Source organism: Amia ocellicauda, chromosome 8, assembly GCF_036373705.1.
Source record: "Amia ocellicauda isolate fAmiCal2 chromosome 8, fAmiCal2.hap1, whole genome shotgun sequence".
In the NCBI taxonomy this organism is placed as follows: domain Eukaryota; kingdom Metazoa; phylum Chordata; class Actinopteri; order Amiiformes; family Amiidae; genus Amia; species Amia ocellicauda.
The window spans coordinates 40,318,785-40,425,743 of NC_089857.1; the positions used below are offsets into that span (position 1 = coordinate 40,318,785).

At 39.8% G+C, this 106,959-nt stretch overlaps 4 protein-coding genes across 5 annotated transcripts; 1 reads left to right on the forward strand and 3 right to left on the reverse strand.

Annotated features, from left to right (window-relative positions):
* Positions 1-2,033: 2,033 nt before the first annotated feature.
* znf131 (zinc finger protein 131) lies at positions 2,034-7,925 on the reverse strand. Its single transcript, XM_066711393.1, has 7 exons — positions 7,798-7,925; positions 6,641-6,779; positions 6,080-6,181; positions 5,512-5,656; positions 4,180-4,853; positions 3,677-3,807; positions 2,034-3,557 (listed from the first exon to the last, which is right to left on the reverse strand). The coding sequence occupies exons 2-7, from the start codon at positions 6,762-6,764 to the stop codon at positions 3,030-3,032; spliced, it is 1,704 nt and encodes a 567-aa protein (XP_066567490.1). The 5' UTR covers positions 6,765-6,779; positions 7,798-7,925; the 3' UTR covers positions 2,034-3,029.
* Positions 7,926-12,355: 4,430 nt separating this feature from the next.
* LOC136755039 (selenoprotein P) lies at positions 12,356-17,201 on the forward strand. The gene is made up of 5 exons (XM_066711394.1): positions 12,356-12,529; positions 13,585-13,805; positions 14,408-14,620; positions 14,951-15,068; positions 15,242-17,201. The coding sequence occupies exons 1-5, from the start codon at positions 12,476-12,478 to the stop codon at positions 15,530-15,532; spliced, it is 897 nt and encodes a 298-aa protein (XP_066567491.1). The 5' UTR covers positions 12,356-12,475; the 3' UTR covers positions 15,533-17,201.
* ccdc152 (coiled-coil domain containing 152) lies at positions 17,062-21,857 on the reverse strand. The gene is made up of 9 exons (XM_066711395.1): positions 21,520-21,857; positions 21,090-21,155; positions 20,283-20,388; positions 19,036-19,104; positions 18,766-18,830; positions 18,318-18,420; positions 18,036-18,163; positions 17,685-17,774; positions 17,062-17,482 (listed from the first exon to the last, which is right to left on the reverse strand). The coding sequence occupies exons 2-9, from the start codon at positions 21,144-21,146 to the stop codon at positions 17,360-17,362; spliced, it is 741 nt and encodes a 246-aa protein (XP_066567492.1). The 5' UTR covers positions 21,147-21,155; positions 21,520-21,857; the 3' UTR covers positions 17,062-17,359.
* A 3,233-nt stretch (positions 21,858-25,090) lies between these two features.
* Positions 25,091-74,660, reverse strand: ghra (growth hormone receptor a). Of its 2 annotated transcripts, none has more exons than XM_066711397.1 (10): positions 74,219-74,660; positions 58,439-58,528; positions 40,522-40,569; positions 37,406-37,541; positions 35,970-36,136; positions 35,500-35,678; positions 34,473-34,626; positions 34,020-34,110; positions 33,436-33,505; positions 25,091-31,956 (listed from the first exon to the last, which is right to left on the reverse strand). In XM_066711397.1, the coding sequence occupies exons 2-10, from the start codon at positions 58,515-58,517 to the stop codon at positions 31,063-31,065; spliced, it is 1,818 nt and encodes a 605-aa protein (XP_066567494.1). In that variant the 5' UTR covers positions 58,518-58,528; positions 74,219-74,660; the 3' UTR covers positions 25,091-31,062. The 2 variants fall into 2 exon arrangements, with proteins under 2 accessions (XP_066567494.1, XP_066567493.1); XM_066711396.1 differs by having other exon boundaries at positions 74,056-74,659.
* Positions 74,661-106,959: the final 32,299 nt, after the last annotated feature.

Consider the following 106,959-nt stretch of genomic DNA (forward strand, 5'->3'; position numbering starts at 1 on the left):
GTTGAATCAATGCCACGTAGAATTAAGGCAGTTCTGAAGGCGAAAGGGGGTCAAACACAGTATTAGTATGGTGTTCCTAATAATCCTTTAGGTGAGTGTATATCTGTGTGTGTGTGTGTGTGTGTGTGTGTGTGTGTGTAATGTCAAAGTTTCTTCATTTTATTTGTGTTAAGTCATCGATATAAGAGTGTAAACATGCCCTGTTGATGACGTGTCTGGTATCCCCTCTGTTGGGCACCTCTGGCAGGTCTAGTTCCTACACTGCGGCGCTTTCCATGGTGCTGGAACAGGGCCCGGGCTACTGGGTGAACTTTGTAACACTCTTCTGTTATGTACTGGGTTATTACTAATTCATATTCAATAATGATTACATTGTTAGGTGCTGAATAGTATTATACTCACATGGGGGTTTCCTTAGCCCACAAGGATGTTCATTTGAAGAGTGCTCAGAGTGAATTTAGCCGAAATATTCAACGAGTGGTTGAGCAAAAATCTCACCCAGCTGTTTATGTTGTGCAAGGCGCTAGATTGCACACTTCACAAACTTGCATCTAGAATGGTGGGGGCATTCCAGCATAAATAGGTCAACATACTCTTATTTGGTCATGAAATCAGCAATATCAGACGGAACAATTAGCGTCACATTCTGATCGGCTTCAAATAGAAGTCTAGAGAAGAAGTAACAATGTAGGAAGGGGATATGTGACACATTCAGTGTCAAGGCTGACATATCTGATCTCACTCCACCCAGGGGTCCTAGGGGTCTGGGTCTTATATGGGAATAACCTTTACAGTGAGCTGTTCACAATGTCTACAGGGTCACACATTCTCTGCACTTCTATTGCACTAAAAATCCTTAATCACCTATGCAAAGCAGCAGCTACATACAGATATATGGAAAAGGATTTTTTTCAAAGGATTATTACAATATGATTTTTCTGTTGTCCCTTAAATTTTCCATCGTATGCCTGTGGAACTGTCCCCACACACCAGCACACTCAAACATACTTTGAAATGCTCCGTTACCAGATTAAACAATGCCAATTAATCAATCAATCAATCAATCAATCACTAAATAAACAGAATCTAGTCTGGTTATAAAATAAATAAGTTTATTAGTTTATCTTACAGGGTTCTTCTGCACTTAGATGTCCGAGCATTGTTAAATAAACCACTTTGCATAAAGTTGCTTTCATACACATTTAACCCAATCGAGTATTCCAGCAGCTTGACTACATCTGATCTGGCATGGCTTCTTTTTTTGCGTCGATTACTCAATTTTCTTCCATAATGTGACCGGAACATTCTTTAAGCACACCAGGAGATACCAAAGAAAAAGCAGATCCTAAATCATACCAGGCAACTCATATCTGCATCGGAAAGGCAGAAAAACTCCAAACTCGGGCCTGCAAAAAATGCTTATCCAAGAGCTTACGAGGATTAATACTTTCTTACCCGAATACAGATTAATTAATTTCTAAGGGTCCTCGAGTTAATTACTACAATTCGGCAGCACCGATAAGGGGCCCATCAGGACTGCCTTTGGGCCTTCCTGGAGTGGGAAGAGCATCGTTCACATCCCTGCCGGCCCACTGGAACAGCGGTTCTGACTGGAGGCTGTGGTGACTCACTGGGTCACTGTTGTCAAGTGCCACTCAAATAAATATAATTATGCTTTGAAAATCTGACTGCCCTTGAGTCACCATTGAGTCAGACTACTGGTAAGTGAAGCCACAACAGATGAGAGGAGAAAAAAGCTAAAACAAACAGACCAAGTTAAAAATAACCTGTTGGATTACTGTATCACATCAAGGACTTTATCAAAGGGTAAACATAGTAAACCATACCGTCTGGAGAGTATTATTTCCAGTTAGGGATTTGCATGATCCACCCACAGTCAGATAGCTTTCATAGTGGCAGTGCCAGGAGCCGTGGAAGGGGTTCACGATGGCTTGACAACACTTACTTCACTGGTACCCTACTGGTCTCGCTCTCTTGCTCAACGTGAGAAAATGACGACATCTCACCTGCCGTTCCGTTCAATGAATCAATAACATTTATTCATTTTACAATAGGTTTTATTGCTTTCGTATGTATGAAGAACCCATTGAACAAATCATGGATGCAACGGTGGCCTAATGTATACCAAACCATTAAATAAAAAAATATTTAAATAAACAAAGTACTTTTGTTAACTTGACAACAGAAATCAAGGCCCCCCCCCCTCTTCATCTTGAAGGGGCGTACACTGTTTTTGTCTTTAAGGCTGCTGCCGACCGAAGGCATAAAATAAGAGGCCAAGTCAATAGTTCTGCCATAGCTTGAAAAAAGGTGTTTTCCACATTGTTCGGTTGATCGGAATTGAACATAAGCTCATTTAAAAAACAGTCAGCGGTGCCCGTGCTTTTCCTTGCCAACGCCTTGACAGAGCTGACCAAACCAAAACAAGATTTAGAACAATTGTAGGTTTTAATTGAAACATGTACAAAAAAACAAATGTACCAAAAAACGTTTCTTCAGACCGGGTTGGCCACACACACGTATTTTGTCACATTATCCGTTGTCTGTAACCGACGAGAAACGCACGGCATATGCACGTTCAGGATTTCCATAGTGAAGTTCAAGGCAAGATCTGTACGAATCCTTAAAGTACCCTGTTGGCAGGATATGCACAAACACTTTTCCGCCATATTCCAATGGTACCACACAGACAATCCTGGAGAGCTCAGAGTGAAGTGGCCTCCGAATTAAAATGAAAAAGGGGTTGCGCTATTTGGTCAATAATCGGTTAAAATTCAAGTTCACATTTCTTCCAGAATGGTTTAAGCTGTGGTTGGCAACGGACTCCTGATTTGCCAATAAATAACCGATGCATACACTAGGTAGTTGAAATGATTCTGAAATCCCCATTTCGTTCGTGTGATACAGTTTCTTTCCTCTCGATATCCAGCGGGGTCAAACGGTCAATGGGCTCATCTCCTCACCCACAATGTCTGGACCAAAGTTTGAAATGATACTTCCACTGCTTACTAACTGTCACTAACCACTGCCTCTACTACCTGTATTTCCACATCCTCCTGCTCAACAGGCACCTCTGTGTCCTCCTCCAGATAGTGCTCCACCGCCCCGCCAGAGATCTGTTCCACCCTGATCTCCAAGTGCGCCTCAGAATCCGGTCCACCTCCCCGATGCTCTCCCGCCTCCCCAGACTCTTTCTCCTCCTCCTCCTCCTCCTCCTCCTTCCCCTGTTCCTCCCCGTCCATAGACTCCACCCGGATGGTCTCCACCACGTGGGCCACATCCACCTGCATGGGCTCCACCGTCACGTGCTCCACCTGCACCTCCTCCAGCAGGCCGTCCGCCGAATCGGGCTCGGCGATCACCACCTCGGTCACCACCTTCTCGTGGATGGCGTGGTAGTCCCGCAGGTGGACGCGCATGTCGTTGGGTTGAGTGAACCACATGTCGCACAGGGTGCAGTGGTTGGGTTTCTCCCCGGTGTGGATCACCAGGTGGTCCTTGAATTGCTCCCAGCTGTTAAACACGCTGCTGCACACCTGGACCAGGGTGAGACACAGAGGAGGGTTAAGAGAGAGGGACGGGTCGGGAGAGGCCTGATCGCCCGAGGATCGAAAAGACAGAGACGTAATGTAAGGAAAGATGGTGCGTTAAGTACCTGGCATTCGTAGAGCTTCTTTCTTCCCTTCTTTGCTCCGATGCCGTTCTGACACGCAGCCATGTGGCATTTGAGCGTACTGTTCCTGGCAAAGCGCTCGTGGCAGTCCGGACACTCAAAGGGCTTCTCACCTAGAAAGAAACAACCACAACAGCGTCAGAGGTCCGCTCTTTTCAACTGACGTCTCACACTAAACACTACAAATCTGTCATGTCTTCAATGCACCCTTCAACAGGTCTCAAAACATGATGCGAGGAGGGTGTAGGCCGTGTTTTTCACACGCGTGTTTCTGGCTGAAATTTTGAAATGCAATATCTTAATATTCTCCTGACACAAACTAGAAAACACAAAAACAGTGTCTGTTCAGTACCTTAGATGCCAGTAAATCACATCATCAAATAAGAAACTAAGCCACGATGGTAGTGTCTGGATTTAAACCTAAACGATCTGCACCGAAGCATTAAAAATCCTCTCCCCGGCGCGGAACGGGAGGCAGCCCTGACCTGTGTGCTTCCGCAGGTGCTCCTTGAAGTGTCCGAAGTGGTCGAACTGCTTGTCGCAATACTCGCACACATGCACCTTCTTCTGCGGCCGCTGGCGCCGCGACTGCTCCACCTCGAAGTGGTTGCAGTTGAGGTGCTGCTTCAGGGCGCTCTCGCGCGTGTAGGTCTTGTTGCAGTGGGGGCACACGAAGGGCTTGTCCGAGTGCACCTTCATGTGCTGCTTCAGGTGGTAGAAGAGCTTGAAGGAGCGGTCGCACTTGTCGCAGCGGAACAGGTTGTTGAGGTGGGAGATCTGCACTTCCACCACCTCTATGCTCTCCAGCGCCTTGGGGGCCACGCCGTCCTCCTGCACTGCCGACTCGCCCTCCTTTTTCACGATGTGGAGGGTCTCTCCTCCCTGCTGGTACTTGCTGGTGATGTCGGCCAGCAGGGCCAGAGCCGAGTCATCCGAGGAGCCCTTGGCAGCTTTGGCCTCTTCAACCACCTCCTCCAGGCAGTCCTCGGCCACTTCGATGGTGCCCCCGGCGATCTCCACCTCGATCTCCACCGGCTCCGTCTCCACCGAGGGCAGGGTCTCTGTGATGACATTGGAGGTCTCAGCGATCTTCCTCTTCTTGGCTTTGCTCTTCCCCGTGGGGCTCTGTGCTGGCGTGTAAGAAGTGCTGCTATTTGTTCTTCAGGGTAGAGACAGAGAGGGACAAAACAGAAAGTGTTAGCACCTATGAAATGTTAAATTGTTTTTTGGTCTATGTTTTAAGATCCTGTGATTTAGAAAGCTTATTTAAAAAAAACAGATGTTATAAAGTCACCTTACTGCTCCTGATCACTGAGTAATCTAAAGCTACAATGACAAAATACTCTACGCTGTGCTGACCATAATCCCAAAACATCCATCAAAAACAGGATATAGCTTTCCTATTAGCAATAAACTTTTGTAGACTATGTTATGAGTGATCGGTTCACAACACATCATTGGAGAAAGTTCATATAATCACATGCCAATGAAAGGTAATGTCCTATCAAGATGGTGTTTAAGGGAAATATACTAATAGCATTTATGAGAATCTATAAGAAATTAGATGACCTTTGGGTTTCTTACAGTTCCCACAGCAAGTCATGAACATTAAAGAGTTCTTGGCATGGTTTTAAAATAGACAAAAATAAATAAATGAGAGCCTGATTCATAGTTAGCAAATACCTTTTAATGACACGGGTTTTGAATTATCTGACTATCAAACATCAGCTGTGAGACACTGAAATGTTCCAGGACTTTGAGCTCTTGGGTAGATAACTGTCTGTGGTGCCGCATCCTGACAGCGCAGCGGCTCATACCTGCTGTTAAGAGCTTTGATTGCTTCTTGCATTTGAAGATACTCGGCTGCTTTCCACACATCATTGACCTCCTCATGGCCGTTCACTGCCAGCTTGGCTGTATAGGTGAATTCGATCAAGTGGCGGAAGGCCAAGTTACTAACCCCTGTAAGAGGACACCAAAGTAAATTATTTAACATAAAGTGTCAGCGCTCTTTCACATTTCACTCTCACTGCTCCCCAGGGACGATTCATTTTCCCTTTCCTAACCATTTTTTAAAACAGCATGATGAACAAATGCTACCAACATGAATGTAAAGCCAAATCTGAGTTGTTTTTGAAAATTAGACAAAAGTTTTGCCTTTTCCATTCAACCTTTCAAAAACACAAGGGACGCCTCTGATAAACAGTGAGGAGTTCAATTATACATTTACAAATGTTTTAAGGCAAATAAAACCCTCACAGACTGATTTGACTGACACCCACAGCCAGCCCTAGCCTTGGGAGACCAGAAAGACCTTCTGTCTCAGCACCTTCCCAAAATCCGCTGACCAAGCTTCTTAGGTAGGAAGAGGGATCAAAACCTCACCTTCAATCTCCACTAACGGCTCCATCTTGAAATCCTGGAAGAATTTGTAGAAAAACTGACTGCAAGCAGCGAGCACCGCTTTGTGGGCTCTGAACTGATGACCTGCAGGGAAAGAGAACTCAGCTGAGACTAAACACAGATTGTCTATCTCTGTAAGGGTTCCCACAAGCAATCTGGTATTTAAGACAGATACGCCCAAGACAAACCTGTTTGGCTCACACACACCACCACCAGCACCAGCACATAATTTCCTCACTTTTGAGGACTCGTTCCAGCATCTATGTTGGCTGTACTATTCACACTTTATAAAAAAAAACAATAGCAGAGAAAAAATATATACAAATGATCACTCTAACTTATCCAGTGCTGTGTAGCGCCCTCTAGACAGGCCTATGTGGTACTGCAGGATCTTTCTACAGTGCTATCAGATGGTTGAAATACAATCTCTTCATTACACATTTTTTTCCTGCTGAAAACTAAGCAAACCATACACAACACATGCCAGTTTCATCTCAATTCTCAGTCCTGAACTCAAATAAGCATAGTATCCACATTGCGTACCGTCCACAATCAGAGTGATGTCAGTGAACTGGTCCAGTTGCCGCTGTTCATTGAGCCTGTCCAGCATTACCTTATAATGGGCTGGAAATTCACTGCCAAAATCTAATGGCTCTTCTTCAGACATGATTGAGCACTTCCCCTGAGGAGAAAACAGAAATAAACTAATTAGCAAACCATAAAAAGAAACATCAGAGACTGCTCCCCTCAGCAGCCCCCCACCAAAAAAATAAAGCTGATATTGGTATGCAGAAAAATAATAGAGCCAAAAACAACAGCTAAATATATTCAAATAAATGCATCTCTGATAAATGTCCTTTGTGGACCTCTGTGGGCTAGATCTTACTGTAATTGTGTAACTCTTATGGTGCAAATGGTAAAAATATAAATTATAAATGGTCTTTATTCAAATAATGATCTGTGCTGCTACTTACTATACATTAATGCTGTTTCAAAAAGTGTCAGGACAGACGTACATACATATATTTATGAAATGCAATATATGCATAAATGCAAAAGACTAGCAGGTCAGTACACGTCTTTAAATATCCAATGTTATTCTATGCAAAACTAGTGCTAATCAAGGTCTGTGAAAGCAGCTGATAATGTCAACACACGCTGTATGGGATCAACATTCTGGCAGATCCAATCAGCAAGAACAAAAGGCACAGTCGATCAAATATCTTGTCCAATGAACTACTTGGAGCGCGATGACGCCCCGCCCCTGTGTGCACGCATTCTCCAATCACAACGTTGACAGTTCAATCAAATGGGCCAAACGGACCAGTCACGGTACAGGTGGGCGGGCTGAAGAGTGCAGAGCTACAGCGGGACGTCGGAGCGGAAGGCCTGCTCCTCACCCCGCAGAACCGTGACACAAAACCAGCGAAAACAAGGCGGAACGGGGGATGCGGTTACTGCGGACCAGCCGACCTAAGCGCGTATAAAATCACAATGCGTCCTGTGCGGCGGCGGAGGTAATCAGCGATAATATAACGGGACGGTTTCATTATAGGCCTGTCTGAGTTCTCGCCATTTGTTGTTTGACCACCTGCGTTACGTCATCAAATCGCGCATTAAAAATCTCCTTTTTAAGGGGCAGAATGCGAAATACGGCGCTCCCGTCTGCGATACCGCACCTGGCCGACCGCTAAACCCACCTCTTGTCAGGTTGCGCTGCTCCGAGCAGTTGATTTCGGCGCCGAGCCTTCCCCAGCTCGTCCTCCGCGGCTCCTCTCCCGATCTACCAAAAAGGGCGGTCGCTTCTCCGCCGGGCCTCGGATTCCCAGCAGCCCCTGCGCCGCCGGCCTGCGCGGGTGCTGATTGGTAGCGTTGCTGGGCAACCGCATCCCACCCTTGTGCAGGACCCGCATCCGCACGGAGCCCCAGCGCAGCAAAGTGCCTGCACATCAGCCAGAGCATCCCAGCAAGCGCTTACTGCATGGGAAACTGTAATTCTAATTTAATACACGTATGAAAGAGGGCAAGGGATTGAACAGGACCTGATTGTAAGTGCAGTCAATATATGCATGCATCTTTCTTGCTTATGTGTTCATCTTGCAAAATGTTTATCTAAGAATACAGTGTCAATACATTTATTATTATTATTATTGTTATTATTGTTATTGTTAATATCGTCGCATTTCCGCTGTTGAACTTTGTCAAATTAATGCAACTGAAGTGTATTTAGTACTTTAGTTATTATTCCAGGGCAATAATGAGTGAATGATGCAACACTGCTGCTAACACGTGTCTTGTCCCCCCTTCTCTGTTCTCACCACCTGTTCCTTGTGAGTCCGTCGCCCACTCGTCCTCCGTCCTGCCAAAAACTCTCTCTCTTCTCATTGCATCTGTGCTCCGAGACTGGCCTGTAATGATTATTTCTGAAAAAAATCACCTTCGGGATCCACAGTGTGTGCTGCTCTGCTCAGCCCCGAGTTATTCCTACAGTGGAATAGGGCAATGCCCTTGTGGCTTCCCTGTGCCGGCAACCCACCCACTCTGATTCATTGAAAACTGCGGCTTGTCTGATGTCTGTCTCTCACTTCTCCTTGGCATCTCCTCTTCTGTGGTCCCTCCTGCCTTCCTCTTTCTGCAGATAATCAAGTTCAGCACTAATGTAATGTCTTCATAATGTCTGCTGCTGTCTCCATCACCCTGACCCCTCCTGTCTCTAGCCTCCCTTGTGACTTCATTTGGTCTCTCATCCTCTCTGTTCATCTTCCTGCTGCATGACCACATCTCTCTTTCACTCTCCCACCTCCTAGGCTCATTAATTCTGCTCTCTTGCCCCTATTACATCTCTGAACAACTTGGAAACTCACCTCCTCAGATGATGATGATTACCACCAATAGTGCTAAACCACACAACCCCCCACCCCCAAATATCAGATTACAAGTACCTTCTGATTAATGCTCAGCTGTGCTATCAACTCATTACTACTCACTTTTTGCTGTATAATGTTTTATTCTTTTTGGATTTTGAGTCACCCTGGCTGACGGCATAACCAAATGAATAAGTAATTCCAACACAATTCATCTGATCACAGTTGGTCTTATCTTTGTAACTTTTGTGTCCTACATTGCAATGGAGCCACCTGCTGGCACAAGAAGCCTATGACATGTTTTATTTAATAGAAAACCACTTTCTACAAACCCAGTACTGGAAATTTGCCCTTTTCACAGAAGCATAGATTGTCTTAATTTACAAGCAGGAGGCTATGGGATTAAATCCAAAACCCAACAGGATTTGTTTCAACTGCTCTCAGTTACATGTATCTGATATTAAGGATGTTGTTGATGTCTCAGTTTTTAAACATTTGCATCAGTCTTAGAGTACTGAGGTTACTTTAGGTTAAGAATCAGTCTGAATAAATATTTACAGAAATCGTCACTTTTTTTACTTTGAGAAAACAGGTGAAAAAACATGTAAAACTAAAGGAAAGAAGCCAGAACACATCAACATTAGTGTACCATTAACAATGGATGCTTCTAGTTTGTTTATGAACCAACCAACAACTAATATACTTTGCACACTATCAAAGTTTTTAAGTGCATGTTTTTCTTGTATTTATCTATGTCTTCTTAGATAGATATCTCATCCACGACCCAGTGTAGGCTGTCAGTCTGTTGTGATTAATTAGAGCAGCATCAACAACAGGTAGTTGATACTAATAATAGGTCAGATTCTTAGAAAGCCTCGTGCTTCTGTACAGGCATCTGCTGTGCTGCATCTTCATATTGTAAGTAAGTCATCACAAGGGTGTGAGAGAAGACACTCTCTCCACAGAGATACCATAACAGAGGAGCTGAATTTAAAATAGTTAAATATGATTGATAGACCATTAGCAACTGTGTTTGGCCTGAACTGCAATGTTGTTCTGCCTATTTATCTGATAGGTTTTGTTATGTATTTGATTTTGTTTTTGAATATTGAAACTAAATGTTTTTATTATAAGGAAATGTAAAATACAATAAAAACTGTATTTATCTGACAGGATTGTATAGTTTGCATATTCATTTCAGTAGCCAACTCTTGAGGATCGCATAGGAATGTGTTTGTTCAGGAAGAGAAGACTCTACATTGGGATCTTATGCTAAGCTGGTCTTTGGTGTGTACCACTACATTAAGTAGAGATTCCTTTACTAACTCATTTGAGTTTGTCTACTGATAAAAAATACTTTGAACGGAAAATGTGTTCAGTATTCTCTCAAACCAGCACTGTTACAGCACCCTTATCAAATGCTCTGCTGGGGCTGTAGAATCCACAGTAATCAAAGTTCTTCGTTAAACATTTCTAGATCAGCTTCCTGCATTTAGAAACCGCAGGCAGAATTCTGTGTGATCTGTGCTCATATACAGAACTAACTGACCATAGATGTTAACCTTTCATGATTTTGTGTTTTGCATTCGGTCTTACATTTTAACCCGGTCTATATAACATAACTGCAGAAGTGCTCAGCAATCGATATAATTCCATGACTGTACTCGACCAATATAGTATGCACAAGTACACACAAACCAATGTATTCTGGCCCGTTTGGCCCCCCACAGTAAACCTTACCTTGAAATGACTTGAAGTGTCAGTGGTATTATGAATGCAAAATTCAGTGCAATAACCTCTTTTATACTATCTATAAATGTGTTTTAATTCTGTTTTAAACCACGGCAAGAGGAGAATACGCCCTGTGTTTCTATACGCAAAGTAAGTCATATGCGTTCACCTTGGAAGTCAGTCAGACAGATAAGAAGGTGCCAAATCATATAAAGTATTGGATGTTGGCAAAGGGACATTCCACTCCAGTCTCCGACTTTCAAGGAGTCAGCAGATACTTGGCAGGGTGGGGTTATATGGTAATTTATGTTAGTATATTCATGTTTTCACAAATTTAAAAATGGGTGCAGTCCAATGCAAGCATCCTTGTCTATATACAGTGGCTCTCAAAAGTATTCCCCCCCTTGGACTTTTCCACACTGCATTGTGTTACAACATGAAGTCAGAATGGATTCAATCAGGAATGTTTGCCACTGATCAACACAGAAAATGTCCATAATGTCAAAGCGAAAAATAAAATCTGCAAATTGTTGTAAATTAATTACAAATACAAAACAGAAAATACCTCCACCTCTGTGCAAATTTGTTTTTTGCACTTTGACATTTGATTGATTGATTTCATGTTGTGCAATGTGGAAAAGTCCAAGGAGGGTGACTACTTTTGAAAGCCACTGTATCTAGATGCTAATTGTATGTGTTGATTTATTTATAAAACTTGCAGTTACTCAGTCATGTAAATAACCTGATGCTGATCTCCCACACTGATGCACATTGCACAATAACTGTACATATAAACTGGACATAACATAAGGCCGACACATTCATTTATTTTTCATGACTGATTGACACAACTTTTTTGCTGCTTGAGAGATTTCGTTAAGGTACTTTTTCCCCCCTCTCTCCCTCCCTGGCAGGTAGTTGGGTTCAAGTTAAATATTGACTCAGCTAGTATCAGTTGATATATGTGGCAGATCATTTTTCAAAGTGCTTTTTTTGTTATGCGTCTCTCTGGTAATCTTGAAACAAAAACAAAGTAGGAATGTTACAACAAATTTTAATTGGTGCCACTTTTAATTGTGATTTTGACAGACACACACTAACCCTAATAGTCAGTGACATAACGACAGGTAAGTAAGCTACAGATTCATAGGTTTATCAGAACCCGTGACTAGAGATACAACCTTTGTGCTAACAGCATGCCATTACATGTCTATGAAGTATGAAAAGTAGTAAAGTTCATGTTAAGTACAGGTCATGTAATTACTTGTTGTATTTGTAGATACTTATGAAGGCAGCCTTTATTTCACAACCAGTCAACCCATGCACGTATTAATTTAACACATGCACAAGGTGTACAGTAAAAGAGGGTGTCTTTTAAGAAAGTATATATCATTGTTTTCAGCTTGACTGTTTAAAATTGGGCTGTCAGCCTCAAAGATATTAGGAAAAAAATGACATCTGCAGAGAACGTATCAGCCCCACAAAAATGTGCATGTTTTTGATTAGTCTCTAGTTAGGCGTACTATGCTAGTGTGACTTCCCCCTCTCCCCCAACTTCCTTCTCCTTTGTCACATGAGAAAAAAAATATATAGAACGTGACCTATGAATTTTGTCAATTGTGCATTTTTGGTTAATATCTGTAAAGGCTGACGGGGGTGTCTGCACAAGAACAGAACAGCTTCAGCATGTCTTCCAAAGTGCACAGAGCTGAGAGCGACCTTTGCCCCAAATCAAAACTTGAAAAACAACTGGAGTATAAATAGAGAGGAGCTGCAGGAGGAAATGTTTACTGCAGAAGAAGATTGGACTGGACTGAACGAAGGGTTTTTGCAGAAAGTAAGTCGAATTTATACACTTTCCTTCACTGTTTTTACTGCAATAGTTTAGCAAAATATTAAACAATTAAATGGATAATGAATGTACCATTATGCACATAAAATAAATGTTTAATTTTACTCTTGTTTTACTTATATATTATATAATATATTATGCATTATTATTTTATTTCATAGCAGACGCCCTTATCCAGGGCGACTTACAAAATATAAGCACAAATACAAAGTGCAAAAATAAAGTGCAGTTCAAGGCATAAAACATATTACAAATTCCAGTTTACATAATACAGTGCAATGCAAAGCATAATGAATTATGCACTTGTGGAAAATTGCTGCATATGCAAAAAACACCCAGTTGAACAGTTCCTTTTAAGGGTGAATTCTTGAAAACAAGAATGCAATCTAAATTCATAACATGGAATAACTTACCTCTTATCTTTCAGATTGTTTATCTTAGTCCATATGGTTGCGTTAATTCCTAGAAATATAATATATACATTTCCTTTTTTTTAGGATAATTAAAATGCAGAGAAAACCTAACTTTCTATATAAACACATATATATGTATATAATAATCAAAAGTGAAGAGCACATATACTTAACAACATTCTTATCATTTGCAATAACAAGTATTAATTAAACATACTGACTATTTAGTAGCAGCAATCTGAGCAATATAGATAACAAGCAAAAAAGAAATCCAGTATTTTTTTTTAAATAACCTCATCATCTGCACCTTGAAAGGAAATACTAATGGTTTCAGACAATAGATACAAAGAGTAAATCCCAGCCTCTGTAGCATGTTGAAGCAAAGGGAACAGACCACCTACATTTCTAGTCAAGATAAGAATGTACAAACAAGCAGGGGAGGGACGGTGAAGGGAAGGAGACAGGATCAGGAAATGAACCTGCTTACTGCAATGTGCCTATAAAAGTGTCCTCCGGCCCGCAGATCTAAATGTCAGCTCTCACAGTGATAAGAAATGTATTTTGAACTATGCTTGTGTTTGTTGCTTTAGCTCTAATGTGAATCTCTGTTCTTTCCCTCCTGTGAAGCTGACTTTGACCAGAGCCATGTGGACGGGGCTCGGCCTGGTCCTCGCGCTTGCCCTGCTGCCCGTGGGCAGGGCTGAGCGCGAGGCCGGGGGCAGCCGCTGTAAAGAGGCCCCGCCTTGGACGATTGGCAGTCAGTCGCCCATGAGCGACTCAGTGGGCCAGGTGACCGTGGTGGCGTTGCTCCAGGCTAGCTGACACTTCTGCTTGGTGCAGGCCTCCAGGTACAGCCCTTTCCTTTGACATGAGCCGATACGAATGCAATGTCACGTGTAGATGAACAAAGAACACATGCAGCCTGCCCCCCCCCCCACACACACACATGCATACATACAGCCGATTTATAAATACTGCAGATATGTGTTACTGTTTGCTCCACACATCTACTTTTTAAACTTATCAACGTCTTTTGAAATTATTGTTAGATGACTTAATGGTGACATTTAAAAAAATCTGAAAAATAAACATATAAACTAATTTTTGTTAACTTTATTTATCATAGAATAACATACTATGGGTATACTGATTATCCCTATATGAAGACTGCTCATCTAACTAATAAAGAGGAGAAATATAAAACAAATCTAAGTAATAATTGAACACCTAGCCATTTATAAATTAAGTGAGAGTATTTTTTTTATATTTAAAAGTAGTAGAACTCTTTTGTGAAGCCTGATTTCACAGTCCTCAATGTCGTGGCAGTCACATTACAATTTTTTTATTAAGAAAACAAATGTTAATATGTAACCAAACTAAGCAATACGAATGCCGTTGACCGCTGGGCTTGTGCGGACTTGAGTTGACCAGCTGTGTAACTCTTTAACAGAATGGATGACCTGCGCATGAAGCTGGAGGGACAGGGTCTGGTGAACATCTCCTACATGGTGGTTAACAACCAGGGGGAAGACTCTCGCCGCCTGTTTCGCCTCCTCAGGATGAAGGCGTCTAAGAACATCATCGTGTATGACCAGTACCCACTCCAGGAAGACGTGTGGAGACTCCTGTCTGGTGAAAAAGACGACTTCCTCATATACGACAGGTGATTTTATCCTTGTTGTCACAAAGAGACCAACGCTCTTCACTGAGAAATGTACTTGATCCGCGGAGGACTTCAGTGCAGAGCTCGAATTAAGGCCTGCATGGTCAGCAAAACATTCCTTAATGGCTCTAGTGGTGTTTTTTTAATATACTGTATATATATATATATATATATATATATATATATATATATACTTGTGTGTGGAAAAAGCCACATGACTGAGGCTTTGATATGAAATTTCTGTGTCCACTGTACAGGTCATTGCTCAGTAGAGACTTTGTATCAGGTGCAAGAAAAGTCTTAAACAAGCTTTTTATGTATAATTAACAGGTGTGGCCGTCTGACCGCCCATCTGGGTCTACCATATTCAGTGCTGAGCTTTCCCTATGTGGAGGAGGCCATCCGAGATGCCTACTGCAAGGGGGACTGTGGACAGTGCTCTCATGAGGTAATTTACACTGCATGCTGAAACCCTGGGCTTCAGTTTCACTGTGAAATGTTTCAATATTTGTATTTGAAGGTTAAACCCCTGAAGTATAATCACTATTTCATAATGTAGCTGCCTCAAGACTGTAGCAATCCCCATTGAAACCAAAGGGTGTGTTTTGAAACCTTCCCTAGAATTCGCTGAACCTCTCAGTGTGCAACAGCACTGTGACGGCAGGAGAGAAACCAGAAGGTAAGCCTGAAGGGCCGGCTGAGGGGCAGCAGCCCGAAGAGACAGTGGAAGGGCACAACATACACCCAGGACATGGTCATGGCCACCATCACCACCACGGAGAGGGCAGACATCACGGCCACCACGGTGACTCAGACCAGCAGTTAAGCAATGACCATACACAAAGACGCTCCCAGACCATCCTGAGCCAGCAGGAGGTCGTGGACTTCCCTTTTCCTATAGGGAGGCCTTGAAAGAAAGGCGCAATCAAGTGTAAACAACTGTTCAGCTGAGAAGGGAAGCTGGACCCTTCTGGTCTAGCTTCGTCCAGCTGATGTTGACACTGTCGTCAACTTTTCCGTAGCGAGGGCTGACACAATGCGGGCCTCTGACACTGCGAGGGGAAGCTGCCAGCTTCCTGACAGTGACAGGGTTTGGAGGGCGAGAATCTGGTCAGGGAAACCTGACAGTGACGCTTGTCCTTGAGCGCCTGAGCTCAGCCCCCTGCTGCCAGTCAGCCCAAACAGTCCTGAACCTGACCCCAGGGCATAGACACCTGACAGTGACAGGGGCAGTAAGCAGTACCTCCGTATTGCTGCGCTGCCCCGGGAACACTGTCCCGCGAATGAAGGCAGTTCTGTGAAGGGACACAGCTGTGTGTATTCCTGCCGCTTTCCTACCACCTTAATCCTCTTTATTGAGATGACTTCACCATATGGCAGATGTTAGAGAACACCTTCATGCCTGTTATATGCCACAGGGCTCAGGATCTTTGAGAGTTACCATCTAGTATTAAATGGACTACTTCCAACATGCGGCTTGGGAATGTACATGCTTTTTTTCTCCTTAGTACTCTTGTTTGCCTTAATGAGAACAGGTGCATAAACTAAGAACTAGTGGCGCCTGTTTGATGCCTTGCAAACAGAGCGGAGAAAGATCGCAAGGGACATAGCAGCCAATCAAATCTACACGCGCAACATCTGTAGAGAACCGTTACAAGATATCAGACCAATTTAAATTCTATTAAGACATTTAGTGAAGAAAAGGTGCACAGGATAAATGGATAAATTACCTGATTAAAAAAAAGAAAAAAAAGCTCCTAGTCTTAAAGCGATTTGCATTTTGTCCTACTTAAGTAAACAATACCACTGTGTAAATAGCACTGTTTCGTAGTAATAGTCACCACCTTTTTTTACATTTAAAAAACAAATCTTTAACTGACCCGAGAATCACAAATTACAAACCTCGTACCCTGTTGTGTTTTTATTTGTGGGTAGTAGAAAGTGGCTTCTGACAATTAATGAAACTGATCTGGTACAAGTTTATAAATTGCTATTCGCAGGCAGGGAAGAGATGTGATTTGGTCTAGGCCATAGTTTGGGATATTCGGCTTTAGAAAATGAGGATCACATTTTACACTATAGCGTAACGTTGAGTAAAGAACAATTAAGGGAAAACAGCCTTGTATCATTTATTGTGTTTAAATCTAGCAAAAGTAGTTTTTTCAGCAATATATAAAAATACATTAACAAGTTTAACACTTTTGTTTTGGTTTGCTTACAATTATGCCTATTCTTCTATCTAAGATATAAACAAGTTGTGATTTAATGAAACCAAAGATTGTTGTTTATTGTTTTCCAATATATACAAGAAGAATGTAATACAATACAATACAATGAAAATGTTACCAAAAAGCAGAGGCAGAAAAGAAAGAACCAGTATTCGAAGGATAAGAATAGAGGGTGTTTCAAAGCATGCTCCTTACTTAATGAAAGTTTCTGGGAAAATGAACCCCAGAGAACCTGATGACCTGTACGGACAATGACTTATGAACGCTGAGCAGTTAAAGCACAAAATGGAACCAGAATGACATGCTGAGAATGTTTGAATAAATCTTCTTAATAAACATACCACTTGTACTTACTTTTGTGTGTGTGCCAAATATTCCCCCCAACATAATGCCACTGAACTGATCGTAGAAACACAACACTAAGCTGAGGCTGCCACGGAAATGCTAACAGTAGTGGTGCATTCTTCAAACACGGAGAAGCACCTTGAAGGCCGAGCGCCAGTCCTGTCTGTCAGAACTTCCTGCGTTTCAGACGCGAGTCGTGGGAGGAGCCACACTTCTGCTCCAGTTCTTTGATAGTGCAACGCAAAACTTCAATTTCCCTGTTTTTCTCCTCCTGCATAAACTGCAGCTTCTGCAAAATCGAAGAACGAAAAACAAGATGCCCTGTCACTTTAGCGTACAGAACGTGTGAATAAGTGCATTCTGAATGGCATCTTTCATTAAGTATAATTCGTGGACATTAGTTTCTTAAAAACCGCCTCGCCTTTCCAATTCAAGGGAAACACCTGTGTCTTCCAGAGTCACAGAGATGATGGGCTGTAAACTGAACTCACCCTTTTAAATATGTTCTGTGGGAGGATGGATGGGTCCTGCTGGTGTGCTTTCACTGACGTGCTCTGCATTCGCGCCAGCTTCGCACTGAACTGGTTTAGAAAGCAAGAGAATTGCACAGGATGACGGGAGAGATTTGCAGAAGTTTTGCTCCACATAAATATACACACTTGAAAATATTATACAAGCGGTGTTTCATAGTATCCTTAATTCTTAACAGTGCTTCCTGAACATCATCAACAGTACTACACTGTGCAGCATTACAATGAAAGCACGAGTCTAGGTGCTGGAACTTGGAATCCTAGGAGTTATGTGCTGACGGTGCACACATACCTATACTATGTAGTGTTTACCTCCATTTGAAGTTTGATGATTTCACCCTGTTTCTCCCTGTCTTGATCCCTCAGCTTCTTTTTCATTTCCTGAATCTCTGACTCTTGTCTCACAATGAACTCCTTCAGCTCTGCCTCTTTCATTTCCACTATTGAAAGGCAAGCATGACAAATCGGATTATATTATACCCCACCAGTTTACTTAAACAGTATGAATGAATATGAATACACAACACCAGGAAGAACAAAATCAGAAAGTCCAGACTCAGGTGAGCGCCGCTGTCACGCGGTGCCTGAACGTACGTCTCCTCTTGGCGTCCTGCTGGAGCTCACACAGCTCAGCCTGGTGCTCCTGCTTTAGACTCTGCACATCCATCAGGAGCCTCTCCACACGACTGCTCTGCTCCTATTTACATTTAAGTGACTTATGTTGTGTTAATTTAAATATACTTGATTAACATTGTCTTCAGAGAACATTGTTCAGTTCTTATAGCCACTATGGCCTGCATAAACCCTTTTTGTAGGAAGGCAGAAGACAAAAGATCAGTAAGCAGCACATCCATAGAAGGCTAGAAGCAAGTACACATTTCCCTTCCACAGAAAGAGATTGAGTTTGACATTTTAATCAATAACAGACGTAAAATACAGTACACACAAAGCCTAACTCCCTGGCCAACAATCGCACACCGTCCCATTATGGCACGACCAGTTCATATGTGACATCTATGCCACTTTATTGGTTGTTCCTCACCTTGTCATTGGCTTTCTTTTTATCTTCAAAAACATGGATGGCCTTTTTTAATCTCTGATTTTCATCTGCAAGTGAATATGGTTATTAGAAATCATTCAGTCACATCTACCACAGTCTTTAAGGCATCTTTAAGTGTAGAAAATAAGAGAAAATATAAGAATGCGACATGAAGAACTCGCCTTTCGGGGTTTTAAACTTTTAAATGTGTTTCCATCTATGAATCAGTATTAAACAACAACACAATTCACAAATGAATACTGTGTTTCTCACCGCGCAGGTCGCACTGTTGCTGTATTGTATCCTGCAGTCCTTTAATTGTGCTTTGCAAAGCAGCACTTTCTGAAATTAAATGAGAGAAAGCATAAAACTAGTGTCTACAGAGCAGTTTGATCAAAACATAAATACCTTTTCAGAACACACGTCCACTTTTTAAACTTTGAAATGTTGCTATACTACCACCAGAGGGAGGTGGAAGCATATTTTATGACCTGCATGCCATTTAAAAAAGGACAAATCGAACGTGCCTTCAAGCTCATGCAACACATACACAAAAAAGTGTATTATTTTTAGACTAAAAAGTAAGGAACTAAAACATGAAAATATGATCTTCCCTGCTTGCTTGGCATGGGTGTTGAACTATCACAGCTTTCCACGTTTTCTGGTGTAGGTTTTATTTGTCATAAGAATGAAGAGCAATGCCCTAAGGGAGTACATTTCACACACAAGCTCAGCGGGAGTAAACACCCTCTATTGTTCTCCACATTTCCTTACATTAGTTACAAAAGTAATCAGTGCGCATAATTCAGAGAAATGAGCCTCCAGTGGGTTTTTTTTCTTACATTGTCTGTTTATTACATACATTATAGCAGCAAGCCATTATATGAATAATATTAGCAATTTACGAATACAGGGATTTGTGATCGTGATTTAATGTAATTTACAATCACTGTACCATTACATTTAGGTTTATTCAAATGATAAGTTAGCTTATGTAAAAACATAAACAAAAATTTGCATGGACTGTAGTACATTTGTAGTCTCAGTGCTTGTGCAGTAAAACTGATAGCCATGATTGTCTTTAATTGGCACATTATCTATCTGATTCTGTTACAGTCCACAGTCCTAAAAAGAGTTATGGGAAGTAAACATGACTCCCTGTTTCACAAGTCACATCCACTGCAGGCTTTATGAGCTGCAGGCTATTATACAAACTGATGGAGCAGAAAAACTATATGTGGAATATTAGTTTTTAGTGTATACATCTCTGTATTTAAGTTTACTCAACAATCAGTAAAATACACAACATATCCTGAACTGACAACATGAGAGCCTCTCTTAAATACCCACAATGCATCCCACTGCCGAGCAATAGCTTTCTTGTTTTCCACGAGGTGTGAAAATATGATCCTGGTGATTATGCTTGTTTTTGCTTTACTAATACTAATAGCAGGACAGGCATTTCTTTCAGAAGGAAAACAGAAACCCCACACCTGCTCGATTAGATTATCCTCACCTACCTTCCTTCATACAATTTTCTTTAGACTGCCATAATTTCAGCAGTCGGGTGTTTTCATCTAACTTGATGTCCGAGATACTGTTCCTCCCCTGGAGTTCAGTTATTTTCTGCAGAAATACGTGACTTACATTATTTCAATGGAAACAAATTAAAACAAAACTATAATAACAACAAAAAAATCCTAATGTTGATTTGGAACTTGATTCCAGACACACAGCAAAAAAGATAACGCACTAACAAAAATAAAATATTTTGTTTATTTTGTTTCTTACGACAACTAAAACATTTACTTGCATATTACTACAAATTACTATAATGTACTTTTCATTACTACAAATGTACTGGGATTGGTTGTTCTGTCAAGATTGCTTAAACCAAGTATCTGGATGACTTGAATTTCTTATCAGCTAATAATTAATGACGTGTGGAGTGCATTGTTGTTGTAACTTCACTAATTGTATTAAACAATATCAAGTATTTTTGTTTACTGAGCATAAGTAATACATTTACTCACAAATTACTAGCAATTGCTACCAAATATTGTACATTACTAAGAATTACTCATAGAATGTGCAGGTTTTACTAGTTTTGAGTAATTGTATTAATTAATTTAAGAACAAACAAGTAGGCTATTATTATTTTGAGTGCAGGTAAGTATAGTTATACATAGGTGTTTATTGTATCCATAACTGTGCTTTTCTATCAAGGAACAAGGATCCCTCATTTGGTCTTGATGGGATTACAGTAAAGGGACGCTTGATGTTAATTATTTCAGTGATTAGTAACATTATTAAAGTGCTGTGCTGACCTGCTCCAGCAGAGAGAAGTCCTGGACCAGTCTGTCCAGGTCCACAGCTGTCTTCATCTTTTAACACTGACGGGACATTCAAAGGAAAAAACAGCAACTTAATGAAACAATATGAAACCACAAAACCAGTGTTGATGGACGGAATAGGATACATTACTTATTGAAATGTGTTTTGAATGTCTTACTGGGAGCGGGTTTTCATCACTTAAATGACTATTCCTCACCACCAGAAAAAAAGTAATTGAGTACATTATCATTTCAGGTTTATTTTTAGGAAAGGTTAACTTGTGGTTTATTATTATTATTATTATTATTATTATTATTATTATTATTATTATTATGCATTTCTTAGCAGACGTTTCTTATAACATATAGACTTATTTTTATTTTTATTTCATTTTGACAAAGGTCTTTGCAAACACAAGTTTACCTGATTTGTGCCGACGACGATTACCTCCGAAGTAAACCGAGCTGTAAGAGTGACAGACGGGTCGCGTTCGTTCTGCACAGATCTGCAGAATCACTTCCATCCCATTGGCGGAGCAGCGCAGATCTGCACAATCCCTGCGCTCCCATTGGTGGAGCGGCGCAGACTCACGTAGAACTGCGGACGAGGGCGTTGTTTCGTGCGCTGCCCTGATGACGTTCATAGCCCAGGCGTTTGCGCATGCGCCCTGCGTGTTTGTGACTGCACTCCTACGGATTAGCTGCACTGTGTTTTAAATCAATGGTAGACATGTAAACATAGGCCCATGTATACGTCTACTAACCAGAGACAACCACTCGTACTTCTCTCCATAAAAAGCATAAGATAACAAAACAAGAATATAAAATACTAAATACTAAAATGCTTGCAGTTCTACTTGGGTTTTGTGTTGTGGAATAAAATGCCTTAATTGAAAATGTGTGTCTGGCAGCTCAATACCACATTGAAACCAGATTTTGTCAGTGGCTTGGCCCTGGTAAACATTTGGCAAGATTTGTGAAGAAAACACATTTTCTGCTGGGACAGTTGTGGGTTGACCAATAGGTGGCAGTCTTCCACCTGGACCAGAAATTGCACTCATACACAAGATTAATTGAAATATTTCGTTATCGAACATGTTTGCCAGTGTCGGGGCACAGCGCGCAACAGGAGGTGCATTCTTCACAGCAGATCAACACTCTGGAAAGAGGCTGTCTTTTTACGAACAGAGTCCCAAAAGTGATTTTTAAAACCTGAAGTCGTTCATGGAATGTGTTTGCTGAACCTCTCTGGGCCCCTTTCGCAAATCTAATGGTGTGAATCCAGGTGCCATATCTCAATCCAAAATGAGTCACAGAATCTGAACTGCACAAGACCCTAAACAGAGAGATCACAAAGCCTTAAAAACAAGTCATTTTACTTTTGTGTTGCGTCTCAAACCTTCACTGCACAACTGAAATTGAAAATAGATTTTCTATTTAAACAGCAGAGGCAGTAGCTTTTCTAAATTTGACAGAATGCTGTTGATCAAGAATGGGTCCTATCTGTGCACAAAGCCCCTGTGTTTCTTTGATCTGATCAGTAGCTCTCCTGGAGATCAATAATGGCTCTTCAGAGGCTAATTCACAGCTGCCGAGCATCTGAGTGTTGAGAGAGAATGATCAAATGGTTTGCCACTCAAAACAAGTCTATTATCCAACAATGCTACTTGTTTACTTCTTCCAGGTTCACACTATGATCCACGACATTTAAGTTTGTATTAGACAGGATTGCCACATCAATCTCATATTCTGTGTTTGCAGATAAACAGAACAAAATAATAATAATACAAAATCAGGATTTTCCAGCAATCTTTGAGTTGAGAAGGGTACTTGCCTGTAAATTACATTTAGACAATGGAACAATAGAAACAGATGTTGGCACAATTTCACAGTTTTCAGCTTTAATCTAAGGTTTGTTTTGTGGATTTATGTCCCAATCACAAAAACCTTTAGCAGACAGCCTAAAGTCCTTGGGAATCCACCATAAATATATTAAGAGGCTTAATTTAGATTATGCTAAATTTTTAAAGCTATAATAACAGGCCATTTAGGGTCTGGATATTCATTTAAATGGGATGTGTTGCATAACTCCAAACATATAAAAATATTTTTTCTGCTCTAACACTTACCTGGCACTATTTTTTTCTACAGCATGAATCTTTTTCCAGTCAGTGGGAAAAAAAGCAGAGAAAAATCCATGAATACAACGATGCTCCCTTCCCACTAGAAAACACATGAATACATTTCGACGGTGATAATAAAATACAGAAAATATCCTTTACATGAATTATAAAGGCAAACTCATCAGGAAAAAACATAAAACTAAAGAAAATAAATCAAGAAAAGTCATAACAGTTTACATCTTAAGTCAAATAAAATACTGGCTCTTTATCACAGGCGGAGGGTTTGCACACACACGTCTCAACACTCGCCTTTAGAGGAAGCACAGGGTTTGTTAGGGGCTTCCTCTAATACACTCACCCGCTGTAGACATCTTTATGAACAACACATTGTGTTGATTGTCAGCTCATGGTCACTGCACTTCAACAGGGTTTTGAAGTGGATTATAAAAGCTCTGGCTTGAATTGCACATGCAGAATCTGTTTATAACTTTCCAAGACAACTCTATTAAAAGCAGTGGTAATGTTGAACATGCATATCAGACACACATCTCAATATCTCATTCTGTTCTTGTCAGACTTTGTCATCCCTCTGAGTGGGATCAAATACAATCCTGCGAGTATCGATTTAAACTGATATAAATAAAGCCAGGACTGTTGCATCTACAAGAGTAAAGGACAATGGTAAATATGGGATATTGTCGCTTTTGCTCTGGCAGGACACTGTGTATTCTCATCTGACTATAATTTGAAATATCAGACTAATTCCTTGTTATTTTTTTATTGGAACTGCTGCAATGTTGTTGTTATTCGCTTACATCCTAATTAAAATGTGTTATGCTGTGTTGTAGAGTGTTACCAGTTTAAAGAGGCTCAAGGCAGTGTCTTTCTACAGAGGGACAATTTATTTATATGATTTCATGCTGTTCATCAGGTTGATCAGAATAGTTCTTCATAACCGCTGTGTGCACTCTGCAGTAATCAGTTCTGTATGCAATACATTAAGATACTATGCTGTGCATAACACACACGTCGGCAGGGATGCTTGCAAATATAATATACGTCAAGACTGATCAGTCTGGGTATCTGATTGCCCAACTGAACGAGCTTGTCTGTTAAAACCAGGAGATCTAATCCTGCTGTTCTCTAATGCAGCACAACAGCTGACTGAACCGCTCACTGGAAAGGTCAGTGCACAAACAGATGCAATAACAGGGACTGTAATTGTCCTGAATGGGCAAAGCAGAGACAGTGACTTATGTGTAATTGCCTGTATGTCCTGAATACCTGTTTTTTTAGAGCTTGCTCCTCTAATTTAATAAGTCTCACACTGTGTTGCGAGGTAAACCAAACTTTAACTAATGACAGCTCTGCTTTCCCAGTCACCCGTCCTTCACACAGAAGAAGCGGCTAAGTGAGGTAAATAAAAGGTTGCCAATTTGATGTTAGTTTACATCTTTGCAGACTAAAGCCTTGTACTGCACTGAGAGATCGGCTGACCTTTTTACACTGTTGGTTATTTTATTTTCCTCACCAAGCATCCCCTAAAACTACATTGCAAAGTACACATTTTCATTTAATGTGTAGCAGGGTACGAAGAGTGGGGAAAGGTTTGTTTTTAAAGTCAAGCTCTGCAGGCTAATCTCTCAGTTGTTTTTGAACAAGAGCGTTAATTGGTTTCACAGCGGTTCATGTTGTATTGTACACTGGAGCAACAGAGACAAATAAATATATATATCTTGCAGGTGTCCATTTCTGTTCAAGGACTCTTTTTCAATAGATTCTCCATATTGACTTAAAAGAGAATGTGCTCAGCTTGACAAACACAACGGCCTTGCAACCTCATCAGAGAGAATAAATACAATGCAGAAAATGTCAAGAAAGATATATTTATTGCATTACTTATAAAAGAAAGAATTAAACATTTAACACTGAACAAATGAGAAAATATATTGGTACAGGGCCGTTTCATTAGCTATGCAGTTATCAGCGGATAAATCATTAACTTCATAACAATTATATGAATCAAAAGCAATCATTTTCAACATTAAACACTTAATGAGAGCCATCTAAAAGATTGTAGCAGCAAAATCAACAGAACAGCTATTTAACATTTAATATAAAAAATCAATACATAACTGCTCAATTTATTAATTTCAGTACAGTGTTAAAGTATATATTTTAAAATATAAAATATATACAACATTTTTAAGAGATGCATTCTTTCAGTTCTTCAGCAAGCAAGGGGACAATAACTGATGCAGACAAATATATATATATATATATATATATATATATATATATATATATATATATATATATATATATATATATATATATATAATTTGTATGCTTTTTGCTTTAGTTTCTGTAGTGTTTATCCTCAAACACGATAACTAACAGATTTTAAGGGAATGTGGCCGTGATTTCAGCCATATGTTGTCAATTAAGACAATATGCAAAACAGTGAAAAAGAGGCTCATCATAAAAATTATAAAACATCTATCTATATATATTTTAATAGTTTTATTTTTAACACTGAGCTGCACATTTCTGTTAATTCCCATCTCCAGAACAGCACTAGACAAGTCGAAGAGACTGACTATTTTGGGGGCCCAGTTGCTTGCTGTAGTTCAGTTTCAAATGCAATAAGGCTCTGAATAGTAATTGTTAACTGTTTGTACCTTTTAATACGTCATAGTCTAGGCAGAAGCAGCAAACTGATATGTAAATACAACTGTTAAATGTCTTTCCACTCAATAAAAATATTGTGCATTTTAAATGCAAACCTCTTCTCCCTTAGAACTTGCCTGATACAAACCTTTTCTTTTTTTTTTCCACAAAAAACACTCAAAAATTCTACAGGCATAAAAAGTCAATACAATCATCCAAAAAGCATGGATTACAAGGCTATTATTGTTGTGGCAGTGTGACAACAGAAATGTCTTTGTCCCCTGCTGTGTCAAACACTTGATTTTGTCTCCAATCTGAATTTCACTATTATATGAATTTCTGTTGCAGCAACAGGCATAGGAATATGCAGACCGTGCTGCTCATTTCCCTAAATACTGAGAGGAACTGACCGTTGTTCACACTGCGATTATGTACCAAACTGTACAAAAAGTATAAGAAACTGTCAAAAAGGTTCCTGGTATGAAACAGCACAACTTTTATTGTTTTATTTAAAAACTATATATTTGTGCTTTTCATCATCCACATGAAAGGATTAGTATGTATGCAGGCGTGGCTTGTATCACAAACACTTGGCCGAAGGGACGTTTTGCTCAGGACCTCAATTCGACACGAGTGTTTGAGTGTTTACACAAGGCACGCTTCCCATAGGAGAGTGAGCCCTGCCTCTTGAACAAGTCCAGTTGAGACATCTTGTGTTTGGTGTGCTTTAAACCCGGGGACTGGGGACTGTTTATTGTAAAAATTTAGATGTTAATTGATAGAAAGAGAAGTGAACGCTCAAATCATAAGTGGCTTTCATGGAACTTAACCTTGTTAGTCAAGGGGTGCCTGTATACATAGATTTTTTTCCCCTTCCAGTCATTTGTTGGTATAAGGCCTATTCATTTGGTTATTATGATATATTAACACCTGGAGGAAGTAGGAATAATTTAGAAATAATTGTAAATCAAACTAATGATGTACTGTTATCCATACCAATACTGAAACCAATATTGTGTACAGAGACACATGAAAATGATAATGAAAAGGAGGATATAAAAGGACAAACAATGTGATATTCAAAAGGCATAAAAAGACAGTTGCAAAATAATTTCTGAAACCTCACAGCCTCTTTTGAAGGCTTTATAAAACGTATCCACTTCCAGCACCTTTAAAAGTAATACCGAAATGAATCTATTCTAAAATACCAGGCTTTAAAAATCACTTTGCAATCAACTTATTGTCTCACCTCTTTCAAAGATCATGTTGAAAGTCTTCCAATATTCCTCCTCGTTATTATCAGATCTGTTTCTCTCAAGATGTTCAAATTTCACGGTATGTATTAAAAAATAATTGAATGGGATTCTTTTCATATACATAATGCTTATACATCTTTAAACATGACTACAGCCTGAAAAATAGTCAAGAACAAACTTATGAAATGTCAAATTCTTCATAAAACGCATACATCGGAATACAGCATATAACCAAATAGCTTTACAACACTAACATATCTCTTAAGACATTTGTGTTTCAACTTAAACATGCCGATTCTACATATTTAAGAACAGCAGCAGCGTTTTGCAAGTTTTAAGTAAGGCAAACATTTATTTCTTTAAAGTGAAACAGGTCTGCATGGCAACCTGTTTCTTGGCAGCTCGCACTAAAAATAAGTTGCTTATTGAACAAAGCTCAATATTTTGGACATAACTGTAGTGTAATGAGATGTAATATTCTGAACTGAATGAAGACATATAGTCTACTCTACACCCATTCGTCTATGAGGATATTTGCCCTGTTTAGTTACTTTTCAAACAGAACTGATATGAAATCAAAATCATACCATTTAATGGATTGTCCTTGTGATGATATTAATCTTCATCCATAACAGAGGTTCAAATGTAGATTTCTACAAAAACCCAAGATACTATACTATGAGATATTATAGCTTATTCATCAAACATTCATACAATACAAAATCAACTGTGCATATAAAATATGAACCACAACGAATTTTCGTGTCTCTCTTCATTATACAATTATGAACAGAATATTATTTCATTCTTTCACTTATTGTAAAGATCTAAAATAAAACATTTATGATGTAATTCCATAACTGTAAACTGTAGTATGATATGCTATTACCATCATGTTTGTTTCCTTTGACGTACACGCTGCATTTCTTAAAGAGCAGACCGTAACTTTACACTGACGAGAACACAGGGGCACTTTGGTCAATGCCTGTAAAACCATTTATAGTAAATTCTCACAATTGTATCATTCTCAGTGGAACAGCAACTTACATTCAAATGTATGGCTTTCTTGGCATCCAGCAACTGAGAGGTTTATGTCAATTGGCAAGTAATAGAATTACTTTCCTGGCTTAAGGGATCTTTGAACTTATCCCTATTTAAAACTGCTTAGCAAGCTTTAAATGTCAGTCTATTGGTATTTAAGAATATTGGCACTTACTATTGCAGCTTTTACTACTGAAACATCATCTGTGTACATACATGCTCGAGTCTACATTAATATTACATGTAACAAAGAAAAAAAAGCGTTTATGTAAATATTAATTAAATGAACTGAACTGAGTAATTAGCTTTCCCCTTTACAAAACGTACCTTCAAAATGCACATGTAATGATAATTAATGATGCAAAAAAAAACAAAAAACGTGCATTTGGCTTTTCTATTTCATATGGGTCAATAGACTCTTCTAAGCAACACATACACTGAATACTGACATGGTACGCATGTAGGTTAATCATTTACATCTGAAATACAGAAAGGGCTGATGTTCTTTCTACATATTTTCCTACATTTTTAGGAGTACAGCAAGGTTTAATTACAGCTCCCAACAGGGAAATTTGAAAAAAGGAAAGGGTTTATTATGTTGTTTCACCTACTTTTAAGCTTCCCTTATTAAGGCAGGTTGATAAAGGGGTTTCCTTTAAGGATTTTGATACTTTGTAAACAACAGCAACAATATCAAAAACATCAGTAATGAATTACACCCAATGCAAAATATTGAGTAAAGGCAAATGAAATGAAAATAATTTATTGTTACCAGTCTTGCCTTCCATCGGGAGCTGACAGTGAAATAAAATCACACAATCGGCTGCTTCTTGACAGATGGCACAGTGAGGATTTTCGATCTTGATTGGGTCACAGTATGCTTGTCTGAGTTTTGAAGAGCTGATGTTCTGATAGCCGGTGTGATTGTGCCTTTTCTTACACAAGCACTGATTTTGTTTTTGCCATCCACATTCACATATCAACAAAAAATCCTCTTCATATCAGTATGTAAAGTGGCATTTAAGTAGTTAAAATTTGAACTGTTTCTACAGACAAAGACTGGCACTTACGTTACCTGATGTAATCTTAACTACAATAGCCGAAGATAATCACTAATGGAGCACTAATGCATAATTACAAAGCCAGCTACACAAACTCTTCCCACCATGCTCTCTGTAATTAAAGGGAGGTGATGTCACAAACATCCATATGCAAATTATGCATATCTCAGTATGGCTTTTCCTTCAACCCAGAAGAATAGTGTGTAGCTATGAAGGCACTGTCTTATCTGTAACACAACAGTAATAGATATAGTGGGCTTCTAAAACTTTTTGCTTCATTATTTGTATAATTCCGTATTATTTCATGTGAAACAGTGTCCAGCTCAGACAATACCTCGGGTCTGGCTAATGGTAAATGCTGCATACTGTACTGCACTGTGCAGTCACAGAAAGGGTGCTTTGCTGTTGTTCTCTAATCCCAGCTGGAGTCACTGTGGTGAGCGCAGATAAAGTGATCGAGATCAATCAAAGGACAGAAGAAGCTACATAGTAATGAATCTTTAAGTAGAACCTTTAATTATAGAGTGAGGACACATTCTAAGTTGCGGTAGCGGCTCTATGTACATAGTCTTGCCAAGCACTTTTCAATTTGGTAACGTGAAGTTTGGCTTACCAATGTGCTACAATACTATTCTGCAGCTTGTAAGACCGCAAGCATTGGCATATACATTGCATTGAAATGCAGTACTGAGGGTCAATTAAAGAGTATTTTTTTCTGCACTACAGAGTTTCTAATTTAGAGTTTTGCAATCACAATGCACATTATACTACAAAAGCCTGTAGCTCAGTCCAGCTAATAATGGCAGTTGACGATCTCTGGCTTAACTTGATACAGGTCTTTGGCCAGGTAACCACATCACTCCTCTACAATTCGTGTTCGGTGCAGGACACACACAGTTCTGTTTTATGTGAACTCAATGACTGCAGCCTATTCTGTTACGCATTACACTTTTTCATTCCTACTGACCTTATCTTATAATTACAGCAAACTGATAAGTTGTCTGAATACCTTATGGTAGAACTTGCATTAGAAAGTAGTAGCCTATACTACTAATTTACATGGCAGTCAATTAGGGGTACCTATTAATAGCTTACATTAAACAATTCGCTTTGCTTACTAATGTTTTTGCTTTGTTTTGTTTGTCAGATTTCAGAAATGGCACCAAGGCCACATATGTGCTCAGCTCACCTGCCGAGGCAAAAGTATTTTATGAGAATAGATTCGGATCATTAGTAATCAGGTTTGCTATTCACTGTGTTCAGATGAAGCTCGAGGCAGAGCAATTAGCAGATTATAAGGTCTGCTTCAAACACGTTGTTTTGTAAAACTGACCACATTTCATGCTGCTGCTTAATTAAATGGTGGACCAAAAAGCATTCCTTGCTTATGACTGTGCTGAGTCGAGTGTATGCACTCATATTATAAACATCTTTTATACAACATATAACAAAACACTGAAAATACTTCCTTTAAAAGCTCTTCCATATTCCCTCACCTTACAGATATTTGAACGATTCTCTCTTTAGGTTTATTGAAGTATTCAGTGGAAACAAAAAAATAAATCTGGGGGGTGGACAATAGTACGCAATTCCACTAAAATATTATTTCACGGACCACCTTCAAATACATCGTCCTTCTCCCATATTGAGCTACTTCTATGTCAGTAGCTAAGAGAGAAAAAATAAAATAAAGAAAACATTCCCAGCTCCTCAAATTAGCATTACTCATGCTTCTCGTGCACGTTGTCTGCTGCGGGCTGTTTTGGTTTTCTGCATGAAAGGTAAGGGTTCATCCCAGTCCGTGATCCTGACATATTTAGGGTGTAATGTTTCCCAGAAGGTCAGGGGTGAGGTATCCGACTGGCATAGGCAACACCTTGGTGGGCAACACTGTGGGGTTTAAAAGAAGGCTCTGCTGTGAATTCACATCCTGCACCAAGGTGTAGTCCGGGACCTGGGGTAGGGAGCTTGGAGACGCTTCATCAATGGTGTAGGGGCTCACCGGTGGACTCTCTGCCGGCAAGCGGTCCTCCTGGGTGAAGCTCTTCTCTGGGCGCGGCTCGTGCTCGCTCAGGGCAGGAATGGCACTTATCTGTTTGGCGTCGGTCTCAGAGGTGTAGGCATTGTCTGTGATCACAGCGAACGGGCATTTCCTCTCCTTGAGGGGGCTCTCCTTTCCCGGGGTCTTCTCCACTTTGCACTGCTGCCCCGGTGACAGCAGCACGCCTCCGGTGGCAGTGATGTCGCTCACTTGGGCGTAGAAGTCCATGTTCACCCAGCTCTGGTTGCTCAGCTGTGTCTGGATCAGGGGGCGACTCCCTGCCTGGTCAGCTGGGGAGGGAGCGCTCTGTGTGGCCTCCAGGAGCGGGGGGCCGAGGCCAGGAAGGCTCAGTGGGAAAGGGTTGCTTTCCGAATGCAGTAGAGTGGGGTCTTCCTTGGCAGCCTCGGACTGACCAAAGTTCTCAGAGTCGGGGAGCTCCGGTTCGTAGCAGCTGGCTCGTCCGGAGTCGTCATCCTTCATGCTGAGCGTGTTGTTGGCGTTGAGCGGGGCCAGGTCGAGCAGCTTGTGGGTGTCCGAGTGGTCTATCTTCTCCCCAGGCTCGTCAATGTCCAGCTCGATGAATTCCACCCACAGGTCTTCGTTGTAGTGCTCGGGTTTGTAGATGTGGTGGCTGGTCAGGATGGAGTTGACTTCATCTAGCTGGCCTTTCTGTGAAGGACGAAAAAGCACCATTGGTATTAGTAGTCTTGTCTTCGGAGTGGTTCACAGCAAATTGCCACCAAATTAATGTTCTATATGATATCATGGCTGGATGTCTTAAAATTTTTGAGAATGATCCTTTCACATATCACAGCTACACCGTTTGATGTTCCATTTCAAAGTGTGAGTGTTTAATGAGTAATAACACCATTGCTGTACTTCTTAAAACCACAGTAAATGAAGGGAGTGTTATTTAACATTAAAACTGTAATAACAATAACCCATCAAAGACCAAGCTAATGACTTGGAAGACCCACGTTTGTTGTGTGGGCTGTGGCTTGCTGTTGTTACTTTTCCATGTACTTGTTTATTTTAGAGCATTTCTCTTTATTTAAAGGATCAAATGTTCTTTCTTTCAAAATGGATTACACCAGCTGGTATTGTTAATTAAAAGTCAACATGTTTGCCATTTCTGCAACAATCTCCTTTTCTGGTGAACTGCTTGCGGTCTCCTTTATGGACCTTGATTAAGGAAATTGCTGCTGTGATAAAGCGAAATATAGCAGCCCCGTGTACCCTGTCAATCCACATGCATTTAGTAGGTCAACAATCACCAGTTTACATTGGAACTATACATTTCTTGCCTTTTCAGATGCTTCAGAAACATCCATTATCACTCATAGCTCAGTTTTTACTCAATCGGAGTTTGGACCTCTTCAGCCTTTGCTTTCCTTTAAGTCGTTATGGAAATTGATTGAAAACAATATTGCTCCACTCCTATCACTTGTTATACAATGACCACTAACATCTGTCTGCAGCACAGCACATTTTAAATTATTACTCTTCTGCCAACCCTAAAAAACACAGACATCAGTACGAATGATCCTGTGTCTGCCTTCTCTGTTTAGGGTTTTGCATTATCTGGTTGCTTCCTGGCTACAGACGTCAGTAGTGGCAAACTCTCGTTATGATAATTATCATTCAGAGTTCACACACCGTTTCATAACGCAGAGACAGCTTCAGTCTGTGTTTATAAATGATCCGTTACTAAACTTGGATTGCAGGCTCTGCTCCTTTATGGATTTATAACATTTCGTTAGATTTTTTTTTCTACTTTACCGACCGCCATTAAGTATCCATAAAGAATTGCTCTTCCAGTGCCAAAGGGGCTTTATTGCTCCCTAACCATCCAAAGACACAATCAAGGTGTTACCTTTCATATGTACACTCACAACATAAACATTACTTTAACATCAACTCTCAGATACCAGGAGCATTTTTCTTACACTGCATGCTGTCTGGGGGACGTTGGTAAGCCTAGGGGGTCCTGCATCATGATTGGACTGAAATATGTAAAGTGTAGCATGCAAACTAATCAGACTGCTTATCCAAAATGCATGTTTACACAGATTGAAAATTGCTGTAATATAATGTTATAGACTATCCTGATGCAAGGACTGTAAATGATGATGTAAGCGTTGACGATACCTTGAGCAGCTCTGAGTCGATCCCTTTAATTTTGGGAACTGGGACAGGCGGCAGCAAAATCACCATCAACCTTGGAGACAAGTAAAATCAATCAGAGGCAGTTTCAGTGAATTCTTGGGCTGAAGATGAAGCCAGGCGTCTTCTCTTTTCTTTTTTTTTACATCTTGTTGTAATCTGGCACTGCGAAGTAGTAGGAGAATTAATTCCAGCATAGTTCAAACATGGACAGGTTCCCAAATTTCAGCTATGAATAGAAACCAAAAACTCCTTATTCTTTATGACAGCCAGGTATCGAGTTGTGTTTTTTAACCTTAAAAGGATTGGAAGACAAATACGTGACATAAACAACAATGCCAGAAATGACAGGCTTGGGCCTCTCCAGTCCTCTGCAGTTACAGGTTAGTTTAACTGGGATGGCATCATGATTGTTCATATAACATTTATAGTAAAATAATATACAGTGTAATGTTTTGCACGGCCGTTACCACGTAATTAATACGATATTTTCATATGCATTTACAGAATGATACATGTCGTTCTATATTTAATCAGATTATAACTACCTATACAAACTATGCGTTTACCTCTGTTGTTGAGAGAAAACTATGAGCATCAGCAGTATCACCACTCCCACCGCACCCAAGATCAGGACGAATGCAACGGGAAAGGTCAACTCTGAAAAAGAGCAACACAGGAACTTGACTCCCTTTACAACACGGAGACCAACTTGGAGTAGAAACAGTCGACTGCATTTGAGTGTTGTGTATAACTGGAAAGAAATGTTCACAGTTTCCACACTTTGTTTCTGATCCTCAGCAGTTTCTTCACAGCAGCTTCCTTATCTAGTTCACCCATGCAGGTCGAGCAGAGGCCTGAGATTTCGAGGTGAAAACAGGCAGAGCTAGGTGTGATCAACAGCGATCAATGCCTTTCGTCATCTGTTTTCATCCAAGGCCACACTGGCTCCACTGCTCACATCCCATTGACACCCATAACCACTTCAACTGACCTTCAAGTTAAATAACCCCGCCTCTCACCTTTAGTAGGTATCCTAGGAACGTATACCAATATCGGGTCACTGAAATCACCGAAGTTGTCAAATGCCGGCATCTTACAGCGCACCCGGACCTCATAGTCTGTGTCAGTCTTGAGCCCGTAGAGAGACTGGTACGTTTGCTTTTCAATATCCATCTGGAAGCAGGAAAAGAATAAATATTAAAACAACAACAACAACAACAACAACAACAACAACAACAACAGCGTAAGTGTTTTAATATAACAGATGAGCACTGGTCTACAATTCAAGGGAAATGATTAAGAAAGTTACAGAAGTCTATTAAACATGATTATTATATAATTGATAATTTCTTTCTCTGTTTGCTGTCTAATGAGCAGATGTCACTGGCTCATGCAGACTGTGGGGCGGTGTGAGAAGCTGCCTTCGTACACGTCCCTCTCAACGTCCCTCTCAATCACGGCCTCGACAGAGCGCTGGCAGAGCGGTGCGGGGGTCTGAAACGTGATCTTCTGTCACTAGGAGTCATGAATCTCATTTCACTCTGCAGCTATTATATAGTTAAGTCCACGTTACCCGTGTTGAACATTGAAAGGAGGGCTGTAAATTAACCTTTGGATTCACCGAGCCCCATAGCGCTTATTGTTATTAATGCGGATCTGAGTTGTGTTGCCCTGCCTGTAGTTGTTCTTGTAAAACACAACTGAATAAATAAGGGATTTCTCACCAAAATATTTTGAGGATCATTCTGTCCCTCCAGGGAGAGACTCCATAGAAAATAAGAACATAAGAAAATGTACAATCGAGAGGAGGCCATTCGACCCACCGTGCTTGTTTGGTGTCCATTAATAACTAAGTGATCCAAGGATCCCATCCAGTCTATTTTTGAATGTTGCCAAATTTTCAGCTTCAACCACTGTAAATGCCTTGAAGCCCATATAGAACAGTATACAGTGCTGTGCTATAGGACGAGGTAGAACTGCACACATGCAAGAGCCAGGGAGCACAACGTGACTAATATTGATGAACCCACACAGTTATATACCTACCACTGTCCACTCAGATTCGTTAAAGACTCTATACTGAGCCTCGTAGACCAGGCTCATCCACCCGGCCTGCACGTCCGCCGAGGGGGGCGGCTCCCACCGTATGATGATGTCAAAGTGCTGCCCGGTCCGGCTCACATTCAGCAAGGTCCAGTTCAGTCCGATAGGGGGGTCTGGGTATACTGGATAAGACACAGAAGAACAGTCAGAGATTCCTGCCCACTGGTGACTTTCCTATCTAACGCTTTATTGGGACACTTCCTGGTTTAGAAATGGTTTGGCAGGTTACCTCTTCTTAATCTTTCTAAGTTTACCAGAGACTTAATCTCTGCTCTTCTTTGAGGCAGAGGGAGGAAGCCATTTCTCCCCCCCCCACTACCTTAGTTTCTAATTTTAAAATTTGACCAAATCGGCCTCCTACTAACTGTCAGGACTGCATCAGAGTAAGTCATAGGCTCTGTGCTGGGCCTCACCGATGTTTTCCACACTGAAGAACATCTGATCGTACGTGACATTCTGCAACTTGGATCGGAGCTGGATGCTGTACAAAGTCCAGATAGATGTGTATGTCTTATTGAAGTAGCATTCGTTTCCTGCAGGAGAACTGTAGTCTGGGCACTCCTTCCAATCTTTCTGTGTACTGGAGAAATAGACAAAGGACTTCAGGTTGTTTTTTTCACAACAGAAAAAGGCATTAACACAGAGATGGTGAAAGAGCACACATCTTGTATCCAACCCTTTGTCCCCCTGTGGATTATTTTACAAAGCCATAAATAGACAGATTTGGATTACTTCACTGTTTTGCTGCACTCTGCTCCACTTTACTATGAAGCGTGTGAAATGTTAGTTACCTACGGCTACAAATACTGAGCCCCCGCATCTTAATTCATATTCTCTGTGCAATGTTATTACAACTCTAGAAACTTAACTCCATTATGGAAAAATATATCTGAGAAATGAAAGTCATAGAGGTTATTGTTTAAACTCACTGAAAGAGCAATTTGTTTGTTATTGACAACTGCTACAGGAAAGATTTCAACAGCATATTTCACAGGAGCACAGAAGTCAGTTATTATAAAATGTTACTGTATGATGACATTACTAGACATTTTACTTGTACAAACAGGCAACTATGAAGTGTACATGTTCATGGGCATTGTTTAAATATCTATTAAGAGCTCCTAGAAAATAATTGGCTTCAGGCATCTATTTTAATGATGAGTTTCAGCTTAGAGGAGGATCTGTGGGTGTCAGTTTGTGATATGCTTTAGAAACACTGTCCCCATGTTTTCACCAGCTTTGCCTGTAGATGCAGTGAATGGAATAGTCTTCAAAGTCTGGAAAACTTTGTATGGCAAATAATAAAGCATCTTTTCTAGCCCTCAATACTGCAAAGCTCAAACAATTAACTAAAAATCTCATCTATGGGCATACATACAAATATATACTACAACACAAAAGCCATGCATCCCCTCTTGTCAAGTTCCTTACAAACCAGTTGTTAGTATGGGGTAAAAAGACAATACAAAAAACAAACAACATCTGCTAAAGTTTAGAGATTTGATCATTCTTGTGCCAAAGCCAAGAACGCATACCTGCATCCAATTATATGTCCTCATTTACAGCTCTGCAGCCAAAACCCGTAAAGAAACGGATCGAGATAGAAGGAAAGGAGCGAAACACGGATGGTGTCACACAACAGCTCCTATGCTGATGCACCACTTAGAAATGTGAGGAATTGTACATGCAAAACCTCTTTCTTAATAAAAGAATAAGGACTGCATAAACCAGGTTTTAATGATAATTTGGGGTGATTTGGAGGGAAGCATCATTCAAATTAATTCCATATATGAACTCCCCTCTAGATTGTCTGTTAATGCTTTTCCTCTGAGCTGCTGCGGTCACTTACTTGTCATTCTTGAGGAAGAACACCCTCAGGGCACCAGGCTCAGTCAGGTTGTGGAAGCTCCCTGGGCTCCACCAGCATCTGAACGTCTCCTGCTCCCGGGACCGACAGCCGGTGAAGTGGGGACCTTTCGGGGGCTCTGAAAGGAAGTTCAAAGGCAATCAGCGTCCCAGAAAACATGAACTGTGGAACAGCTTTTCTCAGCAATCAGCACCCCAGAACAGCAGACACATGATAACTGGAGACAGCCCAGAGAATGGGACCATTGGGGAAACTGCGATACGTGGAAACTTTGCCAAGATACGAAAGCCATATTCTGTGCGGTTAACTTTACAGGAATAGGGGTGAATGTAAATGAGAACACATCAAGGAGAACTATAACAGTTCTGAATAATAAACATGAACTTTGTGCAATATTAAACTTTCCAGAGGCTGCCAGAAATTCAATAGGCTGCACAGAAACATGTTGACAATTTTGAGCTAGAACTCAACTGGTGGCAGGGAGTTAAACAACCCCCTGCTTCCCCATAACATCTAAAACACTAACTTGGTGAAAACATTGATCTTTTTAGGAGCCCTGTCTACTCGGGAGGGCAAGAAGGTGAATTAATTCTCTTGTGATGGCAGATTCAATGGTTTAATTTTAATCACCTCTAAAGCTATCATAGCTGCCAGTAAGGCAAAACAGGAGAAGAACAAGAGCCGCCCCCAAGTTTGTTAAGTGGGCTATCTCTGTGGTCCAATTGACACTGTGTCATCGTATGTACAAACGTAATGTAACTGAAGACACAGAAGAAGCATCTGCTAGGCCTCTTCACATGTGCCAGGGTTTCCTAGAAGTGCAGTATAAGCTTGTGCAATTTCCAGAGGACAGCCTCTTTTGGAATTTCATTCTGTTTCGGACGCAGGTGGCAGGGTCCCTCTTAAATGTCAGAGTAGAGTTACCAAGTGGCCCGAGGTTCACTATGGTATATTTCAATTTTTCCTGAGATGTGCAGAGGTCTAACAGCTTCTATTTGTCAGAATTAGCTCTAACACTGACCTGAACATCCCTATAGACTCATAGTGTAAGACAAGCATGTACAGTCTGTGGATAAAAAAACAATATTTTGCCTGAAACCTGATGCTATGAAAATACTTGTCATTTGGTAGGAAGTTTATCAAGCCTGGAAAAGTTTGAAAAACAGATAATAAATAAATAAAACAGTGCCAGTGGAGAGATCAGTGACCAAAAGGCCAAACTAACTGGTTGTGTTTCCTGTAAAAGCAGCTTAAATAAATACAAGGTATAAAATGCAGACAGAAGAGAAAGTGTTACATTTCTTACACTGCATGCAAACAGCAGTTAAATAATTTCTATTCATTTTTAGACTGGTTGCACATTCACTTATTCCATTTAAATACATTTCCTCTACACTTAAAGTACATAGCCAGAAATCAATGGGAACGGTTGCAGCTCAGCTTTTCTGGAAATACCAATTGATGGCAACCTTTAAACCCCCGTTATGCACAACGCAAGATCAGCAAGATCGTGAAATAAGTGACAGAGGCTAAGTGATTGAGAAACTGAACTGAAACACAAACAAATAAACAAACAAAAAACATCATGCTCAGATGAAAAATCAAAAGTCTTAAATGTTTGCCCCACAGATAGGGCTGACACAGATACAGTACATTTTATACATGCATACACAGATGTGTTAATATTCTTTTTAGGTCAGACTTTGTATTGTTTTTGTGGTGTGCTAGATTATTTTTTAATTAATTCGAATTCGATTATATTTTTTGAATTACCAAATTTGTTTTGGTAATTTAATAAAGGCACTGATGTGAGACAAAAATATTAAATGTGCAATTGTTGCAAGCAAGACTGTGTAACCCATGTGTGAATTTCAGCTCTGTGTATCACACCGGAGAGGCCAGGTGCAGTATTTCTGTGTAGCTGATTTTCAGAAAAACACTTTCATCCAAGGCCATAGAGAGAACAGAGGACAAAGAAGGAGTCTGTGATAAAGTTTGGGGTACCTTAGTAACCTCACTGACGTCATGTAGTTGCCCAGCAACCAAGGGAGTAATCTTCTATATGATAGTATGTTCTTTAGAAAAACTTTAGACGAGTCTTCGTTTCCGGAGCGCTTCATTAGATCTGAATGAACAGCTTTGGTATTATTCTAATTAGACCGGGCCGGGCTCTATGTCCCTATCAGCACTAGATGGTACTCTGTAATATTAATATCATTTGGTTGTCTCACTCTGTTCATGTTCTCAATTCAAATAGCAAGTATTAACTTATTAAAAATAAATGACATCAATTTACATTTAAATTATGTCTAATAATCTGAAAATTATCTCTCATTGTTCTCATGTTTTCAAGAATGCAATAATACTATCAGTTCATAGCCGTCAGTTTGATGCATTTCTAGTTTTACAAGATTCAGGCTCTAATTCCATACATCTATACTAAGGTAACAAATTAAATATTAAGACCTTGAAAAATGGAAACCTGAAGAAGCATAAGGTGGCTGTGTAAAATAATCAAACAAATCTAGCTGCACACCTTCTGTAGAAATACTGTTATAGTTTTGTATTTAAAATAAACAGTTTGTTTAAATTGATTAATGATCCCAGATCGACTTGTTTTTGTGGGGCTAGTTTCCCTATGGGATTGAAGAAACAATGTTTCACCAACAAAGCATGCATATGGAACCATATTAAACAGCAAAGCTCAGGCAGCAGAGAAGGAAACTCACAGGGGCTTTGTGCTGTGATAGAGGATTCAGATCAGAGCTCTGTACATCAATCAGTTAAAAGAGGGACAGAGGTCCACTTGGCTGATAGCCCTTGCTTTACAAACAAGCTAATCAAGAAGGTTATCGTTTTCAAGTTGCACTATTTTATTGCCTTTTCACCCAGCATCCAGCAGAGACCATTTTCAGGTTTTGGTTTTGCTGTCCCATAAAACTGTGGTGGGTGTGTGTATATATATATATATATATATATATATATATATATATATATATATATATATATATATAGATAGATAGATAGATAGATAGATATGTGCATAGACTTACCCTCATTAAAACCAATTTCCAATGCAAGTTTCAAACCATGCTTACCTGGTGTTGTTTTCACAGGTGCTACAGTGCCCAGAGCCTGAATATACTCTGAAACAAACAAACAAACAAACAAACAAAGAAAAAAGTCAAGACTCTTCGAATGAATTATTCTTTAAAAGGAATATTCACTCATTTTAATGTGTTGTCATGTGATGTGACCACACCCATAACTGTTAAATACATCATGACATGTATTATTGCACTGTTTGTAGGATCTTGATCTCAGCTTGCATCCATGTCAAGACTGAAGAGGGACACCAGAAGGGGGTCACGAACTCTGCTGTCAGAGTCCCGGACCCCCTTCTGGCATCTTCCCCAAGACACACCTGTTCAGACTGCACCTGTAATACTGCAAATCTTAACACTCTTGCTCTTATGCACTTTCTTATTAAATTATGGTCTCTCATGCTCCTGGGCATCGGCTTAGAAATAAATAACAATAACGATGCCAGTGTGGTACAGCATACTAATCAGTTCAACGTCACATCACGTGCTTTTGAGTTCCCATCCCCTTCACATTCACTACCATGTGTTTCTTAATTCAAGGATACCTGAATCAGCACTGGCAAGTTACTACTTTTTGAGGTCTTGCAATGGAAATTCAAACAAACCCATATGACTCTCTGCTCATGATGAAAACACTGTTTGTTTAATCTCGATCCGACCTTTTCTAGAGCCGGGGACTGGCCTGTTACTTGGAAACATAACGATGTAAAGGTCACTTTTTTTCCTTCACTTTTTAAAATTTTCAGTTAGGCATAATTTCAAAACATTGCAAAAGTGGTGTTTTCATACTGTAATCAAAGACATCGATTCTGTATCTGCAATTCCATATTTCGAACCATTAAAGACCAGAAAAGTGAGACATGAGAACCCCTTGGAAATAATCCCTTTCTGTCTCATTTGCTAACTTGTCTCATTCATCAGAATTAAAACAGAAAAAACAACTGAAACGCTAAGTGAGGGGAGCTCATTATTTTGCCATGTTTGTTCAGCCAGAAAGCCTGTGGCTGTGATGTTTCTCTCTCTCCCCCAATAAGCCTGAGCTATGAGGGAACAAGCAGTGCATCTGTCAATCGGATTATTATGTACAAAGGAAAATGCACAGCTCTCCACTTCTGACTTAGACGAATCTGACGGCTGCTGTGGCACAACTCACGTAACTGTTAGTTTACATAGGGCAGCCATTTATTAATAATGGGAGGAATTCAACCTTGAAATCTCAATGGATGACAGTTGTACAACACAGCTAAAGGCCACAGAAGGTTCAGCAATCTTTGTTCTGTCTATCCATACATTATTAATTGATTATACAAAATAAACGGGAAAGTCTTTCCACTAGTTTTAAACCTAATTTCTATAGATTTGACCACAGCAATGAAGGAGATGGTAATTTGCATGATATTATCATATTCTCATGCTTAGCGAAGAAGGAGACATTATATCAATGTGGAGTGAGTGGATTGAAATCCTTCAAAGAGCATTTCAGAGCTGCTGAAAATGGTACTAATGTGCCTTTCGTTTGATCCTCCCACCGCTCCTCTGGGTTTTTAATGGATCATCTCTGCTGAATGTGGAAAATGTGCACTTGTCTTATGAAAAGCCAAGGACTGATAATACCTGCTAATGGAAGTGGGGGAGCACTGTTAAACCCCCAATAATTATATTTATTCTACCAATGAATGGAGACAAATATCATAGGCACAATGTACACCGATCAGCCATAACATTATGACCACCTGCCTAATATTGTGTAGGTCCCCCTTTTGACGCCAAAACAGCCCTGACCCGTCGAGGCATGGACTCCACTAGACCTCTGAAGGTGTGCTGTGGTATCTGGCACCAAGATGTTAGTAGCAGATCCTTTAAGTCCTGTAAGTTGCGAGGTGGGGCCTCCATGGATTGGACTTGTTTGTCCAGCACATCCCACAGATGCTCGATTGGGTTGAGATCTGGGGAATTTGGAGGCCAAGTCAACACCTTGAACTCGTGATTCATCAGACCAGGCCACCTTCTTCCATTGCTCCGTGGTCCAGTTCTGATGCTCACGTGCCCATTGTAGGTGCTTTCGGCAGTGGACAGGGGTCAGCATGGGCACCGTGACTGGTCTGCGGCTACGCAGCCCCATACGCAACAAACTGCGGTGTATATGCAGTGAATGTAGACATACACTCACCTAAAGGATTATTAGGAACACCATACTAATACTGTGTTTGACCCCCTTTCACCTTCAGAACTGCCTTAATTCTACGTGGCATTGATTCAACAAGGTGCTGAAAGCATTATTTAGAAATGTTGGCCCATATTGATAGGATAGCATCTTGCAGCTGATGGAGATTTGTGGGATGCACATCCAGGGCACGAAGCTCCCGTTCCACCACATCCCAAAGATGCTCTATTGGGTTGAGATCTGGTGACTGTGGGGGCCAGTTTAGTACAGTGAACTCATTGTCATGTTCAAGAAACCAATTTGAAATGATTCGACCTTTGTGACATGGTGCATTATCCTGCTGGAAGTAGCCATCAGAGGATGGGTACATGGTGGTCATAAAGGGATGGACATGGTCAGAAACAATGCTCAGGTAGGCCGTGGCATTTAAACGATGCCCAATTGGCACTAAGGGGCCTAAAGTGTGCCAAGAAAACATCCCCCACACCATTACACCACCACCACCAGCCTGCACAGTGGTAACAAGGCATGATGGATCCATGTTCTCATTCTGTTTACGCCAAATTCTGACTCTACCATCTGAATGTCTCAACAGAAATCGAGACTCATCAGACCAGGCAACATTTTTCCAGTCTTCAACTGTCCAATTTTGGCGAGCTTGTGCAAATTGTAGCCTCTTTTTCCTATTTGTAGTGGAGATGAGTGGTACCCGGTGGGGTCTTCTGCTGTTGTAGCCCATCCGCCTCAAGATTGTACGTGTTGTATCTTCACAAATGCTTTGCTGCATACCTCGGTTGTAACGAGTGGTTATTTCAGTCAAAGTTGCTCTTCTATCAGCTTGAATCAGTCGGCCCATTCTCCTCTGACCTCTAGCATCAACGAGGCATTTTCGCCCACAGGACTGCCGCATACTGGATGTTTTTCCCTTTTCACACCATTCTTTGTAAACCCTAGAAATGGTTGTGCGTGAAAATCCCAGTAACTGAGCAGATTGTGAAATACTCAGACCGGCCCGTCTGGCACCAACAACCATGCCACGCTCAAAATTGCTTAAATCACCTTTCTTTCCCATTCAGACATTCAGTTTGGAGTTCAGGAGATTGTCTTGACCAGGACCACACCCCTAAATGCATTGAAGCAACTGCAATGTGATTGGTAGGTTAGATAATTGCATTAATGAGAAATTGAACAGGTGTTCCTAATAATCCTTTAGGTGAGTGTATAGTACTGTGCAAATGTTTTAGGCAGGTGTGGAAAAAATGCTGTAAAGTAAGGATGCTTTCATAAATAGACATGTCAATAGATTATATTTATCAATTAATTAAATGCAAAGTGAGTGAACAGAAGAAAAATCTACATCAAATAAATATTTGGTGTGACCACCCTTTGCCTTCAAAACAGCATCAATTCTTCTAGGTACACTTGCACACAGTTTTTGAAGGAACTCGGCAGGTAGGTTGGCCTAAATATCTTGAAGAACTAACCACAGTTCTTCTGTGGATTTAGGCAGCCTCAGCTGCTTCTCTCTCTTCATGTAATCCCAGACAGACTTGATGATGTTGAGATCAGGGCTCTGTGGGGGCCATACCATCACTTCCAGGACTCCTTGTTCTTCTTAACGCTGAAGATAGTTTTTAATGACTGTCGCTGTATGTTTGGGGTCGTTGTCATGCTGCAGAATAAATTTGGGGCCAATCAGATGCCTCCCTGATGGTATTGCATGATGGATAAGTATCTGCCTGTACTTCTCAGCATTGAGGAGACCATTCATTCTGACCAAATCCCCAACTCCATTTGCAGAAATGCAGCCCCAAACTTGCAAGGAACCTCTACCATCCTTCACTGTTGCCTGCAGACACTCATTCGTGTACCGCTCTCCAGCCCTTCAGTGAACAAACTGCCTTCTGCTACAGCCAAATATTTCAAATTTTGACTCATCAGTCCAGAGCACCTGCTGTCAGTTTTCTGCACCCCAGTTCCTGTGTTTTCATGCATAGTTGAGTCGCTTGGCCTTGTTGCCATGTCAGAGGTATGGCTTTTTGGCCTAAGTCTTCCATGAAGGCCACTTCTGACCAGACTTCTCTGGACAGTAGAAGGGTGTACCAGGGTCCCACTGTTTTCTGCCAGTTCTGAGCTGATGGCACTGCTGGACATCTTCCAGTTGCGAAGGGAAGAAAGCATGATGTGTCTTTCATCTGCTGCAGTAAGTTTCCTTGGCCGACCACTGCGTCTTCAGCGTTACCCATTTTTTTGTGCTTCTCCAAAAGAGCTTGGACAGCACATCTGGAAACCCATGAATGCCTTGAAATTTCTGCCTGGGAGAGACCTTGCTGATGCAGTAGAACTAACTACCTTGTGTCAACCTCACCTTGTTATCTGAGTTTGGCTGTTCCTCACCCAGTTTTGTTCCTCCTACACAGCTGTTTCTGTTTCAGTTAATGATTGTGTTTCAACCTACATATTGAATTGAAGATCATTAGCACCTGTTTGGTATAATTGTTTAATCAGACACCTGACTATATGCCTACAAAATCCCTGACTGTATGCAAGTGTACCTAGAAGAATTGATGCTGTTTTGAAGGCAAAGGGTGGTCACACCAAATATGGATTTGATGTTGATTTTTCTTCTGTTCACTCACTTTGCATTTAGTTAATTGATCATAAAATCTATTAACATGTCTATTATTGAAAGCATTCTTAATTTACAGCATTTTTTCACACCTGCCTAAAACTTTTACACAGTACTGTATATTACATACTAAACGTGGATGTTTTTGCAGGCTGTTTCTGTGAAGTAAATCTCTGGGCTGTGGGCCCAAATTAAAGCAATGAAACGCCAACCTTGAAAAAAATTCAACAGTGATTTTGGTAGAGCAATCAAATGCTCAGAGTACTTTAGCTCAAAAAGCCATTTTAAAGGCGAGCGATTTTAATTTAGCTTCGCATTTATATACATTCATATGTTTAATTATATATTCATATTATTTATTCGTGCATTTGTGTACATATTTATTAAAATCAAAGAAAGCTGTGATTTTTTGATAGATAAACTCCTTGGCCTCCCAGATACAAAGTAGAACCGAATGTCATACTATAAATATACTGCTCAAAATATATAAAGCAATACATGTGCTAGTAGTATAGACCTCACACAAAGCTGCAAAGAACTGCTACTGTACTCCGCATACATTCAAATTAGTTCACAGCTGTATCGGAAGTAAGCCGTCACAATGAGGAGGTAACACGATAAAGCCAGACCCCCTGGAACATGGACAGGCCAGCATTCTGTCGGATGTCGCTTCCAATTTTCACCTAACAATGAGACACGCACCGCCATGCTTCTGGTCACACTGACGGTAATTTGCTGCTGCAAACAGTTCCCTTCAAACTCGATGCTGAAAGAAAATGTTTTTAAGATTGTTGCCACTGACATTATGCTAAAGAGCTGAAGGATATGCCAAGAACAACAATGGACAAAGCATGGTAACAACACAAATATTTAAATACACATGTCGGCAGCCAAAGCGACTGTGTCACCCTGAAATCTTAACGAAAGATAGATTGAGATTAAAATGTATCAAGTAAAACCGTGCAAATAAATGAGGAAGGTGCCGTTCTGATCGGGAACTTGACTAAATCTCCAGTTTCTGAACTGAACAAACCCAGAATGCCACTTTCTCCATGCTTTCACATTTACAAAATGTGTTGTTTGTAGTCTTTTCTGTATTAAAGTAAAAGACTGGATTTTCTTGCATTTCAGAATCCACTTTAAGTCATATCAGTTTAATCGGAGTGATTTAGTGATTATATCACATCAAATGCATAAGCTTTGTTTATGTATAGCTTTCCTAAACAATGTTGTAGGTGACTAAATCATTTTGACAGTTAGTTTATATCAATAACAGAAAGGTTTTAAGTGACACAATTATGTTTCCTGGTGCGAAGAATTAGATTTAACAGATTTAAGTAGACAAACAAAATGTAACCCCTCTCCCCACACACAATCTTTTATGAAAAGTCAGAGCTGGATCTGGGCCCGATCTCCAATCTCCGGTCGAGTTCTGGGCCTCAATGTCTGGTTGGCTACATATAATTAGTATCACTTACAACAATGTGTGGGCAGAGCATTATTTACACTGAGCCGATTACTGCAATTTCCTCAAGGCTGTCTGCTTAAGAGTGGTTAGTTATACCATAATCTATTGCTATAAAAACAGCTAACAGTTTATTACCATAACACATCTGTTAACGGTGACACCGGAAGTTAGCATTAACCTGCAATAAGCTAACATCCATTACTAAAGCAATAAAATCTTTCAATTACCTGAAATGTTACAATTTCTTGCACCAGACAAACCTTAAAGCACAGTGATCATTTAATAACTGCTGAACTATAACTCTCTTGGTTAATTGCTATAACATCCCATGGTGACTTGTTACTTTAATAAGTATCCATAAATCACCTAGTAAAAAAGGAGAAATGTGTTAGTTTAGGTAGACAGTTTAATTAGCTAATTACTAATCAGTTTCCCCTGCTATTCTGAAAGAGTGCAGAAAACTGATCAATTCAAATAAATGAAACATAATATTAATATTGTTGTGTTTGGCTGAAAACCTGACAATTACTCTTCAGGTAGTGACAAAATTTAAATTAATTATCCATTTTATGACTGATTTTTATTATTCACATTACTATTATTATTAGTATGATGACAAAAATGATTATTATTAATCTGGTAAATTCCTTTATCCAGAATGGCATAACCTGTCAGAAATAACATCTTTAAATAACTGAACAGGAAGTGATAATCTCAGGCAGGAAGTTATTTCAAGATTATCTAAAAATGTATTTCAGATATCTTAAAATTAATCTGAGATATCTTGAAATGATGTGCAGATATCACGAAATGGTAATATGGTTTGCCATGCTGCTTCTGCTCCACATCAACGTCAGAAAGGCATTCTGGGCTGAGGAGCAATTACAGCCGACTACTTATGCAGGCATCTCTTTACTGAAACACCCACAGGTCCAGGGCAGTAATTGTCTGCTGTCAGCTTGCCTTGACCTGTAGCAGAGACCTACAACAGATTGTGTATGGCATCAGAAGGAGAAAGCACTCTGTGTGTCCCTTCGAAAATAGAACAGCTTGTTTTCGAGTTCCAGAAGCGAAGCTATTTGACGCCATACTTCGAACTCAGCCAAGAATGTATATTGCGGGATTTTGGATCTGGGCGTTCCGGCTTATCCGTAGGATTTATGTACAGCTGCTTTAAGTGGAGATCTCAGGATACGGTCTAAAAAATGTAAGGCCGACCTGCATCTGATGAAACAGCAAACCACTGTACCCAGAGACAAACACAATTCAGCACAAGATCGGTAGCAAATCCGGACCCAGAATAAGATCTCCTCCGTGAGTCGTCTAACTGTCCTGAGCGCTGCAGACAACACATGTTGAGCAAATTAATCACCAAGCATATTTTTTTTTTCCATTAAGGCGGCCAAACGTGTTGAAAGCTACAGTGGTAATTTAAGACCTGGGATTTCATTCCAGATATGATTTCTATTCCAGGTTTGCTAAAAGGTACTACACACTGATAAACAGGGCAAGACTGCCCTGACTCTTTGACCCACACTTGTGACATTCTTACAGAGTCTTGAACTGATAATGAGTTAACATTATGAGTTAACTATTAGATGAGTTCACCTCTATGATATAATACATAGATTGTTATATTGATGCCTACTTTCAAATTCCAAAGCCAAAGAGTTTATCTACTTGTGTTCACACGGTGGCCTAAACTTAATTTTGTTCAGCACATTAGTTGTAGAATGGCTTTAACTGTCTCTAATTTCCTGATGGCATTTACAGTTAGGTAGTAGCTAATGTGTATAGCACATAATGATTTTGTAGATTAGATGTATTAGAGTTTCGAGTGGGTGGTTAAAGAACCTGAGATTTCAGAAACAGTGGTTAATCGGGTCAAGATAGTTCTCCAGAGAGTTTTCCAGTCCCAACACAACTGTTCTGTTCAGTGATTCACAATTAATAGATTTAAAAGGAAAGAAACTAATCAGGATCAGCATTGCTAATCAGCTAACAATACTACTGTAAGAGCTGGAATAGAGCTTTCAATCTACATTTGGTGGGTAAAGTTAAAAGAGAAAGCAACAGAAGTTTTCTTCATGGAATTAAAGATGATAATTATACACTGCCTGTAATGATTTTCTGTAAAGCACTGTAATCTCCTGTAATGCCAGATGTTCGAGACATAGCATAGGTATGTGACATTACTTTATTCATGGGCCACTGCCTTATTTTACAAATTCTGACCCATATTCATGAAGTTGTCGGTTACATTCCACGGCTTTAGATGTGGCTCGCCATCACGAGTTTCTACAAAGAGATTTCTGCTAACAAATCTTTCCCCTGTTTGATGATACCAGCAACCTTGGTTTATATCTCCAAGTTCTGGAATCAATTAATTAATTGGTTAATGACCATTACCATCTTGACAAGAGGGTTGTTACATTTTTCTTAAAGAAACTATTGATGGTTTAGAAGACTAGAACCTTTCATAACATCCCGGCTCACTGCAGGGGCCAAACGTCCATTTCAGGTTAAAAGAAAAAGAAAGCAAACCTTTATTTTGTGCTTAGACTAACGCAAATAGATTTGGGCAGATATTTACTCAAAACTGGCTGATTTCTTTGAGAGATGTTTTGTGGCCTGGAGTAAGTACAAACACTACAGGCATAATCAGGTTTGTGTTTACTTAAACACAGTGAAGCCCTGCCAACAGTATTAGCTGTCTTGTTCTGTGGTTTCATTTAAAAACATTTGAATGTAGATTTCCACAAGGGCACAGAGTTTATAACTATTCGGAGGACTTTAGAAGGATGTCTGGAAAATCTCCCTCTCAGCATAGAGAAGAAAAAATATAAATTCACGTTTTTTTCAGTCCTGCAACGTTACGCGTACAGCATGTAGAAAAATAACTCCATTAAACTCGACAAAAGTTTATTTAACATCCATGTTGTAAGTGCAAAACCTGCCATACCGATCACAAGCCACTGAACATTACATATTAAATTAAATTAAAAGTTAAACATTAAATTATAACTATACAGTAATTTAAGGAACTATAATTGATATGTTCACGGCTATTTGAAGAACAGTAACTTAATCCCGAACTGAAATTACAATTATTATAGTATTGGATTATAGTTTTGCAAAAGTCATTACCAGAAAACACTTAATTACAGTTATTAATATTAAGATTTCCTAATCCTTTCACTTTTCACATCAAAACGGTTGCCAATTTCTCCTTGAGATGAATCAGAAGCAAAACCAAAGAGAACAGAATCGACCAGAAACTATAATTTGGTTACAAACGTCTGTTTATGATTAAAGCGGAATTTCAACAATAACCAAAGAAAACATTTGGGATACTAAATGATAAAGTGTAATTTCACAACTGAACCATAACAAAAACTCCCCGAAACCTTATAAAACCTGTCATCACTCATCGCAAGGGCAATCGGCACACTGAACACACTGCCGAAGTTTTAATTTAGTTTCCTATGGTAAGCTACACATGTTGTTTGAATTGCACCACAAGTCAGTATTGTGAAAGCACATTTAGCAACCAGGAATTAAACACAATATTAATGATTAATCCTTTAGAGAGGTACTGAATGCATTGAGAAAACCGTGGATGAATGCAGCATACAGCTTTTTATGTTCGTCACATGATTGAAGCATTGACATTTCATGAGCGAACGTTACTGTTGGGCTGAAAAGGAAGCTCTTAAAATATACATACATCAGTGCACAAATGCCACAGAAGTCCCTCTCAGCATTTCTAGTTCATAGATAACTGTAAGCAAAGCATGTGGATGATGGATGCATGAAAACACAGTCATTATCTGTCTTCTCTGTCAAAAAACACTAGTGTACGTCATATACTCAGATGTGTGATTCTGACTGCAGACAAATGATGGCAAAACTTAATGAAATTCTGTAATTATACCTAAAGCATTATTGTTTTTACTCCCTCAACCTCAACCGCCGTAATGAATAGCGGCGACTGAAAAGCCCCTAAGTGTGTTGAAAGCTGTAAGGAGCATTGTGTTAACAGCCCATTAAATGCCAGTCGTGTGTTTAAAAGGCTGCAGATAAGGAGAGAGACCACGCTTAATGACTTCCATCCCACTGGAAATCCTTTGTGATCGTGTTGCGTGAGGAAATGTCAGGCGGCTGGTATACCTTTTATGGTTAATGCTAAATCTGAGTGAGAATAAAAAACTTCAACTGATAATTAATTTCAACCTGTTTACCCCAATTTTGTATTTATTTGTTAACTTTCTTAGTACGTCTCATGAAAAACGCTGAATGCAGTTTATTACTGATGTGTATTATTATAAAATGCTACGCTGCGCACTAATGTTTACGGATATGCAGTGAACTGGCTTAGGTAGTTTAAAAACAAGGTAAAAAACGATAACGTTAAAAAATAATACAAAACTACAATTCTAAAGTCCATAAACATTTGTGAATCTCGACTCCATTAATTTGTGCTGGAGAAACAGGTTTTGTTATGTTTTACATGTATGCCCCATATTCATACAGTATATATGTAACATTTCGCTCTTCTGAAAGTGTTTCATTAAGGCATGATTTTATCCAGCAGTGTGTGTGTATGCTTGTTGGTGTACATAATATATATGTAAACAGGTGCATGTTTCATGGGTAAATCTTAAATTAAATATCCACCATAAAAAGGTGTGACTGATTTCATAACACTACACTTCTAATGCCTATGAAATACCAACTGAATCAAACAATCCAGTTAGATGCCTTGAATTCTATCTCAAAGCCCCCAAATTAATAACCACATGTGATTGTGAAACACACCAGGGAGAGTTTCTTCATTTAGGAGTGATCTTTCACCGCTGGAGAGAGTCGGCAGCTTGATGGAGGACTTTGCTAAACAGTGCACTATTTGTTTTGGCAGCAAAGAGAACCATTGCCTTTAGCCTTCTGCGGCATCCAGTTATTAATCTACTGTGCCTGACACTGTACTTGGAGTGATTATTAACTTCTATATATTATAACAAACATAAGGTGCGTTAATAAACACGATGAGTGTTTCTGACCCGTTAACAGTTGAGACAGGTATGTACTGCAGCGTAAAACAGAGAAGAAAACATAAACATACATAATTTTTTAATTTTACAAAGAATGAGAATGAAAATGCAACCATATTTCTAATCTGTCAGATAGAATTATGTTCCCTAAACATAACCATTTAGGCAATATTGTGACATTTCAAACAACTTCAAATGAGTCCAGCATACTTTCTTCATATAGTGATATAAATATATAAAGCTGGGTTCGCCCTTAAACACAAATAAATGTGGTTAAGATTCCCTTTATTTCTGCAATATTGCAAAACAAACAACTTCAATGCCCCTTGGTGTTTTAATCCTTGATTCCAGGGCTATTAAATCATCCTAATGACTACTGAATATTTGACAAAGGCGCTACTCTGTTACTAGAGGCTGTTACAATCTGGAAAGGAATTAAATGTATTTTCTATTGGCCCCATTATGGTATGATTGGTTTCCAAGAACGGTGCGGTACGAATGTAGGGTATTTTTCACCATACCCTTTTGGTACCAAACCAGTTAGAGGCTCGTAGAGGTATGTTAGGATTCTGCACAAGATTGTTGACGGCCACTGAGTGATACACAACTCGGACGACAATAAGACCTTCTGTTCGGAGTTCGAAGCACTCGCTCTGTTTCAAGTCACTTCCATACTTCTCCCCGAGCCTATACTGACCTCAGGCCACAGTAGAACATTAGCTTATTTGCCTAGATTGCAACAAACCCAGCACAATCCGAACAGATCTTCAGCGCGGCGCACAGAGCAGAGGACACCTGTGGAATCAGCCTTCACACCCAGAGATGCTGCAAAACACTATGTAAGCACTTTTAAGGATTGCATTGCCACCAATGGGCATCTCACACGATACAGGTTTCTGAAAGGCAATCCAATAGAGAAGAATATTTTTACTGTGATTCACTGTCCAAGTAGCCTTATGTTAATTCGAAGCAATTATGGCCATATGTGTTATTAGAGCTTGTGAGCAGGCTTTAGGAAAGAAAACGAACGCATTGGAGAACATTACTGCAGCCTCTCAAGTTTCCACATCAGGTCTGAGCATCAGAGGGTCTTTCTTCTCTCTCGCTCTTGCAGCCTGTACTGAGGGGCCTGAAACTTATTTTATCATACCTTATTGTACAAAAGATTTTTAAATGTATGGTATGGAATTACGGTACAGTATTTTATCCCAGTTCAAAAATGTACTGTACTGTACCACCCCCCTTGCTGATTCTCAACCCAAGGGATAATCACAAGATTAATTCCATATAACATTTAATACTAATAAAAAACAAATTCAATCTCATTATATACATATAACTGGACAACAAAACATTTGACTGTCACGACTCGTGGCAGCATCTTTCTTGGCAGGGAATGTGTTTTGAGGTAAAAATAGAAACCAAATGTTCCATACAGTTGTTCCTCAACTTTTGGCACTGCTGATATTTTTTTTTTAGAAAGATCTGTCATTAAAGTATTTCAGTTCAGTTCAGTTTGAAAAACTACTGGTTTATCTCCATCTGAAAATATTTTGTAAACCGTTATGCTAAATTATCTCCAAAAGGTTACTGCTTTCGTAGCAATGGTAGATGTTAAGCTGCTCAATATTGGCAACAAGTTTTACGGACTCTGTTTTTCAAAACCTGAGTATTATTTAATGTAGTATGTCATAGTTTTATAGATAGCTTTTTCCCCATACAGTGCCAACACACTCTCTACCACTGGTATTTGTTTTCCAAAAGGAATGCATTATGGGTATAAAATGTTAGCTTTGGAAAACAAAGTCATGTCAATGTCTTTGTGCTTGTTTCATATTCCTGTGGCTTTATTGTAAATGGTGTGAATTGTTACGTCACTGCCCTGCAATTATGTTTTCTCTGCTCAGTACTCACCGTGAATTCACAATCATTTACTTTCGTTAAAGGTCTTCTGTAGACAACACAAACCTTGAGCTGACTTGCTGTCCTGGATTTTTTCATTTTATTATTTTAATGTATTTATTTATAGATTTTTGTTATTATTTTTGAAACATCAAACTAATAACAAATGTTACTCATGTTATAAATATTTACTATATTAACTAAACAACAAACCTACTTCATGGAATTACACGTAAAAGTAATAATTAATACGAAGATAAGAAATGTACAAAAATAGATGTTGTGACCACACTTTTTTTACAGCTTGGGAACAAACTGTACAGACACCATCTTCCACCTGTTAACCTCCCAATGCAGTGAAAGGACCTCAGCAAGAGGCAGAGTTCCCATATGGAATACTTATATACACCGATCAGCCATAACATAATGACCACTGACAGGTGAATAAGTGAATAACACTGATAATCTCATTATCATGGCACCTGTCAGTGGGTGGGATATATTAGGCAGAAAGTGAACATTTTGTCCTCAAAGTTAATGTGTTAGAAGCAGGAAAAATGGGCAAGCGTAAGGATCTGAGCGACTCTGACAAGGGCCAAATTGTGATGGCTAGACCACTGGGTCAGAGCATCTCCAAAACTGCAGCTCTTGTGGGGTGTTCCCGGTCTGCAGTGGTCAGTACCTATCAAAAGTGGTCCAAGGAAGGAAAAGCGGTGAACCGGCGACAGGGTCATGGGCGGCCAAGGCTCATTGATGCACGTGGGGAGCGAAGGCTGGCCCGTGTGGTCCGATGAGTACTGAGCAGAGAAAACATAATTGCAGGGCAGTGACCGTAACAATTCACACCATTTACAATAAAGCCACAGGAATATGAAACAAGCACAAAGACATTGACATGACTTTGTTTTCCAAAGCTAACAGACGAGCTAATGTAGCTCAAATTGCTGAAAACGTTAATGCTGGTTCTGATAGAAAGGTGTCAGAACACACAGTGCATCGCAGTTTGTTGCGTATGGGGCTGCGTAGCCGCAGACCAGTCAGGGTGCCCATGCTGACCCCTGTCCACTGCCGAAAGCACCTACAATGGGCACGTGAGCATCAGAACTGGACCACGGAGCAATGGAAGAAGGTGGCCTGGTCTGATGAATCATGAGTTCAAGGTGTTGACTTGGCCTCCAAATTCCCCAGATCTCAATCCAATCCAGCATCTGTGGGATGTGCTGGACAAACAAGTCCGCTCCATGGAGGCCCCACCTGGCAACTTACAGGACTTAAAGGATCTGCTGCTAACGTCTTGGTGCCAGATACCACAGCACACCTTCAGAGGTCTAGTGGAGTCCATGCCTCGACGGGTCAGGGCTGTTTTGGCGGCAAAAGGGGGACCTACACAATATTAGGCAGGTGGTCATAATGTTATGGTATGGCTGAACGGTGTATTTACTACATACTATACATATATGAACACATACTATAAATATCTATTTTGCTCTACTCTCCTCTATCGACAGACAACGTAGAAGTTGAATGACATTCTGTTAACTTTGCACGTACAATTAATTCAACCGAGCAAACAGATTTCAAACAGACATTGTTATCAGCACATGCTACTTGTACGTCTTCTTGACAAACTCCAACGGCATTTTTGTTCACACTCATGATGAAGCTATCAATAATTATACTTCAGTGGAGGGGCCAGGAATTCAAATGAACATGTATTAAGCATTAAAGAGCCTCTTACTCAGACATTGAAGGACTAGATATGCATGGGAACGGAGTGAAGGATGTTAGTCTCCACTCATTCTCTGTTTAGCACTAAAACTCATCGTCATCTGTGAAATCTGTTCAACGAAAATGAAAACCAGGAGCGAAAGGTCCAGACAGAGATCCAAATAAGATCAAAAAGAACAGGGGCCACTCAAAAATGAAATATAAAAGCTGGGGGATAGTTCAGATTATGCATAGACACATATGGGCTGGCACTTAATCCTGTCCCTGAACAGCAAATGAAAGCCAGATGCTTCTGTGATGTAACTGGATACAAGAGAGAGAGAAAAGTGAATCAAGTGTGATACCATCAGCTAAAGCCCCTGCAAATGGCATTACTAAGCAAAGAAAAGGTCTATTTACTGCTAGATACACAAGAGCTATTCACTCCACTTCCTCTTGGTAGATGCAAAACACAAACCATGAAATTCCAGCTCTGTGCCCCCACTGGCTCCATTTCAGCCACACTGACACTCGGTCCATGATAAATGTGTGAAATTAGGGAATGGCAATCACATTTGTTTTTCTTTTTTGGAAGGCTGCCCAAGTGCATGAAATGTTGCATTGATGTCTTATTGTTGGACAATGGGTTTAAATCACCGAACACTTCATAAATGGAGTGAGTCTGTGTTGTATTATGAACAGTCAAGGTTGACGAAGACTATACCATAAAGGTGTATTAATTTCTAATACAGGTATCAACCTAGTCTAGTATGGCGTTACATATTTCTACAAAAGGAGGTCATGTTTACAGGTTAGAATATCCCGTTATTGTGAATATTATGTATTTAATGGAATGAAATAAATTAGAGCAGAATAAAGTGCAGGTAACTGCTGAAAAAGGGTAGGAGAGCCTGGAATGTAATAGCAAACTTATGGAAATATTTATTTATTTATTTATTTTATTTATTTATTCAGGGTCATTGTACACAATATATAAAGATAGGAGTCTAAAAGAATGTTAACTGCATGAGCATATGTAATCTTTCAGTTTTTTCCTTTAGTACAGAAGCTTACCAGAGGTTAAAGAAATCTTGAAAAGATTTTAAACTAACACTTTAAAATGAAAACCTGCAAGTGAATTAAAAACACCCTGGAAAGAGTCAAGACTTTACTAATTAAAAACATACATATAATAAAATAAATACAATTAGATTTGATTTTTAAAGAAAGGGAACTTTTTTAAATGGCAGAAATCACAGACATCCTTTATGGAAGTTCACCTCAGAAGACCCCAATTTATTTTTAAAGCCTAATTCTGTATTCAGGGATAATTTCCCTTAGTTAAGACGCTTTTCACTGCCTGTAGATTAGCGCCGGCCCAGGCAGCTCCCTCTTGCTGGAGCACAACATGCCTTTTGCGTTACCTCACTAACAATCTCGCACAACCACTTACAAAGGAGACTGTCTGTTCTACTAAACTATAAAAAAACACTTTAAAAAGAAAGCCACTTAAAGTGAATTTCTACAACAAGAAATTGGTTATATGGTGTTTTACTGGAAGATAAAAAAAAACAGATTTTTCCATTTCTTTCTGAATGAAAGGATCTGTCGTCCATCATTATTTTATATTATTATTAAATAAAAATGTTTATTTAAAAAAGTAATTTTCTAAACAGCTGTTCATCAAATAGGTAAAGAAAACACTACATATTAGGCAGAACACAACTTCCTACTTTCAAAGAAACTGTACAAGCACAAGATAAAATACATCAAGATAAACGCTAACAACCAAGTAACAACTCTCCCAATTAAAGCAGCTCATTACATTCAATTAACAAATAATCTCAAAGAAGAACCAAATCAACTACACACTTACAATTATGTTTCATGCATGACATTTTAACAATTACATGATTATTGTTTGCCCTGGATATATTGCTTCAGGAACCTCGGAGAAACTTCATTAGTAATTCATAGTGGAACTGTAATAATGCCTTTCTATCTGGGGTCAATGTACAAGTGTTTTCTGTAACTAAAACACAGCCCATCATTATTTTGAAAATAAGCCAGTTTGCCAAAAAAGAAAAAAGAAAAAGAAAGCCAAGGAAAGGCATCAAGTCTGGGTTTCTAATTGTGCAGAACAGTTTTTTTGTAGATGTGCACCTCATCTTCTAAACCACTGAAAATAAACCAAGCCATAAATCACACGCCATCTACAAACAGCCCAATTCAATAATTTTGTGTGATTTACTTGTCTATATTAACTCCCAGAATACTTTGCCCTGATGGTACCCTGTGCAGGGATGATTGACATGTGTCGTTTAATTATATACGCATAGTCTGTGTCTGAAGAGGTTCGTCTGTAGTAAAGGGGTATCCAATTTGAAACACATCCCATATATATAGTAACTGAAGTTCGCCAAGAACTCTTTAATTTACTATATTTTTAACACAATAAATCAGTACAGTACAGAGTATATTTAGCAGTTCTGCAACAGCATGAAATGAATTAGCCTCCCAGGAGCTACAGTGTATCAGTGTGGTGTGAGTCTGTTTGCTCCTCACAGACCCCTTTGACCTTTGCCCCTTGGTGTATTACGAAAACCTTATTTGTTTGAGGTCACGACGTCAACAGTTGGGTAAATAGGCTGGTTGTTTCTGAGAAATTAACATATCTTGGGGGGCCTTCATCCAGCAGAGGATCAATATAGGCTGATGGTGATGATATATAGACACTTATATACAAATACAGAGATTTCCTGAGCTCAGCAAAAGCACCTGGCTCAGCGTATTCTCCTCAATACTAATAGATTTTAATTAGTGATCGCTTATGCGAATGAAAAGTAGAACTCAGTAATGGAAGGCATTTATTCATTAGGTTCAGACCTTGCAGATGATATCTTTTATTTTAAACACATTTTGAGGGATGCTGGTCTTTTACAAGGAAAATACAATTAAAGAAAGGAAATCGATTTAAAATAAAAAGATACCTTTGGATGTCATAGGAACTCCTGCTGTCAGGCATCTAATTCCAGACACCAAGCAGAAGATAATCAGTCTTGAAGCCATAGCGTCGGCTCCTGCCGGGGAGAGAAAGGACTTGTTAATATCTAAGCTGGACTTAGAGCATGAATTATCGATTCTGTTTGTCTCATTCAATATTATTACTAAAGTTTCTGACGCCAAAACAATCACAGTATAGTCGTCGTTCTATGTTTCATAACAAGCACAACTGCAATGAAGTCACTCTGAGTCACTCATTACTTTTCTTGGTAGAACACCTAATTTTGGTTGCTCTATCTTAGGTATGTATTTTTTCAGAAACACATGGTGATTCCATGAATAAATAGGTTTCTGTTTAATTGTAGATATATATTGGCAATGATTTGGAGTGTGTTTGGATTGCACTTTTTAGTACTGAAAAATACAAGGGAAAATTAAATGTTTCTTCTTGAAGCCTGCACTGTTCCCTGAAAGGTCTCCAATCAACTGAATTCATCAATGACTGAACCGAGCTGCATCAGGGGTTACGCAACTCTTCTCCCCACTGAACTCGGTTTCATGAACAATGAAAAATATCCCTTAAAAGCTTTTTTTATCAAGGCTGAGACCGTTCTAAAAGGACGTCCAAATTGGCATGATGATTCGCACAGGCTGTTAAGGAAAAAAAAAAAAAAAAAAAAGACAAAGCCCATTATTTCTCACAAAAAAAAAGCAATTTCAGACTTATCTCTACCATAAAAAAAGCAATGTTTCCACAGATGGGTTAAGGGTTATAATCAGTACTGCAGAGACCAAAAACTAAAGAGGGCTGCAGATCTGTTGCAACATAGGACTGGGTGACTGGGCAGGATCGTGTGTCAGGGAGGGAGAAACACACGGCTGCCACTGAACAGCTCTGTTACCATGGCAGGAGACGAGCACGAGTCAAAGAAAACCCCTCCTGAAAAATGGTACGCTCCAGGATCAATCCCACCCCTCCCTGCCCGTCTGCACGGCCTGTTTTGCACTCCCAACACAGGGACATTGACCCATACCACAGGGAACTGGCGGTAACCTCACGGATCCAGCTCTCTGGCCACGAGCCTCAATTTATGTTTCCCATTAAAAAACAATTATTATTGCACAACTATCTTCTTAACCAGTTTCACATTTCACACACACACACACACACACAAACACACACACACACATATACACAGTGGATTGTGTTCTGCAGCTGATCTCAAGCCATTACAAATATAAGTCAAAGTGCGACGTATAGTGGATGTAGATTCTGCTCCTGGAACTCTTAAAATTAATGGGAAAGCTGTTTTTTATAGTCTTCAGATCTGGGCTTGTGGGACTTAAACCCTTTTCTTATGCAGCTTTGGGTCTGTTGACATAGAGAAGTAGAGTAGAAGAAAACTGTTGTTCACAGGGGGTGAGGAGGTCAAATAATCATCTGAGAATTCACTGTTCAGCTTATTTTCAGCCTCAAAGCCCTTTAAACTGGATACACTGAAGTGTTTACTAGTATGCGTTTGGATAATAATTCCTCTCGTATTGCTTTATCTCTGGAGTAGGCATGAGGAGTACAATAAAGCAAATGACAAACAAAGTAGAAAGTAGAACAAAGTTTTACCCTTTGTGAGTTAGATCTGGACCAGATGATTTTTTGCACATGAAATAGACTGTGTGACGTGGAGATTTTTCATTAAGTAGAATCACTTGTGAAATATAATGCCCCCATCAAGTATTCCAATGGGAATTTACCATTGGCAGGGTGGTCGAACGTTTATTTCAGACTGGATTACACATACATGCAGTGTTTTCATTCCCTAGTCAAAACATAAATGTATAAAATTCAACAGTGCGTCTAGTGCAAAGTCATACAACTTTAACCAGTACTCTAGAAAACATTCTTAATTTGAATAGAAAACTAGATGATCATCTTTAAAAGGATTTTGCTAAGCACAAACAGGGGCCTTCCTTTGAGTTTTCTTCATGAACTAAGGACAGAATGTAAATGAGTCCATTTACATTTTCATGGTAAATTGTCCTTGTTGGTTTAGCAGTACTATTTATGACCGAACGTGCATAATAGCTGATGCACCAAATGGAAAGCTGTTTGATGGGGCTTCTGTGTAATTTCTGTAGGATTTTAATCTCAATTGAACTATACAAAGCATAAAACATAATCAAACTGGATACATAGTTAGTATTATGTAGAGTCATGTACCGCACTGATAATTCAATGAACTCCATGGCATGCATTGTTTAAATTCGACTGACATCCAACGCTTTTATAAAAACCTGTCAGTGTGCATATGTGCATGTGGGAGGGGTTGAAGGTGCTCTAATTATCTCCTAATATTTTTATTCTGGTACATCGATTTTATAAATGGTGATATATATATAAAACATCACTCCTTCAAAACCAAATCTTTATAACATTTAAAGTATTCTGTGCAAAGCTTGTTTTGGATAAAGGGATATACACACTGCTCATAAGGAACTCACGACACACAAGAGGCTGTACAATATCGAATGGAAAAAGTTACAAACGTCATTCAAAAGCAAATGGTGCTGATTGATAAAACATACATTATATCTAGTGATTCACATTTCAAATAGGAGTTAAAAATGCTTTGAAAGTGATCAAATAAGTATACTTCTCATATTTAAAACATATTACCTCATAACTCCTGCTCTTTCCTAAGTTTAAAAATAAAAGCGAGGTTTAATAACAGTAGGATGTTATTGATCTTTTCTCATAACCTACAGGCAGTAAAATGTTCATAATGAATTTGACATTTCGTTAAGTAATTGTAATAATTAGTCTGATACACCAATCAACAACCTCTCACAAAGGACTTCAGAAGCAGAGAACAAACTCAGTACTGTATACTAATAATAACAAGATTTATTGGCCGTGAGTTTGTTGATGATGACATAAGCTGACCCACTACAGCAGATGAATTAGTGTTAGTGTTACACATTCCAGTGTGTTACAGTTCCTTGTGCACCCAGGAAAGCCTCTGCACACACATTGCACAAGTTTTTCTTTTTTGCACATTGTATTATTAGCTCAGCTGAAATTATACATAACATAATACATTCACGCCTACACCTATACATAAACGATACATTAAAAAGTGCATTACTTCAATCCGAGCTCACTGCAGTAATAAACATCTCCCCCTAAAATTATATTTAAATAACGTTTCATACCAAAACAAAAGTGGATCTTAGTGGAAAAGTAACAAACATCATCATTAATTTCTTTGAAAGGAAAAGTTAAGACGGTCTTCTTTAAAATTACATTCTGATTTTGAGTTCACAGCTTGTCTCATCTAGGGCTTTCCGTCTATTAATGTAAACCAGAAAAGACTCAGTGTCTTGTTTTACATTCACTGCTTATCGCTGCCTTGCAACACACCTGCTCGTCCTTCTACAAAGGCGTATGATTAGAACCCAGCGGGTTTTTGTGTACAATCCTGGAGTCATGAATCAAATGATTTCCATTCTTGACTTTCAGGTAAATAAATATGGTAATGAGATAACCGATGAAAGACTTATTTAATCCACAGGCTAGGCAAGATTGGCTGAGCAGCGTGAAACAGTTTATTCCTTGTCGTGTCATGACACACAAGCCACGCATGTTTTGTGTCTTTTTTCATGGCTGGGAAGCAAGGGAGCAGGACCCGATCCGATTATAGTAACAGGCTTTTATTACTGCCTTAAAGATTCAGGTTTCCTTATCTCAGCTGTATTGCAGATGCAGGCATGCCAGGCAAACGCAAAGTTATACGAGTGTTTCCTGAAGGTAGGCCAGACGGCAGGTCAACTGGTTCACCCCACGTCACACACATTTAACTTTACCTTATCTCAGCAGCTGACCTCACCCCCTTGTACTTGACCCTCTTATCCATCTGTCAGACCATTGGCCTCCAGGAGTTCTGGGTATTTGCCTGGGCCTGCCTTTTACACAATGAATAACAATTTATTAATTTTGAATGAAGCACGGGGCCTCCAAGGGATTATGCTTTTTCTGTTTGGTCTATTCTTATCGTGGCTTTTAATGGAGCCCGTGTTTGCATTATGGCTGTGTGGCAACCTTGTCTAAAGACGTGCTAGTGTAAGTCCGAAGAGTAACTTAGCCTTTTACCACATTCATTAACCTAATGACTCCCTGTTCAAAGGCTGCCAAAATTTTACCTAGGGGTAACAAATAGGTTGTGAAAGCCTTAGCAAAATGGACAAAATAACAGCTCTGCCTTTTTGATTACAAAATCAGCTACGGTGGTTTTCTTGTGGGTCCTAACAAGAATTGGAGCAAACACGCCATAACTGCTTAGAAAGATACCCATCTTACAGCAGTGTGAGGGACAGCTCTCAAATCATACGCAGCCAGAACACTGACATCCTCTAAAGCATAAGGCAGCAAAGGTCTTGTGTGTGTGTGTGCGCTTTTCGTGTAATAGCTTGTTCACACACTGACCTGCAGTATCATATGATTAATATGCAATACAGGCATGAAATGTGCAATATCGTGTTCGGTAAACAGATGGCAACCTGTCACCCCCAGTGCTCAACCAAAGCTTTAATCTTTACAGCTCAGTCCGTATGCAATTCATATTGAAGAGAAAGCAACTCCCTCTCAACTAGGAGTCAAGGACACGATTTATCCCCTCGTGAGAAAGCAGGGGCTGCAGTTCCTTCCTGACTCCAAGCTTTAGTCTGAGCCATCATCTTCAGTGTGACTGTATGACATTTCCATTTGCACCTACGATAGGTTACACGTGGGCTGTGACAACCTCTCCAGCTTTTCATTTAACACCTGAAGGCCTCTGGTATCAGTGAAGATGGAGCCCAAGATTTGAGCCAGATCCCATCGCCCTTGTCAAGCCTCATGGCATTTCCCACACCCAGAACATGCAAAATAAATACTACAGCGACATCATCATCTGGCAAGGAGATGACCCACAATGACTCAGTGCTATTGAGGCTTCCCAGCCCAAGAGACAAATTCCCCACTGGGCACGGCTGAGTCAGGAACTGTAGAGTCAGCAGTTCACCACCTCAACATATTAATAACTGATGATTGTGCTTAACTATCAACTGAAACAAATAGCCCTTAATTTATATAATCTTTAAGACAATTACATGTACTGAATTTAAACCAGAAACACTTATATCTTTTACAATAATGTCCTAATCATCTACACCTCAGGTGGTGCATTTTCTGCACAACATACTTCACTATAATAATTGCATGCAAAAAATACAATACATATATAATCTGATTACATGTCGACACAAAAACTGGCAGAGAAATACTTCCAATGGAACATTAAACACAGATATACAATCTTTTGTGTTTATGGTTCTGGCAAGAAATATGACTAAATATGCATGAAACAATCCCTGAGGGTGTGAATCTCATGTGTAAAGAGCAGAAAAATTATTTACACTAACTAAGGACAGCAAATAGATAGAAATGAGTGCATCTATCTTACCTTTCAAGCCAGCAATATGCTCTAAAAATACAAGGAAAGGAAGTCATTATAGCTGGGATACAGGGACTATCTTGATTTCCTGATCTGCCAACCATTCAGATTAGGGAGTTAACAAACCTTCTCTACAAATCTCAGTTTATCTGCAATATTCCAACTAACTTTAAGATTCTGCAACATAAAACTTCCAATTGTCATTTTCTGTTGTGCTTTTTTTGTGTGGCTGTTTGTTCGGTTCAAATGGGACCTACAATACACTTGACAAAGATCCCTGTTATCTCCAATAGTACTGCCTGTCTCTGTGTTCCTGCTGATGTTTAACAGAGCAGGTCTCCCTCCAGAGGGTTCAGTCCACCGTGGCAGACAGACGGCCCTGTTTATCTCCCCTCTCGGGGTGGAGTGCACCACTTTAACTGCTGATTGGCTGAAGTGCTGCTCGGCTTCTCTGGCGCAGAGCTCAGAGAGAAACACAGCCCGGTAAAGCAGCCGGGACCTGATGCCTGCGTAATAACAGATGCCCTGCAACGCTGGCCTCAAAGACTGGAGCCTGGCACGGCTTTCTCTGCCAGTGAATTCTTATGAAATACTTCTGAAAACGTTTTTTTACGCACTTGAACCTTCTCTATTATCTACAAATATTTGTATTAACATAGGCTTAACAGAGTAGTAGAAACGGCCCTTGAGTAAATTAGGAAATAAATGCATAAACAAATAAAAAAATATATATATTTTAAAACATGGCACTGCCAATTTCTCCTGTGGGAGAATAACATGCGTCTCCTCACTCATTTCTCACACTCTCTAAAAACCTTGAGGAAAAGGCACGGCAGACACCCGTCAGGGACGCTAGCTCGGATATTCACAGCCTTTTGATCCCATGTAGGACGGAAATTGCAGAAAACAGCAATTTCCAAACACACATGCACCCCCGGCGCACGCAGACACTTTCCTTTATCCACCAAATCAAAGTCAGGTTTCAAGAGATGGTGTCAAGTGACCATCAGAGCGCCGCTCACTGTTGTGCCCCAGGAACGATGCCCTGTCCATCGCCCCAACCATGAGGCAAATTCACAGCGGCTGGGAGGTGGGTATGTAACCTCACCATGTAAATACGCACAGTGCATTACAAATATGAATCTCCCTTTTCAGTGAATTATTTAAATCACCCTTTACAAAAATGTACTATTCTTTAACTTCTCAATCATGGGTGAACACTGTATAATATCAAACCAGAGTTAAACCTCTGCATTTTTATTAAAACATTAAGAGACAGCAGAACTACACACAATTCTACATTGACTACATTCATGAAAATAACTCCTACCATTTCCTCAACGTTTGGGGAAAAATTAAAGAGACTTACCGAAAGATATTTAAACTACAGGGACTGTTTGATTAGTGTCCAGCAGGGTTTATGTGACAGTCTGCGAGCTCAATGTGTCTGTACCCTGACCGTAGACAGACACGCAACCCATTTCATTATGTCATAGTATTGCAGTCATAAATTATAAAGATGGCTACTGAAATATTTTTTACTTTGGGGGTTTGAAAATCTAGAATTCACTGCCTGCTGTCAGACCAGCAACTATAAACACAAAACTTCTTCTGGGTCCTATCTTTATACATAGTTCACATTGACTTTACTGTGGTAGAAAAGACTGCAATACAGGAGAGTAACTATCCAGAAATACATGTTCTTTATAAGGACATATTTAATATTTTTGGTGCCAGAGCAAATGTGAAAAAAGAAACAATCTGAAATGCAATCCATGTAAAAGTCACGCGTCACCGGTGTGAAACAAACATTTCTATAGATATGGCTTTGCACAGGTATATAGTGCAGAGACAAGGACCAACACAGCCGCCAACATAATCAGTAGCAAAAAAAATCACTGAGGTGACTGATGCATCCTTTACAAAATCATAATAGTTAACAGAACTTCATACGCACTGAGCAACAGACTCCTTTTTAATTTTGCAGACATTTCAAATAACACTTCCACTTGGAAAAAGTGGAGTTGGTGTGATGAGATTATGGGACTGTCAACTGAGGCGCCTACAGTACGCATTCAGATCCACAGATTTGTTCTGTCCGCTTGTATTCACTCCCCCAAATTGTGTCTACCAACTGCATTAGTAAAGCTGTGATAACATAACATCACCAAAGTGGATGATTATGTATAAATATATATATAGAAATATTTACAATACTTCATGTCCACTTTTATCCAATTGTTTGTTGCCCATCAGTGACATTGAGGTAAAATATTAAGTTTTATTTTTAAGTAAATAGAAATTATGATTCAATCTTTATGGTGGGAAAGAGCAAGTGCTGTTGAGCAAGTCAGGAGAACAAAAGCATACTAAACAAACAGACATGGCATACTTGTCATGTTCAATTAGTCACACCACTTGAGGCACAAATGCCAGTCCCGATCATGGGACATTTGTCAGTCGACTCTATTCAGAACCTGTTAGCACTTAACGAAACTAGTAAAACCCAACAACATGCACACAACCGTTCAATGTCAAATGAGTTCATTCATGAAAAGAAGATTATAAGACTTGCAAAGTGAACTGCAGATGACTCTGCTTGCAGCCACGGTGTTACGGCTTTATAAGTGCATCCGGTGTAATTCAGCACCCTTTGCAAGAAAGCACATTTAATGTATCATACTGTACGGTTCATGTTTAATTAGCGTTAAGATCAGCAGGGAAACAGCATATAAAATCTTGGTCAGCGAGCCAAGCGGCTGGGTCTGGTGCACATCTGTAAATAGCTCCACGTGGAAAATGCAAGATGTGCAGAATTCCACTCATGACTCCAGCGTCTTTTTGGGCCGTACTTTTTGCTCGTGTCTGTAAGAACACATTTGACATGTTCCACAAGGTGACCATAGACTCGTTTTGATTGGGTGAATTACCTAAATTACCCAAATCGAACAGAAATCAGATTTGACTCATATTAATTCACTCCCTCCAAGACTACTTGCCTTTCAAGTCTGTCTCTTTCTGACAGCTTTTAATCATAATAATTATAATAATATCAAACTGAAAGTCAACAATAAGATATTCAACAAGCCTCTCTTTCTATCCTAAAGTATAACACTGTGCCAAAATGTTGCACAGTGCCTAAGTAGGTCATAAAATAAACAGCTAACCAAAATGACTTTGAATTTTCAAGCTCTAGTCTCGATTTTGCTGAAATGTCAGCTAAAACCGCCCATAAATACCTCACCAGCGGATGAGTTTTATTTGTGGCTGCAGAAAATTAACTATGTTGAAGCCAAGCCGTTTCCAAACCTTCATATTGCATTGTTTCTGCCCACTGTTAACTGTATTTGTAACTGTAGGCCCGAGTTGTTAAAAAAACAACAATGACAAATATTTAAATAAGTGAAAGCATTTAAATCTAAACATTAGCTTTTTATGTCCAAATGCATGAACGTTTGCTATATTCCAGGGTTTAGTGTGCTTACATTGAAATGATATTCGCACCACATAAACTGAGAGATGTTGTTGCATTATGACCAGAGAAAAGGTTTAATACATCTCCTATCATTTGTTCCAGTTGACCAATAAATCATTTGACGCATATTTACCCTATGTTAATTGGACATTGAAATGCTGGAAGAGGTAAGAAAAACTAAAACAGAAACCCTTCACATGAATAATGACTGCAGTTACTAATAATGACTAGCCTAATTATTTAAAAGCTTGTGAAATGGACCACTAATGAAAGCCCAGCAGACAACATTTACACTCTCTGTGGGGAACCTGGGACAATCATGCTATCTGCCCCCTGGGATATGAACGTTGTTTATGGGTTAAACTTCTTTGCATGCAATACTGTTCCCAGAATCCACTTTGCTCACATACAACACAATAAAGTGAAAATCAGTGAAAATTAGAAAACCCTAGTAGTTTTAGTCAAGGTCATCTTACAAAACTCTCTCTCTCATTTCTGAACACTTAAAGAGAAGGTTTTCTGAAATGGTTTGAATTAACTGAATAATTGTTCTATAATTTAATAACACCAATACCATTGTGTGCAGCAGTTTTAGGTGTGATTGAATGCATCCTTGAGACAAGAAAAGAGAAAAGAAAGGAAAGCATGTGAAATGAATGAGAAGAAAATCTCACAGCCAGCGTCTACAATTCAGGCAGAATGTCCTGTGGATAAGGGCTGTAAAAGCATTAAAATTGGCACATCATCATTATAGAAACATCATGAGAGGCCTTGGAATAAAGTGTTTTTCTTTCTCATGTGACTAAAAACAACAGCGTGTGTGAAAGTTTCCACTGGAGTTTCGCCTGGGCAAGCCCACTGTGCGGGAGTCTTATCATGGACGGTCGTCTGCACTTGATGTAGACACACACCTGTTCTGACAAATACAGTGTCGGTTTGTACATCATGCTTTTCCATCTCTTTAAAGTACCATGTCTGGCATTATACATTCATGTCTTCATGAGTTTTATTTGTGTAGGCTAAGAAATGAGCTTAGTAGCTCTCACAATAAAATACAGATTTTAACAAGGTTTGGGTTCCATTGCTATGATTACATTGCCATGTTGCCAGTTCACAAAAAACTTGAAAAACAAACTTTAAATATAGCGTCTGGGCGTTTTAATTCTTTTAAAGAGCGTTACTGGGTGTAAATGATTCCCTGTAGTAAAACCTACCGCATTTTGCTGTCCTACTGTATCCTTGTGGAAGTGTGTCATAACAGGGATGGTAAAACCAAGATGATAACAAAAACTATACATGCTACTGAAGTCACTATAGCGCCGATTAGGAAATATATAATACTCGTCTCAGTAAGGTGCCAAAATGGCTAGACAGAGTGATACTGGATACACCCGATGGCTTTTATTCAACATAATGTAATGATACTCTCCCATTCAATTTGCTCAGAGATCAGCATTCCATATTTGTTTTTGTCTAACATTATTGAACAGTCACGGCATGGTCATCATATATGATCTGATCAACCCACAATCCTATAGCAATGATATGAAAATGTTAAGCTGTCGCTGGTTTTACATCTTAAATTTGCAACTCCTAAAACATGCTGTATCCCCTCCTAGCACTTCCTATCGCAGACTAGATATGTATGTATTCCTCTGATCGAACCTGTCATTCCTGCTCTTGCGAGCTCTGGGTGGCTGTCAGGAGATCACCCCTGTACTCAGCACATGGATAACCATGCAGACCTTGCAGATCTGATAAGTATCTTGTTAACCGCATTACAAAATCCTCCGGGGCTCGTTCACAAATGTTTGCTCCAGTCCTGATTCCCACATATATCCAGAGAGAATGTTTTTGTGGCATCCCAAAATGGGGGAGGGAGTATTCCTACATACTTGCAGGAATCCTTTGGGGTTTATGGGATTCACAAGCGATTCATTAATCTAAATGTATTTATTTGGTCGCAGATTCAGCAGAAAGACAAATGCTAGTGACACAAACTATGAAGTTTCCTAAGCTTGAAGGAATTTCCTGTCTGTTTTTTTTTTTTTTTTTTAAATCACTCTAAAAGCAATTCCAGTTTTTGGACACTTTCTGCATAGGGTTGTTGACATGCATGCAAAGAGAATAGTTTGTTTTCTAAAATATTGCATTTTCAATGTGGGTATGTCAGATTCTCATTACAGAAATATCGAAAGGAGGATTTATGAGTGCTTATTTGTTTGCTTCTCCAGGACCAAATTTACTTTTTGATTAATAAAATAAATCAAACTAGATGCCTTAAGGTCCGCTCTGGGTAGACTAGACTAGCCTCACACCACTTCTTTGGTGATTTTGTCAACTTTAATAGTTCTCAATCAGCAAGGCCAATACAGCTGTTAGATATTGAGTACTCAGGGAGATGTTTGTATGAGGTAAAATGCTTGGTGAGTGGTTTCTTAGCCATTATGCATTAATCCAAGTTTACAGCATGTTGCTGTTTAGTAGTGAGATAAAATCAGATATCGTAAAGTTTTTGACCAATAAAATATTACTAAATCAATCCAATATGAAGTTATGGTGACATCACTAATAAATCATGAAAACTTTTGCAGCTGTAATATTCAGTAATTCAAAGTGCACTAGGAGCTCAAAATGACTGTGGTTACTTCCACTTAACATTAAAAGCCAATACAGTTAGTGTTATTATTATGCTTTACAGATTTCAGGACATTACCGTATTTAAGATGGAAACAAGTAAATTCCTAAACCCAATGTTTGCGTTTTCGCCTGCTTCCAATTCCAACCATGGCTAGAAGCACTCAAACACTATAATTTCCAATCAAAGGCTCTGGGAACTAGCCCTCTAATTGTAGAGAAAAAGTAAAAATATGATTCAAGTTCTGTTATATAATCGGTCACATGGATCTGAAATGGAAACTCTGCTATCAAAGGCATTAAAGCTTAGTAACATACTCATTTTCTGTATTCTCAAAGTCAAGTAAAAAGATTGTTGCATACAAGAAGAATTACAATATTTACTGTAATGTGGGGCTCAAGCTGCACAAATTACAGCGCAATTAATCATGAAGACAAATAGGCCTATTCAGCAAATGTTGTTATAAAAAAATTCCCTAGTTTACTGCCTAAGAAATTGTATTAATTTATTAATTACAGTATATCTGTGTAACAAACATGTTCACAATATTTTTCTGTACGGCAAGGAATATTCAACTTTATATGTTTTTCATGTACATAGTATGATTTACAGTATTTTCACAGGGAGCCTTGTATTATCTACGACTGTCTTACAGGGCCTTTTGCAGTTGCTATTTAATCCTTTCTAAGCCCATTATACCCCAGACCACCCTCTCAGCTGGTTTATTATGACTCAGATACTGTCTCTCCATACCGAACATTTGCTGAAGTCCCTGCATGAATTTGTGCTCAGGCACACCAGATACAAATCAAAAGCCTTTTACAGACATTCACCTTCAAAGCTAGGAACTCCTATATGTCCACAGACCTCGTGGCTGCAGAGTAAGCACATCAATCACTTCACTGAGACATAGAATAATACGAAACAAATAATACAGTTCTCCCAGAGTGTTAACTACTTGGGAATTTAACGAGCCCTGCGGCACATATTCTGGATGCAAGGCCTCATTTAGGCATAACAAGCGTAAGAGCTCGGGATGTAGTTATAAGAGAAATTACAATAATTTCCATTTTCACCGTGAAATTTTAAATAGTGTAATTTTTCAACCTTGGCTTTAATTATCCCCTCAAAATAAGTTTGCTGACAATTTCTCAAAAGGTAATGAAACAGAAACGACAATAGGAAAAGGTGCAATTTAGTTTTTAAGATTTGCACAGGCAATACTATACACTTTCAATATCTCCTTATACTTGTATCTTATATGCGAACAGATTTTACCCTATGGTTTTATTTTCCTTTGCTGTATAATGTACATGTTGTAAAAATAAAAATAAATAATTTAAGTTTTGAAATTGTGATGAACATCAACTAAGTCTTCATTATTACTGTTAATAAATATAGAAACTACATTGGTATGAGGCACAAATACTTAGTTGTGCAATTTAACATATTTATCATTCATATATTGTTTTTTTTTTTTAAAGATAATACCAATTTAAAAAAAAAATCAGTTCAGTAACAGGACCATTATAAACCAGGGTAACTGAACTGAACAGGAATAAATTCCTTTTTCGTTTTCTGAAATTATCCTTCTTTATGTGGTTTTTCTCAAGCCAGAACAAATTCCGTACTGGAGTTTTGGTGTCTGGTCTGTTTGCACGATGTGAGGAGCTACGAGATCTTATGATGGTTGCTTTGCATGGATTGTGTAGCCAGCTTGGCACACAATGCTAAGGTCTCAACATACAGATGCTTCAAGGACACAAGAGTCTGGACGGCCTCGTGGTACCCATGCCAAACCAGTATTATTCTCACTTTCTGGACCTAATTTCTCCTCTCTGTTTTAAATTTTATTCTGGCACATACTTCCTTAATTGCAATTTAACATCATTCAAGATTCCTGTAAAGAGCCTGACGTGGCTCATAATAAAATGTTTAGGTGCGTCTTCAGCCCCAGGGAACCCTGGGTAAAGTCCCATTATTATTATTATTATTTTTATTTCTTGGCAGACACCCTTATCCAGGGCAACTTACAACATAAGTGCAAAAATACAGAGAAATACAGAGAAATACAAGGCATCAAAGCCTCGTCACAGCTCAGTTGTGCAAAGTTGCCTGGAGTCTTTGAGGCCACATTGATCACAGCAAGCACACAGCCACAAACAAGACAATTACATCTGAGCAAAGGTACTTTTTAATATCAATTTCCAATGCTAGGAAAACTAGAATCTTCATATATGAAAGAGGATCTGGCTCCACAAAGAGACCCCAGGGTTGATTATCCCAATCCTATTGGGGGATTCTGAACCTCTGGATTTTAATTGCAGCTCAGCTTTGCAGAACTTAGCCTAATTGATTTCATTATTACATTTCTTCAACAAATAATCCCCCCCACACACACACACACACACAGATCTTAATTAGTTGCTAGTAAAAAAACACCTAAAACCAGCAAGACTGTGGCCCTTGTTGGGCTGATCGTTAATGTAATTGCATGTGTACTAGTTGCAATATGTAACTGAACTCTAAAGCATTACAGCATTAGCTGAAAAATAAGTCACTCTCTAATGTTGATGAAATCCTGACATATATATCTATATACCTGTTGCACTTGGCATGCTCACCAAACATCCTCTGCTGAGAATGGATGGTGATTCCGTGCGATTCACTATTTGTGCTCTGAAATAACCTGAAGAATACACTCAATGTAATAGAATTGATAAAACCTTTATAAATTTGGCTCAAGACATTCTGAGCTTCAATAACTAACAGAAAACTTAAGAAATAAAAATACAAATCTGGGCCCCGATTCAACCTCGGGAATGCCCAACTTTTAAAATAATTTTGCATTAAAAATAAACTATGAAATAAGTTGTTTTTGACACTTCATATGCTTTAATTCTGAAATGCATAGTCAACACATGTTCACGGCGTTCACAACATCTGTAATAAATCAATCTGTTCACATAGTTCTGTGTCAGTTTTACTACAGAACAAACTAAACTAACCTGAAAAAAGTGTGTTATCTACATACAGCCATCACCCTCTAAACCCAGATGTGATCTCCGGGGTTTATGTGATCATTTTGTTGCAGTTGTGTGTATCTTCAGGGGTTATAATAGCATCAGGATTTCTGTTGACACAACACTAAAACTCCCACAGCATGGAAGCTGTATGTTTTATGGCTCATTTACTACACCTTTAAAAGTGCTGCAAATTTCAAAGTAGAAAAGCGACACAAATTAAAGGGACTTCAGGGGCAGTGTTAGCTGAATGTTTCCATTGTTTTTACCGTTATGAGTAGTAATTCAGTTTGCACCCAGAGCATTTGCCTCTCATTCTCGTTAATGTCAGATTCACAGGAACATACTGACAGCATGTTCCCGATAATATCATTATATTATAAATCAAAGATGTTTTCTGAAGGATGTACACAGTCAAGCCCCTTAAGTATTACAAATCGCCACTTTGTGACTCTGGGACTGTCAAATTATACCACACAGCTTCCCGTCGGTGCTTTTCACTCAGAGAAAAAGTTGGTTTTATTGTCTGGTTAGTTAATTGATCATCATTGAATCCTTAAAAAATAAAATAACACGTTGTGGACCTCACAAAATGATGCTGCTAATTATCCCACTGCATTAAAAGTGCATGTTAAATACATCACATTTACAAAATACACACTGATACTCCTAAATCGTCTATATTATCATTTCTCTGCACAGATGTTGTGGTTTCTGATGACGTGTACAGATGTCACAGTGGTCGGATACTTTGTAACTAAAACAAAATCGCAAGGCACGGCAGATAGAGGGATTTCTGTCCAAAACAGCGGATTTCTCTCCGGCAGACCACCAGAAGAAAGAAAAAAACTCCCACTCGACACAAGACCGACGTGGGTCAGATTACAACGAAAATGAAAAGAAATCCCCATTAACAGCACAGCACACTGCAGCCCCAGAGACACACACATGCATATGTTTAGTGCACGGATGGTCTTACCTTATATCACAAAGTTGCTGAATGCAAAGTGTGAGGCAAGTTGTAACAGTACAATCCAGCAGAGCCCAGTAACAGGCGGCAATGGTCGAGAGAGAGAGAGAAAGAGAGAGAGAGAGACTAACGTGTCCCAGGCATCTCTTTCTGGAGGGGTTGCATTACCGACCAAAAGAAAAGAGACTCCTGTGCAGCCCAGTCCCACGCGTACTGCTTCTCGTCGTGTCGGGGGTTTGGACGGGCTTTTCGTGCCGACATCGGGAATCAGGACCCCTCCGCGCATTCCTCGGGCTCTGGCTCGGTGTCAGTCCAGCTCGGCCAGCGCCCTCTGCAGATAGACATTCAGCAGGACCCCTCCGTGAAGAGCCCGTCCGGCTGCAGGGACAGGGCTGTGGGGTTCACTTGCCGCCTCCTTTCAATGGATTGATCAAACGCAGCGCTGGTGGGGGTTTGAGAAAAGTGCAACTGGAAGAATAAAGTCAAACTTGATTGGAAAGGTTACATTTGCATCGTCAATAATGTGAAATGAAATGGATGTGAAACTGGAGATTTCCCTGCAGCCCGACTCCAGCTGCTGCAGCTCACTGGCTCGGCTCGGCTCATTCTCTCTCTCTCTGTCACTCACACACACACACACACACACACAGACACACACACACACACACACACACACACACACACACACACACACAAATGAATGCATTAACACCAGGTCTACGTGGAGACTTCAATCCAGTTGGTTTCACTTATCCTACTCTTGGAAGTGTTGTCCATTCAAGCCTAGTACTTTAAAGCTATTAAAGAAAATATTTTTATAGTATAGTCCATAGTATTTTATGTTGTATTTTTGTTAATAATGATAATAATTATAGGAAATAACTCGGATTTGTGTTAATCAAGCACAGCCCTGCATTTCCTATGCATGTTACAAAGGTTATGGATATTTACAACCTTAAGATTTGAGATAATAACGTGCATTGCAACATATGTAGGTTAGCTGTCCAAGTAAATAAATAAAAGTGTCAAAAACAAAACTGAAGGTTAATTTATGACCAAAGTGTTTATAGGAATTGGTTGGTTTATAGAAAGAGAACAATGATACTGATAAGAACCCATGCTGTGATTCATATTAAGTCAACTACATGGATGTGTGAGGGAATATCTTTATATGAAGAGTTTTCTTAGTTAAGCATTGTGACCTGGGTTCATTTGATATTAGTTAAACGATGGGCTGATATTTTTTAATAGTGGAAGACTATTAAAAAAAACTGCTATTTTTTCCACTTTTGCTGTTTATGTAAACACAAACAGGGTTACTAACTGTCTGTTTAAACTTCATACTTAAATGCGAGCAGCCTCAAATATTTTATTTTTTCTTTGAGAGGGACTACATCGTTTTGGTAGATTAAGAAAATATAACACAGAACAATTCCAACCAGACTGGATCCAAAAACAGCAGGCTGGCATTGAACACTGATCTGACTATATTGCAGGAAAATATATTTTGCTGTTATTCCCTCTAGGCATTTAAATTTAGACTATTTCTGTAAATATTTCTCCTTGTCAAATTAAAAAGTTGTGATGCTTATGGTAAATGTTTCTTCAAAGCTCTGTTTATTATTGCACAGTGTGTATTGTATTAGAAGCCAAATGTAATGGATATTCAGACACGTCCCCTGTGACACTTTGTCCGTCTTGTACAACATTCTGCCTGACTTGGCTAGAGTTTACATGTGAAATGAAGTACAATTTAAAAACTGCTGTGATTAGTTCAGCAGGAATATCTGATGGTTTGGGTTTTTTATTTAAAAAGTTGTTTCCGTTGACTGTCCCATATGACATACCCCCAATTTTCTCAATTTGAATTAACAGAATCTGTTAATTATGCTGGTTTACACATATGTTCTGAAATAAATTGTATGCAAAAGTGTGCATTTGTAGATTAGTCAAATTGATTTCAAATTTGACTTAGGTGCCTATAATGTTGTAATCAATATTAACCCCAACTTTACTTTAATCTTTGCTAGACAATAGAAAATAAGTCCTCAGGATCAATAATAAATAAGAGTTTGATTTGAGTGGATGGATTTGACACAATGCATACAAATCATTTTTATTCTCTTGTACTTATTTGCAAGGCACAACAATATTTCTAAACAATGTACAGCTATACAATAGAGTCTAGTCTAGTGGATGACACAAAGTTTGTATATAAAGTTACATCGATGGTTGAGATCCACACTGCTGAATTTGTTCAGAAGGAATCAGAAACTTAATTGAGGTTTTTCATAATGTTCCTCTCTTTTTGACACCACATTGTCTCTGAGCTGTACACATCACAGTCAATTAGAAATCCATCTGATGACAAGGGAATAGTAGCCTAATTACATAGTAATAACGCCCCTGCCTTGACAATTGATTTTTAGGTAGGTAATTGTTTTTCCTGAGTAATTGTACAGTCAATTTCAAATGCATTTTGCAAGTCCACAGATCTAGTCATTAACATACTCTTTAGAGTGAGATGTTGAAAGCCAAAATATAATTATGTGCAAAGATGTTGCACCTCCCTACTGTCTAATTCACTTTGTATTGCTAAAATGGTCATAAGTATCCAAAGCTATTGATTAAAGTCACATTTGGTTCTTAGTTTATTATTCTGTGTAAATGTCTGTTCCCTTTGGACTGTTATGTTCAATCCTTTATAATAATCCCATATTGACAGACAGATGTATTTGAAAGGAAAGAATCAAGGTGTGCTTTAAGTGTAGACTTTCATCTTTAATGTGAGGGTAGTTACATCCAAAATAGGTGAATGGTGTAGGAATTACACCCATTGTCCATCTGCACTGTGAAGCGCCGTCCAATGAGTTTTGAAGCATTTGGCTGAATCTGAGCAGATAACACAGCCCTAAACACTTCAGAATTCATCCTGCTGCTTTTGTCAGCAGTAACAGCATCAATAAATACAAGGGATCCAGTTCCCTTGGCAGCCATACATGCCCATGCCATAACATGTTTCACAGATGAAGTGGTATGCTTTGTATCATGAGCAGTTCCTTCTCTTCTCCATACTCTTCTCTTCCCATCATTCTGGTACAAGTTGATCTTTGTCTCATCTGTCCATAGGATGTTGTTGCAGAACTGTACAGGTTCTTTAGATGTTTTTTGGCAAACTCTAATCTGGTCTTCCTGTTTCCTGTTTACATCTTGTGGTAAACCCTCTGTATTTACTCTGGTGAACTCTCCTCTTGATTGTTGACTTTGACACAGATACGCCTACCTCCTGGAGGGTGTTCTTGATCTGGCCAATGGTTGTGAAGGGTTTATCTTCACCAGGGAATAAATTTTTCTGTCATCCACCACAGTTGTTTTCCGTGGTCTTCCGGGCCTTGATGTTCCTGAGCTCACCAGTGCATTCTTTATTTTTAATAATGTCCCAAATAGTTGATTTGGCCACACCTAATGTTTTTGCTATTTATCTGATTTGTTTGTTTTGAGTTTTGAAGGGAAAACTGAAGGCAAAACGCCCCAAGAACAAGCAGGAACTAAGGACAGCTGCTGTGCAGGCCTGGCAGAGCATCACCAGAGAAGAAACCCAGCATCTGGTGATGTCTATGGGTTCCAGACTTCAGGCAGTTTTGTTTCCTTTCAGATCCATTGTGGTGGCATACAGAGCCAAAATGATGACAATTGTGTCACTGTCCAAATGTTTATGGACCTAACTGTATCTAACAACACATCACATCCATCCCAGTCCCTTTTGTAAAAATGACAATCTAATTGAAATGATATGAGTTATCATAGTAACATCTATGTGGCGGGAAGTGTAGTAGCTGGTGTGTATAAACTCTCAGCACAGTGTATGACAGCAGAAAGGAGACAATGGGAGTCAATCAGATTGGGAACATTACTGAACAGTCTGCTAGCAAACTCAATGAATACAATTCAATGTCATGCTCATTTGTTGACGAGATAGATGGCTGACCAAATATGGCCGTGCAAATAATTTATAGATTGTTTTAACTGGAGGGAAAACACTTTAAAGTGGTAAATTCGACCACACAGCTGTGTTAAACATATGATACAGAACTGTTTATTTAACAAGAAGAGTAGCCTAAACAAATTGTGCATTACTGTTGTACAAAATTAAACATAAAATGCATATAAATTCATATGTGTAAGTTTGAATAATGTATCCCTGATTACTGAGCAATATCTTTTTTATATCTGTCTGAGTAAAAATCTTAAGACATGGAAATATGGTTTCTTATGATACCACATTTCAGTATATTTTAAGGAAGTGTTTTTCCCTGTGTACTCGTGGTTGTGTTCTCCTGGCCTTCTAGAGTTGCAGTAACAGCTCCCAGCATTCAGCTGTGCTATAAATCCTGTCCAGTCATGGCTGATGGAATTTCACTTGCTGTATTGAGCCACAGGAGGGATATTTATATCTGTCTTTGCAGTCGAAATGAACTGAAGCTATAGGCTCCCTGATTGGCACCCCGAGATCCTTAATGAATATTCACTCTCTGAATGTATTTAAATACTTCCAAGATACAAATACAGAAAATTGCATGAATCAAAGTTAAAAAATTAATACATTCAATTAATTTATATATGTGAAGTGTTGTAAGTATTGATTGTATCTTTTTGACTGATTGTGATTTGTTATACATTTACAATATATATTGTAATCATGTCTGTTCAATATGATATGCAGGATAACACTTAACTCAGCATCTTTAACTGCAGGAAGTAAAAGACAGCCTGTTTACAAAAGTATTTTTTACTAAAACAAGCCTGTTGCCACAAATTCAACTGTTTTCTGTTGACCGGTGGCTTCGTGCATCTTATTGTTGTTGGATGTTGTGATTAATTGGTAAATTAAAGCTCTAATTAAATCCCGGCAAGACATATTATTACCTTAGAAATGCCATAGCTTGTGATGTTCTTAAGATTTTTCACATACCAGTGTAGTAGACTGACTGCTATATTGATAAATAAAAACATTTACAGACGTCTATGCTTTATGATTTCTGTGTTACAGTTACATTAAATGGATATCTAATAATCATATTTATAAATGTATGTATTTATTTATAAATGTATGAACAAATAATGCTTTGCTCTTCATTATATTTATATGTATCTTTTTTCTTTCAATTTACAAACCACAATACAAACATGTTTTTAAAATAATCTTGAAAAGAAGCAGGAGGTTTGGTCGTTCATTGTGTCACTTCCAATTCAATTATCATCCCGTGTTGCACAGAGATTACACGGATCACACTGCTTCCACAGTCATGAGATGTAAATGTAACAGTGTCCCTTTGTAAGCCTCCTTTCTTCAAGAAACACATTTGAATTTTCTTTCTAGTAAGAAAGTGCATTATAAATAAATGTCATGTTATGGATTACCATCATGATTTTTCCAATGAATATTTGAAGTAAAGAACATCACTTTTTATAGCTGATATTTTTATTTCAAATGTATGTGAAAATATATTTTTTTTAAATGTATGAATACTCAGCCTCTGAGCCTCTTTTGTCTCCATTATAAAGGTATTTCTCTGTAAAGTGTGTCTCACCAGCCTCTCTGCTGCTTTTCAACAAGCTTGTTAACTGTAAATCAATGCCATTGTTCGATGATCATTAAAATCTCTCCCCAATGTATTGCTGTCTTTTATAGCTACCGGTTAACATGAACTGCAGTGATGGAATTGTGTAGCTGCAGCAACACAAGCTAAATTCATCCCCGCCCACCATCATACATGAATTGAAGTCTGCATGAGTTAATTATCAGTGTAAGTTTGCAGTAAATGTAAAATCAAGAATGACTAGTTTTCCATGTGGTACAGAACCTTTATCTGATTCGAAATCTTATTGCTGTGGAGGCTGGAATTAGTAACCCAGGAACATAACTCCTGTGCAGGGTCTGCTGTACCGGCTACCAGCCCTCAGTCGCCTTGAGACACAAAACACAAGCTGGTCTCTGTACACATATTCAGCCTTGCAAACGGCTTTTATCAATTAAGCAGAGGCTATAATGCCAGTAAAATCCCACTATATATATATATATATATATATATCATCTTGTATCTTTTTTCCCACAAAATCGGATATTAACCTCTTGCATAAGAGAATATATTCAGTAACACTACCTAGATAATGCTATATTGTTTAACCGAAGAATATTTGTAAATAGATTTATTATACAAAAGTGCAAAACTGTACAATTGAGAAATGGTGTGAAACAGACTATAGGAACAATGAGTACAATGGAAATTCAGAATAATCATAAAAGAAAGCAGTGTATTGTCATGGACATAATGCAGGAAACCAATTATGTTGTGTTTTTTTAAATGAGGGCACTGTGTTAGATGCTGACCTAGGGTTCGTGTTTTATACTCCATAAGCCCTACAATTGGTTTACTAAATGGATGAAGGGTTTGAAGCACAAGAGCTGATTATATGCAGCGAATGATTTATTTCATAAGGCGAACGACCCTCAAGACCTCCGCAGTTAAAGAGTCCATCTGCTAATTCTCTTTCTGAAAGCCCTGATTTGTTACCCACAGCAACCACGCAAACCAGGCCTCTCCACACATTGTTTAAACAAACAGTTCATCCGAGCACTAGTGTTCAAATGAAAACACGGCTGCACAAACCCTGAATGTGACATGCCTACAATTTGCTATGCCAATCAATCTACAGTGCCTATAGAAAATCTACACCTCCTTTCAACATGTTCGCCTTTTGTTGCCTTATAGCCTGGAATTAGAATCAATTAAAATAGTTTAGTTTTTTAGAAGCTACACATCCTGCCCCACGACATCCAAGTGAAGAAAATGTTCTAGTAATGTGCTAATTAAAAATAAAATCTGAAATCGCTTGGCTGGATGAGTGTCCACACCCTTGTAGTGGCATTCCGAAATTAGCTCGGGTGTAGGTAATCACCTTCACAATGACACACATATTGAAGAAGTGAAAGGTGTTTGACACCACCAAGACCCTGCCAAGATCAGGCCGTCCCTCCAAACTGGATGACCGAGCAAAAAGGAGACTGATCAGAGAGGCTACCAAGAGTCCAATGGCAGCTTTACACGAGCTCCAGGTTTTTATAGTGTGCGTGTGACAACAATAACCCAAGCACTGCACAAATCTGGCCGGTATGGAGGGGTGGCGAGAAGGACGCCATTACTCAAGAAAGCAAAGGCTTTTACATGTGTCCTGTACACACTTTTATATTAAAAATGGATTGACCAAATCAAGCTAATAATTCAGTTGTGTGAAACTAAAGTTACAGGGAAATTAAATTAAGAAAGACTTTTCTATTGTCAACAGAGTTCTTTTCAGATGCCAAAATGTCTCTAATTTCTCCCTTACTCTTCCATATCTTTTCCACTATGTTTTGCACGATTGAGTATTCAGTGTAATATGACAAAAAATTATACAAATTAACACTTATTATAAAACGTGATTTGGAGTTTGTTTCCATATTTAAATAGTAAACATTGTTAAAATGTATTTCCTCAAAACGCTCTTTATCACCTGTAAATAGATACATGGTGTATACTGTACCCTTTAAATATCTAAGGTGCAGCAGCGTTCTTTGTCAGATTCAATTTTACTTCTGGTACTACACATATATATTCACACTCTGCTATGTATTTAATTGTAATCTTTTCTTTTACATGTGCATCTCTGCCATTTAGACATTTCACTCAGTTCATGGGTACAATGCAGTAATTCTCTAAACCTAGCGCATTTCAATTGAATTTGAAGCCCAACACTGAAATAGCCACAGGATAGCAGGTAGCTTAAATGTCATTATCTGTATTGGTGTTTCTCAGCCTGTGTCTCTCAGTCAGATAATAGTGTATGCATAATTCAAAATGTCCAAAGCTTCACTGAAATAGTCAGGGATGTGCCTGGTTGGCAGTAAGCCACAGATAAGCACAAACATAACAAACAGCAGCCAGACACTGAAGCAATTACCTGCTGAACTACATGCTAACCTTCTCTTGGCACACAGGATGTTTCCACTACTCCTTTAAAAGGGGAATGTGCCGGAAATTAATACATTCTGTGCTTCTGAAAAACATATTTGTTTTCATGAGATATCATACCATTACTGGACCAGGAAATGTCATGGCTAATACTATTTAGTCTCTCATGACCATCCTATGTTTAAAATCAAAATATTTTTATATATGCTCTCTTGTAAAGGTTATTTGTGTAAAAATGTATGATTAATTCATCATTTACAAAGAAACAATCTTGAAAATGGGTTTTCGAGTGCAGGGAACGCCATTTTTGTGTAATCAAGGCACAGCTCAAATGAATAGGACTGATCAGAAAAAGGATTTTATAACAATCACTGATTCCAATAAATTAGATATTTAAAGAGTTTGTATTTTAATTGGCCCAATTTACCTGAATACAAATAAGGAAGTTAAACACTGCGAGATGGAGAAAGCTTAAAGAGGAGGCCTCTGGTACAATAGTATCGGAAAGTCATTATGTATTGATGGGAAACGATTGATGTGGAAGATTATTAATGAAACGAAACGAGAAACGAGAAACTCAGCATCAGTGCGTAAACTGAAATTGAATATGCAAATGTACTGCAGTGAACAAAAAGTCAAATACATGAGTCAAAAACAATAGTTAACAATACCAGAAATATTTCAACTGCTACAGTGTTTTGTTTGTGTGAGGTAGTATACAGGTGTTTTTTATGTAGCTTCTCTCTGCTCCATGATCTAATGTGATTTTTAATATTAAAGAAGTTTCCAACTTTAAATGCAGTTGGAGATGCCAGGATTAAACCGGAAAACTAAATATCCCAATGTGAAATACTGCTAGCAAGTCTTTAATGAGCAGAATATGAATTGTCTAGACATTGCAAAACTGCATACACCTCCGGTTTCTTTTACAGGTCCATGCCTGGATTGCCATATTTACAGAAAGAAAGCAAAGCCAAGATTTCTGTTTATTGTTCACTGATCTTTAGTGAACCGGCGCGCTTTTCCACCGCTGACGTCACTGGTGTGGGCGTTCCCATGCGCGGAGCAGAAGAGAAACACAGTAATAATAATCAGCACCAGGACTGCGACTTTAAACCCTATTATACATCCCAATCAATCAAACTCATTAAGCGTCACACACAGTAATAATAATCAGCACCAGGACTGCGACTTTAAACCCTATTATACATCCCAATCAATCAAACTCATTAAGCGTCACACACAGTAATAATAATCAGCACCAGGACTGCGACTTTAAACCCTATTATACATCCCAATCAATCAAACTCATTAAGCGTCACACACAGTAATAATAATCAGCACCAGGACTGCGACTTTAAACCCTATTATACATCCCAATCAATCAAACTCATTAAGCGTCACACACAGTAATAATAATCAGCACCAGGACTGCGACTTTAAACCCTATTATACATCCCAATCAATCAAACTCATTAAGCGTCACACACAGTAATAATAATCAGCACCAGGACTGCGACTTTAAACCCTATTATACATCCCAATCAAACTCATTAAGCGTCACACACAGTAATAATAATCAGCACCAGGACTGCGACTTTAAACCCTATTATACATCCCAATCAATCAAACTCATTAAGCGTCACACACAGTAATAATAATCAGCACCAGGACTGCGACTTTAAACCCTATTATACATCCCAATCAATCAAACTCATTAAGCGTCACACACAGTAATAATAATCAGCACCAGGACTGCGACTTTAAACCCTATTATACATCCCAATCAATCAAACTCATTAAGCGTCACACACAGTAATAATAATCAGCACCAGGACTGCGACTTTAAACCCTATTATACATCCCAATCAATCAAACTCATTAAGCGTCACACACAGTAATAATAATCAGCACCAGGACTGCGACTTTAAACCCTATTATACATCCCAATCAAACTCATTAAGCGTCACACACAGTAATAATAATCAGCACCAGGACTGCGACTTTAAACCCTATTATACATCCCAATCAAACTCATTAAGCGTCACACACAGTAATAATAATCAGCACCAGGACTGCGACTTTAAACCCTATTATACATCCCAATCAAACTCATTAAGCGTCACACACAGTAATAATAATCAGCACCAGGACTGCGACTTTAAACCCTATTATACATCCCAATCAATCAAACTCATTAAGCGTCACACACAGTAATAATAATCAGCACCAGGACTGCGACTTTAAACCCTATTATACATCCCAATCAATCAAACTCATTAAGCGTCACACACAGTAATAATAATCAGCACCAGGACTGCGACTTTAAACCCTATTATACATCCCAATCAATCAAACTCATTAAGCGTCACACACAGTAATAATAATCAGCACCAGGACTGCGACTTTAAACCCTATTATACATCCCAATCAAACTCATTAAGCGTCACACACAGTAATAATAATCAGCACCAGGACTGCGACTTTAAACCCTATTATACATCCCAATCAAACTCATTAAGCGTCACACACAGTAATAATAATCAGCACCAGGACTGCGACTTTAAACCCTATTATACATCCCAATCAATCAAACTCATTAAGCGTCACACACAGTAATAATAATCAGCACCAGGACTGCGACTTTAAACCCTATTATACATCCCAATCAATCAAACTCATTAAGCGTCACACACAGTAATAATAATCAGCACCAGGACTGCCACTTTAAACCCTATTATACATCCCAATCAATCAAACTCATTAAGCGTCACACACAGTAATAATAATCAGCACCAGGACTGCCACTTTAAACCCTATTATACATCCCAATCAATCAAACTCATTAAGCGTCACACACAGTAATAATAATCAGCACCAGGACTGCCACTTTAAACCCTATTATACATCCCAATCAATCAAACTCATTAAGCGTCACACACAGTAATAATAATCAGCACCAGGACTGCCACTTTAAACCCTATTATACATCCCAATCAATCAAACTCATTAAGCGTCACACACAGTAATAATAATCAGCACCAGGACTGCCACTTTAAACCCTATTATACATCCCAATCAATCAAACTCATTAAGCGTCACACACAGTAATAATAATCAGCACCAGGACTGCCACTTTAAACCCTATTATACATCCCAATCAATCAAACTCATTAAGCGTCACACACAGTAATAATAATCAGCACCAGGACTGCCACTTTAAACCCTATTATACATCCCAATCAATCAAACTCATTAAGCGTCACACACAGTAATAATAATCAGCACCAGGACTGCCACTTTAAACCCTATTATACATCCCAATCAAACTCATTAAGCGTCACACACAGTAATAATAATCAGCACCAGGACTGCCACTTTAAACCCTAATATACATCCCAATCAATAAAACTCATTAAGCGTCACACACAGTAATAATAATCAGCACCAGGACTGCCACTTTAAACCCTATTATACACTCACCTAAAGGATTATTAGGAACACCTGTTCAATTTCTCATTAATGCAATTATCTAACCAACCAATCACATGGCAGTTGCTTCAATGCATTTAGGGGTGTGGTCCTGGTCAAGACAATCTCCTGAACTCCAAACTGAATGTCTGAATGGGAAAGAAAGGTGATTTAAGCAATTCTGAGCGTGGCATGGTTGTTGGTGCCAGACGGGCCGGTCTGAGTATTTCACAATCTGCTCAGTTACTGGGATTTTCACGCACAACCATTTCTAGGGTTTACAAAGAATGGTGTGAAAAGGGAAAAACATCCAGTATGCGGCAGTCCTGTGGGCGAAAATGCCTTGTTGATGCTAGAGGTCAGAGGAGAATGGGCCGACTGATTCAAGCTGATAGAAGAGCAACTTTGACTGAAATAACCACTCGTTACGACCGAGGTATGCAGCAAAGCATTTGTGAAGCCACAACATGTACAACCTTGAGGCGGATGGGCTACACCAGCAGAAGACCCCACCGGGTACCACTCATCTCCACTACAAATAGGAAAAAGAGGCTACAATTTGCACAAGCTCACCAAAATTGGACAGTTGAAGACTGGAAAAATGTTGCCTGGTCTGATGAGTCTCGATTTCTGTTGAGACATTCAGATGGTAGAGTCAGAATTTGGCGTAAACAGAATGAGAACATGGATCCATCATGCCTTGTTACCACTGTGCAGGCTGGTGGTGGTGGTGTAATGGTGTGGGGGATGTTTTCTTGGCACACTTTAGGCCCCTTAGTGCCAATTGGGCATGGTTTAAATGCCACGGCCTACCTGAGCATTGTTTCTGACCATGTCCATCCCTTTATGACCACCATGTACCCATCCTCTGATGGCTACTTCCAGCAGGATAATGCACCATGTCACAAAGGTCGAATCATTTCAAATTGGTTTCTTGAACATGACAATGAGTTCACTGTACTAAACTGGCCCCCACAGTCACCAGATCTCAACCCAATAGAGCATCTTTGGGATGTGGTGGAACGGGAGCTTCGTGCCCTGGATGTGCATCCCACAAATCTCCATCAACTGCAAGATGCTATCCTATCAATATGGGCCAACATTTCTAAAGAATGCTTTCAGCACCTTGTTGAATCAATGCCACGTAGAATTAAGGCAGTTCTGAAGGCGAAAGGGGGTCAAACACAGTATTAGTATGGTGTTCCTAATAATCCTTTAGGTGAGTGTACATCCCAATCAAACTCATTAAGCGTCACACACAGTAATAATAATCAGCACCAGGACTGCGACTTTAAACCCTATTATACATCCCAATCAAACTCATTAAGCGTCACATAGCACATACACTGTAAAAACCAAACAAAAAAGGTGAGATCACACATGTAGCAGAAACGAAAATACAACTATACGAATATACTAAAATAACTCAGCCTTTTAATTTATTGATTTGTATTGATGCATTAAGGGATTCACACCGATTCGCTATTTCACACTTTTACTGTATTGAAAAAATAGAGTTAACATGCATTCGTCCCCGCGCACACAGTTCACATTTTCATTCATTTTGTGGCGTATTTTAAATTGTATTCTTGTTTAAAACACAATGACTATAGGCTAGTCTATTGATTATGGATGCTGTTGTTTTGCGGGTATTCGCGGCGCAGTCGCGCAGATCAATAACCTGTCGGATGATCTCAGGTGATGTTAATGGTTTGATGGGAAATTGTGATAATTGATGAAGTCTGGGATGATGGTCGCAAATCACTGTTGCTGTCCCTGTTGTCAGACACGCTGGTTCTTAGCTTCCAGACCAGCAAGATTTTGGTGCCAGAAAAAGCGGCTCCGCGGCACCGAGCCGGGTCTTTTGCGGTGGAAAAGCAAAAAATGGTTCCAAATTAGGCACCGGCTCCTTGTCGGTGGAAAAGCGATATCAGTGTGGTCCCTCCCCAGGAAAACAAACACTGACATTGTCTTAAACTTCCAAGTACTTTTATTAGTTTTCTTTTTGCCTGTAATCTGGCTGCCAGGTACACTTCGAGCATGGCTGCGCGCTTGCCCTGGTCCAACAGCTCCTGCAAAGACTGCAAAATGACCCCAATGTGGTCATGGTCTCTGTCTTGACACCAAGTCTGATAATAAACTCATGCAGACTTCAATTAAAGTATGATGGTGGGGGGGAGGATGCATTTAGCTTGTGTAACTGCAGCTACACAATTCCGGCACTGCAGACCCCAGGCCATCAGGCGGTCCCACTCAGTGGCCAGGCCCAGAGCTGGAGCAGGCCTGGGATGGTCCACAGAGACAGCACATCGGTCCCCCTGGTGAAAAGGGCCATGGGGTCCCTTGGGGCTACATCCAGGCCACCCAGGAGCAAAGACATCAGTCACACTCTACTGGGAACAGTAATGCAGAGGGGAGGGCCAGTAGCGCTTCTATCCTCAATAGCAGCTAATGAACTCTATACAGAGCGGGGCGACAGGAGACCAGCTCCTGTATCCCTGGACCAGCGCACCAGCCACCGAGACGCCTCCGCAAGGGCATGGTGTGGCCAGAGGGACGTGTCTCCGCTGTAAGCACTGCACCACCTCACACACACCAGGATCTGCAGAGAGGACCAGAGGCTGAAGATTATGGAGAGAATTCACTGTCAACACAAGCAAGCACAGAAATAGAACTTGTATGTGCAAAATTACACTTGCGGTTTTCATTTTACACTAACAATGCAATTCTGCGCTCTTCTATCTCGTTTACACATTTGCAGTTCTCTCTACACACTTGCAGTTCTTTTTGACAGTGTTTTTACACTACTTTCAAAAAACAAAGCGGAGGTCAGGCACCTAGATGATCATCGGCACTATCGTTCTCCATTCTCATCAAACAAGGCTGACACGGTAGCAGAGGGAGTCTAAAAAAGCTTAACGTGGCTTAATTTGCTTTAAACATAACCATTACTGGTCAAAGTGTGTGCGTTTACAGTTACTCACGTCCTAGTACTACGAATAAAGGATGCAAATGATTTTACTAACATAAACAATATGATTACAAAGTTAAGACCTGCATATAATCCACTTAATGGGAATATCGCTTAATGTAGACAACGCTCAACCTTGCTTACTGTACTTGCTTACATTCAAAGTATACATTACAAGACTGGCACTATCCAAGCTGTTACACAAAATATTGGATGTTTAAAGTACTGTGTTAAGCCCTAGTAACCAAGCGTGAATTGTGCTTAATGCTGAAAGCCCTTAACATGGTTTACTGTACTTAAAAACGTAACCATTTATATTCAATCTTTATAATTAACAAGACTGGTACAGTAAACCACGTTAAGGGCTTCCAACATTAAGCACATTTCATGCTTGGTTACTAGGGCTTAACACGGTACTTTAAACATCCAATATTTCGTGTAGCAGCTTGGATATTGCCAGTCAAATAATATATAGTTTGGATGTAAACGGATATTTTTTAAGTACAGTAAGCAAGGCTGAGTATTGTCTACATTAAGCGATTTTCACATTAAGTGGATTATATGCAGGTCTTAACTTTGTAATCATATTGTCTGTTAGTAAAAACATTTGCATCCTTTATTCGTAGTACTAGGACGTGAGTAACTGTAAAAATACACACTTTGACCAGTAATGGTTATGTTTAAAGCACACTAAGCCACGTTAAGCTTTTTTAGACTCCCTCTGCTACCGTGTCAGCTGTGTTTGATGATCATCGGCACTATCGATCTCAGTTCTCATCTAAGTGCCCGACCTCTGCTTTGATTTCTGAAAGCAGTGTGAAAACACTGTCAAAAAGAACTGCAAGTGTGTAGCGAGAACTGCAATGAGCGCAGAATTGAATTGGAAGCTTAAAATGAAAACCGCAAGTGTAGTTTTTCACCTTTTTTTTTACCTGGGGGATCGACACGCTGTCTCATGTGTGCACTGTCTCTGTGGACCAACCCTCTCCCTCTTTCCCTTAAGTCTCTCCCTTCTTCTCCTCCATCTCATACCCCTCTGTTTGGGCTTGCGGCTTATCCCCCACAGAGCCAGGCATTGACAGGAAGGCATCATCGCCCTGAGCCATGAGAGGGCATTGCTTGTCTTCTGCAGGAGAGAATGAGATAAAGAAAGAGAATAAGAGAGAGAGAGGGGGAGGGGGGTAAACATGTAAAGACAGATAACAGACTGGTGCTCTGACAGACCGACTGACTGCCGAGTGGCACAGAGACATAGGCACTTCACTTGCCATTGGTGGAGTCTCTGCTTCGGACCCAGGCTCCTCCTTCTTCTCTTCCACTGGTCTCTGTATCTCCTTTCCCGCATTCTCCACCAGCTGTGGCAGAGTAGGGTCTCGGGGGGAATAAAAGAAAAATGTCCCAACCCAGGACACTTCTGGGAGGGTGACCTGCAGGCCTGAGAGAGGAGGAGGGCTGGGCTGACACTGCAGTTTCTCTCTCGCTTTCTCCCTCCTCCACCTTTCTTCACTTCTAGGTTTTTCTTCTTCCCTGCTCGGTGAATTGCCTTCGAACCCACTTGGTGTTTCGGTTAATCATCTTGTTCTCTTTCCCTTCAGTCTCTCCCTTCTGCTTCTCTTGCTTCTCGTCGCCTTCTTTTTGGGCCTGTGGCTTATCCCCTTTCCCTTCTTCCACCACATAGCCACACACTGATGGAAGGGGGTCTCCTTTTCATTCCTCTCCTCTTTCTGTCCCATCTCCCTCTTTTTGGGCCTCCTCATCTTCAGCATCATGGCGCGGTGGTTAGCGCTGCTGCCTCACAGCTCCGGGGTCCTGGGTTCGAGGCTTGGTGTGGGGGCCTCTCTGTGTGGAGTTTGCATGTTCTCCCTGTGTCCATGTGGGTTTTCTCTGGGCACTCCAGTTTCCTCCCACTGCCCAAAGACATGCTAGTTAGGTTAATTGGCCTCTCTAAATTGCTGTGTGTGTTACCCAGTGATGGCCTGGCATCCCATCCTGGGTGTATTCCTGCTGGGATCGGCTCCAGCTTCCCTGCGAACAGGACTCTCAAGTGGTTTTGAAAATTGATGGATAATAATAACAGACAAAGTGCATTAAATAACACTGTAAACATGTAACAACAGTGTTAAAGCAATGGGTATAGACACACTCTTTTTCTACTGTGTTTGATGGACACGTATAATATGCATATTTTTAGACTGTATATATTGTATTGTACTGTATTATCGTAACTTTTTTCTAGGTGTTGGGAGTGGATGTTATCAGTGTTGAACTGCTCTGTTAATAATACTTTTAAACCAGTGGAGATGTCGAGTTAAATAGTATAGTAAATATGAAACCCTGATGTGAAGTGAACACATTATTAACATTAAGATCTTCTTAAGAGGTTATTGGTCATGAATTAAGGCTTTTGCAGACCCTGTTCTGAAGTCAAACTTATTTTAACAGTTATTTTAACACATACTCACAGTCATGTTTGACATTATTTAATTTCTCCTTAATTACTGAATACTCTGCTAGCGCTTTGAAGAACAATGAAATATATATATATATATATATATATATATATATATATATATATATATACAGTTGCATATAAAAACTTCTAAGCAGTAATTAGTTAGAAAATATACATAAACTACAAAAGAAGCCTAGAAGTCATATCAGAGTTCTAACAAAATGTTCCTGCTTTGTGCTGCTTTGAGGTCATATTTATTCTTAACCCTTTAGAGTAATCTTTGTTAACGAAGTGTTATATGAATCTGTGATCCATGTATTGGAATTAATCAGGATCTTTGCTTTTAGGCTCCAGATCATTTCAAAAAGAGCTGCCCTTTTCAGTGTTGTGAGCAGTAGCTTTAGATTCACATGAATGCAAGGCAACAATTGTTCTTGAGAAGGTTGTGCAGCTGCTGACTTAGCGGAGACACTGCACTTGCACGCTCTAGGATGAACCCAGTGCTACATGGGAGCGGATATTTACTCACTTAACCAAACAATCTGCTCTGTGAAATACAAAACCTTTTTAATGTGATCTAAGAAATGTCTCCGTGACCTTGACCACTCTGCAGCAGCCTATCAACACACATGTATTTGCAGCTGTTGTACCAGAGCAACTTTCATCGGACATCTGGGGCCACACAAACAACTTCATTTGCATCCTTAGTCAAAACAGTTGGACTTTCTCTGCCCCCCCCAACCAATCTTTTTGGCAGATAACACAATACATAGCAAACTAAGGGATAAACATTATATTGGAAGCAAGTGTCTGCTGTCACAGCGGAATACATCTTGTATTCATTGTTATCAAATGAATGCTTACCTGCTGAAGACCCCGCTCTGAGGGCAGAAGTTTAGGTTGGCCAGTCCTTGTGTGATGGAGTAGGATGTGTGTGTCCTTGGCCCCTGACCATCCACCTGTGAGTCTGGTCCCTCAGAGCTCCATCCATCCCCAGTCACCATTAATGCAACTGCTATTTGTTTTCAGAGACTGTGTTCAGCCGTGGAAAGCAGGGTGTCTAGCTTGGATACATCTCAGAAGTGAAACATCCTTATCTGTCCCAGGCTGCAGTGGCCTGAACTCAGGTCTAAGATCACCGGCAAGACTAGGCAAGGCCAGAGAGGAAGGACTGTACACTAGGAGACCAATACTGATTATGATGACAAATAACAATCAACTGGCATAATTTTAGTTTTATTACAATAAGTCAATGGAGAACATTGTTCATAAATGTATTCATGATTCTGCACAATACACAACATGAAATAAATCACAACATGTACTGACAGTCTTTCTAGAATAGCAGTGAATGAGCCGTGCTTATGAAATCGAACAGCTGCAGGAACTGTCCGATGGGGATTAACCTGACAGTGTTACAAATTTAACTGCTTAGGAGAGACAGAGAGAGAGAGAGAGAGAGAGAGAGAGAGAGAGCATCAAAATACAGCAATATATCTGATCATGTTAAAATGCATCCTGGAACATCATTCATATATACCTCATGATTAGTTTTGAAACGGAAGGTTTGCTCATGAATATCAAAAAAACAATTAATGCACAATATTCCCCTGGATAATAGAAGCGTCCTTTATGTGATTTTGTCCAAAGCAAATCAGTCAGTGAATACCCTTATTACCTTTAATATAGTGTAAGAGTCGTGGGGAGGATTGTGTGCTCTCTTAATTAAGAGTCAGCTGTCATAGGATGGCAGCATCTCGTCAGTTTCACCACCATTTAGCCCTTTAATATGGAAACTCTTAAAGCGATTACCATTAAATTACATGTTTACAAGAAATCATTCAATTAGTTTGATTCTGCGTACATCCACTTTCAGGGTTCGCTCTCTGTTTATTCTTGCAACGCATAGCCACCACAGGCCGGGGCAGTGGGGGAACGAAATATGAATATTGGAGTCAATTCTTCCACAAAATCTTGGCGTTTAGAGAAACAAGGATGCGCCTCACTTGACTTTTCTTACTCTTTTTAAAGTTATATTGATACCATTATAGTTTACCTGTAGTCTAGCTCTGATATAATGCTTCACAACCAATTTCAGCAAAATGTCTATTTCAGCTGCCCAGCTTTAGATCCAAACATGGAAGACTGAAAGAAAGAAAGATACTGCTGAATTATTCCTCATTTTCAAGATACTGAAAGAAACCGGAATATCCCTTTAATTTAACACACACTTTTAAATAATTAACACTCTTATTTGTTCTGTTTTTCCTTCTGTGTGTTCATCTGAGACATAGTGTTGTTTATTTATCACCGATGTTGTGTCCAGGATTTATGTTTTATAACTAATTCCAGGCATGCTGATATACTGAGATCTGTCACTGTAGTTGCTGAACATGTAAAGAGTTTTGCAAAGGCTGACAAAAAGTGAGTGAAAGGACAGCTTCAGCAGCGCTTTCATGTCTCTGCAGAAACTCAGGAAGCGACGTGGCAGGTGGAAAGTGCTCGGTCCTCTCACAAGTATTTTAATTTATGTTTATGAGAAGTATCAACTGCAGGAAGCTTTGGGACAGATTTCAATGGCAGAGCACTAATCCCACCTCCCTAGAACAGTGCACAAGAGTGGTCCCATGCTACAGAACTGATCTCTATTGTTTAAAGGCCTTGTGAGAATGTTAATTAATGGGTAAAGTTATACTCCAGTATTTGGGCTCCCCTGTGTTGCTACCCGTCGATGAAAACTCTCATATTTGCAGTGTGATAGTGAATGGAGATGTCAATAAATATTCTATTTGCTGTTTGCCATTATTTTGTCATGTGGATGAAAGGATCTCTCTCATGAGATTCTGATCAATAATTCTCATTTAACCAAAAACATATCATCCACTTCCTTAGATATATATATATATATATATATATATGTGCTCAGTAATTTCTGTCTGCATCATATGTGTATGTATATATATACAGTGAGGGAAAAAAGCATTTGATCCCCTGCTGATTTTGTACGTTTGCCCACTGACAAAGAAATGATCAGTCTATAATTTTAATGGTAGCTGTATTTTAACAGTGAGAGACAGAATAACAACAACAAAATCCAGAAAAATGCATTTCAAAAAAGTTATAAATTGATTTGCATGTTAATGAGGGAAATAAGTATTTGATCCCCTATCAATCAGCAAGATTTCTGGCTCCCAGGTGTCTTTTATACAGGTAACGAGCTGAGATTAGGAGCACTCTCTTAAAGGGACTCTCCTAATCTCAGCTCGTTACCTGTATAAAAGACACCTGTCCACAGAAGCAATCAAACAATCAGATTCCAAACTCTCCACCATGGCCAAGACCAAAGAGCTGTCCAAGGATGTCAGGGACAAGATTGTAGACCTACACAAGGCTGGAATGGGCTACAAGACCATCGCCAAGCAGCTTGGTGAGAAGGTGACAACAGTTGGTGCGATTATTCGCAAATGGAAGAAACACAAAATAACTGTCAGTCTCCCTCGGTCTGGGGCTCCATGAAAGATCTCACCTCGTGGAGTTTCAATGATCATAAGAACGGTGAGGAATCAGCCCAGAACTACACGGGAGGATCTTGTTAATGATCTCAAGGCAGCTGGGACCATAGTCACCAAGAAAACAATTGGTAACACACTACGCCTTGAAGGACTGAAATCCTGCAGCGCCCACAAGGTCCCCCTGCTCAAGAAAGCACATGTACAGGCCCGTCAGAAGTTTGCCAATGAACATCTGAATGATTCAGAGGAGAACTGGGTGAAACTGTTGTGGTCAGATGAGACCAAAATCGAGCTCTTTGGCATCAAATCAACTTGCCGTGTTTGGAGGAGGAGGAGGAATGACCCCAAGAACACCATCCCCACCGTCAAACATGGAGGTGGAAACATTATGCTTTGGGGGTGTTTTTCTGCTAAGGGGACAGGACAACTGCACCGCATCAAAGGGACGATGGACGGGGCCATGTACCATCAAATCTTGGGTGAGAACCTCCTTCCCTCAGCCAGGGCATTGAAAATGGGTCGTGGATGGGTATTCCAGCATGACAATGACCCAAAACACACAGCCAAGGCAACAAAGGAGTGGCTCAAGAAGAAGCACATTAAGGTCCTGGAGTGGTCTAGCCAGTCTCCAGACCTTAATCCCATAGAAAATCTGTGGAGGGAGCTGAAGGTTCGAGTTGCCAAACGTCAGCCTCGAAACCTTAATGACTTGGAGAGGATCTGCAAAGAGGAGTGGGACAAAATCCCTCCTGAGATGTGTGCAAACCTGGTGGCCAACTACAAGAAACATCTGACCTCTGTGATTGCCAACAAGGGTTTTGCCACCAAGTACTAAGTCGAAGGGGTCAAATACTTATTTCCCTCATTAACATGCAAATCAATGTGTAACTTTTTTGAAATGAGTTTTTCTGGATTTTTTTGTTGTTATTCTGTCTCTCACTGTTAAAATACACCTACCATTAAAATTATAGACTGATCATTTCTTTGTCAGCGTGCAAACATACAAAATCAGCAGAGGATCAAATACTTTTTTCCCCCACTGTGTATATATATATATATATATATATATATATATAAATGAAAATGGCTTGGAGAGGAGATCATAATTCGTCCCAAGGCCTGATTATAATTCATACAATAAAGTGGATCAAAATCTACTTTCAATAATAGCACTTACGAAATTACAGGTAATTTTGGCGGTGACATTAAGCATAAGATTATCACAGCTCCATGAGAGAGAGAGAGAAGCTCTTAATGGCTTATAATAAGAGCTCAGATGTTCAAAGCATGAGGCACGAAAGACTCACAGTTTTAATGTTTGTGGGTTATCGTTTCTGAAACTTCTGTTTTATTTCATTTTTTATTTCATAACATTTCAGTAAAAATGATTGGATATGAATGGTACATTTTTACCTGGGAAATTAGCTTTCTGTCGTAACTAAGGATTGAGGGCTGATGTTTTGAGTTGAGTTGAGTTGTTTTGAGCTGGTTGACAATCAAAACAACGCCGAGATGTATTCATGTCTGAATTGTAAACCATATACATACTGTTTCTCTTTGCTTACACTTCTTAATGATACCACAGAGCATAACTTTGGGTAGTGGAAATATGGCTAGAGATCCTCTCCAAGGCGTTGTTTCATTTCATATTTATATATAAATATGTGTGATGTGTTTACAGTATTTCTATAGGGATCTAGTTCAAGAGAACCTTTACTCCTAATGTTACAGTTCAACCCTAATGTAGTCACTAAATGTCTTTATATATATAGGAAATACAAGGTTACATTTGATACACAGTTCGCTATGAAACTGTGTGTGTTGGTACATATGGGCCTACTTTCACATTGTCTTGTTGGCTACAGTTAGGGTAAAAGTTTAAAAAGCTGTAGGCAATCTATTGATATAGTGGTGCAGTGGTGTAATGGCTACACTCAAGCTGATTTTAGAGGATTGTTTTGAGGTATTGAGCACAGATCCACAGATTAGATTAAATAAATCTCAACTTGCACATATAATATAACTTCCACAGCTGAGATGCATCAGCATCTAATTTGGTGAATTTAATTTGACTCATAAATAAACAGAATGGACCGTGCTCTTTGGAGTGCCAAATGAGAAGCAGCATTAGCATTCAGAGAAAATGTAAATGTCACAGATTGAATGATGTCTTAACCAGCTTGTCTTGAAATGGGGAATAAGCCAGGGTTTCCTGACAGAAAAGTCCATTATAACTGGAAAGCATGGGAAAATGATGTATGTTTCAGTGGCACTGCAAATGAAGGACACATATATTCACAGACTCTGTTCATCACTGAAAACTAATAGGTGTACTGAAAATGCCCATCATTGTGAAAATAGCGATGATCAAATCTTAAAAGTTTTATGAAAGAGGAATACAATTTGTGTATTTGCTTCTAACTTTCAGTCCTACTTATCATAATAATTTAAGGAGCCACAATATGCTTCAGTGATGTCTTACTAGTGGCCTATACTCTGAATACAGTGAGGGAAAAAAGTATTTGATCCCCTGCTGATTTTGTACGTTTGCCCACTGACAAAGAAATGATCAGTCTATAATTTTAATGGTAGGTGTATTTTAACAGTGAGAGACAGAATAACAACAAAAAAATCCAGAAAAACGCATTTCAAAAAAGTTATACATTGATTTGCATGTTAATGAGGGAAATAAGTATTTGACCCCTTCTACTTAGTACTTGGTGGCAAAACCCTTGTTGGCAATCACAGAGGTCAGACGTTTCTTGTAGTTGGCCACCAGGTTTGCACACATCTCAGGAGGGATTTTGTCCCACTCCTCTTTGCAGATCCTCTCCAAGTCGTTAAGGTTTCGAGGCTGACGTTTGACAACTCAAACCTTCAGCTCCCTCCACAGATTTTCTATGGGATTAAGGTCTGGAGACTGGCTAGACCACTCCAGGACCTTAATGTGCTCCTTCTTGAGCCACTCCTTTGTTGCCTTGGCTGTGTGTTTTGGGTCATTGTCATGCTGGAATATCCATCCACGACCCATTTTCAATGCCCTGGCTGAGGGAAGGAGGTTCTCACCCAAGATTTGACGGTACATGGCCCCGTCCATCGTCCCTTTGATGCGGTGCAGTTGTCCTGTCCCCTTAGCAGAAAAACACCCCCAAAACATAATGTTTCCACCTCCATGTTTGACGGTGGGGATGGTGTTCTTGGGGTCATTCCTCCTCCTCCAAACATGGTGAGTTGAGTTGATGCCAAAGAGCTCGATTTTGGTCTCATCTGACCACAACACTTTCACCCAGTTCTCCTCTGAGTCATTCAGATGTTCATTGGCAAACTTCAGACGGGCCTGTACATGTGCTTTCTTGAGCAGGGGGACCTTGCGGTCGCTGCAGGATTTCAGTCCTTCACGGCGTGTTACCAATTGTTTTCTTGGTGACTATGGTACCAGCTGCCTTGAGATCATTAACAAGATCCTCCCGTGTAGATCTGGGCTGATTCCTCACCGTTCTCATGATCATTGAAACTCCACGAGGTGAGATCTTGCATGGAGCCCCAGACCGAGGGAGACTGACAGTTATTTTGCGTTTCTTCCATTTGCGAATAATCGCACCAACTGTTGTCACCTTCTCACCAAGCTGCTTGGCGATGGTCTTGTAGCCCATTCCAGCCTTGTGTAGGTCTACAATCTTGTCCCTGACATCCTTGGACAGCTCTTTGGTCTTGGCCATGGTGGAGAGTTTGGAATCTGATTGATTGATTGCTTCTGTGGACAGGTGTCTTTTATACAGGTAACGAGCTGAGATTAGGAGCACTCCCTTTAAAATTATAGACTGATCATTTTTTTGTCAGTGGGCAAACATACAAAATCAGCAGGGGATCAAATACTTTTTTCCCTCACTGTACGTACAATCTGACAATCATTTCAATCTGATGTTATTCAATCTAATCTATTCAGTCTTGTGTAAACTGTAAAGCACTTTGGGTAAGTCCGCTAACAAACAAACAAACAAATAAATCATAATAATAATAGGTGGGAAACAGCAATTAGCAGCCTGATCTTGTTTGCAACCCACCAGCCATGAAAGCTAAGGAAGGAAATGAAGTGTTGCATCAGGTGGCACTTTTCTAAAAGCAGAAAGACTAGTTTCAGTGGCTTGACCAATTTCAATATAGGGGTGGAGGTCAATAAAACCTCACCCCCTTGTCAAATGAATCTTCTAATAAACTCCAATAAATCCTGGTCATCTGTTCAGTGCTGGTGTGTGCAATTCAGGGCGCAAACATTATGTGTGTAACGAGTCCATATGCAAGATCAAAAGTGCTCTGTAATTGACATATTCAACCACATTTCAAATGTAAACATGTCAGTTTAAAAAGCCCCAGATCCTTGCATTGCTCCTCTGGGGGTTATTTTGCATTAGGGCTAACCTTCATTAGGGCATCCTGAAATATCTGTTGATTAAAATTGTGATTTCCATATGAATGTGCCCAAATTACTGTAATAATTACATTATGTTCATTGAAACAACGAAGATAGGAAGGAAAAATAAAGGCAGGATGTCACATGAAGCAATTTTCTCACTCTAATCAAAATCATTATGTAAAAAAAGAGGACAAAAATGACAATGCTTAACATCCAAGGAGCCTAAAGCAATCATGTGCTCTTAAATAATTCAAAGGGTGAAAGAAGAGGGGAAGTAATTACCGTGGCAGCACATCATACCGAATTGTGTCAGTGAAACACAAATTCTGTACCTGTAAAGAGGCATCCTTTTACATGTCAAATATTTGAATATTTAACAATGTAAAATCGGAATTACAAAATGACAAACAACACACTGGAAAGTAAAGATGCATTACACTGAGAGACAGAATGATCAGACTTACCCACAAGATGTTCCCTATGAAGACAGCTAATCATCTCCTATATGTTATTATATAAGAACTGCTGTTCCTGCTGCCTCACGCCCATTGAAATGCCCTCTCCAGACGACACACCTTCCATCGCTATCCAGCATGAGGCAGAGTGACAATATTTTCAGCTGAGGGAGAGGAGGTGATGTACAGGGCATTGCAGCCTGAGTGTTCAAGGGTGTGCATCAGGGTGTGCATGTTTAGTTTTGTGTAAGTTAACACTGCTCCGCTTTGTATAAGATGTGTACCTAATGGTCAATAGAGGTTTTGCTGTTGATCTAATACATGTAAGGTATTTGCATTCGCTAACAGCAGGAATTAGAGAGGGGTTAACATTAACATTACTGTAGGACGGAGCAACACTGTGAAGGGTGAGAATTCATCGCAGGACTTTAGGAACAGGATGTGCCAGATACAGTGTGTGGCATGAGGATCGGTCACTAGATGCACTAGACACAGTATTCGCTGCTTTCCTATATCCTTCTTATCACATTTCTTTCTATTTGTTCCTTCTTGGTCTAGAAAACATTCTGAATAATCAGGATTCCCCAGTTCTTGGCATTGGATGTTGGGAGCTCCACTAGTAGTCATGTCTAGTCTTATTTTCCCTTTCTACAGGACAATGAAGGTACCATGTCCATTAACAATACATGAGCTTTGTATTAATATCAATATCTACCTCTCTTAAGAAAGTGTACAAACGTCTCCATTAATAACTAAGTGATCAAGGATCCTATCCAGTCTGTTTTTGAATGTTCCCAAATTGTCTCTTCAGCCACATCGCTGGGGAGTTTGTTCAGATTGTGACGCCTCTCTGTGTGAAGAAGTGTCTCCTGTTTTCTGTCTTGAATGCCTTGAAGCCCAATTTCCATTTGTGTCCCGGGTGCGTGTGTCCCTGCTGATCTGGAAAAGCTCCTCTGGTTTGATGTGGTCGATGCCCTTTATTACCAACTGGACTAACAGTGCCACCTGCTGCTATAACTGCTTCAGACTGGGCCAAAAGCACCACAAAACATGGCCTGCTCCAAGGCTTCAGTTGTATATAAATCTATTAAGCTCTAGGATGAGTCATGAGAAAGTCCATTTGTAAATTGCTGCACAAAATCTTTAAAATGTTTTGTATCACCGACTCTTTCCATCTGAGAAGCACGAGTTCTTCAGCAAAGCAGAGTAGCGTCTCTTGCAGGTGAAACACAGGAACTGTGGGGTAACAGTGCCGCCTGGCGGTCAACAGACACTACTGCAGCCGAATAAGCTTCAAGTCAGACGCACTGAGCCAAGTGACGCCGTTGTACAATGGGAAACACTCTGCAGGTGTAAAAAGCTTTCACAATCCAGGAAATGTAGAATTGATCTGTGCATTGCAAATAGCAAACTTGTACCCCATTGCATTTTGGTCTTACCTTATATCTCAAAGTTGCTGGATGCAAAGTGTGCGGCAAGTTGTAACAGTACAATCCAGCAGAGCCCAGTAACAGGCGGCAATGGTCGAGAGAGAGAGAGAGAGAGACTAACGTGTCCCAGGCATCTCTTTCTGGAGAGGTTGCATTACTGACCAAAGGAAAAGAGACTCGTCTGCAGCCCAGTCCCACGGAGGAATATCCAGAACCAACAGGCTATATTTGACCTTTTTTAATTTTGTCTGCAAATCAGCAAACAGGCATCACAAATACACTATACACCACAGTCAGTCCATTCGTTGTTGTCGATCAGGCCACATGTTTTCATCAAAATCACACTTCACAGTGCAGCGAGGAACAAATCTCCTTGCATGGCATATCCACGCTTTGCCGTCCTCTGCAGTGATTTCCAGACAACCGGCATTCATTGCATCTAGGAGAGACATCTGGTCATGTGGACAGAAATCATGAACTTTCCACCTCCAAGCAGAGAAGAATTCCTTGACTGGATTGAGAAAAGGAGAGTATGGTTGGAGACATTGCATCACCAATCTTGGCTGGGCTGCAAACCATTCGGTACCCAGATGGGAGAGATGGAAAGTAACATTGTCCCATATGATGAAGAAGCAGGTCTCACTAGCCCTCTCTCGTCTGGTGGAACCACTCCCTGGTGCATCAAGAACTGTGAGGAGACTTTCTGTATTGTATGGGCCAGTGGTAGGGATGTGGTAAAGAACCCCACCGCTGGGGAGAGCGGCACACATGGTGATGTGTGCACCCCTTTGCACATTCACAGTGGCCCTCTTACCACTGGGGTTCCTCCCTTGACTCCTTACATTTGAAAGGTGGAAGGCGGCTTCACTCGCATAAATTGCAGTCATGTATGTTTGTATTCCCCTTTGAGCTACTCCACCACCACACATCTGATCCCCTCTTCCTTTATGGGCAGCTCTACCTCTCCTTTGTCCTTGCCCTTGTGCATGTACTTGTCACCCTCAGCCTCTTACTTGGTCCATCCTTACAAACAGCTCAAATGTGAGCTCTTTTACGCATGAATAAGAACTGCTTGCTGAATGAACAATTGTGCAAAGAAGTTTTGCACACATGCAGAAGAGGTTCACATTCATGGGAGTAATTTGTAGTGGATGTGACCAAATGTTTTAATTTAATTTTGTAATGTTTTAGATTTACTCAACTGAGTTTTGTGTCTTTTGTAAAGAGTTGCGTTTACTGTTTTGCAAAACTTTTTTGAATATTTGCATTAAGTATGAAAGCTATGAGAAATGACTTACTGGTTTGCAGAAATGAAAACTGTTTTGCTCATTAGGCTAAGATGGAGATCAAATTGACACCAGTTTCATTAAAAGTATCTTAGCAATCAAGAAAAACTGTAATACCAGGTCTACGTGGAGACTTCAACCCAGTTGGTTTCACTTATCCTACTCTTGGAAGTGTTGTCCATTCAAGCCTAGTACTTTAAAGCTATCAAACTATTTTGTTTAAGTATTTTATGTTGTATTTTTGTTAATAATGATAATAATTATAGAGAGGAACTAACTAGGATTTCTGTTGATCAAGCACAGCCCTGCATTTCCTATGCATGTTACAAAGGTTATGAATATTTACAACCTTATGATTTGAGATAATAATGTGCATTACAACACATGTAGGCTAGCTGTCCAAGTAAATAAACAAATGTGTCAAAAACAAAACTGAAGGTACATTTGTGACCAAAGTGTTTATAGGAATTGGATGGTTTATAGAAAGAGAACAATGATACTGATAAGAACCCATGCTGTGATTCATATTAAGTCAACTACATGGATGTGTTAGGGAATATCTTTATATGAAGAGTTTTCTTAGTGAAACATTGTGACCTGGGTTCATTTGATATTAGCTAAACGATGGGCTGATTGTCACATTTCCCCATGTTTTCCCGTTCGTCACCCCTAGAGGTCGCCTTTCACTCACTACTTACCTGCTTCATCACTGTGCCCTACACACCTGTTTCCAGTTTCACCTGCCCTTTCCGCCACTATATATTCCGGTCTGTTCCCACAAGTCTTCGCAAAGTTTTGTTTATGTCCTGCAGCAATCCCGAGCCCGTTTCCTAGATCCACTTCTGTTCTTTGACTTTGTTAGTTTCTACGACCCTGTCTTCTTGGATTTCCCCAGTATAGTTTGTTTGCCTGATCGCCCGACCTTTGCCTGCCTACTGACCTCGGCTTTTGCCAGACCTCCTTTCGGTTTCGAAAATGGATGGATGGATGGATGGATGTTCTGAAATAAGTTTTATGCAAATTAAACTATTAGTGTGCATTTGCAGATCAGTCATTGATTCCATATTTGCCTTGGACACCTATATTGTTGTAATGTTAACTACAACTTTATTTCAATCTTTGCTAGAGAATAGGAAAAAAGTCCTCTGGAACAATAATGAATAGGAGTCTGATTTAAAGGTTGAGTGGATGGGATTGCCACAATGCATACAAATCATTTTTATTCTCTTGTACTTATTTGAAAGGCGCAACAATATTTCAAATCAGTTTACAGCTATACAAGAGAGTCTAGTGGATGACACAAAGTTTGTATATAAAGTTACATCGATGGTTGAGATCCACACTGCTGAATTTGTTCCTGAATGATCGTAATCAGTGACTTCAATATCAATTCAAGAACTTTACGGCACAGAAGGCAATGACGGGTAACAATCCAGCAGAAATATGAAGGCAAGTTGCTTTAATATAATATTTAAATAAAGTATTTAAATATACTGCATAGTATGAATGGAGAAAGAAAACAAAAAACATAAAATGTGGGCCAATCATAAACTGAGACAGTGGGGGACGTGTCAGGGACAGGGACGTGTCTCCGCTGTAAGCACTGCACCGCCTCACACACAACAGGATCTGCAGCTCTAAGGTGGGCTGCTCTGGTGCTGTCCGGCAGCAAAAACAGCACGCGGTACAGCTGACTGCACTGCTCTACCACAAGAGAGGACCAGAGGCTGAAGATTAAGGAGTGAATTCACTGTCCAGACTTGGTCTCAAGACAGAGACCATGACCCAGTCACCTGCCACATCGGGGTCATTTTGCAGTTTTTGCAGGTGCTGTTGGACCAGGGCAAGTGCCCAGCCATGCTCAAGGTGTACCTGTCGGCCAGATGTGGACCCTAGAGGCCTCTGCGGCCTCTATTTAGAGCCGGTTCAGCAAGATTAAGAGATTAGTTTTTGTGGTACAGCACAAGATGTTATTGTGTTTGTAACAGTAAACAGAAATCTTGGCTTTGCTTTCTTTCTGTAAATATGGCAATCCAGGCATGGACCTGTAAAAGAAACCGGAGGTGTATGCAGTTTTGCAATGTCTAGACAATTCATATTCTGCTCATTAAAGACTTGCTAGCAGTATTTCACATTGGGATATTTAGTTTTCCTGTTTAATCCTGGCATCTCCAACTGCATTTAAAGTTGGAAACTTCTTTAATATTAAAAATCACCTTAGATCATGGAGCAGAGAGAAGCTACATAAAAAACACCTGTATACTACCTCACACAAACAAAACACTGTAGCAGTTGCAAACTAAAGTCTGTTTCTGTTCACAGCAGTACATTTGCATATTCAATTTCAGTTTATGCACTGATGCTGAGTTTCTCGTTTCGTTTCATTAATAATCTTCGACATCAATCGTTTCCCATCAATACATAATGACTCTTTCCGATACTATTGTACCAGAGGCCTCCTCTTTAAGCTTTCTCCATCTCGCAGTGTTTAACTTCCTTATTTGTATTCAGGTAAATTGGGCCAATTGATATACGCATGCTTTAAATATCAAATTGATGACCTGATGAGAAGCTGATTAAAGACACAGAGAGACTCAGCGGCCCGTCTCTCTCCTGCGGTGCTTGCTGGAATACTGAGCACATATGTGAGGTACAAGTGATTTGCGTTCCCTTATCAATCCCTTGCGCTCAGTCCTGCAGCATCATATGCATTTGAATATTGATGCGTCCACTGCCACCTCTACCTACAACACTGGTGTTGGTATCAGTGATTCTTATAAAGTCCTATTTCTGATCAGTCCTATTAATTTGAGCTGTGCCTTCATTACACAAAAATTATGTTCCCTTTGTTCGAAAACCATTTTAAAGATTGTTTCTTGGTAAATTACAAAACACAAATTAAGCATTAATACTTTTTTTTCCCACAATGAACCTTTACAAGGGAGCATATATACCAATATTTTGATTCTAAGCATAGGATGGTCATGAGAGACTCAACAGTATTAGTCGTGATGTCTACTGGTCCAGTAATGGTCTATAGGACTACGATTGGTTGATGTGTTGCTACTGTATTTTGCATGAAGGGAAGGACAGATCAAAGACAAATATATATATATATATATATATATATATATATATAGTGAAGGATCAGCTTCCCTGTCTTGCCGAAACCCAGAAACACAAACAGAGATATATGTGGTAACGCCATGGCGTGTATTTATTGTAACCAAAAACAAACAAACCAAAAAAACCTAACCCGTATCTAGGGTTATCTATCAAAGTGCAAGTCCGTATCTATCAAAGTGCAAAAATACAGTTCAGTTCACACTGCAAATATGAGAGTTTTCATGGCCCCATTATGATTATTATTATTTATTAGCAGACACCCTTATCCAGGGGAATTTACACAATTTAAGAGCATTACAGAAGTGCAATAATACAGTATAAAATGACAGATCAAAACAATACAATTACAAGTTCAAAATGACAGTGCACAGGTAAAATATACAGTGAATACAAAATACACGTCCTACATCCTAGACTGTAATTGCTAACAAGTGCAGACAAGATGTGCAGTCATAGTTCAGAGCTAAGGAGAAGGGGCACAGGGACATCACAATAAACACGGGTACTGGCACTGTAAAAATAAGCAGTGTGAGGAAACATTATATAAAGTGAGAATTACAGGAGAGCTGAGCCACACGGGAATAAACTACTGGGTTAGAGGTACAGTCTGAATAGGTGTGTCTTGAGTAATCACCAGGAGGTGGTTAGGGACTCTGCCGTCCTGACTTCAATGGGAAGGTCGTTCCAGCACTAAGGGCCGAGGGTGGAAAAGGAGCGGCTCTGGAGGTTTGGCAGAGTTAGTCTTCTGGCGCAGGAGGACCAGAGAGAGGTCTGGAGGGGATGTACGGAGAGTTGAGGGTCTGAAGGTAGAGGTGTAGTCTGGTCCAGACAGCGGTAGGTGAGGGTCAGTGTCTTGAGCTGAATGCGTGCCGGGATTGGGAGCCAGTGGAGGGAGCGGAGCAGTGGAGTAGCGTGTGTGAATCGGGGCAGAGAGACACCAGGCGAGCCGCAGAGTTCTGGATGAGCTGGAGCGGCGGGTAGTAGCAGGCAGGCCGGCCAGGAGGGAGTTGCAGTAGTCCAGGTGGGAGAGGACCAGGAACTGGACGAGCAGCTGAGTCGAGTAGTCGGTGAGGAAGGGTCGGATCCGGCATATGTTGCTCAGGAAGAATCTACAGGTGCGTGTCAGCGTGGTGATGTGCTGGGTGTAGGAGAGCACAGGATCGAGGGTGACTCCTAGGTTCTTAGCGGAAGAAGAGGGAGAGAGTGTCGTGGATTCTAAGGGGACTGAGATGGAGAGATCAGCAGAAGGTGAGGAGGAGGGGGGGAAGATCAGATTTGGAGAGGCTGAGCTTGAGGTGGTGTGAGTGCATCCAGGTGAAGATAGCAGACAAACAGGAAGAGATGTGAGAGGGTATGAGGAAGACGGAAAGATCTGGGTGTCATCTGCATAGAAATGGTAGAGAAACCATGGGATGCGATGAGGGGCCCAGGGAGCGAGTGTAGAGAGAGAACAGGAGGGAGCCCAGGACAGAGCCTTGGGGTTCGCCTGTGAGGAGAGGTTGTGGTGTTGACGAAGAACCTCGCCATGTGACTTTGTAGGTCCGCTTATTGAGGTAGGAGGAGAACCAGGTGAGAGCAGTCCCAGAGATTCCAAGGTCAGAGGGGCAGGAGAGGAGGATGGAGTGATCGACGGTGTCAAACACTTCATCTCTCATCAAGGAGGATGAGGTCTGAGGAGAGGGAGGCCGTCCAAGCTCAGCTGATGGACTCAGTGACTGCCAGGAGAGCAGTTTTCAGTGGAGTGAGCTGTGCGGAAGCCAGACTGCAGAGGATCAAGGAGTGAG

What these genes read in the sequence shown, in the direction of transcription:
- znf131 (XM_066711393.1), bottom strand. Translation starts at nt 6,764, where the DNA reads ATGTCTGAAGAAGAGCCATTAGATTTTGGCAGTGAATTTCCAGCCCAT. An exon ending in GCACCTGCGGAAGCACACAG is followed by an intron (nt 3,808 to 4,179) that starts GTCAGGGCTGCC and finishes GTTTCTTTCTAG; the next exon opens with GTGAGAAGCCCTTTGAGTGT. An exon ending in AGAAGCTCTACGAATGCCAG is followed by an intron (nt 3,558 to 3,676) that starts GTACTTAACGCA and finishes ACCCTGGTCCAG; the next exon opens with GTGTGCAGCAGCGTGTTTAA.
- ccdc152 (XM_066711395.1), bottom strand. Translation starts at nt 21,146, where the DNA reads ATGAAGACAGCTGTGGACCTGGACAGACTGGTCCAGGACTTCTCTCTG. An exon ending in AGAAAATTGTATGAAGGAAG is followed by an intron (nt 19,105 to 20,282) that starts GTAGGTGAGGAT and finishes ATTTAATTTCAG; the next exon opens with AAAGTGCTGCTTTGCAAAGC. An exon ending in AAAAGAAAGCCAATGACAAG is followed by an intron (nt 18,421 to 18,765) that starts GTGAGGAACAAC and finishes AAATGTAAATAG; the next exon opens with GAGCAGAGCAGTCGTGTGGA.
- ghra (XM_066711397.1), bottom strand. Translation starts at nt 58,517, where the DNA reads ATGGCTTCAAGACTGATTATCTTCTGCTTGGTGTCTGGAATTAGATGC. An exon ending in ACCTGTGAAAACAACACCAG is followed by an intron (nt 37,542 to 40,521) that starts GTAAGCATGGTT and finishes ACTTCCTTTCAG; the next exon opens with AGCCCCCGAAAGGTCCCCAC. An exon ending in TTCTTCCTCAAGAATGACAA is followed by an intron (nt 36,137 to 37,405) that starts GTAAGTGACCGC and finishes CTATTTCTCCAG; the next exon opens with TACACAGAAAGATTGGAAGG.